Source organism: Saccoglossus kowalevskii, chromosome 11 (assembly GCF_978046115.1).
Source record: "Saccoglossus kowalevskii chromosome 11, keSacKowa6.1, whole genome shotgun sequence".
NCBI classification, from domain to species: Eukaryota; Metazoa; Hemichordata; class Enteropneusta; family Harrimaniidae; genus Saccoglossus; species Saccoglossus kowalevskii.
The window spans coordinates 25,868,990-25,990,719 of record NC_140651.1 but is presented as its reverse complement, the minus strand read 5'-3'; the positions used below and the strand labels follow the sequence as shown (position 1 = coordinate 25,990,719).

At 35.5% G+C, this 121,730-nt stretch overlaps 11 protein-coding genes and 1 pseudogene across 14 annotated transcripts in view; 9 read left to right on the top strand and 3 right to left on the bottom strand.

Moving 5' to 3' along the window:
* Nucleotides 1-16,903: 16,903 nt before the first annotated feature.
* Nucleotides 16,904-18,959, bottom strand: LOC102802410 (uncharacterized). The gene is made up of 3 exons (XM_006824067.3): nt 18,693-18,959; nt 18,319-18,453; nt 16,904-17,720 (listed from the first exon to the last, which is right to left on the bottom strand). Exons 1-3 carry the CDS (start codon nt 18,955-18,957, stop codon nt 17,461-17,463), a joined length of 660 nt encoding a protein of 219 aa, XP_006824130.2. The 5' UTR covers nt 18,958-18,959; the 3' UTR covers nt 16,904-17,460.
* A 4,596-nt stretch (nt 18,960-23,555) lies between these two features.
* Nucleotides 23,556-29,060, top strand: LOC100366328 (organic cation transporter protein-like). The gene is made up of 8 exons (XM_085505312.1): nt 23,556-24,023; nt 24,210-24,313; nt 26,235-26,403; nt 26,496-26,655; nt 26,928-27,025; nt 27,231-27,448; nt 28,348-28,462; nt 28,847-29,060. Exons 3-8 carry the CDS (start codon nt 26,276-26,278, stop codon nt 29,058-29,060), a joined length of 933 nt encoding a protein of 310 aa, XP_085361438.1. The 5' UTR covers nt 23,556-24,023; nt 24,210-24,313; nt 26,235-26,275.
* LOC146736573 (organic cation/carnitine transporter 2-like) lies at nt 23,583-25,768 on the top strand. Its single transcript, XM_085505313.1, has 4 exons — nt 23,583-24,023; nt 24,210-24,313; nt 24,626-24,780; nt 25,617-25,768. Exons 1-4 carry the CDS (start codon nt 23,583-23,585, stop codon nt 25,766-25,768), a joined length of 852 nt encoding a protein of 283 aa, XP_085361439.1.
* Nucleotides 29,061-33,962: 4,902 nt separating the features above from the next.
* Nucleotides 33,963-36,974, top strand: LOC144364542 (lectin BRA-3-like). Its single transcript, XM_085505311.1, has 4 exons — nt 33,963-33,984; nt 35,935-36,166; nt 36,648-36,718; nt 36,808-36,974. The coding sequence occupies exons 1-4, from the start codon at nt 33,963-33,965 to the stop codon at nt 36,861-36,863; spliced, it is 381 nt and encodes a 126-aa protein (XP_085361437.1). The 3' UTR covers nt 36,864-36,974.
* A 2,303-nt stretch (nt 36,975-39,277) lies between these two features.
* LOC144364541 (neuralized-like protein 4) lies at nt 39,278-46,623 on the top strand. The gene is made up of 6 exons (XM_078014453.2): nt 39,278-39,385; nt 40,542-40,631; nt 40,929-41,073; nt 41,604-41,722; nt 41,856-41,967; nt 45,507-46,623. Exons 2-6 carry the CDS (start codon nt 40,544-40,546, stop codon nt 45,721-45,723), a joined length of 681 nt encoding a protein of 226 aa, XP_077870579.1. The 5' UTR covers nt 39,278-39,385; nt 40,542-40,543; the 3' UTR covers nt 45,724-46,623.
* A 3,057-nt stretch (nt 46,624-49,680) lies between these two features.
* On the bottom strand, nt 49,681-51,621 carry LOC144364543 (uncharacterized). Of its 2 annotated transcripts, none has more exons than XM_085505504.1 (3): nt 50,860-51,621; nt 50,605-50,708; nt 49,681-49,874 (listed from the first exon to the last, which is right to left on the bottom strand). In XM_085505504.1, the coding sequence occupies exons 1-3, from the start codon at nt 50,975-50,977 to the stop codon at nt 49,689-49,691; spliced, it is 408 nt and encodes a 135-aa protein (XP_085361630.1). In that variant the 5' UTR covers nt 50,978-51,621; the 3' UTR covers nt 49,681-49,688. Both variants share the same exon structure in this region; 1 of them encodes a protein (XP_085361630.1).
* Nucleotides 51,622-53,387: 1,766 nt separating this feature from the next.
* LOC102802174 (uncharacterized) lies at nt 53,388-55,765 on the bottom strand. Its single transcript, XM_006824065.3, has 3 exons — nt 54,956-55,765; nt 54,628-54,737; nt 53,388-54,484 (listed from the first exon to the last, which is right to left on the bottom strand). The coding sequence occupies exons 1-3, from the start codon at nt 55,638-55,640 to the stop codon at nt 54,095-54,097; spliced, it is 1,185 nt and encodes a 394-aa protein (XP_006824128.1). The 5' UTR covers nt 55,641-55,765; the 3' UTR covers nt 53,388-54,094.
* Nucleotides 55,766-60,600: 4,835 nt separating this feature from the next.
* Nucleotides 60,601-68,196, top strand: LOC100378989 (organic cation transporter protein-like). Of its 2 annotated transcripts, none has more exons than XM_085505503.1 (11): nt 60,601-60,658; nt 61,278-61,721; nt 62,949-63,052; nt 63,222-63,376; nt 63,498-63,666; nt 63,832-63,964; nt 65,165-65,244; nt 65,369-65,586; nt 65,781-65,892; nt 66,885-66,983; nt 67,935-68,196. In XM_085505503.1, the coding sequence occupies exons 1-11, from the start codon at nt 60,647-60,649 to the stop codon at nt 68,014-68,016; spliced, it is 1,608 nt and encodes a 535-aa protein (XP_085361629.1). In that variant the 5' UTR covers nt 60,601-60,646; the 3' UTR covers nt 68,017-68,196. The 2 variants fall into 2 exon arrangements, with proteins under 2 accessions (XP_085361629.1, XP_006824127.2); XM_006824064.3 differs by having other exon boundaries at nt 66,774-66,983.
* A 7,740-nt stretch (nt 68,197-75,936) lies between these two features.
* On the top strand, nt 75,937-93,303 carry LOC100378693 (uncharacterized). 2 transcript variants are annotated; one of them, XM_085505070.1, is made up of 2 exons: nt 75,937-76,080; nt 80,742-81,745. In XM_085505070.1, exon 2 carries the CDS (start codon nt 80,834-80,836, stop codon nt 81,449-81,451), a length of 618 nt encoding a protein of 205 aa, XP_085361196.1. In that variant the 5' UTR covers nt 75,937-76,080; nt 80,742-80,833; the 3' UTR covers nt 81,452-81,745. The 2 variants fall into 2 exon arrangements, with proteins under 2 accessions (XP_085361196.1, XP_002740816.1); XM_002740770.4 differs by lacking the exon at nt 80,742-81,745 and adding an exon at nt 92,566-93,303 and having other exon boundaries at nt 75,952-76,080.
* Nucleotides 93,304-100,291: 6,988 nt separating this feature from the next.
* On the top strand, nt 100,292-106,260 carry LOC144364535 (neuralized-like protein 4). The gene is made up of 7 exons (XM_078014446.2): nt 100,292-100,349; nt 102,792-102,863; nt 103,356-103,433; nt 103,520-103,664; nt 104,121-104,239; nt 104,726-104,873; nt 105,978-106,260. The coding sequence occupies exons 1-7, from the start codon at nt 100,292-100,294 to the stop codon at nt 106,258-106,260; spliced, it is 903 nt and encodes a 300-aa protein (XP_077870572.2).
* A 6,186-nt stretch (nt 106,261-112,446) lies between these two features.
* On the top strand, nt 112,447-113,030 carry LOC144364534 (uncharacterized; annotated as a pseudogene).
* A 3,260-nt stretch (nt 113,031-116,290) lies between these two features.
* Nucleotides 116,291-121,730, top strand: part of LOC100366483 (uncharacterized) — a 9,052-nt gene continuing 3,612 nt past the window's right edge. Inside the window, exons 1-2 of the mRNA XM_002740774.2 lie at nt 116,291-116,343; nt 117,298-117,885. Of these exons, the coding sequence (XP_002740820.1) occupies nt 117,338-117,885 (548 nt within the window). The 5' untranslated portion in view covers nt 116,291-116,343; nt 117,298-117,337. The remainder of the gene's footprint in view (nt 116,344-117,297; nt 117,886-121,730) is intronic.

Below are 121,730 nucleotides of genomic sequence, written 5' to 3'. Positions count from 1 at the left end.
ATGTGGTAAACCACGTCATGGGTATTGACGTCACGCTCACAACACTTTATATTATTTACATTGAACGCAGAAGCGCTATGGCGTAGTGGACGTATTGAATTGCTTTTGTCTTTGTTGTTTTTTACCATATTCCCACTAGAAAATGTTACCTCGGCGTTAAAGGGGCGCTTTCAGTTAAGCCTAATCTCACAACAAATTCATTTTCTGGATTAAAATTACAATGGATAACAAAAGATAGATTAACTTTGTAAACAACATAAACAATATTGTCCCGTAATTCTTGGTGCAATCCCTGGGCTTGGAAGTTGTGTCCGGGTATTAAATGACAACGATCTCACAATATTTCGTTCACAATTCTTACAGTACGCTTATAAATATGGCGCCTACTGTACCGTATAATGCACGCAATGATCCTGACTTGTAGTTACTAACGGTCGAGTATATAGTTCAAAATTCTTGGCCATGTGAAATGTCACATTTTAATGCAGAAGTATAGACTTTGCATAATGGGTACGTCGGTGACGACCCTTCCCACCTCCAAGAGGGTTTAAAACTTCCCCATTCTTAACCCCATTCTTAAACACATCTGTTTTTCTCTGATTACGAAGTATCTTACACAAGGCAAACAAAAACATGTGAAAGCGAGATAAACTTCAGACAACCACTAAACGGGACGACGATCAAGTGTATACATATAATATGCATTGCCCTGTGTCGTATCCAATACACACAGATTACGAGCACTATACAATATATGATTTATCAAATCTTTGTAGTTATTATTAGTATTAATAATATAGCTAATGTTCTCACTATTGACGATCCTACTGATTTATTTTTTTAAAGAATCAATAATAATATTCCAAAATTATTTTTTTTTTTCAAAAATCATGGACAGTGATGTTGACATTGACGACGTGATGTATATATTCTGTCCCGGTAGTGCCTGTGGACATTTTCATAATAGTGGCGCATACAATTTTTTTCAAACACATTAGCGAATATATATCTAAATTTCAGAAGATTTTTTTGTGGGTGTGACATACAACATTGCATATTTGTGACACATTATCAATACTGTCACGTGCTCAGTGTAATTTTTACAGCCCCGTTTTTTTTATTTCACTTTCCTCCACCGTGGGAGTGAAATGCAGGAACCGAGACAGATGAGTCCAATTATACGGATGAAACGATAGTGACAGAAAGCGTGAAGTTGTAATGGCGTCACTAACGTCACGGAAGTTTATTGAAGTTTATTTAGCGCAACCATAGACCCTCAACAAAGAGTCTATGGCGCAACAGAGAGGATACCATGCACAGGTAATGGATTGTTACAAACAATAAAAATACTGACAATGCGTAATCGCCGCGTGAATACTTGACGAGGTTTAGCTCGCGGCGCATCCTGTGAACGATTGTATCCCGTAATATGTTGTTACTGAAATCATTGCTCACAATTGCCTCTGATGTGGAAGGCAAGATTTTGGACATCTAATGTCAGAAAATCACAGCATTTCAGAAAGTCGCTACCACACCTGAGTCACTGTTTGTTACGTCGAAAATGTTTGGTGCACTTAATCGTTGATCTTTTCCCCTAGTGCATAGTAGTAGTACGAATTAATAACATTGTATATGTATTGATTTTCTAATTAAAAAATATGAAATCAAGTGAAATTTTCGCTACACTTTAAAGTGTATCACATGCAGGAGAGTCAGGGTCAAGACTTGCCACCAGTAATCGATTGAAACAGGAAGTGTGTAACATTGTATTCAAATACAGTGTCTTTTGTAAATGAATGGCAATTATGGATGCGTGAAGTGAATCTGGAAAAAACGCGCCATTTAACCTCTCTAACATCAGCCACCAACTATAAATTACATTACAAGTTTTAATTTTAATTAATAAAATAAACGCAGAGCAAAACGTGACTAATCCGTTATGCGGGAGTGATCAACATTCAATATCACCACAACTTTCTAACAAAACAAACTTTCGACTAAATAAAGTGTAAAACAGGTATAACGACGTCTTTCTAAAAAGCCCACTTTTCCTGTCTCTAGAAATGGTTTTCGACAAAATGATGTGCACCGATCAAATTAAACTAATCAGTACCATGCATTTTGATATACCTAAATTGTTATTGTTTTTGAGTTGTGATATAATGTAAGAGTGAAATGTAACAATCTAACGATACCAAGTCTGTGTACATTCTGACATACTTTATTCTAGTTTACGTTCTCGTGCATAGCACGCTGAGGTATTGTCATCGACGATTCTCGACTCGGGCTCGCTGTACGACGTATACGGACTTCAATTCAGTTAGTTTGTAGATAAACTCATTTTAAAGTTTATCGAATATTCACTTGTTGGGAAACAAAACCTCCACCTCATGAAAAATCAGTTATTGAAATTTTAAACAAAAGGATAGGTTTTGTCAGCACGCCACTAGAGGGCGGTGTAAACATTAACTGAGTGCATTTCGTTTGAGCGGTAGTCCATAAAACTTGGAAGGGGTCAAATTGTTATTTATTCACCATGTGCAACAATTAATTATATAACAAAACGTAAACTAATTAGAGCACTTGCGATACAAAAGACAAAAGTGTCGCGAATATGGCATTTGATATTGTGTTGATTAGGTACATTACATTGTAACAGTATCTCATCACTAGATAGTCACAGTAATTCTGACACAATATTAACAAATAATTAAAAGCGTCACTTAGATTTTTATTGTATATAAAAAAAAAGTGAGAAAAAATCAGTAAATCGGCGGAAATGACGAATTTAACTCTGAACTTCTGCGCGTACGTACTAACTGGTTTGTTCAGTGTACGCCGCGAGTCTAACCTCTATACACACAGTTTGATTCTGTTCCATGCAAGAATTCCGTAATAAATTTAAGGTTTCATGGGAATTTATAAAACGTGTCTTTTTACAAATATGATTTTAAACAGGCCGATATAGATGAATTTTGTATCATCTTTGATTGTACGTTGATTAGCCGTACCAGCGTTTGCCATTATTTTGTTGAGTTATTATTATATTTGTGGGAGTCTTTCGCACAATCAAACCAAATAAAATCACGGAGGATCACCAACTTCAAGGATATATCATCAAATACGTAACCGTGTATTACACACATAAGATTAATGAGAAGATATACAAATAAAGATTTCCTAATACAGTAGTACTTGAATAATAAAAATAGTCATATAAAAGACGCATAAAGAAAACATAAATTTAGTAGAATGCTCAACGTACACACAGTAGCTGTAGTGGCATGATAAAGTACAATGACTTATCGAAAGAATTTCCCAGCACCTCCTACCTAACATCTACATAATAACAGTGACGTACTAGTATATGACTATGGCCTCCAATCATACTGGGGAAAATAATGAAACATTTGTCAATAAAACACAAATTACTATTTATAAACGCATAAAATTGCATAGCTATTAGTAAATTCTTCTGTAAATTCTGCATAAAGACATGCAAATAAATTCCCAGGAAAACGAGCAAACAAATTAGAACAAAATCTTCGAAAATACACAACACAGTAAGTACTCGCTCAAAAAATCGTAGTAAAATGTATTGAATAATTAACCACACTGTAACAGATCAGGCCAAACAAATGAAAAATCAAAAGCTACCAAAGCGGGCGCTATATCACAAGCTCACTATGAGAATTTTTTTCTCAACAATATCTGCATAGTTTTAAAGCGACTTATGCAATAATTTGCATGTATTTGTATATGAATAAATTTGAGTAATTATGAGCTAGTGAATATTCACGGGATGAGTAGCATATAATACCGTATGAATGATTTAATTATAATAATATCGATATTCACATAATTATGATATAATTTACGGAAAATTTCTAATATATATATATATATATATATATATATATATATATATATATATATATGATATAACTATGTAAATTATTATTATATCATTATCATATAGTTATATACGCTAATCATCTCATGAATATGCTAATTATTCTATTCATAAATAAATACATGAAAATGTACTATACTAGCAATTGTATTGCTCGTGTTGTCGCAAAAAACCTATTACTCAGGTCACATACAAATGATGTTACGAAAAATCAATAAAATATGAAGCAAGAATGTTTTTTTTTTCGTCCTGTTGGTGTAATTTCAATGACTTAATAATTATGTGATCTTATCAAACTGGTTCCTTGCACAGAAACTCATTTCAGAGATTGACAATTTTTAACGAATATACGGGAATACACATAGCTCAGTTCTTTTTTTTAAATGTAAGACAAACAACCAAACAACGTTTTACAATTTAACCTAACAGGGTAGCTAACTCTTGTTGCACTAAAACACACATCGTTGTTCACGATCTAAATAAATGAAGAATATTTTGTTTCTACGTAATGTTCTAATGTTAGGTATTCTCGGGAGGAAGAAGCCCAACCCCAACCAGCGCAATACTATCACTAACCAAAGCTACAGTTCGTCATAGTCTGAATCACATTTCCAACATTCATTTTCCATAATCTCGTTTATACGCTTCACTCAAATCTCAGTTTAATTATTCAAGTATTAAATCCGTTTTTTTTTTATTTATTAATTAATTATAATTCATGCTCAAAGCATATTAAACTTGAATCGTGCCATGAAAGTATTTGCTAATTATATATAATTCTGTCTAGCCTGCATTTAACATGGTCTTTTTATACCGATATCTCAAACGTCAGATCAACGTACGAAATTCTAGCACCAACACAATATATATACATGTAAACCACGTAAACAAAAGAATGAATTGTTCTTCTTGTTTTGTCTATCATAATCAACCTTCAGTCTAGTTGCTCAGTAGATATATTACTCATTTCTGTGTCTCGATTATTACTCCTCCACGCCAGGAGAAAGAGGACCGAAGCCGTGAAGGAAAACCCCCAGCACACGATGATACCAACAGCGATGCCCCACCCAGTGCGAAAAACCTCACCTCGATATCGGAGTTTCGTTAGAATGGGAAACACAATTAGAGAAACTGCAACAAAAATACCTGAAATGAGAAAAAGACTGAAAGTCAAATAGAAATATAAGTTGACGCATGGATGCCATACAATGTGTCCCGCAAATATAGAAATCAGAATATTGACCACATACCTGAACACACGAGAAGAAAGCCAGCAGTTCGCACGCATTTACCATACTGTTTACAGTGACCTATAGAGGCAGTTATAATAGCTATTCCTGACAAGACTGACGCGGCTATCATGAGCACTTGACATGCAATCACATACACTGAAAAAGATGTAGACACATAGAGAATATCTAATAAGTGAGTCTACAATATCTGATATATTGTTGGAGCTTTTTGCGAGGACCAAATGGAAATTACTACTGTAACATAGTTTTTATAAATCAAAGATTCTAATCATTCTAGGGTCACGAATTTGATGACCTGTTTAGCATATGAAACATTTTGCATAATCAATCAATGTGCATGAACGTTTATTACTACCAGCTTACCCCTATGCGATTAAGTTCACTATATTTACAGTTTCGGGATCGCAATAATAATTTTTAAGTTCATTAAAACCGCGATCGTTTCATAATCAGTGACAAATCGCCACTACACATGGGTGAAACAAATTTATGTCTCGCATACACTAGTATACGGTGTTATATCACAAATGCGTTTTAATATAATTGTTAATAATAATCCAATAAATGTTGTGCAAAACCGTAAATATCTTGAGTCTTGATTTGCTTATTTTTCGATAGTTCACCATAATGTCAAAAGGTCGATTTGTTTGCATACCGGGTTTGTTATTACATATTATAAAAAGTGATTTAATAGTTTTCGTCGTACAAGGTTCGAAACAGGAACTCATGTGTTGATGTATGTGCGTGCTTGCGTCTCCACCTGTATCCTAGACATGCATTAGCCGATCATACTTGAACTTCAAACATACATCGTACATCATGTTGTACATATGCACACACATTCATTTGACAATCAGATTCAAGATCATGTACATCCTGTTACCCTTACTGTATGTGTTTCAACGTGCATTTGTTTCACGTTCAGATTCAAAATAGGAGGACAATATCAGTGTTATGTACATGACATGCTACGTTGAACTGTCACAATATATGGGATAAACCGTTTTATTTGATTACATAATAATACCTAATATGCACAAACACGTTGCTAAAGAAGGTTGGTAAGTTGTGGTAATATGGACTGATTGGGACTGTACTAGGTTTAGACGACTGACAGTTTGACAGTGTTTCATATTATGTCATAGTGTTTGGGATTCTACATGGAAGTGAACTTTCGGAAATCTGACACTGGAAAACTGATCACTTACCTGGTAGTGAATATTCAACTAACATATAACACCTACTGTCGCCCGTGGTGATATTATATATGCATTGACGCCATAGCCCGATCGATGTGGTATTAAGTTCCAGCCAGCTATCCGATGCCGTAACAACAGGGAATCCTACCACCACGATAGCGGTGAGAACAAGCGCGATTCTCTGGGTCAACAGGACTGATTTAGATAACAATGGTGTTGCGGGGATAACCTCACAGGAAGAGGTTTCAGGCGCAAATCTAGTGTAAACGTAACCGTCAGACTCCATCATGTTCAGCGAGGACGATTTGCAGTATCTCAATAACGGCTTCCCTACCTTGGACACGTGAAGCGTAACTGAACTTCGGTTTCAATAAGGAAATGAAACAACGCACGTGCACGTCGTTCACATAGGGGTCATTTAAGACAAAAAACAGGGTCACTCCATACACAGTACTATGGACGTGCTGATTGAATGGGTTCGGTATTTAGGGCTACATTATGTATAATTATAACTTCCCGTTATTGGTCAACGCATGCATATTATGTTTGTTACTTGTTGCAGTATATATACAACTACCAATTATAATCGTGACCATCAATATATTCCATCGTAAATCATACCTTGGGCCATGCTACAAACGCACATGAATGAATGAACCGCAAGTAATTTTTGTGAAGTAGTAGGTTAATGAGCGTTGAGTTGGAAGAAACATTGATTAAACATCCCAGCTCTAAGTGATAAACAATTTTCAACTTGATTTTGGTATACACACGTGTTTTACCGCCTTTTGTATCAGTTACTAATATGTTTCAATTTCAAACTGACAACCTGTAAATTTAACTTAATTAACTTAAATTAAATTATTAAAATATTCGTATATATTGTCGTTGCTGTCAAGAAACAACACTATGTGTGAAGTGATATACTCTCGTATCGGCTTATCACGTTTACCATGACATATTGTGGAGGGCAAAAAGTTTCTGATAAGTGCTCCAGACTGTATTGCAGTGCCAGAGTGTTCAAACGAAAACTTACGTTTAAAGTATGATTTTATAGTTTTGAACAATCAATACCAACAACAAACAAGTTTTCACTTTTCAGTGGAATAAAACAACCACCGCATGGAAAAGTTACTTCTGTCATACAAGGCTTTAGTCACTGAAGCAGCACCTGATGAAGTCACCGTTGAAAGACCCCATGTAGATGTTTGTAAACTGCACATTGATTCACATATAATTGTAAATGGAATTCCTATAATAAACCTTCAAAAAATCCTATGGGATTATGTAAACTGCTCATTGATTCACATGTGATTTGGAATGGAATTCCTATAGAAAATCTTCACAAAGTCCTATGGGATTATGTAAACTGCTCATTGATTCACATATGATTTGGAATGGAATTCCTATAGAAAACTTCACAAATTCCTATGGGAATATGTAAACTGCTCATTGATTCACATATGATTTTGAATGAATTTCTTATAGGAAACCTTCACAAAGTCTTATGGGATTATGTAAACTGCTCATTGATTCACATATGATTGTGAATGGAATTCCTATAGGAAATCATCAAAAAGTCCTATGGGATTATGTAAACTGCTCATTGATTCACATATGATTGTGAATGGAATTCCTACAGGAAACCTTCAAAAAGTCCTATGGGATTATCTAAACTGCTCATTGATTCACATATGATTTGAAATGAAATTCCTATAGAAAACCTTCACAAAGTCCTATGGAATTATGTAAACTGCTCATTGATTCACATATGATTTGGAATGGAATTCCTATAGAAAACCTTCACAAAGTCCTATGGGATTATGTAAACTGCTCATTGATTCACATATGATTTGGAATGGAATTCCTATAGAAAACCTTCACAAAGTCCTATGGGATTATGTAAACTGCTCATTGATTCACATATGATTTGGAATGGAATTAATATAGAAAACCTTCACAAAATCTTATGGGATTATCTAAACTGCTCATTGATTCACATATGATTGTGAATGGAATTCCCATATGAAACCATCAAAAAGTCCTATGGGATTATGTAAACTGCTCATTGATTCACATATGATTGTGAATGGAATTCCTAAAGGAAACCTTCAAAAAGTCATATGGGATTATCTAAACTGCTCATTGATTCACATATGATTTGAAATGGAATTCATATAGAAAACCTTCACAAAGTCCTATGGGATTATGTAAACTGCTCATTGATTCACATATGATTTTGAATGAATTTCTTATAGGAAACCTTCACAAAGTCTTATAGGAATATGTAAACTACTCATTGACTCACATATGATTTTGAATAAATTTCCTATAGGAGAACTTCACAAAGTCTTATGGGATTATGTAAACTGCTCATTGATTCACATATGATTCGGAAAGGAATTCCTATAGAAAACCTTCACAAAGTCCTATATGGGATTATGTAAACTGCTCTTTGATTCACATATGATTTGTGAATGAAATTCTTATCGGAAACTTTCACAAAGTCTTATGGGATTATGTAAACTGCTCATTGATTCACATATGATTTGGAATGGAATTCCTATAGAAAACCTTCACAAAGTCCTATGGGATTATGTAAACTGCTCATTAATTCACATGTGATTTGGAATGGAATTCCTATAGAAAACCTTCACAAAGTCCTATGGGATTAGGTAAACTGCTCATTGATTCATCTATGATTTTGAATGAATTTCTTATAGGAAACCTTCACAAAGTCTTATGGGATTATGTAAACTACTCATTGATTCACATATGATTTGGAATGGAATTCATATAGAAAACCTTCACAAAGTCCTATAGGATTATGTAAACTGCTCATTGATTCACATATGATTGTGAATGAATTTCTTATTGGAAACCTTCACAAAGTCCTATGGGATTATCTAAACTGCTCATTGATTCACATATGATTTGAAATGGAATTCCTATAGAAAACCTTCACAAAGTCCTATCGGATTATGCAAACTGCTCATTGATTCACATATGATTTGGAATGGAATTCCTATAGAAAACCTTCACAAAGTCTTATGGGATTATGTAAACTGCTCATTGATTCACATGTGATTTGGAATGGAATTCCTATAGAAAACCTTCACAAAATCCTATGGGATTAGGTAAACTGCTCATTGATTCATATATGATTTTGAATGAATTTCTTATAGGAAACCTTCACAAAGTCTTATGGGATTATGTAAACTACTCATTGATTCACATATGATTTGGAATGGAATTCATATAGAAAACCTTCACAAAGTCCTATGGGATTATGTAAACTGCTCATTGATTCACATATGATTTTGAATGAATTTCTTATTGGAAACCTTCACAAAGTCTTATAGGAATATGTAAACTTCTCAATGATTCACATATTATTTTGAATAAATTTCTTATAGGAAACCTTCAAAAAGTCCTATGGGATTATGTAAACTGCTCTTTGATTCTCATATGATTTGGAATGAATTCCTATAGGAAACCTTCACAAAGTCCTATAGGATTATGTAAACTGCTCATTGATTCACATATGATTGTGAATGGAATTCCCCAAAGGAAACCTTCAAAAAGTCCTATGGGATTATCTAAACTGCTCATTGATACACAGATGATTTGAAATGAAATTCCTATTGAAAACCTTCACAAAGTCCTATCGGATTATGTAAACTGCTCATTGATTCACATATGATTTGGAATGGAATTCCTATAGAAAACCTTCACAAAGTCTTATGGGATTATGTAAACTGCTCATTGATTCACATGTGATTTGGAATAGAATTCCTATAGAAAATCTTCACAAAGTCCTATGGGATTATGTAAACTGCTCATTGATTCACATATGATTTGGAATGGAATTCCTATAGAAAATCTTCACAAAGTCCTATGGGATTATGTAAACTGCTCATTGATTCACATATGATTTGGAATGGAATTCCTATAGAAAACTTCACAAATTCCTATGGGAATATGTAAACTGCTCATTGATTCACATATGATTGTGAATGAATTTCTTATTGGAAACCTTCACAAAGTCCTATGGGATTATCTAAACTGCTCATTGATTCACATATGATTTGAAATGGAATTCCTATAGAAAACCTTCACAAAGTCCTATCGGATTATGCAAACTGCTCATGGATTCACATATGATTTGGAATGGAATTCCTATAGAAAACCTTCACAAAGTCTTATGGGATTATGTAAACTGCTCATTGATTCACATGTGATTTGGAATGGAATTCCTATAGAAAACCTTCACAAAATCCTATGGGATTAGGTAAACTGCTCATTGATTCATATGTGATTTTGAATGAATTTCTTATAGGAAACCTTCACAAATTCTTATGGGATTATGTAAACTACTCATTGATTCACATATGATTTGGAATGGAATTCATATAGAAAACCTTCACAAAGTCCTATGGGATTATGTAAACTGCTCATTGATTCACATATGATTTTGAATGAATTTCTTATTGGAAACCTTCACAAAGTCTTATAGGAATATGTAAACTGCTCAATGATTCACATATTATTTTGATTAAATTTCTTATAGGAAACCTTCAAAAAGTCCTATGGGATTATGTAAACTGCTCTTTGATTCTCATATGATTTGGAATGAATTCCTATAGGAAACCTTCACAAAGTCCTATAGGATTATGTAAACTGCTCATTGATTCACATATGATTGTGAATGGAATTCCCCAAAGGAAACCTTCAAAAAGTCCTATGGGATTATCTAAACTGCTCATTGATTCACATATGATTTGAAATGAAATTCCTATTGAAAACCTTCACAAAGTCCTATCGGATTATGTAAACTGCTCATTGATTCACATATGATTTGGAATGGAATTCCTATAGAAAACCTTCACAAAGTCTTATGGGATTATGTAAACTGCTCATTGATTCACATGTGATTTGGAATGGAATTCCTATAGAAAATCTTCACAAAGTCCTATGGGATTATGTAAACTGCTCATTGATTCAAATATGATTTGGAATGGAATTCCTATAGAAAACTTCACAAATTCCTATGGGAATATGTAAACTGCTCATTGATTCACATATGATTTTGAATGAATTTTTTATAGGAAACCTTCACAAAGTCTTATACGAATATGTAAACTACTCATTGATTCACATATGATTTTGAATGAATTTCTTATAGGAAACCTTCACAAAGTCTTATGGGATTATGTAAACTGCTCATTGATTCACATATGATTGTGAATGGAATTCCTATAGGAAACCATCAAAAAGTCCTATGGGATTATGTAAACTTCTCATTGATTCACATATGATTGTGAATGGAATTCCTAAAGGAAACCTTCAAAAAGTCCTATGGGATTATCTAAATTGCTCATTGATTCACATATGATTTGAAATGAAATTCCTATAGAAAACCTTCACAAAGTCCTATCGGATTATGTAAACTGCTCATTGATTCACATATGATTTGGAATGGAATTCCTATAGAAAACCTTCACAAAGTCTTATGGGATTATGTAAACTGCTCATTGATTCACATGTGATTTGGAATGAATTTCTTATAGGAAACCTTCACAAAGTCCTATAGGATTATGTAAACTGCTCATTGATTCACATATGATTGTGAATGGAATTCCCCAAAGGAAACCTTCAAAAAGTCCTATGGGATTATCTAAACTGCTCATTGATTCACATATGATTTGAAATGAAATTCCTATTGAAAACCTTCACAAAGTCCTATCGGATTATGTAAACTGCTCATTGATTCACATATGATTTGGAATGGAATTCCTATAGAAAACCTTCACAAAGTCTTATGGGATTATGTAAACTGCTCATTGATTCACATGTGATTTGGAATGGAATTCCTATAGAAAATCTTCACAAAGTCCTATGGGATTATGTAAACTGCTCATTGATTCACATATGATTTGGAATGGAATTCCTATAGAAAACTTCACAAATTCCTATGGGAATATGTAAACTGCTCATTGATTCACATATGATTTTGAATGAATTTTTTATAGGAAACCTTCACAAAGTCTTATACGAATATGTAAACTACTCATTGATTCACATATGATTTTGAATGAATTTCTTATAGGAAACCTTCACAAAGTCTTATGGGATTATGTAAACTGCTCATTGATTCACATGTGATTTGGAATAGAATTCCTATAGAAAATCTTCACAAAGTCCTATGGGATTATGTAAACTGCTCATTGATTCACATATGATTTGGAATGGAATTCCTATAGAAAATCTTCACAAAGTCCTATGGGATTATGTAAACTGCTCATTGATTCACATATGATTTGGAATGGAATTCCTATAGAAAACTTCACAAATTCCTATGGGAATATGTAAACTGCTCATTGATTCACATATGATTGTGAATGAATTTCTTATTGGAAACCTTCACAAAGTCCTATGGGATTATCTAAACTGCTCATTGATTCACATATGATTTGAAATGGAATTCCTATAGAAAACCTTCACAAAGTCCTATCGGATTATGCAAACTGCTCATGGATTCACATATGATTTGGAATGGAATTCCTATAGAAAACCTTCACAAAGTCTTATGGGATTATGTAAACTGCTCATTGATTCACATGTGATTTGGAATGGAATTCCTATAGAAAACCTTCACAAAATCCTATGGGATTAGGTAAACTGCTCATTGATTCATATGTGATTTTGAATGAATTTCTTATAGGAAACCTTCACAAATTCTTATGGGATTATGTAAACTACTCATTGATTCACATATGATTTGGAATGGAATTCATATAGAAAACCTTCACAAAGTCCTATGGGATTATGTAAACTGCTCATTGATTCACATATGATTTTGAATGAATTTCTTATTGGAAACCTTCACAAAGTCTTATAGGAATATGTAAACTGCTCAATGATTCACATATTATTTTGATTAAATTTCTTATAGGAAACCTTCAAAAAGTCCTATGGGATTATGTAAACTGCTCTTTGATTCTCATATGATTTGGAATGAATTCCTATAGGAAACCTTCACAAAGTCCTATAGGATTATGTAAACTGCTCATTGATTCACATATGATTGTGAATGGAATTCCCCAAAGGAAACCTTCAAAAAGTCCTATGGGATTATCTAAACTGCTCATTGATTCACATATGATTTGAAATGAAATTCCTATTGAAAACCTTCACAAAGTCCTATCGGATTATGTAAACTGCTCATTGATTCACATATGATTTGGAATGGAATTCCTATAGAAAACCTTCACAAAGTCTTATGGGATTATGTAAACTGCTCATTGATTCACATGTGATTTGGAATGGAATTCCTATAGAAAATCTTCACAAAGTCCTATGGGATTATGTAAACTGCTCATTGATTCAAATATGATTTGGAATGGAATTCCTATAGAAAACTTCACAAATTCCTATGGGAATATGTAAACTGCTCATTGATTCACATATGATTTTGAATGAATTTTTTATAGGAAACCTTCACAAAGTCTTATACGAATATGTAAACTACTCATTGATTCACATATGATTTTGAATGAATTTCTTATAGGAAACCTTCACAAAGTCTTATGGGATTATGTAAACTGCTCATTGATTCACATATGATTGTGAATGGAATTCCTATAGGAAACCATCAAAAAGTCCTATGGGATTATGTAAACTTCTCATTGATTCACATATGATTGTGAATGGAATTCCTAAAGGAAACCTTCAAAAAGTCCTATGGGATTATCTAAATTGCTCATTGATTCACATATGATTTGAAATGAAATTCCTATAGAAAACCTTCACAAAGTCCTATCGGATTATGTAAACTGCTCATTGATTCACATATGATTTGGAATGGAATTCCTATAGAAAACCTTCACAAAGTCTTATGGGATTATGTAAACTGCTCATTGATTCACATGTGATTTGGAATGAATTTCTTATAGGAAACCTTCACAAAGTCCTATAGGATTATGTAAACTGCTCATTGATTCACATATGATTGTGAATGGAATTCCCCAAAGGAAACCTTCAAAAAGTCCTATGGGATTATCTAAACTGCTCATTGATTCACATATGATTTGAAATGAAATTCCTATTGAAAACCTTCACAAAGTCCTATCGGATTATGTAAACTGCTCATTGATTCACATATGATTTGGAATGGAATTCCTATAGAAAACCTTCACAAAGTCTTATGGGATTATGTAAACTGCTCATTGATTCACATGTGATTTGGAATGGAATTCCTATAGAAAATCTTCACAAAGTCCTATGGGATTATGTAAACTGCTCATTGATTCACATATGATTTGGAATGGAATTCCTATAGAAAACTTCACAAATTCCTATGGGAATATGTAAACTGCTCATTGATTCACATATGATTTTGAATGAATTTTTTATAGGAAACCTTCACAAAGTCTTATACGAATATGTAAACTACTCATTGATTCACATATGATTTTGAATGAATTTCTTATAGGAAACCTTCACAAAGTCTTATGGGATTATGTAAACTGCTCATTGATTCACATATGATTGTGAATGGAATTCCTATAGGAAACCATCAAAAAGTCCTATGGGATTATGTAAACTGCTCATTGATTCACATATGATTGTGAATGGAATTCCTAAAGGAAACCTTCAAAAAGTCCTATGGGATTATCTAAATTGCTCATTGATTCACATATGATTTGAAATGAAATTCCTATAGAAAACCTTCACAAAGTCCTATGGGATTATGTAAACTGCTCATTGATTCACATATGATTTTGAATGAATTTCTTATAGGAAACCTTCACAAAGTCTTATAGGAATATGTAAACTGCTCATTGATTCACATATGATTTTGAATGGAATTCTTATCGGAAACCTTCACAAAGTCTTATGGGATTATGTAAACTGCTCATTGATTCACATATGATTTGGAATGGAATTCCTATAGAAAACCTTCACAAAGTCCTATGGGATTATGTAAACTGCTCATTGATTCACATATGATTTTGAATGGAATTCCTATAGGAAACCTTCACAAAGTCCTATGGGATTATGTAAACTGCTCATTGATTCACATATGATTTTGAATGGAATTCCTATAGGAAACCTTCACAAAGTCCTATGGGATTATGTAAACTGCTCATTGATTCACATATGATTTTGAATGGAATTCCTATAGGAAACCTTCACAAAGTCCTATGGGATTATGAATAGGATACATATAGGAATCATACTTATTTATAGGAATCCCATTTAAAGTCATATAGGAATCCTATTCATTTCCTATAAGACAGTATTCCACAATCCTATTGGACATGTCCCATAGGAGTCCTACTCAAAATCCTGTAAGATTATGAATCTGATTCCTATAACGTTTTAAGGGTAGGTCCATAGAATATGGGATTGTCATGGGATTGTTAAAGGAAACCATCTATGAATCATGTAGAACAATGTTCCTATAGAAAGCCAACACAAGACCTATAGAACAAAGCAATGACTTTCTATACTAGGCCCAAGGGATAATGCTCCAAAATGTTACTGGACATGTGCAATATGAATATTACATACGTCTTATATTTGGGGTTTATTGAATTGGATTTTTACTGGAGTTCCAAAGAACAGAACAAGAAATTTAAAATTCATGTTTTGTCCCACGTGATACGAACAAAAATCTCGTCTAAAACCAGTAGTCTAAACAATCATCTTTTATTGCGTCATAAACATCGAAAATAGTAGAAATATTGTGAGAGTATGATCACAAACAACAGGTGGAGCTGCAGTGGGGCTGCTGTAAGTGCGCCATCTGTGGTCAGTCTCATGATCTCATAGCCAAACTGACAAAGCTTACTATCTGTCTTACTATTTTTTCGGCCATGGTCAAAACAAATCTATTACAAATCCTATGCCAAAGAAAAAATTAAATAATATTTCAAGCAGCCTATATGAATCTATAGAAGTCTTTCTATAGAAATCATTTTAAATCACTTTTCAAAAGAAGTCGACAAATAATTCAATAGTCTATAGAACTACTGCACTCAAATTTGATAAAATGTATATTTTTTAAAGGTAATTTAAATATAATTATTGTTTTTACATTTTCCATTCATTCAAATGTATCTTAATTTAATATTTGAAAAACGAGTTGAAATTGATCTGGAAGTCAGGTTTTTTTTAATTATTTTTTCTAGTTATATAGGGGACATTCATACACATGTACTAAATATACGATACTGGACGCTGTAGCGGCGCGCTATTTTGCGCTAGCGCAGGTTATGACTATTTAGTGGTTATTTGAAACATATATATAATTTATCGAAAATGGGGTCAATGTCTAGTGACCTGTTGACATCATTGATGTATATTTTTGTGAAAAAAGCACTTGCTCGACAAATTTCATTCATTATGTATGACTTATACATCTATACTGTGAATTCTTATACTGTAAATTCGTTTTCTTATGTATTCAAAGGAAGACAAACTGAAGCATTTAAAGCCTCTAAAACTCAAGAATAGTTACTCATACAAATGAAAAAGGTGAACTAGTAAATATATTATAATACCAAAATAGAAAAAGAAATATGCAAAACGATCTAACGATTCGACAAGGTGAATTAATATCAATAGGGAAATCGAATGTACATACGTCATCGAGAAATAGACAATATCTCAAATAGATTTATACATCTATTGACACACGTATATAAAGACATACTGCATCTTAATTCTGACACCGAAAATAAGTGTGGTAAAGAACGAATTTCCGTTGACTGCGAGATCTCGCGTCATGCAGAAAGACGTGGTATGGACGTTCGTCTGCTGATTTATTTTTGAATTTGTTATTTTTGCCGAATTTCCTGTTTTGCAGAGAGAAATATGGCATTAGGATATCTTTACTTCATCAAAATTGACAATCATGAAAAGTGTATAGCACGCGGGATTTCGCAGTGAATAGAAAACGCTATAATCAAGGGTTGTAACAATGCAGTGGCGTAGTCTTGGAAATTCGGAATTATTATTAACGGAAACATCGTAGCTCCACTTGACTATAATGCGTATTAATTCATTAGTAAAACCATTCACTATTAAATCAGTAAAAGTTACTTTGAATGAGTAACGTCTGCGCTTCTTCAGGTAAATACTCCGGTTTGTTCCAAACAGCTCCCTTGTGACTACTGCGACGGACACTACCGACGAACATAAGTACTGCGGTAATACTTGATAACACACATCCTGTTATGGCGACGTACATTCCCCATCGTAATCTGATATCCTCAAGATGACCATGGTCATCCAGATGGTACTCAAACTTAACGGGAAACACGATGATAGCAATGAAGGATAAAATACCTGTGTGTGTAGACACATTAAGCTTAATGTAGATTCAATTAATTGCAAGAGGAAATACCTCATACTGTTCTGCATCTGTGTTCAAGTGCATTGTGTGAATAACGGGATGGGGGAAGTGAAACAATTGTGTAATATGATTCTCTAAAGAATATAAGAATAATTACATAAATCATATTTCATGCAAACGCTTCCCCTATCGCACGTTTTTTTTTTTGTCTACACGCTATTTTTTGTTCTGATTATGTTTCGCATAATGCTGTAAAAAATATTGCTCTTTTTTTGCAGTATATTTCAACAAGGGCGCTCAAATTGAATTATGGAAGCACATTTACTGACTGTACACACAAATATAGCTGGTCGGGGTCAATTATCGATGTATATAACACCGTAATATGAAGAATTCAGATTTCCAATGATATAACTTTAAAGTCAAGATAAATTAAAAATCAAGATGCGCGTATAACCTGAACACCCCGGAATAAACGTAATATTATTTCAGATTATGCAGCATTGGTTATTAACTTGATATAAATTTAAGGTCCGTGAAGTGTTACATGTCAAATTATTACATCTTGATAGATATGTGCGGGGTACTCACTCGCTATTATCAGGAATGATCCAGCCACACGAAGTAGAACGTCATCTTTAATCAGGCCAATAAACGCACTAACAAAACTAGCCACCGCACAAATACATGATAACACCATCAAAGCCCGGCATGCACTGATGTAGTCTAAATGGCAAATAATATATTGTGAATCAATCAACAAACATTTATAGTAAAGAGAACGGACGTTTCTCGTTGCAAATTGGGTGATATGTACACGTTACTACTGCGAGTATACGGGGATAGAGGTAGAATTTAACACAGCAACGTAAGACACTCGTCCTGCATTGTAATGCATCGCTATTGTAGAAAATCGTAGCTAGCTATTCTTACGATTGAAACTAATGTTGAGATACCTGCGTTACCTGGTACAGATGTAAAGTCAAAACAGGGAAGTGTCGGGGCATCGTCTCCAATGTTATCCTCGTAGACACACATCCCCCACAGACCAATCTTAGCTGTTTTTCCGTTTTGGGCGTGTACACAAGCCGTAAACCAGTTATCTGAGGCCACTGCTGCTGGCAACGCCACCATAGCCAAAACTAAGAGCACAATTCCAACCAACCGAACGACTGAATGCCTCAACGCCATATTACGATGCGAACGTATATGTGGTCGGCGCGACTCCATTTTACTGTACATTAATTGAGGAAGTCACTTGAAAAGGTGAGTTTTGGCTCACAGGGAAGTAAGCCTGAATGTATGGGATGAGATCAGTGCCGACATTATTTTTGTTTGGTTTATTTGAGTGTTTTCTTCTGTATATAATGAAGTTTGCATTAGGTTGGCATTGTCTTGATATTTTTATATTGTCTTGGCATTAGGTTGTCATTGGCTCGAAATTGTTGTATTGTCTTTGTATTAGGTTGGTATCCTCGGGGGCGGACATCCGGGTATTTTCACCGCTTGACAACCCACGCGGTGAAAACAGAGGCCAAAAACTCACAGAAAACGGTACTTTGGGATAGTTGTTGGGACTCCCATTAACAGTGTAACACGATTAGCCCTACGTGTGTAACATATATAAATTTGGTTGTTCAGGATTACTTCAAAGTTGAGTTGTGTTGCTTTCTCGAATTTTCACCGGCTCGACCAGCCTTCCACAGCAGCGCGCACAGAGCCCATAGAAATACATGTACAGTGGTGCGTGTCTTAGCAACGTGGAACGTCTTGTGACGTAGCTCCGCCTCCGGAATTGTCTTGACATGCACCTGAGAGAGGTTGGCGGGTTTCACCCCTCGCTATGCATGTAGTGGAATTGTACAACTACGACTATGATTACTGCAATAAACAAGTAATGCTGTTATTTTAACTACGAAAATACTCTGCTCAATAGCTTCTCGTAAATGAACACGAAAACAATGCTGCAGAATGCTACGTAGCAACGCGTAGATTGACGAAACTGTCCAATTACACACAAGCCAACGCGGTACGCGGGGAGCGCCCTCTAGGGACTGTGTAAACATCCATATCCTGCTATACTGCGTACCTAAGAAAATGTCATATCCTTGCTTCCTTTTTAATGAATTTATATATAAGTGTCTCTGTAATAAACAATTGATCGAAAATGTACATGAATCCGTTACTGCACGTGAAATGGCCAAATCAACATTGAAAATATTCAGTATTGAATTCTGTATTCAATAGTGAAAAATACTGACATCTCATAATACCATTGTTTTGAATTGTTCATTTAACGTTTATTTAAGCGTTTGAAACCAACACAGCATTAAAACTTTCTGTGAAATCGCACAATCAACAAATGTATGACATTGTGAACCATTTGCGCTCTAAATTTCTAGAATTTTCCTGCGTGATCAGGTAACAATTTTGTGCGATTTTAAAGAATATAAAATCAGTGGACGCGATGAGACATAACTACAATTGTATTATGAGATATCCGCATTTTTCGATTGAGAGGACAGCATCCAATATTGGCTTTTATTTGAGCATTTCCCAAAATATACAATTATTATTCTAATTTTATTTCAGACATAATCCATATATTATAAAGAATGAAGAACAAATACGTAAAATTACAGACCATGGGATTTGAAAACTATCATATCGTGAACTCAGTACACTACTTTTGTCCAATGCTGCACTAATGGAGACGTCCATTACGCTATTGAACTTGGTACAAACAAACGTGTTGCCTTATGTTCCATAAAATCATAAATTAGCTTTCTATGTGTACCGTCAACAGTTTACGAAAAGCTTTATTATAACTGATCTGTGTGCGTTAACTCGTGATTTTTGCTATACATACACCATAACTAGCAGCACCACGGACCAGAATAGAAAGTTTTAAATAACAAAAGTTTGACTTCAATACTACAGGTCCTGAATTTAGGTAGCATGATGTTTGTCCGCGCATAGAAACAACGTTTCTGACAATCAATATCCGTATTGTCTTACGTTTTATGTCACGAGTCGTTTATGTCCTAAATAATTATATTGGTAAACAAAGTCAACTTATTTGCATTATATAAATGCAATGGTGGGCAAATATGTAATCAATTGCGACCATAGAAGTGCATCGATTTAGATTTATTTGAGTTATAGATAGTGTCATGCTCATCAACTAAAAAATATTTAAAACTGCACAGACCTTTTAATAGAGGGTGCAATTACGTTGAGTTTTACATTGAAATCCTCTATATAAATGCTTGAGACATTACTCCTTCCCGTCAAAGGCCATTGGATATATTGTGAAATAGTAGTTACCCATCTAACACAGTACAGCTGTTCACAAGAAAACACTATGACTTTAAGTTCAATAAACTTATTTAAGCCCGATGGTTCACTCTGCTACAATTATACTGGCAAATGATTTCTTTTAGCGGTAGAATGTAAAAATCATAACATAATGTTGAAAAGAAAATAGGTAATTTCATCTATAGTTTATTATGAACAAAAATATTTGATTACATTTTTTCTTAATTATTAATACGAACAAACGTAGATACCCAATTGGTCAATTTCAATGAGCACAACATTGCACGCTCTTACAAATCCTGGAGATATTTACATATGATTTCCAGCCTGTGGTCAGTCATATTCCATAATTTCCGATAAGAAGATGTTAATTGCTTAACACGGTACACAACAAACTAATATTTATGTAGTCGTAATGTGGAAAAGTTATTTCAAAAGCAACTAGCATTTTAATCAAACAATTGAAATTGAAGACAATCAAGAAACGTGCGTCGCTGCGTTCACACAAAAAACGTAATATAATTATTGACAGTGATGTGATAGAGACCTAACAATTAATTAATGTATAGTACGTAGACAGTCGACTTCCAAAGTACGAACGGCAAAGGCCACGTCAACACAGTTTGACCTATCGCTGATGTCAATATTTACTTGCCCTAAGTGCTACCAGCATTACATTCAGTGATAAGAAAATTAGACTACTTTGCTCATGTATTTTTCAATTTCAACAACACCGTGATAGCGAACCCGGAGCTCAATAGAAACATTAATTTGTTTCAAGCTTACTACAATGCCTTGTTGTCTGTCATTTATTTTGAACACTGTCCTTAATAACCCTAGTTTTGGTTAAGTAGTGAAACAATCCTGTGGGTGGAACATCGTGTGATCATTGATTGTGACCACAAACGTATGAACATTGATTTGCTTTACACTCAACTATTAATTGATTTCACAACCTTTGATTATGCATAATTATAGTAGATTGTATTCTGGGCTTGTTTGATTCGTACAATATTTATGTGTGTTATTAGTTAAATTTATTACTATTTATTTTTGGAAATAGTTATGGTTTATTCTGTACAAGCGTCAGTCGAAAGAAATACACAGATTGGAACTCGTGTGAAAAGACTAATGCAATATAGACTAGATTGTTAAGAGATTTAGTACAATAGTAAGCTTCCTAATCCGATAACCTATACATGAAATTAGTGAAGTAAGAGTATATCGTATACACATCACCATTCCTGAATACATGTATATTATGTCACTGTTAAAAGAGGAGAAAAACAGTAGTCACTGCCTAAATTTACATTTCGCAGAATTTATTTTGTAATTTGTAAGCATGGTTGACATGCATATTTAGCAGTGTGTCATTCATTTTTCCCGCAATCAAAGGTTTTAATGACATTTTGAAATGAAAGTTATATATTTTGTGTGATGTATGTTACGTGTACAGTAGATAAACATATTAATAACGCATTGAATTACTGTTTCAGCATGGCCATGACTTTCAGTAAACGCGAAGTTAACCAGTCTAGATATTTCTACAAAATTAGCAGTATTCATTCAAAACAAAATGACAGCCAGTTGGTCATTTTGAATCCAATCTTCGAAACCAAGTGACGTGCAGGATTCCTTATTGCCAAATGTGCGTAACAAGTTTTAATGAAATTCATCAATACACTCCGAGATCAGCTTCGGGATTAGCAGAAAATTATGTTTAAAAGTTAAATTTGATGAATTCTCAGCAATAGTCACTCGGCAGCTATAAATGCAACACGACACAAATCAGTGTATATATGTACTCCAAAATGTCGACGTGAAATTTGAACGTCATTTGCGCTGACATGTATAAATACTGCCGACCGAACACAAGGACACACGGACGAACGAACGTTAAATTATAAGTATCCGTTTTCAGACTTCGTCCGAGTGGGACTACTCAAGTTATCTGTGTGACCCTGAGCCGCATATCGCGTGTGCTGATATGGGGTAAACATGCGTATACTACTGTCAACAAACTAACTTGATAAGAGTAACACGCCATAGTTTGAATAAATCACAATGGTTTGCATCGTCGATCGTCAGCTTCCAAATCCCGGTAACCTTGGTCTTAACTACTACATGTGACCTTGCAATAGTCGGTCACATAGACATAGAACGTAACGCCTCGGACTGCAGACTGTAGTGTGTGATCAGTGACAGTTATTGGACACCTACTTCCGGTAAGAAAGCTTCTAATGTTGCCAAGAGTATGCTGTCATTACTTTATGCATTGCATTGGGCACACCAGCGACCAACATCCACATTGACAACCCACTTTTTGTACAGCTGCCCTTCACTCGACAGCAAGTGAAATATACCACCCTAACCGTGTAATAATGTACGCCTATAACATATCCCGTTTTTGTTTGCCTAGGACAAATCAAATGGTGGATTCAGCCATGGATTATGCAAGCTATGAATAGACACCTATAATTTTGCTTTGCCAGTAGAAATACCGACCCTGTCAACGTATTGACATATATAATCGAAAAATGCTATCTTACGACGACTTGTTGAAGTATGTTATTGGCGAGCTTGGAGCATATCAAAAGCGGTGTCTCGTGCTAATGAGTATTTTAGTTGGCTTTCATTCATCACAAGTAATGTCTGTTGTCTTCACTCTTGCTACGACTCCACACTGGTGTAAAGTACAAGAGACAGCAGCTATAGTTGATGAATGTGAGTACATGAACATTAGTACCAGCTGTCACGATTTATTAAAAAACATAACAATTCCTAAGAAGAGAACTGACAACACATGTGGGTCTGATTGGACGTTCAGTAGCTGCTCACGATACGACATAAACACAACTACGATCTTAGAATTGCTCACATCTGAAGTGCCTGATACGAACCGGAGTATTGACATTATAAAGTGTAATCACGGATGGGAATATGATAGATCACAATATACATCAACAGTTATACAAGAGGTGAGATCAAATATTAGGATTATTATTTGAATTTGAATGAACATTCCTCTATATAACTAAAAGGCTAACGAATTAACGAATAACTATACAAATTCATAGGCCTCTCTTATTCCACACTGACGGATGGATGAATATTTTATTTGCAGTTATAATTACCAACAATATTATTTTGTTTGTTTCTTGAAGTTTAATCTTGTTTGCGATCGTGATTTCATGGGGCCATTAGAGATGTCAATTTCCCAACTAGGAATGCTATTAGGATATATGTTTACTGGCTTACTGTCAGACAGGTAAACTTTTAAATTATCACCATTTTATACGATTTAGTTTACTTAAAGCGCGGTGGTCGTCGCGCAGCGTGTGTTCGAATTTCATGTAAATAAACAATGTATTTTACACGCATTGTATACGTCGCTATGAGTCCCATATCGAACAGGACGCGGCACGACGACTGCCACCCTTTAAAGTCACATACCGGTAATTTGTTTGGAAGTTTCCGTCCCAGGTCGCAAAAACAATGGTTTCATGCACACGTTCTATGGTAATGGGATGTATTAACTAGTATGACAATCTAATTTAAAAATCCCCTTAATTTTTAACAGTAAAGGACGTTTGTTTGTTATCACAATTGCCAGCATTATGCTCGCAGTATTTGGTTCATTGCAAGTTGTTGCGACAAACTTCCCATTGCATGCAGTGTTACGCTTGCTTACTGGTGCTGTGTTACCGTGTATATATGGGCAAGGTTTGGTATACAGTAAGTCAAATATTCGTCTTTTGATATCAGATATAATCACACATATTAAGAACACGCAGTTAGCACGTATATAACCACAACTAATCGCCAACCGTATATGTATATTATATATATTTTATCATCTCGTCTATGTTTGAAATACAATGAACACTGCTAAATCAATGCATAATATCTATTTTGGGTCACCGTAGTATTTTATAGAAAATATATATCGACCCCCAAATCATTAACATCGGTGTTTTACTGACAGTTTCCAGGTTAAACTAGAAATGATGTGTGACAAATACGGGTTTCCCAGGGGTTAAAAATAAATCACAATTAATATTCGCCTAACAAACATATTTCCATGTAGATATTGTCTGTTTGTTGTGTGACATAAGTAGATCTTCATTAAGCCAGTCATTTCGTATTTAGCAAGTTAGCACCACGAGTCGATTTCTTTGGAGTTACACGTTGTAAAACATAATCCCCATAGAATTGTATTACCCAGAATACAGAGTTTGTAACAAAAGCATGGGGATTGCCTTGCAATTGGGAATGGGCATTAAAGATCATTAACCAGTGGGTTTGACCTCCCTGAGCGTATGGATATGTGGAACACTCACGCAAAATATAATTTTTCATGGACCACTATCACTGTGCCCCCGATTTGTTTAAGATGCTGCCTGTGTGACGAACCAATCGCTAATGTTAGTATAGTGATACTACTATGAACTTTCCCAAGTTTTCAACTAGATTATTATCCGAAAGTTGAGAAAGCGGTCTAACGCTTATCAACTTGGTCAGTGTTAGGTGTTTACTACCATTGTATGTACTATGCATTATAATAATTCTAGATTACGTCATTGTTGTCCAACAGCCCATCTTTGTTTTTAAATCTACACTGAACATTGTTCCAAGTGGGTTGATACCATCTCCTGCAATGATGTCTTGCCCTGCGTATGGAATTTATAGAGTGAGCCATATCGGCATGTTTTCACGCAGATAAATGCCACAATGTTGCATGGAAACTCCGGGAAATCGTTTGGCCTTGACTGCTTGACTGTCGCACATTAACTATATGACATGACACATGGAATTCACATCTTACATGATGCCTTTCAGTACTTATTATACATCTGTCATCGTAATGCCATTAGTTATAGCATGCCCCAGGGTACGTTATAGAATTTTGGCATTCCCATAATGTGTTTTTGGGAGGAAAAGACTCAGACTGTTCCTGGTCCGCATAATAACCTCATAATACTATCAAACCTTGGAACGAGAAATAGGAAATAAGAATTTATTTAGATTCGTAATAATATATATGCAATAATGTGCATATCTTCTGAAACGATAAGTAGAAGTTTACAAAACATATACTAGAGCGTCATTCACGTATACTTAATTATTGTACTGTTTACTACGTGCATTGAACTAGTATATTGTAAATGTCGTTGTTGTTTATTTTGAAGTTACAGAACTGGTAGGCCCATCGAAACGTGCTTTCGCGTCAATGACTTTCAACGTTTGCTATGCTGCAGGATATACTGTACTCGCATTGCTTGCCTATATCATACGTGATTGGAAGATCTTACAATTGACTATAAGTGCACCTGCTATTATTAGCATAATATACTGGTGGTATGTTTCCGTTAATTTTATTTTCATTCAAGGCAGTTCACAGTTTATTTCCAACTACACTGATAACCTAATTGAATTGCATTTACGAATAGGATTCTTCCAGAGTCTCCAAGATGGCTTTTGTCAGTTGGGAAGACGGAGAGGGCAAAGCGAATAATAAAGAAAATAGCAAAGATGAATGGCGTCGTTCTGAGTGAAGGTGAAATGGATTTTGATAGGGATACTCTGACGGATGCGAAAGGGTGCAATAGCGTAATCATATTATTTTTATTCATGTTATGTCGTTGTACAATTATTTTGTAAAAATGATTTAATTGAAGATTATATGAAAATAGTTCTCCAATCATTAAAGTGAGGGTTTGCAATGTCGCTGTCGAACTGTGTTTTATATGTAATCAAAATAATTGTAAATTGAAACCTCTACCTATATACTTGAACAAATGTAATACTAGCATATTTCATGAAAGTCATCGTTCAACAATTATTCAATAAATATGTATGGGATTATGTGTTTCTGTTTACAGATATCGCCAATTACAAAACCAAGTTTTCCTGGAAATGTTATCGATATAATGTGTCTACAGAATATGAGAAAAATCTCTTTGATATTATATCTAAATGGGTAAGTTTCAGTATATAACAACCAATTAGGTATTCCGACACAGACACATGGACAAATGACAGTCACACTGTATTTACAATTAGTTGTTTCTACCCCGGCTACATGCCATAAGTGACAGATATGTAAAAATAGTAATATGCTAATGAATGTTTCAATAATCTTAGTGCAACAATATAATGAATCATATAATTCAATTGTTTTACAGTATTGCGATATCCATGGCATATTATGGGTTGTCGTATAACACTACAAATCTTGGAGGAAATGATTATATCAATACAGCCATAGCTGGAGCTGTTGAAATCCCAGCATACTTTGCGTCTATGTTTTTAATTGAGACTCGTCTTGGTAGAAAGTTGACATATTGTATATTCTGCATGTTTGCTGGCATGGCTTCCATATGTTCAGCCTTTATTCCAAAATGTGAGTAGTGTAGTAAACTTTAAGCCAATAGGGAAACTCAAAAGAGCTTCGATGAATATTGTTTAACAGAGCATCAACATGCTGTAAGCAAGTGCAGTATATCTTCGAACAATGATATGTATTTTCTGTTGAAGTTGAACGGAGAAATCAGATATAATGTCCAAAACATTTTTAAGGGTTGTCAGATTGTGTATCACCACTACCCTCAACAGTTTAATATATAAGTCTGTTACAGTACTGAATTATATTTCAATTCAACCGCATGTATTGTTGGTAACACTGTTTATTACCACATGGAATATTATTTCGAGCAAAGCACGAAACAAACTTATACAAGTAGCGTATGAAAACATTTCAGCAAAACATGATAGTTGAATTGAATGGTGCAATACACAGAGATGGGGCTATATTACAATTTACACAAATAATATGTTTTTGTAATGAAGGGTACCATCAGTGATATACAATGAATGGGAATCTGAACTTAATTGAAAAAAATATATAATTATAATTGTTTATTTCTATTGCTTGTTCATCTTTGTTATCTTCCCTTTATGTTCCTTCACGGTAGCTTTACAGATCGGGTTTGACATCTATTGGGTGCTTTTAATAGTTCATGAAAAGCCCCATGGCTTGCCTTCCCGTGTTTAGTTTATCAGTCGTGTATACTGAAGATTGTGGGTTGACGTTCCCGCAAGTAGGCGGTTTGCATTGTTTCACTTACAATTATAAATGTTCACTTAAAATACAAACTTAGTGGTAAAGTTTTGTCATGAACGGTAGATACCTGCAAACTATAACTAATTCATTCAATTCTTTCGGTTTTGATTCTTTGTGCCATCGATTGCCGGTAGGTACTAGTGGAGGAAATATTGTATTTATCTCATAATTTATCTAAGGTGGAACTTTTCTATGGATAAGTACAGCGGTGACCATGACTGGGAAGTTTGCAATAACGATAGCTTATTCTTTGGTATACTTATACGCTGCCGAATTGTTTCCTACCACATCAAGGTGAGCATAAAGCATGGTGAGCCGTACTTATTATGATATTTCAATGCTACTTTTAAAATTATATAAGCTTATATGTACTTCTACTAATGTGTTTGAATTCGAGACTTGCACAAGTGAAAAATATCTGTAAGTTATTGCTTTTACACAAAGAGGAACATATACTAATATTATAGAGCACCCAAATATCTCGATTTCATAACTGAGCATGAGTTTTACTAACTATGTAACCATGGTGTTGGTCGTGATTACGGCTGAAGGAGAAAACAAATCTTGCGGCTTTTCATTAACACAATATTCACTCTTCCGAATAGTCAAATACAAAATCACATTCTAACTGCACGATTAACAGTGCAACGTATTATCGAATAATAATGTTTTTTGTAGGTCGCTTGGCGTTTCCTTGACCGGTGTATTTGGCATGACTGGCAGTATTCTATCGCCAGTCATTCTACAGATGCGGAAAACATGGAATCCTTTGCCACCGTTGGTGTTTGGTATATTCACAATTGTAGCCGGGGTATTGGTGCTTCTGTTGCCTGAAACCAGGGGCAGAAAACTCCCTGAAACGATGAAAGAAACAGAAGCAAATGGAAAATAAACTATGTCTTTTATATTTGACTATGAAAATAATTCAAAAAATCTGACGATTGTCGACAAGAGACGATATAGATAATCTTGATTATTGTTTTACTTTACTTGCATTATATTCCAATCTATTATCATTTTGTTGCCATTTTTTACTTTCTCCTTTATTATTCGTAGAATTATTTCAAATTGTAAGATTGTACTTAAAGTTGATATTAAATGCTAACTGTTGAAAGTATCTCGCATAACAACAAGCTATAAAACTCTTCCTGATTTTCAAAAGAATGTTTACTAATTTTTAGCATAAATATGGGTTGGTCTATAAGAAATTCGTAGGACATATATACATATTGCAAATCAGAAACGGGTGCCCAATTACCATGGGAGTGCCAATGATTGGTAAGATACACCCTTTACACCCTGAACATGAACTCCCAACTGTGTTCAGCCATGAACTATAATGTACTGTACTTTGTGACATTGCTCCTCCTTTATCAAATAAAATCAAGAAACCTATAAAGACTTGTGTCATTGCATCCACAAATTGTGATATAATTATAATTACAAAGTGTTCTGGTGCACAATTGCCGTGATGTATTGAAGCTGTACCTGCAAATTGTTGAGATCCAAAGTACGAAAGGCAATGTTCATGTCTACGCAGTCTGACCAATCGCTCATGTCAGTGTTTAATTAACCAAATTGCTTATATTAAATTTAGTGATAATCACGACCCTCATGTACGACGAATTATTTTTTAATTGGTGGTTTATTAACGATATACGTGGGCTTGCACGGTGTAGCTGGGAAACTGTGCAACCGACGCTGAATTCCAGTAATAAGCACAATAGTTTCTAAGGTACATAACTGGATTTTGCTCAGCATATGATAATTGAATGTTTGACACCCAACGTATGTATGTCAGAGGTCATGTCAACCGTTACGCGGCATGGACAATGTTAATGTTCACTTGACCCAATTGCAGCCTCAATCAAAGTAAGCAAATAGAATACACAGTGTGTTTTTGTACTGTTTACGAGGCTTGACACAATACACTGGGAAAATTTCACTGACACGACTGCAAGCTGAAGTAGACAATTTAACAGCATGTCGAAAATATTGTGTATTGTTTGGTTGATAACACGTAATTTTAGCTGATAGATTTTCATTCATCGGGCGTTTCAATTTGTTTGGTTGAAATTCACGATACCTGTCAACACGTAAACAAATACTCCATTCGTTTACTTATCAATGAAACTTCAACAATTCGTACTATATATCAAATAATAACGAGCTTTATTTCGCCGTTTTTCGGGCGATAATGTTATTCAGAACTGAAGGTAAGAGCGTAAATATGGGGGAAAGGTTGTTACCATATCAACAATTTAAACAAATAATTGTCGAATTAACTTCAAGGGATCATGTATTGCTGTAATGCGCTGTGTTCACCATGGGTGTATACATCGTAATAGAAATGGTAAGACGACTTACTGAAGTACGTTTCTGGCGAATTTAGTGCTTATGAGAAACATTCCCTCATGCTGATGAGTGCAATTGTCGCCATTTTTTAACACAGGCAATGTATTTTGTTTTCACTCTTGCTATAACTCTATAGCTGCGTAAAGTGAAAGAGACAGCGGCTATAGATGGTGTATGCAACAATCCTTACCTGACAACACGTGTGAATTTGTAGCGCGACTACAATCTCAGAATTACTCATATCTGATGTACTTGATATAAAAAACGAATCGCATCAACAGTTATACAATATGTGAGTTCCACTGTTGTGATTCCGAGTATGATGTGTGTAAAGTATAACCATAACAACGTGAGTTTGTATTCAAGACTTCTAGTGCGTTATATTACATTTCAGAATTACAGCAGTATAATCTACACTAGGCTGGGGTGTATGATTACCTCCTGCGATGAGGATTTTGTCTTGATGACAGGTGGTGTTAAATCGGGAATCATGCTCGGATTCGGCCACAAACAGACGCAGACAAACAGACCGATGCAGAAGAAATCAAGGAGTGTGTTTATGCTGAATACAAGTGAATCTGACGCCGTCTGACATAATTGTGAACCACAAGACGTGTGTATCTGCTCAAGCTAAGATATCTGCTTCATTTTTAGGCTTTGATATGATGTCATTTCATACACTGTATGTACGAGCCAACAGGCGATTCTTGCATCGACTTGAATATAAACATTGTTTCTGTGCATAGTCCATGTTTTCTGTGATTATGGAAATTTCAAATTACTCGTTGTATTTACAGTTGAGGTGTTCCGCTCATTATTAAAACGAGAACTGTGTTTTTGCTTGCAGAATTCATACACAGTCTTGAACTGGTGTCTTTTAATGTGACTTGTGCAACCTATTTTCAGTTATTTTATCAGTGTGTCAAATACATACACTGGTAACGAGTTGTTTAATTGCTCTGTATGTATTAAATATTATTATTTTTGATTGTCAAAGCTATTGTGGAATTTGTTTTGTTTCAGTAAGAATCTGACCAATGAAATGTATGCTAGTGTGCAGTCTATTCAGTTATAAATAAATAAAGTGAATTAGCTGGTAGGTTTCTAGTGAAAATTATGATAATACATCAAACGTAGATTAGTCTAAGGGTTCTAGTTGCTGGACAGAGATCTTGTTGTTATATGACATATACGTTGTAATGACAATATATCATACATACAGTAAATACATTTGGTTCAATGCAATTCAGCTGATGGGATGTTAGACATTGTACATTATATGCTAACCCAGCATCAATGGAATTCGATGACGGGTCGCAGTTATGGGGTCTGTCTTAACATCGGAGCAACCACTTCATTAATGCTACCACAGCTTTGCAGATAACGCCTGGTTCATTATCTTTAATATAATTTCAATACCCATAATGCCATTTTGACGGACACAATATTTTATCGCCGCAATACCTGTAATGCAGGCTGAGCGAAATGTGTGCGAGTATTTTTTTATGTTTAATCATAATGTTGTAGTTGCCATACACGTTGTGGGTGTATATTCTAGGGGTAAATTGTGGGTAATTTCAGGTAACTCTAATTGCATGGTGCATTCCATTCATATGAAAAGGATGGCATATTTAATGTATGTAGTATGTAGTGAATTTTATCAGTAAAATGTTGTCAGAAATTATCGAATCTGTGATCAATCAATAATCATTGTTACATATCGCGCACCCTATGGGATATGTCAAGTTTATTTGGTGAAAGGAATCATGAGAGAAGCCTGACTAGAAATGAAAATACGCATAATGTAATTCATTGTAATCCCAGTCAGTATAAGATTACTGCCATTAAAATAAAACACCTGAATAATAATGAGTACAAAATCTAACTTAATTACTCAGTAACACGATGTATCATTTGGCTTCTCTTGACAGTGGCATATTAACGTGTAGCAAGTGTGCGGATATAAGGCACTTTCTGTTAAAACTTCTGGAATACATTTTATCCATTTGCTAAATTGTTATTACAATTTGACACATTTGTCACATCACAACTGACATCTGTTATCTGCAACACATTCATTCCATGAGCAAGAAAAAATGTCACTCTACTAAAAATTCTTAACTTAGCAACATAGTTTAAACTTATAGGACCGGGAACAGTCACTGGTGGCGCTATATAGTTTCGAAATCTTTAAGTCTGCCTAGTATAAGGAGCAGCAGCATTTGTTAAATCTTGTGACAAGTTTACTATGGTAAAAAGCATTTCATCGTTTCATTCATAAGCAAGTAAACAATAACATTGTTTTGGACTCCTCAACTTATCGATAACTTGTGATGTTGCTTGAATTATTAATTTCATATATATTACCATGAAGCTCAGCGAATGGGTTGTATTGGTAGTGTTGACTACAAAGAATACAAAAATCACAATGATCATAAGAAAGTTATCTTGCTTAATTAAAAAAATAAACCTATGACAGCAAACCTCTAAAATGCACTGCCTTCAGTCACAGTCCATTCAGGGTCCAAGCATATGAAGTAAATTAACTCACTATACACAATATGGTAGGATTTAGAAATATGTTTGTATCTTCATTTTTTCAAATATATATAAATATACTTTAATAAATATTGAGTATATCACTCTACTAACATTTGTCACACATTACAGATATGTGACAATCAGGCAAAGTATAGTTTTCCTTTTCGTCTACCAAGACATGATTGTTGTGAATGTTAGGTAAGTTTTTTCTGAACGAATTGTGATGTGATATGAGGGTAGATACAATTCTTCTCCTAATGATGTAATTATACACATAACAAGACATAATAAATTAGCTGGACAAACTATTTGTCTGTGCAGGAAGAGATATACAGGCACACAGAAAAAATAATATTTGAAATAAATTGAGAGCACATTTTGCATTATCATAAATTGGTGTTAATTCTAATAGCATCAAATTACGTCATTGAAAGATAATGTTCTAGTCTAATTATTAGATTTAGCATACTAAATAATTATATTATATCTGCTACTATATTTGTAATATTATTAAAACCATTTTGTTATCAAATAGTCCAGTAAAACAGCGGTGTAACAGTTGTTAGTTGTAAGTGTGGGATAGCTTAAGGTATTTAAGCATATAATCCACGGCAGCATGCGGCCTATCGCGCTATCGAACATGATGAGAATGAAAATAATATAATTAAATATAATCCTATATTCATCCGTTACCGCACTTTGATAAATGACAGACGGCTTATCCCAATTACAGATAAATGATCTCATATATATTAACCCCCCCTCTGTCCGTACGGGAATGATCCTTGGAACAGTACAGTAAAGGGTTTATTGAATACAAATTGTTGATTTTTTTTAATTTGTTCGTATGTCACTGCAGTCATGAATTGTAACATGGTGCGCAAGACTCGGGTTAAGTATGGTTTTGGCCTATGGGGCTAGTAAGTGACATATGCGGATGTTATAGTTAGACTCACATGTCCCACCATTTCAGGCAATGTCTGACTGTTGACAATAAATATTATGTTTCTGCAATTCCACCCAGCTACCAAGACAAATGACACCATATCATAACGGGTAAATTATGCTTATTTAACGTTTTAAATTGAGTACAATCCAATGATATGTTTTCTATGTTCCAATATACCAACTGCAAAGCAATTCCATAGTGAACACAATGTTAAAGAAAAAATATTCTTCACTTTTTAAAACCTAAAATGTACCCTATCACTACGAATATATAATTTGTTCACCAGCCTACAATTTAAGTTATGGCATAATATCCCTGCTATAGAAACATATGGTCTATATTCACTAAAAAACAACTATCATTTTTATATATATATAGCATTTGGGTACAATGTATTTCAAAATAAACAATTTTTGGCATTTTAATTTTTGAGTAGGCTTCTACCTTAATAAAAACAATGGTTCATTTACCTCCAGCTCATGCTGCACTGGCGGCAGATTGCATCCTGAAAGAATCTTCCGGCTGCGGTGTTTCCTTCTGATTATAATTTGTAAAAGTCGTACATTGATCAATCACTGAATTTAATTCTGTGGCGACAGGCCTGTAGATCATAAATTATAGTAATGCGAATGTTAAAATAGGGACCATTCATGCTCATGCTGCCAGAAGATTCATCGTTAGTCAGTCATTTTTATTGTATTCATTGAGTTGCCAGTCTTGATCGGGGGACAAGTGAGTATATTTATATTGTATATGTACATTGAACAAGAGTTTTAATTTGCCGGAATTGATGTAAAACAATGCAACACACTTATTTCCGTTTAATTGACTTTTAGATCCTATTGAGTTCGTATGAGACCTGTAAGGTTAGATTGGTGACCATCACAAAATGATAGTAATACGTTATTTGGCCTATGTGGGCATTTAACCTTTAAATGTAATGTCGTTCAATTTCGCATTGAGAGTTAACTCTTCGACGTCAATAGTTTTGTCTTTGAAGAGCCGTTCATCAAAATTGCCTCGTTCATTCATAGGTGATGCAACTTTAATGTTATATTGGGTCTTTAATACTAAATCGTACAACTATCATTCTTTCTGTAATACAGAATGTGTCGATTAGGAATTGTTGGGCTGATGACTTCATCCTTCGTGTGTTTGGTATTATCTGATAGACTATTCAGTCCAGTGAAAAACGTATGTATAATTCAATGATTTTTGTTCTCCTTGAAATATACTTATACTGCTTACTGTGAATTCTTACACCTCGTCTCGGTGGAGTATGTTTTCACTTGAACCAATATCCGAATACATCAAATGAACGTTTTAATAAAGGCAATTAACATTAATATACATGTTCTGACCTTTCTTTTACGTCATTTAACTGTCTTTCAGCGCGACGATCGTAGTAACCATGGTAAGTAGGCATTATTCACTTTCTTATGTTGAGAATACGTTTTCCTAACTAAATATATTAATACAGATATATCTGTATCTATATTTGGTGATTTTTGTACCGCAAAAAAAAAACATATTCTGTGTTACAAATCTGGTAGTACATGGCACGGGTGTTTGGCTGTATTCATGTGCTAATGTACTTATGTCAATTCAATGCGATATGTCAACCAGGTTCAGTCGAACACAAATACCTGAGAATCTTAAGCAATAATTCCCTAAAGCTAGTAGCTTAAGGATCTTCATTAAGTCTGTTGTGTACAATTCAACAACTAGTGATTTATCCATAGTATGGTTACATTTGGGTTGAAAAAATACCTAAAACGATATTATTGCTGACGTTGAATATAGTGCAGTAATAAGGCTATACGATCTTACTTTTCTAGATTCATTGACAACTCTTTACGTAACGGAACACTGCAAACGTTATGACGTGCACTTTGACCGAGCGACGTGGATGGATGCTAAGCGGTTCTAAATACCAATGGTATCTATCAAGACATCCGAAAGTTTATAATAGAAGAGGGTGTTGACGATAAGGCCATAGGCAAAGGATTCTGGTTTGGACTTGATGACCGCGAGAAAGAAGGGACATACGTTTGGTCTGATGGAACTGTATTGAAGGATGGCGATTTTACGAGATGGGCCGAACGTCAACCAAATGCAGCACATCGAGAAAATAATGACTGCGTTCATTTGTGGTAGGAACTACATTCTTTTCACACACTAACTGTCTGACATAAAATGGTAGATAAAATACACAGTCAGCAATGTTTGCATTTAAATTGCTCTTATTCCATTATTTTTTATGGTTGAGTATGGATGATTTTGCATGCCCTTCAATTTTTGAAAAAGAGGTAATGACGTATGTCCAGTGGATACTGCTGCTCAATCATCTTGCTCTAATTATTTCCTGTTTTTTAGGTGTAACATCAACTATATGTCGGACTGTGTGTTTTATTTATAACGCAATGATGTCAGTCTAAATGCATCAACTGAGTGTTTAATAATAGAAATCCTATACATACTAAATTATTTAAAACATTTTGAAAATGTTATCACTTCTAGGTTAATATTTATTTCGATATTAATATGTATATATTAGCTCATCTGATATTATATTTACTGTAGGGAGGCTAGCTTTATTTTGTCTCGTATTTACATGCATTTTATAATTTATAGGAACAGAAACGCTCTATTATGGGATGATGCTTCTTGTTTCATTGGGAAGAGAGGATATGTCTGTCAATACGGTGAGTACCTTAAACACTGTCTCCATTCCGGGGTCTATTATCCGCCATGTAATTCCCACGCTTACTCACTTGTATGCTTGTTTTAACAGATATGATCGACTGCGACGCTAGTGATAGTAACACAAATAGGACCATCACATCATGATTGAAAGACAACATGCATAGCCAACCAAAATGTATTACTTGAAGTTGGTTTGGTTTAAAATAGTTAAGCATTCATCATATTAATCTTAAATTAAACCACTTTTAGATGAAATCAAGAGTGGCATGTTTTTCTTTGTTTCTGTCGTGATTGCTCACGTTCCCGATATAGTCACAAGTAAAATCTTGACTGTTCCACTAAAATGAAATTGAGTGTTCTTTGTTGGTGAAACTGGAGATACTCTTCATTTTTGAATGAATGACCATCGACGTGGAATTAAACATGCCTTAAACTGACTGGTAACTTTACAACCACTTCAAGTAGATCTTCCATCCCACCATTAGTTTTACTTTCAGTTCTCAGGGCTGCAATTACAACATATGTGAATCATATACTTTATTTAGTCCTGTGAGTAGTGAAGGTAATGTGAGGATACTACTTTACAACCTTACACATACATAGGCGAGATTATTGAACTATACCAATGGGTTATACTAGAGAAGTTAGAACTGGATACTTAGTGGGTGAAAGCTATAAGAATTGATGTGTAGTGTCGGGCACATGTACTTAAAACATGCGTCCAAGGACGACCCAAGTCAGTATTCAAAGATCTTGATACAGTCAATCTGATTACTAGCTGCCAACAATGTCGTGTTTGTTTGAAAGTCATATTGTTATGAGCGTCTTAATAAATACTTTGGCTTCCTAGAAATAATATTACTCTCTACACACATTACATTTAACAACAAAGTTGTTGCTAATCACACGTCATTCATGACATATATAAATATTCCTGTCAAGAGAAAAACTAGATTACTTGCCAATCATGTATCAGATACGAATACTCAATAAAACATAATACAAATCCAGATTTGCTGCTGAATCACGTGGATGTTCAACCATGTAGTCAACGAAGGGATACAAAAACACTGCGATGATCGTTTCAAGAAGTGGTATAACTTAAAATATGGATATTGACAAATTATAAAATAAATGATAAAATTATTATTATAAAATAAAATTTTATTTTAACTATCTTCCATTCTCTCCTTTCTATATTGGTATAAATTGTTCAACTCATTTGCTATTTCCAGACATGTAGTACATAATCATATTTATTATACATTGTATATCGGGCAGCAAAGAAGCACAATATACAAAAACATTGTATTATCGACAAACCCTAAATGATTTGTCTTAATTATAGCTGGTTCACGATAACTCTAGTTGGTAGGATCAGTTAATTATTACAGTTATGGTATGCTACTTACAAGTCGATTCTATATTAAATTTAAGTATGGTGGTGTACGTAACACGTACTGGAAACTTTGTGTTCTGTGAGATGAACCTCAATTTGCATACTGACCTAATGATTTGAATATACGCGTTACACAAAACAATCTGATATTACGTGTGGATTAACGGGGTGCACAGTATTGGTCTGAATTGGTCTCGGATCAAGGTTTTTTTCTTGATTTTCTAATAACGTTTCAATCACCTCTTAGAGTGAATTGTTAACGCAGGTGTTAATAAAAAACACCCTAACTCACCAGTAGAGTTAGTAGAGGTATTTCTCACGAGCATTTTATTTATTACATTATTACAGTTACTGCCACCGAAATAATCCATTAGAAGACGAAGTACTCTAGTTGAGTCGTACGAAAATTGTGGAATTATATATAAAATCTAATGCTAGAACATGACTGGCAAAGTCGGGACTTCTTTTTTGTTTTACAAAAAGAAATACTAGTAATTAATTGTTCTTTTAGTCCATTTAGTGTGATCGTGAAAACTAACCTGACCGCTAAAAAAATCCTGACTGGACGCATCTGAGGGCATTTGACTGCTATTCATTATTCATAATGTTATTGATTATTCATGAGTGGGTGAAAGTAAACATGACCTTTTAAAGGTTGATTCTATTCGATCGCAGAGATAGATACTTTAACTTTCTAAGTACAAAGGCAATACTTACATCCATGTTTACTGGAAACAAGTCGATTTAAATGTCCAATGTATATAAGTAGTCTTTCAAAATTGCCGAGATCTAAGAAGTGAAAGGTCACGTACATTAACATAGATAAGATTTGGCGTATACAGCTGCACTCTGATTCGTTGCAAATGCTCGTCAAAAGCTTTTGATTAGCATAATCACCGGAGTGGTTCCGCTCCGGTTTTCACTCCAACGCAGGGGTCGGCTGCAGATGCGTCCAGTCGGGATTTCTTTCGCAATCACGCTAGTTTTCGCTATCACGTTAAAAAGGCTAAATTGACAATTAATTATATTTGTTTTGTACAACAAAAAGAAAGAAGTTCCGATATTGCCAGTCTAAAACATGACCCTGTTTTATGTTGCCTGGCAACGTAGTGCGTCATTTATTGTACAACACAAATAAAGGTTCAAAGGTTATCCGGTTGGGTAAACCGTTTGGTGCAACTTCCGCGTTACGTGGTTTCGTCATTTTATTTGACATTGTGTTTGGTGCAGTGCAACCAATTGCATGATGATGTGACGTATGTTTCAGGTAAAATCGGTGGTTTATAATTCAATTTTGGGGCTATACCTTTATACAAAAATTACGCCAAATCCTATCGTCGACTTCGACCCTGTTCTACATTATAGATATTACTGTAGGAGACGGTTTACCTACGTAAAAATACGCCAAATTCTATCGTCGATTTCGACCCTGTTCTACATATAGACATTACTGTAGGAGTCGGTTTACCTACGTAAAAATACGCCAAATTCTATCGTCGACTTCGACCCTGTTCTACATTATAGATATTACTGTAGGAGTCGGTTTACCTACGTAAAAATACGCCAAATTCTATCGTCGACTTCGACCCTGTTCTACATTATAGATATTACTGTAGGAGTCGGTTTACCTACGTAAAAATACGCCAAATTCTATCGTCGACTTCAACCCTGTTCTACAAATAGATATTACTGTAGGAGTCGGTTTACCTACGATTAACAAAATACCATTTTTGTCTGTGTGCAAATGTATGGGATCATAATTTGAAAGCGTGATTGCATCAACAATCGAGGTTTATGAAAGTCTCACTGTGCTGTGTCGCACTGGTTGACCTTGGCGCAAAAGAATTGATTCAGTTTTAAAGAGGCACGCTTGTTAGCTCACTTGCTATCGGGTCTCTAGAAGATAAAGGTATATTTGCGTCAATATTAATATCGTTTAAATAATACGTCAAATACTGAAATTTGAGAGGGTGTTAAGTTCAAAATGAAAACCCTAAGGCGGAAGAAAATCATTCAAAACATAAAACAAAATAAAACAACTAAAAACGCACTGTATTGAAATGCCCAGCCCCCTAACGATCTAAAGAAAATCGATTATCAATTGTTGCTTAATTATTCACCCTAAGTCTACTCACAATGGCAATTTCAATTTATTATGGCGTCGAACCATTTTTACAATCTGGGTTGCAATGTGGAATAACTATAAACACGGTTATAGGCGAGGCCTGACTTGCTGTGGTCAAGATAGCTCGAACGGGGAATGTGCTCGCTATATGCCTCGTAATATAATGTTACAGAATATATTCACCTGTTTTCTACTTTACCCAAGGTATCAAACAACGATTCACTGGCATTGACTTACTGAGCAACGCAGAAAACTGACCTTCAATTTATTTTACATCTAATATGCATTGTGAATTTAGATATGGCAACATATAGAGCAGCAATAGCCAACGTCGACTGCCAATACTATAGGGCATGTCGTCGATTTCTACAATCATTGAAACTGCCAGGTAAATGTTAATTAATATAAGATAATTAAATTAAATCAAAAGTTGTTTAATTTCATCACGTCGTTGATAATAATCGTCATTGCATTTGTCATGGCGTATTGAATTGGTAAAATGAACTGTAAATGCTTTAGTTCGGTTTTCTGAATAAATTCCTTTTTTTTATTTTGTAAATTGCCTCGATCAAATCGGTTGATGTAAAATAACATTTTAAAGTAATCTTAAAGCGATTATTTTCAAAATATTCACTGTTGACCTACATATAATCGACCTTGGTATTGTGGAATTGTTTGCCTACAGAGGACGCATTCAGAAGTGATACTAAATTCGACATGTGTTTTTGCACCACGTGTCGTGACAGCAGAGGCGATCTTCCAGTTTATACAAGAGGGCGCCCTCCCAAATTGTATACTTTGCCATTTGGATGGGTACGGTTTGCTCTGAAGTAAGTAAAGTACAAATACCGGTAGTACAGAAATACAATTTCACAAATTTGACAACATATCTGAATTTAAGGATCAGTGGTCGACGCGCTGCATTGCGTTTGATGCGAGTCCCACACGACGTAACCACTGAGTGGATTCGTTGCAAGATGACCACCGGCTTTTAAAATACTTCGTGATGCATTTTAATAAATACCCATTACGGGTTTAAGAACTGTAATTTCATTGATTTTACATATGACCCGGATGAAGCACAAGGTATTTTCACTATCGATATGCAAATTATTATGGTTTGCAATGACTTATATGCAAATCATACGTGAAGCTAAACTCAAAAAGAATGTGTATTTGTTTTTTGCTAAAATGATAAAATACATAAAGTAGATATATGGAAATGATTTACTTTGCTTGTCGTCAAGTTTTCTATTATATTGGCTATGGGATTCGGTTGTTGTACATACAATCCGATATGTGCATTTGTGTTTAACTTTGTAACATATATTCTAACATAATTTTTTTTTTTAATATGTAGCGTATTAACAACTGATGCCAAGGGAGTTAAGATTGACTCTGATTATCATCGAGCATTCCGTGGAGTTCATCCTAACGGTGTGTTTGAAATCCTTCAGTCTAGACGGCTCTTTTCACCAGGTAGGTCATCAGTACAGGTAAAACCTACAGTTATCAGTTCTATAACCTTAATATAACTACTAAGTGTCATGTTGGTGATTGTTTTGTGAAAACGCTGACTTTTTGTTTTGTTTATTTCGTTATGATTCATCAGTGGTTACTACAAATTTGGAAGAAGAAAAACAAAATTCAGAAAAGGCCAAGAAGACATGCGTAACTCCCAGTATTAGATATGCAACTCAAGATATCTACTCTGTTCCAGAATGGTAAGTTACACTATAATACGCTACCATGGAATACAGATTACATCAGCCGAGCATACGTAGTTGAGTAAAAACAATGTCCTTCACGTAGAAAGTTTAGTTCAGCTATGCAGCCGTTTGTTGTAATACATGTACTAGAAAGCTATCATAAAACAATATTTTGAATAACGCCCATCTACGCTATGTTCATGTATGGTGGGGGGGGCTTCGCTAGACAACGCTATTCAGGTGTACTAATGTATGTGATTATACACCACATACCAGTATAGGTACATCATATTAACCATAATACTGGGTCAATTTCGTGAGATTAAATAATAAACATATAGTTACCGAAGTGAAGGTTAATCTTCAGTTTTAATGACCCGCAGAAGAAACCGAGACAAAAAGTATGTCATTAAGACTGAATGTTGGCCTTCACTTTGGTAACTATATGTTTTATCATACCGAATAAATTAAAATAACATAAACCGAACGTTCTATACGCACGAAATTGGGATCACTGCACTTTCATTGTGGACCTCGAGACGATAATTTTATATTATTGTTTTTACCGCCACGTGACCGCGTTCTGTCCAATCAACGAGGCGTTTTTGCACATGAGGTATACTAACAAATGATAATCTATTAGTATAAACAACTTTAAATCAGCAATTCATTTATTTCAATTTTACCACCAAGTACATATTTTTAATTTTAAGCAACTGATATTAACCCACTTGACTATTTTTTGTTTGAATGTAGTATCATTCTCTGCTCCAGTTCAAACGCTGGTAGCGGCTAACACTACACGGTACATTACATTCAATTTATGGTATTTAATAAGACGAATTCCAAAACAAAGTCAAATTGTTAATTGACAGTGTCAGTTTTATGTTCTACAATCACAACTAACCATATTCATTGATATGTGACTGTATTACACTATTGCCAACATACTATCGCATGCAAGCAAATAACACCGAATAAACGGCAAGGTAAAGACTATGTCTAATTATAGTAAATACGTACTGCGTGCGTGACTCGAACCGGCGCTCGCGTACGGCACCTAATCGCCTAGCTTCACGCCACTACACGTCTTCCCCTCGGCCACCGGGCATCCCCAAAAAAGGATGCTTAATAACCGAGCTTATTACGTGCAGAGAACGTGAAACCCGTCCACGCGATACGCGCCACACAGCATGGCCAGAATGCGGCAAAGGCCTTCAGATCTGGCTGTAGTAGGATGGTGAAAGTAACGGTACAGCATTTTAACAGTGAATAAGTACTGAGAAATAATTTTTAAACTCATAGTTGCTGTCGACATAGGAAGTAAAGTAAGCAAATAACACCGAATAAACGGCAAGGTAAAGACTATGTCTAATTATAGTAAATACGTACTGCGTGCGTGACTCGAACCGGCGCTCGCGTACGGCACCTAATCGCCTAGCTTCACGCCACTACACGTCTTCCCCTCGGCCACCGGGCATCCCCAAAAAAGGATGCTTAATAACCGAGCTTATTACGTGCAGAGAACGTGAAACCCGTCCACGCGATACGCGCCACACAGCATGGCCAGAATGCGGCAAAGGCCTTCAGATCTGGCTGTAGTAGGATGGTGAAAGTAACGGTACAGCATTTTAACAGTGAATAAGTACTGAGAAATAATTTTTAAACTCATAGTTGCTGTCGACATAGGAAGTAAAGTAAGCAAATAACACCGAATAAACGGCAAGGTAAAGACTATGTCTAATTATAGTAAATACGTACTGCGTGCGTGACTCGAACCGGCGCTCGCGTACGGCACCTAATCGCCTAGCTTCACGCCACTACACGTCTTCCCCTCGGCCACCGGGCATCCCCAAAAAAGGATGCTTAATAACCGAGCTTATTACGTGCAGAGAACGTGAAACCCGTCCACGCGATACGCGCCACACAGCATGGCCAGAATGCGGCAAAGGCCTTCAGATCTGGCTGTAGTAGGATGGTGAAAGTAACGGTACAGCATTTTAACAGTGAATGCTGTACCGTTACTTTCACCATCCTACTACAGCCAGATCTGAAGGCCTTTGCCGCATTCTGGCCATGCTGTGTGGCGCGTATCGCGTGGACGGGTTTCACGTTCTCTGCACGTAATAAGCTCGGTTATTAAGCATCCTTTTTTGGGGATGCCCGGTGGCCGAGGGGAAGACGTGTAGTGGCGTGAAGCTAGGCGATTAGGTGCCGTACGCGAGCGCCGGTTCGAGTCACGCACGCAGTACGTATTTACTATAATTAGACATAGTCTTTACCTTGCCGTTTATTCGGTGTTATTTGCTTACTTTACTTCCTATGTCGACAGCAACTATGAGTTTAAAAATTATTTCTCAGTACTTATTCACTGTTAAAATGCTGTACCGTTACTTTCACCATCCTACTACAGCCAGATCTGAAGGCCTTTGCCGCATTCTGGCCATGCTGTGTGGCGCGTATCGCGTGGACGGGTTTCACGTTCTCTGCACGTAATAAGCTCGGTTATTAAGCATCCTTTTTTGGGGATGCCCGGTGGCCGAGGGGAAGACGTGTAGTGGCGTGAAGCTAGGCGATTAGGTGCCGTACGCGAGCGCCGGTTCGAGTCACGCACGCAGTACGTATTTACTATAATTAGACATAGTCTTTACCTTGCCGTTTATTCGGTGTTATTTGCTTACTTTACTTCCTATGTCGACAGCAACTATGAGTTTAAAAATTATTTCTCAGTACTTATTCACTGTTAAAATGCTGTACCGTTACTTTCACCATCCTACTACAGCCAGATCTGAAGGCCTTTGCCGCATTCTGGCCATGCTGTGTGGCGCGTATCGCGTGGACGGGTTTCACGTTCTCTGCACGTAATAAGCTCGGTTATTAAGCATCCTTTTTTGGGGATGCCCGGTGGCCGAGGGGAAGACGTGTAGTGGCGTGAAGCTAGGCGATTAGGTGCCGTACGCGAGCGCCGGTTCGAGTCACGCACGCAGTACGTATTTACTATAATTAGACATAGTCTTTACCTTGCCGTTTATTCGGTGTTATTTGCTTACTTTACTTCCTATGTCGACAGCAACTATGAGTTTAAAAATACTATCGCATGCAGCCTGCTATGTTTTAATTCCATCCGTCCACTCTTTCAAATGCGGTTGCTCCATATTCTTCAGGCAATGATCTTGTTTGTCGTTGATGGCGTGCTAGCGAAGCAGCACACACGAGCGTCGAATCAATGTTTTTACTTAGTCTCTGACAGGGTGAATTAAATACTCTTTACTTATGAAGACTCGCAGGCGAAAGCGCTTGATCATCTTCACCAAAACATTTCTTCTGTTTTTGAATAAAATATTCTGTACAGTCATTATAATAATAATAACGCATTTGAAAATAAACGCATAATACCTCGAACTTTGTTGAAAAATTGAAACTCTCCAAACTTTTAATTTGAATCAGAGGCATTATTTTTTTCTCTTGATACTCCTTAATATATGCGGTATGCTGAGCTTGAACTCCCACAGAGCAAGATAGCATTGTAACTATACATATTATTAATACTACAGGTGGAATGACAATGAGACGGGAGTAAGTTACGAAGCTAGAATGGTATTTCAAGTGTGGATTCGCCCAGGCTCCTATACCATTGGTCCGCAGACAATTGGTGCTAACTATAAGGTTGATCGGCATTTCACCAATGATGAATTGGTCTGGACAACTACTAATCAAGATGACGTAATACCTTACGGATTATTGATACAATTAACTGCATTGCCATCGTGACTAATATATGATGAGCCTATTTAAAGTGTACATGGAATGGTTAGTTTTAGAACTTGTTGTAGTAGTATGATCACAACGTTATTTCTGTATGTTTTTATTACCGATACAATAATTACAGCCAGTAAATCTATAGAATTAACTTAGCATTCTTAGCACTCGCTGTATTCAGACAACTCATTACTCAGCCCAGCGATTATGATATATGTTGCAGTTAGTTTAAAATGACAGGGTGTTACGTTTCACCTTTGAGCTGACATAGCGCCAGGAAATGGAAATTAAATGTTTAAAGGGAGGCAGTCGTCGCGCCACGCATGCGCGAGATATATGGTATCATATAAACAATGATGTCGACTTTGACTGTTGCGCAGATCAACAAGTACAAAGTGAGACGTTACAGAGCTTTAATTAGGTATTTTTAGGTGATTGCAAGGTATCGAATGAGTCACCGGCGGTAATTAGTGCAAGTCACGCCCAGGTCTAACCTCATACTTGGATTGTGGGAAAATCAATGTTTATCAATACAAATGTTGCACATGAGCAGCGCGACGACTGCCGCCCTTTAACTATGAAAGCTAGTCATGTATAATAATATATTTATGTATCAGACTTGTAACAGTTATGTAGTTTGTTATGTCGTTGATTTGAAATGTTATATTACTACATTACATACTTGTCATGTTAAATGTAATGTACTTTAAAGATCGTATATAGTACGAGTGTCTGAGTCAATGTGTTCACTGCTATAGGACACTACGATCAATGAATTTTTTTGGGGTTTATGGAGGAAAATACAGTAAAATCATGAGTTGTTAAACACACTTCATATTACGTTCAAGCTTTTTCACAGACTCGTAATTCAAGACAAATAATAAAATGCAACTATATTGAGAATGAAGCAAATTATGTTCTTCAATATTGACGTGCAAGACGGTCATTTAATGAGTTAAATGTTCGGGTGACGCTGGTTCCAGCAGTTTGAAACAATGCTTAAATCATACATCTAGTACTGTGCTCCAGTCAATAACCATGACTATATCGTGAAATATATTATAATAGTTGCAAATTTCTAATTATTTACCTATTATTTTTATATAATGGCATATATCAACCCTCGGTCGATTGATACAACGATTGCACATTTGTTTAATAGTAATAACACAGGATTCAGGACCAACTGACCGTTTGTAGGAAGCCAATTATTGACATGCATTGAAATTTTGCTGTGTAGTTTCTTGGATGATACATGCAAATTTTATCATTGTCGCGTTGTTGTTGTTTTTTATAACATAAGAAGCTAAACATTTCTAGTTAATAATTATTATATTATACAAGTATATTTATGGTGTTAATCCGTCGATTTGATTGGTCCAAACACAAAATTTGCATATGCAATTAATGGTATATTGGTTGATAATGCACAGTTATGCCGAACAAAGTGGCCCTGGAACATGAATTGACTACAGGTTTAATGCGGAAATACATAAAACCGGTAGTATTTGATTTTTAGGGAAACATAGTGGTTGAATTTTAGAGAAATATTGGAAAAATTACCGAATTAAGAACATCTGAAAATTATATAATCATAATCTTGATTTTTGTTAATGGCGGGATCCAAGTTGTGAGCGTCGGTCACTGGTGGGTGATCGCCAAAACAAACGCCAGAACGCTGTGTTCGCTGGTAAAGCATGTCTTGTCCTTCACGTTGTGACTTTTAAATGGATTTCGAACCTCCAACAAAGAAAACGAGTCTAGGTACTGACCAACAAGTCTAGGTTGAAGGATTGAAGGACAAAAAAATGTAAAAACTACGAGGAACAGGAAAATTGTATGCCACCAATAACAACTGGTGTTCATAGGCGGTCGCCGTAGCGGCGTTCGACTTCTACGTACCTGGCAACATTGTACCCGGGTAATTGCCACGTGTTTAAAAGGAATAACGTAGAATTCGACGACGATATATGGTATTGTAATTCTCCACTGGGGTACATAAATTAAAGGAGATGATACAGGTAATTTCGAAAGCTGCAGATTTGTGCCGACTGTACACCAGCCACTGTATTAGTAGAGCGCCGGCGTGCACAGTCCTTCATTCGACCAGAGTTGAGACAATGCTTATCATGTACGTGTCACAAAAACGATGCGAGCATCCGATCTCACCAACAATCTCACCTCAACGACAAAACTTGTCAGGCATACTGTCACAAAACCTTGGTTATATGAAAGATGTATCAAGGTCAGATGTTGGGTCTGAGGTCGCCATGCCGGTCACCGTGTCTCAAACTTGGGTCGAACGAAGTACCGATGAACGCCAAATATCCACCGTTACAAGTAGTATGATGACTCAGAAAACAGGTTTATTTCATAACTGTACTTCCAATAGGCCAATTACAGTCCAAATTGTACAAAAACCGAAATGAAAACGGGGGAAATCCGTTGTTTTAATGATCCAAATTGTACAGGACCCTGCATTCCAAGTGGCGTTGACGTACTTGCTATTATTACATATGTACTGCAGTTTATTTTGATTCGTCCCTGAAATCAAAATCGGTATTTCCACACCCCATATGCAATTGAGGTATGAAATCAAACAAAGTAGGCCCTTCAGGAGTACCGTTTTTCGAAACATAGCAGAAATAAAACAACATTTAGAAGTACGATATTTTCCCCTTAGGGTACATGAATTTATTGCTTAATTAGACCAGATTGTGGGTTCAATATCGAGATGGATGCTGTCTGTACATATTTTCAAGTTCATGTTAACCTGTACTATGTGCAACGTGTGTCGTGTTTATAGGCTTATCTGGGGTGGGTCGGTGGATCAGTAGGGGGGGGGGGGGTAATCCTGTTTTTTATATCATGAATAGAAGGGTCACCATGTTTTCCTGAATTCGCACACGTGCTTAGGCATATATTTTTTTTAAATTTATTTCAGAACAAAAGATAAAAAAAGTTAATCGTACAATTGTGTTCTCAATAATAACCTATAACCTATATTGTCTATAATTTTTTGATGAAATAAAAGTTATAGACTAAATATTTTGGTGTTGAAGTTGCTAAATAACTAACAGATTATGCAATGTGTCTAGAACGCCAATTATACTGTTAAGTGTGAAATAAATCCCTAGTCCATGTGCTGAGATAACAGGTTATTTTATTTAAAGTCTGAAGTCACCATTGCATAAGATATTTACTGGATTTATCCAATTATAACAGGAGACGGAAAGACAACACAGCAATTAGTACAAAGAGCTGTGACAGCTTTTGTTCAGCAAATCAAAAAAGTTAAAATTTGTGAAAATGCTAATATATAAATAGCTTTTTTTGAACTTTTAAGTATGCATATTTTGCTCTGTAAAATACCGAAATCCAACACAAATTTAAGCAAAAATCAAAGTTTCCTTTGTTTTCATAAGCACAGATCGTGCTTCGGGTGCAAAGCATTCCTGGTCTTTAAGATATGAAATATAGTTTAAATCCAAATTAGTTTTCAAAGAGTTCAATTTCAAATCTTCTTTTCCTATCTTATAAGGGCGTTTATCAAGTGAGTACTCCACAGCTTTGCTTTTATTTACTATCTTTAGCAGCATAGATTTCCCTCCTTCCTGCAGCCTTTTCTGTAGTCGTTTTTGGGCTTTATGCTCCCCTCCCCTCCTAAGGTCTATTAAATATATAATATATATAATATAATACATTTTGTAATCATGTCAGAGCCAAAACTGTTAATGTTTCTTTGTTTTTTTCAGGGGGCAGCATATTTTAAAATATAATGATGGGGTGGGTCACCCACTTTTTTTATTTGATAGGGGTAGGTCAACTGAGATTTACAGCTGGCAAAATGGAATCTGCCGATCCCCCCCCCCAGCCGAAGTAACTGACCAATCCCTAAAGTTCAATCTATATTCACTTATCCATTTAAAGTATGTTTTTTCCTCTGATTACAACATAAACTGGACAAAATTGGAAGGTTAATTCCTTCGTTTAATGCATACATAAAAAGTGACAAAGATAATGAGCCCTGGTAATATTATAGCCCAAATTATGTTCACTATCATGGATACAACCATCATAAACAACAACATTTTCCGTGCGTGATGCAGATCTGAATACAAGACGTCAGCTTTAAATTGCAAAGCCTTCAAGTCACGGATGTACTGAAACAAATGACAGGTATCATTATATTCATAACATATGGTAATGAAGACACGTCTTTATATTAGAGAAAAGTCGCTGTGTCGAGCACGCCGCTAGGTAAGCAGCAAATAAATGCGTTGCCAGCACTCCAACACCTCCATTAAAGCAAATGTTCCTGTGACATCGACTAATGTTTACTCGTGAATGCAATGTCGTTCACAGACAAGTTGGAATAGAGCAAAACTTTGAACAACACTACAGTTTGTGGACAGTGGCCAACTACTACAGGTCGCATTATTAAACACGGAATTCCATTTATATAACTAGGTCATAGGGTAACATTCATTGTTTTTATCAATCACATCCCATTTAAAAGAGCTGTGTTTTCATATTTGTAAGTACTGAAACAAAATTACATTTCAGAAAACAATTGAGCAAACACGTGATATAGTAACAAGCAAATTGTCTGAAAATTAGATTTTGAACAAAAAGGTGGTTTGCAAACAGGACAAAATAATTATCTGTTCAATAATTTTTTCCGACTTGTTTCAAATTATTACCTTAAATATTTTTATTCCCAGTATTGCATGGTTGAAAACTTAAAAAAATAAATAAAATAAAAACATATCTGACACAGAAAAGAACATAAACCAACATTACTGATATTCAAGCAAAATCAGTTTATTATTTTTTTCACAATAAAAATGAACTAAAATATTTGCCATTACCAACAAGTTTTGATATTCATACCTCTTTCGTGTATCCGGCCATCTTGTATTCATGAGCACTGAGAAAATAACTCGCTGCCTGAAATATAAATGGCAGAGGATTGCCAAGGAATATCCCAACAGCACCTATAATGAAGCAAAACAATTACGTCAACAGTGAAAGATACATTCAAATATGAATATTTATTATCGTTGAGTTAAGTTGAATCCTTATTTCCACTTCCTCGGTTTTGAAGGAAGGGCAGAAGTGAGGTCAACTGAATGGGTCTGTACTTACCAGCAGTTGTGCCGACAAATAACGAATTTGACGCTTGTTCGTTGTGATCTTTGTAAACATTTTCAGCTTTTGGTATCTCATGCTCAATGTGTTGAAGTATTAGAATGACAGCGCTCATGAAAGACTCCACTTTTTGGAGAAGTAGTTAATCAGAAAATAAAAAGCGGAAATCTCCTTCGACAAGTCGTCTTTCCAAATCTCTAAACATCTCTTTCTGTTGGTTCCACCCATTTTGAATTTCGTTCAGCTGATAGAACAGCTCGTCCCGTCTCATGCGCATGAATCCTATTTCTATTTGATGTTTGAAACAGATACTTTCGACGATGGCGGCAACTCCAACAGAAGATATTCTATTAGGAGCCTCTCTGGCAATAGTTTCCAGATGCGTCTGTACTAACTGCCAAGAGCCTGGTGACGGACGGTCAACCAAAGCACCGAGGTTTTTACCAATGTCGACTAAGGCGTTTTTGCTACCCTCCTCACTCTTCCAAAACTTTACTTGATCCAATAAACCAGACAACGGGCTGGCATTTCCGGTTATAGTTTTTGCGACATTGCATGCGCTAGTCATCGCATCAGCCATGTTAAAACCATCGACTATTCTACAGCCAGAAAATATCAGTATCACAAAATACAAACACCGAGACGTGGTGTCTGTCGTCATGGTATATATGGAGTCTTCGGAGTTATTGTGTATTATATTTACGCTTGAAACGCCCTGGGAAACAGAGATAACATCTCCACTCCACTCTAATTGCTGTGCGGTGATCTTTCGTAATTCCACGTATGTTTATACTATTCTCAGAATGAATGACTCATGGGAAATCAATTGGTAAAGGTCACGTGACTACGTCGGTATTTCCATGGAGGTATAAACTGATACCTCCATGGTATTTCGTAGAATGTGTGCGTCATGAACACAATGGCCCAATATAATGTGTAAGGGCTAGTCGTCACGTGACCGTGTTACTGAATTAAATGTGGGTCACCGATTTAGCTGGATGAATCATTAAAGCAATCGTTGAATGCATGTTATTGACATGCCCCTGTAATTATTTACACATGTGAACTGAATGCACTGTTCTCATGCGTTATTATTCCCAGCAAGTCCACTCAAATGGTGTGTGTGTGTTGGGGGCAAGTTGTTCATAGTCTATAGCATGTGTACACCCTATTGTTTACCCTTATTGTATGTGACCCTGTTTTATGCCAGACAGGTATCGTCCACGCCAACGCCAGCGACGATTTGTTACTGCAATAAGAAAACATAGGCCTCGACCGCGGAGAGCACATGCATGTCGTATATCAGGAATCCTTTAACAAATTGCTTGTTATTAAATTATGACTGTTTTTATTAATGTTATAAAACGCCATCTTTCTAGGTGTCACAAAAATGTGCTATTCTTTTATAACATACATAACGACCGTTTCATGACCATTCTCTGTGTTTCCTGTTTAGCTATTCGTTTTGGGAATGTAGCAAGTTCAATGTTAATACTTACGTAACAAATTCCGGTCCAAAAGTCATGGCGAAAATTATTAGAACATGTAAAAACCCTATGGATTATGATTATATTCAGGTGTGATTAGTCGAGTGCTATTTAAAGCGGAGGAGTTGTCACCTGCGCATGCGTCAGATGGACATGGACACGTGTAATTTGTTTTACAAACAAGCGTCTACCCATGAGCCTTTGCGTTTTAGCGTGTGTGGTTATCGTCGCTTGGGACTCAATTCCCGCCCGTGCGCAGGTGACGACCCTCCCGCTTTAATTATCAGTTTGGAGGTATAAGTAGTTTATACTTGTGTTAATATATTTCCTTCTTGTTGTTAGTAGATATTTTTAACTGCATGTTTATCAGAAGTTGTAATCTCTTTGAAGGCTAATATTTTAATGCAATTAAATATATTTATTTTTATTTTTTCACTTGTGCGTCTTAGAATGTGAACCCTAGCGCTCCAAAATAAAGTGAGTGATTTTTTTCACGAGTTCTGTGCGTTTTTCGTGAAATCACAAAATGTTTTTCCACGGTACAAGTGAAGGCCGTTTTCGCTTCCATTATTGACCACTTCCCCAAGTCTCGGAACTTGGAAATATCCTGGTTATTGAACTGAATTAAATCAACTAAAGTTTGTGAATGTGATTGTTTCGAATTCAAAATAAATGCATTTGTTAACAACTTATTTATTATAATTGATAATTTAATATAGATATTTTATTACATTTATTACGTCATAGAACAATGGTGCACTATAACATAATATTTCTATTTAGTTTAAAAGATTTCTTTCTGTGATTGCGCACAGAAGAAAGTAGTAAATTAGTTCACGAGTTGTGGCAATCGCACCATGCTCATGTTTAATGTTAAACTATGTACGGTTTATAATACAACAGAATGTTTAATTACAACATAAATATCTAATAGAAAATTGATATTGCATAAATCATGTAAACTATGATTAATATCCTGTTTCATTCTATATTTTACATCAATCACATGATGAAAAACATGTTAAATACAGTGTAATATAACTTGTAACAATGTATATTTATTTTGCATTATCACATACCTTGTAATTCATGGCTTAATAACTATATGCGTAAGAATCTCAATGAGCGAGCTATGTCCGTATAATTCAGGGAACTACTTTTTGTTTACAAAGAGCGCATACAAAAACATAGCCTCGCTATTATTAGCTGCACCTCAATAATGTTGGTCGGTATATTCAGCGACGGAAAATGTACATAGAAACCAGTTGAACTCATTATTACTCGGTGAAGGCAAAGTCAAAGTTGTCCCGGAAGGTGTCAGAAAAATGATTACAACAGAAAAGCAATATATCCCGACGAACAAGACTGAATGTAGAAAGAAGGTAATCGATAGCATCATTCATGCTCTAGCCTAGTCTTCCATGTCGTTTAGCGGGTGAACAACAAACAAATCAGTTAAGAGGACGATTGCGGAGGAAAGCCGGTACAAGTATAATGGGACAGTTGTAAAATCCAAAATAATTACGCCTTCAATGTAAATTTGACAAGTTAAAATGCTTACAAAGTGGTTGATAGTTATTAGTAAGATAAGATACCTTTATTTTAAAACATAGATATTTGAAGAAAATGTATTCTATGTAATGTAGACTGATCAGAAATGGACAGTGAATTATATAACAGTATACAAGTAGGCTACGAACGTAGGTAATATAAAGACATCTGACCTTGAACTACTAATATTTATATTACAATATGGAGTGTGCATAGGAGCCATGATATCCCTGCACATAAACGTAGATTAGCATGAGTAATCGTTGACCCATATCCACTGCAGGCTTGTAAGCGTATTTAAGGCAAATCAAAAGAAACGTGATCAAAATTCCGAGTCTGACGTGGCTCCAGAATTGTTGAACTTCTGCGCGAAATTCTCGTACCTCTTTATGAAATTGGCTGACATCACTTTGAAACGCTTTCAGATCATTCTGGAATTGCTCTACTTCTTTGTGCAATTTCTTCACATCATAAGTCCATTTCTTCATTACTTCCATTACAGATTTTAACTCGTCGTGATCAGACTGGATGTCTTCATAGAGTCTTGTGACATCCCTCTCCATGCGTTCAAGATCACGGATATACTATGCGAGAGTAAACACAATTAATCTTAGTATTTAGTAGGAATACACATTTAAATACCCTTGATTTGTATTGGAGAACTTGAATATATTTTTACGAAACATGTCTTATAACGTTATATATATATATATATATATGAATTTACCCTGTTCTCATCGCCTATATTTCCTACATTATATATTGCTCCAACGGCTGCCGCTATCACTCCTCCAATTACTGGAAGTGAACCACCGAAAATAGCCCATCCTACAGCTCCTAAAGAAAATCAAAACAAATACTTCCACAAAGTGCTTACATACCATGACCTTTTTCAAAAATAAATTAATATTTGGAGGCAATGCTAAGGAGAATGCACCATGTTCCATCTGTACAGAGTATGTATTGAAAAAAGCGTGACATCGATCTAGTCTTAAGCAACTAATTCACTGAATTCACTCATACTTGAATAGAAAAACTGTGAAAATAAGACTCACCTACGCCACTACCCACTCCAAGTGATGCCAATGCATAAGTACTGGATGCTGCATACTTGCTTTTCACTCTTGGTATTTCTTTCCTAATTTCATACAACAGCGCCCTCGCTTTGTTCATGAGAGCCTCGATCTTTCCAAGAAGGAGTGCGTCAGATGGCTTGAACTCGAAATTCCCTTCACCAATTCTTCTTTTAAATTCTGTGATGAGCACTTTTTCACGATCCCAGTGTTGTTGAATGCGTTCCAGCCGTTCTCGAAACTCGCGATGAGCGGTATCCTGCAGCAGTGCTTCTATTTCGTTTCTCCAGCAGATAGTATCGACAAGATAAACCACACTAATACCAAGAACGGAATATGCGAGTACCTGTTTGCCAACAACTGACTGCAACGAGCGTTGTATCTGTTGCCATGCTTTCGGCGACGTTGGATTGTTGACTAAATCGCCAAGTGAGCGACTAATACTTTTCAACTCTAATAATGAGTCTGGAGCGGGATTAGCCATATAATGTATTGTAGCGACCGACATACTTTCGTCAAAATATTGAACAAACTCCTTGATGTTGTTTACATTACTTGTAAATGACCTTGCCATTGCGCACGCACCTGTCATCGCTTCCCTCATGTACTGCGCGTTGACACTCAGCACCAGCGTCGCCAGTGTTATTACAACAACGTTGGTAGGCATAGTTGTTTGTGGAGTCGTATGACAAGGTGCTGCTCTATGGTATATACTAGGTTATATGCAAAGCGTTGTTCTAAACGTGGCCTCGCGCCATTGGTCACATTATACTTAAAACATATGAATACGGGGAATCATCCAGCGCTGTAACAGAAATATTGACTCAATGAAAGTCACGTGTCAATCTGGCGTTTCGTATCGCTTGACGCATTGTGTCAACATAGATGGCGCTATTCGGTTGGTTAGCGGCGATCTGCGTGTCAATGCATTTGACGTGACTTAATGGTGGAATCATTTCCGGTTCCTGAAGCAGCAGTCATTGTCAATAGCATAGTCCCCGACAAGCATAGTCAGAGTAAATTTCCGAAGAGTATTTAGCATATTAACTACAAATGTGCATGAAACAGGTATAAAGACTAGGTTTGAATGAAATTGATCAAGGCATGCCCAAGAAACTGTTAATGACATGTCCAAATGTTGATATTTGGGACAATTGGATGACAGTTGAAGGTCAACAAAATAAAACAAAGCTATATTCACGTGTATCACTTGTGATGTACCAACTTTGAAAAAATCACGTTTAACCCATTATATCTTGCCTTTGTACCAAATTTAAACCCAATCTGTAATATCATCATCAAATAGGCAGAACACTCATAAAACAATTTTGAATGAATTGAATCAAGAAAAAGATGAAGTGCTTCAGTAACCCACTATGACCGATGTCAATGCCAAGCTTGAATGAAATCAGTCAAGGCATGTTCAATAAACGGTTGATGACATGTTTGAATGTTGTGATTTTGTGTAAATTTCGATGAAAATGAAGGAAAAATAACTGAAAACAACATTTAACCCATTATATAATAATTTATTTACTTGTATTGGAATATTTACAGTGATAACTGATCAACAGCGCATGACATTACACTACAAACTCTACCAAAGAAAGATAAATTACAAACTATATGCTTTCTTAAACAAATAAGTTTTCAAATGTACCTTAAAATCAATAATATTGTTCCATTTTTATTACATGTTTTGGTAGAGCATTCAACGAACGTGGTCCGCATACAGCAAATTCCCTATCACCACATGTTACTAAACGTGAAAATGGTACAGTAAGTAAGTTTGAAGATGACCTGAGTGTGTACAAAAGTGTCATATGTGGATGAAACATTTCGGTAATATATTCGGGAAACTGGCCGTTGAGGGCTTTGTATACTTGCAACATTAATTTATATACAATACGACCCTTTACTGGAAGCCAGTGTACAGAAATTAAAGCAGGTGTAATATGGTAATATTTTCTTTTCTTCAAAACAATCCTAGCTGCTGCATTCTGTACTCTCTGCAGTTTAGATAATTGCACATTCGTTATACCATATAATAAACTATTGCAGTAATCAAGCCATGATCCCACAAGAGCATGAACAATAAATAATCTCGGTAGTTTTTGTTGAAAAATATTTTCTGATCTGGGAAATTCTATACAAATGATAAAATGATGATTTTGTTACCTGACTAACATGACTTGCCATATTCAAATGCTTATCAAACATCACACCCAGATTACGTACATCATTCCTGACAGAAGTATTATCTACATCGAGGGAAATCAAATTTACTTTCCCAATTTGCTGAGGCATGCCAAAAACTAAAAAATCTGTTTTCTCAGGATTTAGTGTTAGCTTATTTTAGTACATCCAATCTTTCAGTTCACTGACACAATCCTTAAGATTAGTCATAGCTATGTCACGATCATATACTGAGTTCGGTTGAAATGATATGTATAACTGGGTATCATCGGCATACGGTGATATGATAGTCCATGATGTTCTATCATCCTACCAAGTGAGAAAGTATACATGCTAAACAAAAGCGGCCCGCGCACCGACCCATGAGGAACATTATATTTTAACATTTGCACTGGGGATGTTAGACCTTCGATCGAAACACACTGGTACCTACTCATTAAATATGATCTAAACCAAGCCAAGACTTTCCCCGAAATGCCAAAACATTGTTCAAGTCGTTCTAATAAAATCTGACTATCACAGTGTCAAATGCTGCACTCAAATCTAAAAGTACTAAAACACAAACATTTTGGCTGTCCATGGACATTATTATAACATTTTGTACTTTGAGTAAGACAGTCTCTGTACTGTGAAACTTTGTATATGCTGACTGGAATGTTTCCTCCAGTGAGTTCTTCTTAATATGCGACACTACTTGAATAGAAACAGCTTTTTCAAGTATTTTTAAGACAAATGAAACATTTGATACCGGTCGATAGTTACTGTATGCCCTGTTTTTTTAACAATGGTAATATTATAGCTTCTTTTAACTTTGATAGGAAAACACCATTAGATAGTGAGGAATAAATTTTATATAGCCACTAATCTCATCAAAACACTGTTTAAAACTCGCGTTGGAAGGGGGGTCGAGGTCACATGACTTGCTGGGTGATGCCTTAATTAGATTTAAAACATCATCTTCCGATAGTAATTCAAATTTCTAGAAAACATGGTTAACATGACAATTCGAATTGACAGGAACAGTATTGTCACTAAAACTGGACCTTATTACATTAATCTTGTTAATGGAATAGTCATTGAAATGACATGCCAATTCGAAAGGTGAAAAAGAGTCAGGATATGGTATTTCTTTCTTTGTGTGAAATAATCTGTTAATTATGTGAAACAAATGTTTTTGAACACCTTCATGTTCGTTAATGAGACCCACATAATACTCGCGCTCGCATTTCCACATAAAACAATTCATGTTCAACCTCATAGCTTTGAAATTATCGTAATCCAACTGCGCTCCTGTGCGTTGCCATTTTCTCTCTAACTTACGTTTTTCAATGTTCATATCCTTCATATTTGAATTGAGCCATGGCTACCGCAGCCGCGATTGGAAGCTTCTAGTAATTAGAGGAGCAAAATCATCAATTATTTTACCCATTGTTTCATTATATGTAGACACTCTACTATTGATATCCATATCTGTGGGAAAAATAAGCAACTTGGACACCTCCCTCCTAAACATTTCCGTATTGATTCATTTGTGTTTTCTATATTCTATTTCTTGCCGTATTGAAAATGTTTTTTTTTTCAATACGTATGTATGTAAGAAATCACTGCCGCATGGTCCGAAATGAACGACCCAATAGTTAGCTTGCCAGTCATAATATTTTCAGAAACCCTAGTGATAAATGTGTGGCCCAACCTATATATGTGTTGCACCCTGCAATCTTGCTTTTGTACAAAATTTAACTCAAATCTGTACAATCATCTCAGAAGCAGAAGACTCGTAAAAAACAAAATGGCTAACAGTCCGCCATTTTGAATCGAACCACGAGAAACACGACGTTCATCATTAACTCACCATGACAGATGTCAATGCTAAGTTTGAATGATATCGGTCAAGGCATGTCCGAGAAACGGTTGATGACATGTTGATTTTTGGTGTTTTTTGGGGACAAAAATTACCGCCATTCAGTCAAAGTTCAACCAACTCAAAAATAAATCGATGTGCAATGGTCTCCTATAATGACTTGTCTTTGTACTTGTTTTGAAGAAGGTCTGCCCAGGCGTCTCTGAGAAATGACGACGGACGCACGAACCGACGGAACCTAAAACATTAATCCCCGTTTCGGACTACGTCCGACGGAGTCTAAAGACAGGGACTAATAACTTTATTATTATTATTATTATACATATTTTTCTCCCAGGGATACATCATGGTAATGCCGAAATCCCAAACGTTTAGACCATGGGGACAGTCATGTTTTCTTTTATTATTAGAGAACGCTTACGCGCGTAATCATTCCATATTTGGAATTCGGGTTTCCTAATATGGTAGGATGAAAATACCTAGTGAAAAACCGAAAAATTACGCACTCTGTAATCTATGGCGTTACGCTGATAGATGTATAATAATATTGTATATTTGGTTTATTGTTCCCAATATTTTAGACTGCTTACCGTAGTTTATAAGTGATATCAGAATGTTGATAACAATGTAATTCTTCCGCCGCGCAATCCCAGTATTTCAGATAATAAGCAGGTAAACTTTTGATCAGAATCCACGTATACAAAATTGTATTAATTTATTTTTCCATTTAAAAGACACGTTTCAATTAACGCTCACGCAACAGTCCCCCCCCCCAATTCAGCTACACCTAGACATCGAATATATAAATATAACCATCTCGATTTTGTAGAAAAATAATTGGCGTAATTTTGTTGAAATACGACACAGTGTCCTATTATTGAAATGAATCATTTGCGACATCAGTTAACATATTTTTTTTGAATTTCTATGATTGTAGTGAAAGCAGATGGAATATTTTTATACTAAGAAATGATGACCTCATTTGTTATTTTTAGCTATTTGTGTAAAGAAAGGGCGCATTGTGATGACATGGTAACTGACGGGTTTATTCACATTTATGTATGTGTAAATATGTTGATTATGTGCACATGTATGACATTGCATTTTATACATTATCGTATGCAAACAAGAATACCTCAAAGGGACTGAGCGAACTGTGCTAACACAGTCATATAATGTTTGCTTTTTAAGTTTCAAACAACTTCCGCAACAATTGTTTTTATCGTTTTTTTCACATAGTGTCATTTCGTTTTTACAATATGGGGTTTGTCACCTTCCAAAAATATCGGCATCAAAAACGGTAAGTTTGAATTGTTTTTACTGTTAAATGTAAAAAGTGGGGCACCTTAGCTGGCAACATAATGGTTTCCAATACATTCAAAATGCCCCAGTATTCTCATGTACATTAAAGCTGTTATTATAGCAAGTACGGTTTTTATATTAAATAATGTTAATTCATATATAGCTAGAACACTATTGGTGTATTTGATTAGTGTACATATACTGTCTATATTTACCATTAAACTGAAAGCGCACCCTCGTAAAAAATAGTTTGATCCAGGCAGATTACGAACGCCCACATCGCCTCAGCAATGGTGATATGAAACAGACACAGTATGGTGCTAACGGTAAGTAATATGATGATAATTTAAAACTCCCCTACCACATCATTTTGTTAAATTCTCGCTAGTTTTTAATGTCACGTGTCACATTAGCAAATAAATTAGACATGTCAAGGCAAAGCCAACTACACGGGGCTTATGTAAACTATTATATATTACACATTATATCCCGTGTCAGGAAATACATACAAAATCATTCATGCAGAAATAAATTTGAAAGAGTGAAATATTATAAATATGAAACATTACCGTCATTATTTTACCTGAGTGATAATACATGTTTTTTATGATTTTCTATGGCTGTATTGAGAGCAGATGGAACATTGGTATAATCCAAAAAACGATAACCAGATTTACTATATATATAGCTATCTGTGTAAGGGAAGGGTGCATTGTAATGACAGGGTATCTGATGTGTGTGCGTGTGTGTGCTGTAAATGTTTATTCTAATACATAGACTGCTCGGGGTAGCTGAGTGAATTAGGAATTGTATTTATATATGCACATTCGATGGTTTCTATGTTGATTATGTGAACATTTTGCTTAATAGAATACAGCAAACGGACTGAGTCAATTATATAATAGAACGAATGAATTTTCAGTAATATAATGTGCTATATTTTAGTTTCAAACAACTTCCGAGAAGACATTATTAACTACAGAGTGGAAGACGTCTAGAAGGAATTATGACGACATACTTGAATATATTGGTGAATTTGGGCCATATCAGAAACGATGTTATTATCTACTGTGCCTTGTTGTGATTTTACCAGCTTCCCATGCGTTCGCCCATGTGTTTTTAGCTGCAGAGACTGACTATTGGTGCTATGTGCCAGAGTTGGATAAGTATAAAGATGAATGCTGTCTAAACAACTCAATGATGTTCTGCCAAGATTTGGTAAAGAACCTCAGTATCCCATTGGAAGAGAATTCCAATACATGTGGTAGGCATTTTGTATACAGTCATTGTGAACGTTATGTAAACAAAACTAACACGAATACAACTATGAAATGCAATCATGGTTGGGAATATGACCGATCACAGTACAAGTCAACGATATTTCAGGAGGTACGTATGCGACGTTTGTAATTGAGAAATGACAGCAATTACACACATTAACTTCTCAACTGCTATATCATAATAGAGAGATTCAACCACCCAAGAAAATATGAATTTCACAGAATCAAATATCAAACTAATAATATAAACACAATGAAAACAGTTAATTGGCAATTATAGGGTTTCTAAGCAATAGGAAACAATCCGCAGGAATCTCGTTTACCATTCAATCACAAACCGATAATGCAAGTACAGTCTAGCATTTGTTTACAATATACAAAGCAGGTGCAAATTCTATCAACTACTCTATATATGGAATAATATTAATAAATAATATAATGACTCGAAATAACCATGAAATGCCAACTTGGAATGAACTTTAATGTCCTGAGTGTGTAGCAGGATGAGTTAACTCTTTCCAAAACACATGACGTCACTTCATGTATACATTTGATTCATATATCATTCATCATTTGACTATGTTGTGTAATTTACATATCGGTTAATTGTTTGTATCGTTGTCAGGCATTTGATTTTTATACTTTAACTTGTAAATTTGCTTATTTTCAACGATTTATGGTTGGGTATTTTAGTTGTACTCAAGTGATAGATTTACACTACTATAGATCCAATTAGTATTATTAAGCATTTTCACATTGTAAATTGTGTAGCAAAGTAACACCCATTATAACATAATTAACCGAAATGTTCAACAAATGCGTGCACTAATTACAAAATACAAGACCCACCAAACAGAAAATTCTGGATTTCCTCTAACAAGGAACGACTTTATTTTTGGTATATATTATACCATATTTACTTTGCTGGATATGCAATTTTTATCTCGTTGATGCAAAATAGTCTTGACCATGACACGTCAAATATTTGTCAAGCCCAATGTCCCTTGTCCCTCCTAATCATCAAAATATCGCTGTCACGGTATTGGATTATTTTTTTCAACTTAACCAACACTTAGATATTCTGTGACTTGCGGTAATTGTCTTTGTGTTTCATACTTCATCTTCAAGCAGCATTTTTATTGATAACATGTTACTGTTCATTCTCCATGTCGAAACAGACCATGCATTACAAAATAAAATGTTGTTTGAGGGTTTGTTACGACTAAATCTAATGGTATATTTTTTCTGTATATACATTACTCAAGAACTAGTATTTTATATATAAGAATCGTGAGTAAAATTCGTCATATTAGGTCAAATGTATTATTTGTTGCAGTTTAACTTAGTATGTGGTCGCTATTACATGGGTGCACTATCCTCATCTGCATATTCCTGTGGCATGTTAATTGGCTCGATTGGATTCGGGAGTCTTTCTGATAAGTACGTGGTTTCAGATATTAGTTACTAATTGCATAATCTAATTCTCATGTTAAAATGTTAATACAAGTACATTTCAATCATTGCAACTTATCACTGTATGACCTGCATGTTGAATATTCACTCATTTATTAGTTGTATCACTACCAAAGCTTAAATATCCCTTTTTCAGAATTGGTCGCTTACCAACATTGATGATATCTGCAACATTCATGGCAGTCAGTGGTACAGCCTGCGCCTTCTCACCAAATATACACACCTACTCGTTTTTAAGGATGTTCATAGGCGCTTCCCAAATGGGAATTTTCATTACGACCTTCGTATTAGGTACGACCGCTTCAATACTTCTAGGATAAGACAAGTTTTATTCACTGTTATTGCCTTGTTATACCAAGACAAATTAACAATTGTATAACTTTTGTTAATTACTGATCTCTACACATTCTAGCAACCGAACTTGTTGGACCTTCAACGCGAGTGTTTGTCAGCACTGGAATACAATTTTACTTCGCTTTTGGGTATATGCTTTTAACTATTCTGGCATATTTTATCAAATACTGGTGGATACTGCAATTGTGTATATCGTTACCGGCAGCGATTTTCTTGTTGTACTGGTGGTAAGTGATTGTCACTGTAGAAAGCTAATTATGCAAATGCTGTTATTTTAATACCATTTTCGACTCATCAGCAGTTCGTTTTTTGGAGTAATTATTTAGATATTAATGCATTCGACGATTTAAAAAATATATATAAATTTGGAATTTCATTTCTCACATTATAAGGATCATTCCAGAATCACCTAGATGGCTGATTTCAGTCGGGAAATATGAAAAGGCAGTGGAAATTATTGGAAAATTTGTCAAGGTGGATGAAGTTACTATTCCTGAGATGGCTGAACATACGAGATATTTAAAGGTATGTAACATGTGAATTACTATATAAAACGGCATGTTTTTAAAAGATTGTTGAATGTGCTCATTATTGAAAAGTATTCAATGTAGATTTATAATTTCTAATAGTGTGTACATGGAGATGGCTGAATATAAACAACAAATTGTGCAAACTTTACATGCAAACATTTTCATGAAATATATTTTATACTTATTTTTTTACATCCAGAACTTTATCGTTTAAGGTGGAGATGCAGTATACCTGACAGGTATTTTAATTAGTTAATTAGGAAACCAAGATGACCTCCCTTGTTCACAAAACTATATATTTTCGGAAAGCTTATTGTATGAATTTTAAAATGTCGTCAGTATTTTTTTATGGACACTGTAAATATGCACAAAAATGTGCTTTTTTGGTCAAAAGTGATTTTAAAAAAATTAGCCTCTAAACCATGTTTCTGTTTCCTGTCAAAATTGGTTTATGGATACATCTGTTTACTATGAAGAAAGTGCTGTCTTGAAAACTGTCTACCAGTTGTCAATTTTGCAGGGCAGCAGCTCAAATTTCACTACTTCAAGTTCATGCATAAATTAACACCCAGGCTAGTTGTCTGTACGATTGTTGTAACACTGTTCAACCAAAAACAATGCCCCGACGGCGTTTCGAAGATAAACACATTGTTAATTATTTGTGAAAATGTCAAAACAAAAGGTCGAAGCATCTAGGAGCTATTTTTGTTTTAAGTTCTGGGATGTGCACTAAAAAGAAGCTGAGATAATTGCTAATATGCATAACCATTCACTCAGTGAGAAGTTTGCTAATGCTCATAATTAATATGGCTGTAACAGTTCCAAATTTAAATTTTCTCCATGTTTCTTTTTTATTATTTATGTACATCCTTGCTAAATCTTGCTAAGCATTCAAAAGAGAGAATGTTTGCACCTCTTATCGACATTTTAAGTTTTTGAGTATGTTCCACTATTCACAATTCTACAAAATTGTAACAGTCTATAGCCAAGACTGTTTGGATAATATAAAGCAAAAACAAAATTCACTCCCAAGTACAAATGAACCTGCATCTTCACCTTAATGATAATCATATTATAGTATACTTGTAATTATTATACGACATCTGGTTGTGTAATGTTTGGCCGTGTGTATATTCAGTTCCTGTCTTATATAAAAATATGATTTACATATGAGTTTTATTTCTACACCACATAGCATAAAGATGTTGGACGATTCCTTGACCTTTTTCGACTACCGAACATGAGAAAGAAATGTCTCACGCTTTGCTACCTATGGTAAGGAGAAATAAACAATATGATGCATACTCATTACACCACGTTACTCGTATTACGTCAATTACTTCCAAAGTAAAGAACTGTTCTGATTTCTTGAAAGTACAGCGTGTTTCTTTTTAAATAGGTTCACGTCATTCTTATTGTATTATGGCCTTTCGCTTAACACGTCCAGCCTGGGAGGGAATGACTACGTGAATGCGTTCATGTCGGCAGCAGTGGAGATACCATCTACTGTATTATCACTATTTCTTCCTGAAACACGCTTAGGACGTAGATGGTCCCTATCTTCAACATTATTATTGGCGGGAGTAGCTCTCATACTTACGTTGTTTACACCTGCTTGTAAGTAGTATCTCTAACGGTGACATTAAACACATCACCGAATTAAAAATTTCGACTATTCCCTAACTCAAAATCTTGACAAATTATGTGAGAGCTGAACTGCTCTCTGTATTGTTATTTTCTGGATGCTAAGCAAGTCACAAAGTAAGTTAGTGAAAATGTTACAAACAATATATATGCAATGTTATACATAGGCAAATTTCAATGGATTGGCACCAGCCTGACAATAGTCGGAAAATTTGCTGCTTCAACCGCCTGCAACATTGTTTACATATTCTCTGCTGAAATCTTCCCTACTCCAGTAAGGTAAGACTTAATCTAAAGTTTCTATAATTGTTGTTAGAAGATATCACTGACAACATATACGTTGATAAAACAAAACCATCAAGAACCATCCATATTATTCAATCAAAACATTTCGTAAACATTTTGTGTGGGTTTGAGTGAATAATTACTTTAGCTAAATTTATCAAATGAATGAAAAGTTTAGTTTGCATTCATATTGCTTAGTGATAAGGCGGAAATTCAGATGCTACTAAAGGGCAACCCAAATTCAAGTCACATGTACCGTATGATACAAGAACGATGATTCGGCATAGAATTACTTTGAATGATGTCATTTTCGAATATTTGATACAGGATAAACATTTGAGTACTTTACATACTTTCAGGTACATACATACAAGACGTTCGACTCTCCCAAATTAATTGCAAAGCAACTCTCAAACCACCACGAATTGTCAAGCACTCGCTCGATTGTAGACATGCTAAGGCTTTAACATCATTTCATGGATATTTTAGACGTCACCAACAAACAATTGAAATAGTAAAAACATTATATTAATTATAACGTTGTACTCTATCAAATCATGAAATATTTTAGATGATATGCTTGAGATATAATTTAAATTTATTTTAGTAGAACAATAATAGTTTCACATCACATTTGTGTTATCAAGTTTTATTGTTAAAGTTAATAGTACGTGGTAACAGAGGGTTGCATTTATGCTCGTGGTCATGTTCAACATTACTGACTAATTTACGTTTAACTTCAATATGTTCACATTTGTTTATTTATTATTTCCGATGTCATATGTAATATTGGCTGTTGGTCGAAGAATCTTGCATAAATTTTAATCGCAGTGAATGGCACGATTTAATATAATATAATATAAATGTCTATTTAGAACAATAGGAATTGGCATTTCTTCCATGTCTGCCCGGATTGCCTGTATTCTAGTGCCACAAATGATATTGATCAAAATAGTATGGGAACCTTTACCAATCATCTTATTTAGTGCATCATCTATTTCGGCTGGATTCCTTTCGTTATTGTTACCAGAAACGCGTCACCACAAACTACCACAAACATTGGAGGAAGGCGAAATATTTGGGAAGTGAGTATTTAGCCTGATTTTTTTATTCTCCCGCCATTTTATCGTTCGCTTGAGAGATAGAGCCGCTGAAGGGAAGGCTGTCAATTTATTATTACAATAAAGAATAATACCAACTGGTGCATCTGCCTTTAAAAAATGCGATTAATCATGTGATTCGGCAGCCATGCTTACAATGATCACGGCGATGTGATATTGTTATAGCATCACCTGACTATGTTCTATCAATATCGCAAATAAAAAAGTATAGCACGTCAAACGATTTAATATATTTTCTTCAGACGCATAAATTAGTTGGATTTGTATGTAGCATGTATGTAATGCACTTGACCCATATGCACTTGGTTTTGGTGGAAGACAAACACATGTCGATGTTTGATTCCATTTGCTTTTGAATATGTCTTTTATGACGTACAACTGTTAAATCAATTATTCCAAATGTTAAATATTGTCTGATATCCTACAAAGTACAATTTATCAAATTGATTTTTTTTCAAAAAATGTTTAATGTAGCGACACTGCCATAGTTGAAGTAAAAGAATTAGGAGTGGTGCTCTGTGTACTGTTGTTATTTTTTGACACCAAGGTAAAAAATGCCAGGTTCAAAAAATGACACGCGTCAAAAGACATCGCACCGCAGGTATTGTCGCTGTTAAGAAAAATAAGATGCCGCAAATATCACAGTATAATATTATTTGTACCATGGTTTTCTTATTGATCACTTGATTATGCACTCACAATCACTATGATAGTGTGCACAGGTGCTCGATCTTGAATCAGTTAGATATATAAGCCAGTTTGGTCAGTTTTCGAGCCAGATCTAATAAATTGCTTTGCCTAATCAGATGGCTAAATTTCCCACTTTATAATTAATATAATATTTAACTGTCACTATGTATAACTTGATATTCTATGTTCAACGATGATTTTTTTTTTAATTAATAATTTGTCAAGGACGTATAGAAAACAAACTGGTAATGGGATGCAGAATGATGGAATCATGCTGGAGACAACAGTGAAAGGCTTGCAAAAGTGAAGCTATTTAGGAGTATTTTATAACATTATTTGTATTCGACTATAGCGTGCCGACATTACAGAAAAATATCAGTTGACAGAGCATTACTGTATTATATAGCCATGGAGGCCGGTATTCAATAACCATGCGCAATTTTAGATGTATGTAAGAAAGTTTTGTAATAAAGTAAGTGTCTTTAAATATGTAGTAGCATTCATTGTGTCACAGTTTTAACGCTATCATTGCAATGTGCATCCATTTCTTTATTTTTAGTCATTGTAATTTCATATACCTTTTCCCCAATAAAATTCTAACAATCTACAATCTACCGTTTTAATCATCGCGGAACATGTCAGTTAATAATATTAGGTAATTTTGAAAATAATATCTTAATCAAAGTTTGTTTAGTGCTAACAAAACTGATCGGGAAGAATATGCTAATATATCAGAAACCTGCATAGCAGGCACGAAAACATTTCTTAAATTGGTAGTGACACAAGCCATTAGCATGTAAATTTATTTCAAATTGGGGGTCATATGTAGCAGCATTTTAAATTACTTTTCAATTGAATTTTAATTGTTCGGTATTTGACCTGTACAAGATTCGTGAAGCTGTTCGCTATTAAAATGAGCGCTAACAAATCTTGTTGTCACTTTCCCCAGTATTCAATGTGATTGGTTAGGAAAACAACATTAGTCGAATTGTAAATGCACGACACAATATGATGAATGCACTTGTTGGCATGATAGGTGCACAAAATAAAACGGTGAATTCACAACATAATATAGTAAATACATCACATAATATAACTGCAGTACATGACATGATGAATGCACAACATAACGCGGTAAATGCTCCACATAATATGATAAATGCATCACATTACACAATGCGTGTACCACATAACATGGTATATGAATGACAACTTTGAATACATTATGAATGTACTACATGGCATGACGAATGCACAGTGTATCATCATGGATAATATGCTTATTAATATGGTAAATGTACCACAATACATGAAGAATTCACCGGATAACATGGTCAATTCGCCACAAAATATGATGAATGCACCACGCACCACATGACCTGACGATTGCACTACATGACAAGATAATTGCAGCACATATTTTGATTAATGCACCTCATAACATGGTGAATGCACATCATATGATGAGTGAACCACGTAACATAAAATTATATGACTTGTATATAGTTATGGCGTTCCATACACTTCCATGATGAATCAGGCAGGTTAATTACAGTTTTTTCAGGTTTGTCGCATATTTTTATAATCTTTTTATTTATCAGCCATTCTTATGTGCTAAAAAAGGCAATAGCATAAATTGTGGCTAATCGTGGTGAGTAATCTCCTAGAAATTCATTTTCCTTCTTTAAGAAATGAATCAAAATATATGTTCAATAATGCCCAATTCGTTTGCATCGAGATAGGGCCATATATATATATAGTTCTGCAGCATCCTGTTATGTTTGTAATTATATTGAACACTGAAAATGTCACATTTTGACAACGGAATAAACGGTGTTAAATCATTAAATCGTGTAATCGGGGGTCTCTCTGGAGATGTTAGGTGTAGTTGTGGATATTAACGGACCATCAAGGAAGATCAATCCCAGTGCCGTGCCCAGTGCACTCAGCAATGGTCTGGTGAATCACTACGTAAATACGTAGACGACGCAGAATTCTGTGTCATGACTGACTGGCTGTCTCCGGGAATTCAGTACACTACTGTACATACATATCCTTAGACTGGCCCAGCTGTGGTGATTTAAAAAAAAAATGGAAAAAATAGTTTTGCGAAAGGTGGGGTGAATTTCGCGTTAACACCTCTATTTCGCTTTTTTTTATTTAATTTTAAATTTAAAAAGAAATAAATCGCCCAGACTGTGCCAGTCTAACAGATCCTGTATGCACATCACTCGGACCCAGTCTGAATGACACGCGCCCTCTAGGGTCAATTAATTAAAAATCAGAAAAAAATGTTTTGTGTTATGATTTATACCGGGAATATTGTAAGTGTTCTTCGATGCAAGATCTCCATCGCGCGATGACATCAGTTATGACGTCTTACTATTACTAAGAGCGGGAGAGAAGTGATAATGTTTAGGATAGCACCCTCAATCAGAGACGGCGGTACGACATTTTGCATGGGGGTGGTCTTCTCACCAACCTCACTAAGGGTCCATTTGAAATTTGAAATCTAGACCTTCTGAAACGATATGTCCTGTTTTTTCAAGGGCACATTTTGCTAACACAAAGGGTTTCAGCTTGATTATGGGGCGACATTTTTTTTTAGGAGGGGGCGATCATTTTTTCGAGAAGCGAGCACCCCTTTGATCCCCCCCCCCCTCGTGCCGCCGCCACTGGTAATTATGAGGATTCGCTTGTCACCATAACTAGATCATTTACGTGTATTCGTAAGGGCGGCTTGTTTGCACAAGTATGACGACAATTGGAGTATTCAAACAAATTACTATAACTCGACTTTATCGTCAAAAGGTCAGTTTAGAATATTCGACGAAGAAACACGCTGGGTGAGCAGAATGCAACGCATCATTTACTCGCTGCATTTGATTCCACATCCCGAAGGAGGCTACTTCAGGGAAAATTACTGACCAGGAGCTGAACCGATGCCATGGCATCGAAGGGACTAACATACCCTACTGGAAAATTGATAGAGACGCCAGATCGCCAGGACGTAGTTCGTAATGTTTGCTCCTCTGCATACTATATGCAAACAAAAGAGTGCCCGATTCAATATCTGCACCAATAGGCCATATGCATGACCTCCAAAAGGTCACACATCCTGGTACTTTCTGGGGGTGTAAAATTCACTATCAATTCGAATTTAATTATTATTTTCTCACAAAAATGCAAGCAGTTATCTTTGAAATTCAAAAACAGTTAAAAATCGTAAAGAATGATATATATTATTGGAAATTCTTGCTGTGATGGAACAAAATCCCCCCTGAAAGTACAAGGATGTGTGACCTTTAGAGGTCATGCATAAGGCTAATTGAAGGATGTTATAAAGTGCATTATTATCACGCTGGTGGGTCTGTTCAGTTTCACGTCGTCTCATCTGATGGCAAGCTGGAGTTGTATCGCTTGGGAATAGACTTCGAGAAAGGAGATGTCCCGCAAGTGGTCATTCCAGCCGGATCCTTCGTGGCCTACGAGTTGAAGGACGGCGACTGGGCGCTTCAGGGGGTAGCAACAACTCCCGGATTTGATGTTCGTGATATCGTGCCAGCCACCGATGATCTGTTGCAGCGTTTTCCTGATATCGCGGACATTCTGCAAGGTTTGATGAAACCCAAACAAAAATAACTTAACTAACTCGTTTGCTGTATTTCTTGTTTTATGTCGTTAAAACTAATTTGAATCAATTTAAATAATTCCAGTGTCGGAAGATTCTATATTCTGAGTCGAAAGAACTAGAATCAAACTAATTACTTGAACAGTTATATAATTTGAAAATTTTCTCTTTACTAAACATCAAATTTAAAATTGATTAATCCTACATAAAATACTTTGCGATAAGATACCGTCTCTATGGTAACGATAACAGCTTAATGTAAACGTTAATATTTGTATGTCTTGCATACGTGCTGCAATGGCGCTCATTCGACTTATCAGCACGAAATCATCTCCTACACTCGTTAATAAAGTACATACTGAAAATGTGATTATTTTTGAAAAATTCTTGTTTTATTATAGCAGGATGAATGTTTGTGTTGTTTGTAGTTGTGAAAAGCATAATAAAATATGTAAATGCAAACAATGTGTGGGAGAACCAACATCTGCATAATGCTGCCTCTATGACAAAAAACAAAAACAAAAAAACAAACAAAATAATTGCGCAAATACAGAATGTTAAAAAATTACTGCTCATATGAGGAGTATCTTTCAGTAATAAGACTCTAAACATAGATCAGCACTAACAAAACTAAGATTGAATTAGTGCCCATGTTCTACAAATAGAACAGATTTGCTTAACTGTAAATTATATGAAAATGAAAGTAACCAACGCTGAGTCAAAAATGTCACTCTCAAATGCGACAGATGAAGAAAAAATGATAGCCATGATGAACAACAATGAAAATAAAACAATTATAAAACTAGCTAAATACATATATGAATGTTTCAAAATTAGAGAAAATAACATAAAAAGCCTTCATTCTCATCCAAATAGGCCACAATATTAATATCAAAGCATATCTGCAAGGTTTTTTTCTATGATTATTATTATTATTATTATTATTATTATTATTATTATTATTATTATTATTATTATTATTATTATTATTATTACAATCCCACTATTGTTTAGAATTAACAATTTGCATGTTTAGGTTGGATATTATAAACATATATTACAGGAGTTTGATACAAAGATTGTTTACTTATTGTATTTAGTAGTGGCAACTTTGCAAGGCTTTAACCGTGAGACACATCCCTGGTAATCACGTGATTATGCCAACGACTGCAGCGATTGGATGATCACATATTTACTCTGCCACGCTTTAGGGTTTTGACTTTTAATCATATAGAGAGTTTGTAACCTTTGTAAGGGAGGCGGGAGAACGGTGCAGCGAGGGGTTACCTCGGCTGATCTGACTGATTGTGTGAATAAAGCTGGACTATCTGTAATGAACTATTGGGTATTCATTTGGATCGAATCTGGTATCTCTACGTGTAAGTGACATCAGCCAGGCGAGACGTTTCCTGATCCCTGAATACAACGCCTGCTTTCACAACACGATCACAAACAGACTGAGCGCACTCATTAAAATTATTCAGAAAATATGTAATATCTTGTCAAATGTATCAATACATCACGAATAGTTGTCCGACATCTTAAAATGCCATAAGCCTCCCTAAGCTTGCCACAGTTGTTACAATTGTCTAAACAAATAACACAGATTTCATGGCACAGTAATTAATTTCCAAAAATCATTGACATGTACATTTTTGAGATAGTACTTATATGTTGGAGATTAAATATAATTATAACCTATATCATCAGAAATACCTAATAAATCATCCATACTACACTTATAAGTTACAGTCAGCGATCGCGACGTTATACGTTACAAATAATGTTGTGTTGGTTAATTTATTGAAACTTTTAGTACAAAGTAGTGAAAGGGGCATATATAATGAATTCTACCTTATACAGTATCGCCAGAAACCAATATGCTTATAATAAAAAAAATCACGACAAAATTGGATTTTTTTCGAAATGTGGTTCGACCGAAAGTTTATGACATTGAATGACAATGTCACTTACGGATATAATTTTAGTATACTAGCGTTAACTGTGCATTTTCACACAAAAAGTTAATTCGGCCGCGTTGAACGTGACTAACCATTTCTGTGTCAGGGTGAAGGTTTTTGTGACCTTACCCGCTTGGCTATTTTACTGCGCATGTGCAGGACCGATGATTACTACATTATGCTGGCGATGTGACCTTGGAGAAATGGGTCATCGTTAACTTTTGTACGTATTTGTTTACAGTATACATAAGGTGAGTGCTTTTGCTCCTGTCCTATATATGGGGTGAGAATACCGCCAAAATTAGCTTGGTGTCATTATTTGAACATTGTTTAGTTTTTGGTCTTTATTTGGAAACTTGTTTGGTTATTATTTGGTCATTATTCGGTTATTTGGTCTTTATTTAAACATTATTTTGTGCTTATTCCATTATTGTGTTATTACTGCAGCATCGTATTGCTATTGTTTCATAATTTCAACTTTATTTCTTAATTATTTCTTTAGTGTGTAATTGCTACAATATTATTTTGTCATTGTTTCATTATGTTGCAATTGTGTCGTTATTTAAACATTATCTTGACATTCAATTACCTGACCTACATTAGCTGACCCTGGCATACATGTAGTATTCAATCCATAGTCCCGGGCCGCCTCTCATAAAGCATTGATCGAGATGGCAATGCAGCCTTTGTGAAAGTTATCGGGAATTTCTGAATAATGGTCGTTTCACCAATATCAAGAGAAATGACTGAGGTCGTCAGAGCCTGTCGTGACGCAATATCAAATGCCGCAAACTTGGTTGGAGAATATTACTTCTCCAAATGCGATGACTGATGTGAGGAGGAATTATTACACAGTTCATGACACGGCTGACACGGTTAATATCCGACATGTTAGTGCCATCAAAGTTCTTTTTTTTTAGTTGAACCATGTATTATTCTGATTCTCATTCCCCGGCCTCTCTTATATCAGGTACATATTGACAGACATATTCATGTTATGGGCGTGATTGTTTACGTTCACTCCATTATTGTCAAGATGCCGATATATTTGTACGGCTGATTTGTAGCGCGCCATTCAGTTCATGGCGTTACGAAATCGGATGTCTTCGTTGTTAGCAATGAATTTGTGGGTTTCATTGCCAATAACAATCACATCAGTGTCACGAGAGTTTTTCACCAGCCATGCCTCGCATCTGTAGTAATCACAATTATGCTGTCTTCGAGGTTTTCGTAAATGTCGACTTCCTCTCGCAAAGCAGTTTCACAGTTTCATTTTTTTTTTTTTATTCGATTGCTGTGAATGACTCCTCCGTCAAATTCCCCATATATTACTGGCCAAAGTAGCCTATTCCGACGGTTGACAAAACCCAATTCTGTAGCTGACTAGAAATTTGCTATTTGGTAAGATGGGGAGCTGAGTTCCATCGAAATGCATGCACCCGGTTGCAACGGGTTTACAAAAGTTGCGCCATGAACTAAATAAACAGGGTTGTCCGGTAGCAGAGAAGTGTTGCAGTTGTAACTGTGAAATTTCGCTTGCTGTACAAGCAACTGTGGTTATAAACATCTTGCCAGAAATATCAGTATATGTGGGCGGAATTCATTCGTTTTATCGATCTTTATATATAACCTTTGACTGTTTATAGACTAATGTATGTTTGTGTTTATTCAACATTTATTGACAGTATACTTCTTAGAATCATAATTTCATTTTATGAATGTGATACTATGGGAAACTACTAGTAAGCACACCGAGCACTAATTTGGCCAATATTTGTTCGAATATCGGACTAAATACCGTATTTCTATTGGTTCAATGAGAACACCTCCGCCCTAAAAATGTTACTCGGTCTATAGTTAAGTTTTACGTTTTTGGCACTCGTATTGGATCAGTTGCGTTTTAGTTCACATCTGTAATTCAGATGGGGCGGCACGAAAATTTGCATGGGGAGGATATCTGCTCACAACCTCTAGGGGTCCTGGGCATGCTCTCCTTTCAAAAATGTTAAATCTAGGCCATCTAAACGCTATTTCCTGCATTTTGAGGGGAAATTTTGCTGACACAAAGGGTTTCAGCTTGATTTTGGAGGGGCGACACCCCCAACATTTTCTTCGTGGGGTGAAGCTGCCGCTGTGTATGTATGCTATTGAAGAATAAATCGAGGTTGAGTTTTAGTTTTCACGACGTGTTCGTTTCAGTTTCACTGTTAAGAAGATCGACCCCCCCCCCCCCGCGATCCATACGCGGGTCATAGATTGGACTAAATTCATATCGTTTTCTAACAAAACTAAACCAGACGGTCCTTTTATAAATTGAAATTTTATTAATATCTGCATAGCATTTAACTATTCATGTGTTGAAACCAAATCTGCCCTTGGCCTTAAAACGAGACCCAGTCTAAGATGATATACTGACATGAAGCCCACACCACGGTGTAAACAGCCATAAGACTGTTGAGACTGTTACACATACCATTGGAGTTATAAGATTGGGAAAAGAAAGAAGTACTATTATATCGGTGTCTTACTAGTATACCGGTTCTAGTCGACTCACGAACATCACCCCCTGGTACTTTGATATACATGTATTCAACTCAACGCGGGTCACGTGACTCACCATTTCTCACTATCATGTCAGCGTCAAGGTTGTTGTGATCTTACCCGCTTCGGTATTTTACTGCGCATGTGCAAGACCGATGATTACATTATGCTGGCGATGTGACCTGGGAGAAGCGTGGCATCGTTAACGTTCGTACGTATTTTTTATAGTATACATAAGGTGAGTACTTTTGCTCATGTCCATGCTAAATAGTCTCGTTTACACGTGTATGTCTTATGTAACCACACACGTCCAACTCGTACATGCGATACGTAGGTTGACACCAAAACCGGAAGTACTATCAAAAAACGTTGGTTCGTGATGTGATGTACAAAGTGTATATGGAACGAAGTGACTGTGCGACTATATGGTCGATTTACATGCGTCCAATATGAAAGTTAGTATAACTGCAGTCACCGGGTTAATATTCCATGTACACGTCAACAGGCATCCGTGTGATGAACTCGGCTGAAGCTAGCAGACACTCCCAGCAGACAGGGGAAGCTAGCGGAAACACTAGCATCCACAGTTTATCAGGCATAACAATGCTTTGAATCAAAGTTTATCACATCTTTTTGCATCACGTAATCATAGTTTGACATCAATATATTAATTTAAATGGCTAATATTCATTTAAACAGAGAAATTCTAACAAATGTACTCACTCCCCCTGAAAGTGTTTCTCTATGTGCGTGTATATAAACACTATTCCCAATATCTTATTGAAAATATTGAGTGTGCACCTTATCCACTTATATGCTATGAAACATACATGTATTGATTACAATTTATGATAGGTGACATTTAATAATTAGCAGACAATTTCAAAATGTGGAAATCATAATTATGGTTTAACTGCCCTGTGGTTAATGTGCGCACTCAATATTTTTATTGGGCACCGATCACAAATTGTAGTAAATACATGTATGTTTCATATCACATAAGTGGTTAAGGTGCACACTCAATAGTTTTACTGTAATTATTGACTTAATTAGTGTCTGCTAACAAATAGGACAGTTTTACCATAATTATGATTTCCATATTTTAAAATTGTCTGCTAATTATTAAATGTTTTCTATCACAAATTGTAGTCAATGCATGTATGTTTTATACCACACAAGTGAATAAGGTGCACACACAATATTTTTACCGTAATTAGTGACTTAATTAGTTAGTGTCTGCTAGCAAATAGGGCTGTTCAACCATATTTATGATTTCCATATTTTAAAATTGTCTGCTAATTATTAAATGTCACCTATCACAAATTATAGTCAGTACATGTATGTTTCGTACCACATAAGTGGTTAAGGTGCACACTCAATATTTTTACTGTAATTTGTTACTTAATTAGTGTCTGGTAGCAAATAGGGCAGTTTTACCATAATTATGATTTCCATATTTCAAAATTGTTTGCTAATTATTAAATGTCACCTATAACAAATTGTAGTCAATACAAGTATGTTTCGTACCACATAAGTGGTTAAGGTGCACACTCAATATTTTTACTGTAATTTGTTACTTAATTAGTGTCTGGTAGCAAATAGGGCAGTTTTACCATAATTATGATTTCCATATTTCAAAATTGTTTGCTAATTATTAAATGTCACCTATCACAAAGTGTAGTCAATACATGTATGTTTCGTACCACATAAGTGGTTAAGGTGCACACTCAATATTTTTAATACAATATTGGGAATAGTGTTTATATACACGCACATAGAAATACACTTTCAGGGGAGTGAGTTCTTTGTTAGAATTTCTTTGTTTAAATGAATATTAGTCATTTACATTAATATATTAAACTCAAACTATGATTACTTGATGCAAAAGATGTGATAAACTTTGATTCAAAGCATTATTTTGCCTGGTAGACTGTAGCTGCTAGTGTGTCTGCTAATTTCCACTGTCTGCTGGGAGTGTCTGCTAGCTTCAGCCGAGTGTACGATGATGTTGACTACACATAAGTGCTCATACCACTAATTGAAACTCCATTAACGACAATGTTATCACAAGACAAGATTGCTAAATGAAAATAATAAACAAAGTTAAAAACATGGCTCAAAAATGGGTAATTAACATGCCAGTAATCAACCACATGAAAAAAACTAACATGTTGGCCAGCTCAAACTCTTGCAAATCTCAGGTAAACAAAACACACCTACTGTATTTGGATTGCATCTAGAGAAATCACTGGAAAAACGCCAAGATTAGAACATCCAAATACATACAGAATAAACCCAAAGGTACACAGCCGCTAAGTAGTACACAAAAGACCACATGTTGGTCTCACCTTTGACCCAGGTGATCACGCCTCACACAGGGAGCACCTGAGAAAAAAATTTATTTTATTTATTTATTTATTTATTTATTTATTTATTTATTTATTTATTTATTTATTTATTTATTTATTTATTTTTTTATTTATTTATTTCACCAGAATGACCATTATTACAGAACTTATAAACAAAATACAATAGTAGTAATTCTGGTGTGGACCATGGAAATAGTCCTTATGGACTAGTACAGTCCATGGCCCAGACTGTCAAGTAGAAATTGACAATGGTTAAAAAATTTCATTGGTTCTTGCAAGGCATTGGTTGTTTAGTGGCATAAGACCTATAGTCATGATGTTCGGAGTGTGGGTGGATGGATAGATGTGGGCGACTTATTCCCCAAAACGCTGAACCGTTTTACTTGATTTTAAATGCTTTGATGAATGTAGATTGAAATTTGAAAAGTCGATCCGCCAAAAAATATGCAAATTAGCTACAAAAAACTTAAAATTCCTGAATGACTTCTACTATATGCGACAAGAAGCAATCATTAAACTTCAATGATGCTTCATTATAATGCGCTGACCGGATAAAATTTCAGTTCAAACACAGGGAGTTGGACAAACTTATGTATTTTAATGAATTATTAAATAATAAAATGTTATATAACTTTTCTTTTCTTTCTTACCTCCTGGTATAAATTTCAAGTAATCACTGATCTGTGTTTATACCACTCTTCCCTTTATCACAATCTTTGTTACGCGCTAATGTTATATGCAAATTTTAACGCGCGATGTAGACACACCCTATAGTAAAACATCCCAAGGGTTGAAACTCGCCAGAACTGTGGCATAAAATCATGCATTCGAACCTTTCAAAGTACGTTTTCTTTACATATATGGCATCTGTAATGACATGGATGGTATTAGAAAGTGACACAATTGCATTTGCACTTGAATATTTGTCGAATTAAATCTCATTGCGATCGAGCGACATAGCAGGAGCACAACCGTAAAGCCGGAAACCGGATGTTGCGATCTTTGACCTCTATCGCAAAGAATGACTCGTATATTGTTGTGTCACATAATCAGAAGTAAACAATTTTCCCATGAATTGTGCTGCTGCTATTTTGATTATTTTCATTATAAAGATCTCGAAGAGCAACGCGAACGACATTTGAAGTAGAAACCATTTTACAGAAGAGTCACTGATTCATTGAAGTTGCGTCGCGTCGGAGATTACACTCGCCGGATTTAAATTTCGCGTGCAGCATTTCTTGTTTATTAATGCATCTCATGAATAAATTAAATTCCCACCCGCTTTACGGTTGTGCTCATGCCGCAGTCCTGACACGTTTCAAACCTTGGGATATTTTACTATAATAGGGTGTGTCTACATCGCGCGTTAAAATTTGCATATAACATTAGCGCGTGACAAAGAGTGTGTTAAAGGAAAGAGTGGTATAAACAAAGATCAGTGATTACTTGAAATCGATACCAGGAGGGGGGGGGGGGGTAAAAGAAAAGATATATAACATTTTATTATTTAATAATTTATTAAAATACATAAGTTTGTCCAACTCCCTGTGGTTTAAATCTGTTTGTGTAACTAATATATAACAGTGTTATGCACTACCCTACTCCCAAATGAAATGCCATTTTTGGGGGGCCAAAAATAGTTGAACGAAAGGCCATTTTATTTGGAAGTGCCACTGTTATCGCACCATGTCATGTACGTTATTGTTTCTTAGGATGTCACAAATTTTTCAAAACGTGCTACCATATTGTGCATAATGCTACAAAAAAAGCACCTATATTGCAAGTCTAATGTATGTATACCCTGGGTTTATATTAAATACAGTATGTTTTCCTATATATATACCCGGTATATATATATATGCATGAAATAGTAAATACAATATGTACTTCAATAGCGTAAATTCACATATATAATAGCCCAATACAATACATAACAACTAATATATATAACATTGTATAAATGAAACTAATATTTAGGATCCTGGATCAATAACATGTATAGCACATAATGTAAAGTAGTCATGCTAAAACGAAGTACTATTCCAAATTATTCCTCATGTTTATATAAATGTGTAACAATACACTGAGCCACAATGATATGTGGGTATTATACATGTTTTATAAATATAATAATGTTTGAAATCCAAATGGTTGTTAGAAATCCAACCGGCCAATCTAGCAATAATGATAATAATATAGCTTCATATAAATCGTCGTCCAGATAGATGCATATTCTTTATTTTTCCCCATATCTCCATAAACCCTTGGTAGTCTGGAAACACATACTTACATATGCACAAACAACAAAATTACATTGATACTTTGTCTAATATGGATTCAGCTGGTTAACGTAATGTGTGATGTGCCTAGACAGAACAATTCTACTTGAATTAATTGTAGAATCTGGATCATCTGACCATGTATGATAGAAACTGTTCAGTCATCATCATGTGGGGAGAACATGTTATATATTGTCTAACAATTGTAATAAACTGATCATCATTGCAGGCTATTCATTTATTTCTTGCAGGGCTTGTTTTCCAACCAAACTGAAATATTGCATCCAAACGTCAGGTTGGTCAGTGTTGATACTGAGATAACTAAGATACTAAAATACATAAGATGTCGATTGAAACGGAAACTACGTCATCGATTGGTGCGGACGAATCTGATGAGGTAAAAGAAATCATCCAGCATCTAAAGCTTGTACAACATACTGAAGCCGGGTATTTCAGGGAGACGTTTCGATCGGGAGCTGAACCGATGGCCTCCAAGGGAATAACAGATGCTGGCGGTAGATCAGTATGTACCAAGACCAATGCGACAGGCCAGCTTGTAGCATGCGGAGCAACTGAAGACCAACGTAATTTGTGTACTTCTATTTACTATCTGCTAACGCAATGTCATCCTGCAGAATTCTGGCATAAGCTGGAAGGGCACGATATCGTGCGATATCACCACGCCGGCGGGTCATCTGCGGTGTATAACATCACGCCAGATGGAACACTCACTGTACGTCGCCTTGGCATAAATTTCAAGAAGGGAGATACACCACAAGTGGTCACTCCGGGTAACTGTTGGGAGGCATTGGTGTTAATCGAAGGGGCCTGGGCATTACAAGGTGAAGCCATGTCACCAGGGTTCGACTATCGCGATTTCGTCATGGCAACCTCTAATTTGGCAGAACAATTTCCGGAACATAGAGAGATTGTGCTTAAATATTTGAAACCAGAAAGATGAAGTATTATCATTGATGGCAAATTGTTCTGGGAATTGTTTGATTATTATTGGTTTGTGGTTAATACGAGTACACACTATGCGTTTAAGTCTTTTAGTGTCTGTTAGTTCATATATATAGATATAATATCATCATTCCATCTGAGAGTTAAGATTTCACTAAAATCGAGGACAATTCATTATATTTTTTGTTATTAAGCACTTTTGATACAGGTTTTAGTCTCTGTACCACACATTATAATGTTTGCACTACGGCAATGATGAATAATAAAAAATGAAAAATTTGGTATGGTTAAACTCGCATCAATACAAAATGCAGATTTTATGTGGATGATTGCATTTATTGTAGCACAGTTTGGGTAATGTTTGCAATGCGTCATACAGGCAGTGTATGGCACAACTGGCCGACAAAAATAGTCTCATTTGCGTAATTTATTATTCATGAGTAATGAAAAAATTGTTCGTTTCAGTAAAACTTTGCAAAAATGCTTTCCAATAGCCAACATGGTAGTTCTAAATTGATTGATGATATCGTTACGAGCTGAAACACTTGTTACCAAACGCTTCAGCGTGGTATTAAGATTTTGTTTTCAGGCTTGGGTGGTACCAAGGTGGAAAATGGTTGCACATATGGGGGGTAATTCCTGGAATTGCAATAGAGAGGGTTCAGGCCGAAATACATATATATAGTGTTTCCATGTTTTGTCTGATATTTCTGTGGTATTCTGCTGCTGTAAATAATGCAAGATTTGTTCCGAAATTCAGTATGTTGTGTGCACTCCAGGGTTATTCGTTTTATGCTCAAAACACCCCTATTTTTTAATGGCAGAGTCGAATAGTTTCACTCCCACTGGGAAATCTGCATTGTTACTTGAATGAGAGCTAACTAAACACATTTTCCAGACCGGCGAAAGTGTATGCAACAGCCAATTTTAACAGCCTGTCACGTGATTTTAGTCTGAATGTCAACATCAAAAGAGGCTAATCCATTTACGCAGGTATAACTGGGAATAGAATATGTGAGGGATTGTATCAACAGAGATGTGTATAATGAAAAGTAACATCTATCCTTCTTTTGCATCGCTGAGCATTTCTGTTTTAGTATACAGGTTTGAAAATGTTGAATTTGCATGATTTGCAATGTGTTTTCTTTACTGAAACTCCCCTATTGATCGAATCTCGGGTTTGAAAGAGAACGGCACACCACGTGATTCGTTTGAATACAATGGTGAAGGCACGCAAGCATGACTTACGTTGTCAGCAGTAGTCGCTGAGCTTCACGCTACAACTTGACTTGTGATGTTGCTTGTTAGCCGTGGATTGAATTAATCTTGATTACCGGTTAAAATGTTGCTTATTTGGCATTGGTGATCTTTATTTGGAACTGGGTAACGTCGCCAGCAGAAACCTCCTGGGATTTTGATGTTGATGGTTGCGCCTCCATGGCAATCGCTAATTTTACTGCGGGTGGATCTTCCAAGAGCCCTTCGGGGTTTATAAAACTCATTCATTCATACATCAAGTTCTCTCAATCGTAGTAGTCCATGTGATGTACACCTAATATGCCAAACATGTTGCTGAACGATTTTGCCAATGAAAACAAGCCGGTTGGCGATCCACTCCACTAAAAAAAAACTAGCAATATGTTTTCGGCTGTTGCCATGGTAGGACATGAACGTGAAGCTAACGTCGGTTTATAACTAAAACCGGGCACCGTATACAAAGTTCGCAAAAAAACATTCAGTCCTCAGAAGTCATTTTATTTTATTGCTAGGACGTATGCTGTTGTTAGGGATTGGTCAGTTACTTCGGTCTGGGGGTGGATCAGTAGGGGGGTTACCCTGTTCTTGATTTTGCGAATGGGGGGGTCACCCTGTTTTCCACAATTCACACACGCGCTTATGCATATATTTTTTTAAATTTTATTTCAGAACAATAGATTAAAAAGTTAATCGTACAAATGTGTTCTTAATAATAACTATTACCCATATTGCCTATAAATTTGTTGATGCAAAAAATGTTATAGGCTAAATATTTTGGGGTTGAAGTTGACAAATAACTAACAGATTATGCAATGCGGCAGAGCCCCATGCAATTATACAGTTAAGTTTTGAACACATCCCAAGTCCATGTGATATCAGATTATTTTATTTAAAGTCTGAAGTCACCATTGTATAAGATATTTACTGGATTTATCCAATTGTAGCTGGAGACGGAAAAACACAGCAATTAGTACAAAGAGCAGTGACAGTTTTTGTTCAGCAAATCAAAAAAGTTAAATGGATTCATGTATATAAATAAATAGTTTTTTTTGTTTTTTTAACTTTTAAATATGCATATTTTGCTCTGTAAAATACCAAAATCCAACACAAATTTATACAAAAATCAAAGTGTCCTTTGTTTTCATAAGCACAGACTGTGCTTCAGGTGTAAAGCTTTCCTGGTCTACAAGATATGAAAGATATATTAAATCCAAATTAGTTTTCAAACCGCCTAGATTCAAATCCTCTTTTCCTATCTTATAAGGGCGTTTATCAAGTGAGTACTCCACAGCTTTGTTTTTATTTACTATCTTTAGCAGCATAGATTTCCCTACTTCCTGCAGCCTTTTCTGTAGTCGTTTTTTGGCTTTATGCTTCCCCTCCCCTCCTAAGGTGACTGGTCTATTAAATGCAAACACTAAAAATTACGGCAAACCACGATATTTTCAATGCACATCATACATTTTGTAATCATGTCAGAGCCAAAACTGTTAATGTTTCTTTGTTTTTCGGGGGGGGGGGTCAGCATGTTTTAAAATATAATGTCAGGGGGTCGCCCACTTTTTGTTGTTGATAGGGGTGGGTCAACTGAGATTTACAGCTGACAAAATGGAATCTGCCGACCCCCCCCCCCCAGGCCAGAGTAACTGAACAATCCTTTAAATTTATTAATTCCAACCGATAGTATTTTCTAGATTGCAGGCAGCATTTACAGTTCATTCAAAGTTCAAAGTTGCGTCGGGATTACGTTGATACAGTGTAACAATGTCGACGTCGGTGATCTCTTACCGGTGTGCAACGTAGCCAAAATAAAAGACATGAATACAAGACTAGTGGGAGGTAATAAATTTGGGGTCGAAAGTATTCAAAAAACAGTTTTTGGCTGTTGCCATGGTAGCTGTGGACCAGGATTGTTTTGCCAATTAGTGACGGTACGACCTGCCTGTCAATTATAAACAAAATTAGCCAAGCCAAAAAAAATCTCAGTAAATTGTTGCCCACACTCAAGCGGATTTGAATGAGCTACGTCCATGCTTTTTAATCATAGAAATGTAGGTTGTGATACATTTGGCGTGAAGGTATTAAAAAATTCAGTTGTTGGCTGTTTCCATGGAAACGGTGGTCAGAATTTGTTTTCAGATTTTACCAATAGTAACTTTGTGCCCACACTCAAGCTGAGCAAAATGAGCTATGTCTGAGGTGTTGTATCCACAATTTGTAGGAGATACATTTCCTGATAACTAGGGTGAAGGTGTGACCTACCTGCTAAGTTTGAGCGAAATCGGCCAAGCCAAACAAATCACAGAAGAATTAATACGTGAAAACACTAGAAATCCCACACACACACAGATACACAAAATTAAAGTGATTTTAAGGGCAATCCAAGTGGAGCGAATCGCCAATACCATGTTCATTTGCATATTGACCGTGAAAATACCAAAAACATCATTGCATGGGTGATATGCAAATTAGTTTTAGTCAAAATACGTTACTGCTTAGAAGTATCATTACTGTTGTTCAAATTTCATTTCACTCGGCAAATATATTCATGTATCCAAACGTAAAGTATCGTACTTCTAAATATTGTTTATTTCTGCTATGTTTCAAAAAACGCTACTCTTGAACGGACTACTTTATTCGCTCTCAGACCTCATTTGCATATGGGGTGTGGAAGTACCGATTTTGATTTCAGGGACGAATCAAAATAAACTGCAGTATATATGTAATAATGTGGAATACTTCCTTTCACTGTGAACATTTTTCCGCTAAAATAAATTCCAGTGAAAATGCCATTTCCCTCATACTCTATTGAGACTTGACACAGCACAGTGAAAATTTGATTCACACCGTATGCTTGAAAACTTTTCATCGAAAATAAATTAAGTGAAATTCTGTGTGATTTCATGAGAGTTGAAAATGAAAAAATTATATGACGCCCAACCCTACCACTCCATACACAATGTAACCACACCTCAAAAACATCCTTTCACCAGTGTATTCTATTTGAATTCAGGAGAAATTTAAATAAACAAATTATATGACAACGAACTTAATTATAATTTCAACCTCTAGTTCAGCACTGATTAAATAAACTACCTCGTCTTTATGCCAACTTGAATTGAAGTTATTCAATGCCTACACCAGTGACTTCAAACTCTATGTTTCAATTTCACTTGCTATTAATTGTATGGAAGTGCCAGTCTTTTATTTTCTATTGTAATGTCAATTTCTTGTGATTACTCGGAAAATGAAGCTGTAACCACAGACCACAGTGCTGCAACTAAATCCTGGTATAAGCACCGGTTAGGCAGTCTTGAACTATGCATGTGAAGCCAGCTGAGAGGTATATCCAATCCTATAGATTTCTCATTGTTTGGTAACTATTTGCTGCAAATGCAACAAAAATCAATATAAAAATATTACCCACACAGCATTCTACAGGTTACTTGTATAAAAGAGATTTTGAGACGTGTTCCTGATCAGTATGGCAAACTGTTGAAAGTAAGTTTTATTTTAATGTGATCGTAGCATATTACGAAATTAATGGAGGATGCAGATGCACGTTGATATTTCACTCTAAAATTATTGTTCAAAATTTCGTATGTTTCAACAACAGTAACTTAATTAGTATGCATTTTGAGAAATCACTATCAGCAATAAAAGCATGCTTTGGAACTAGTAGCGCCAAACTGATTGTCGAGTGAATTGTTTGACAATAGACGCAATTTTATGGTATGTACATTTCTATGTAATGTTTCTAAGTTTCGTTATTATTCCGTAAAGAAATCTCTGAAGTGATTTTATCTATTTGTAAAAGGAACACTGTTCATCCAGATCGGATGGCGTCCTCTCAGGCCAAATCCCCCCCCCCTTCGGCATGCAAGCTATTTTCTCGCTAACGTACACGCCATTTGATAAATTAGTATCGCGTACGCTTTGCACATTTGACTAACTATTATTGCCAATTGTGCAATTTAACAGTGTAAACCTGCCAAACGTGCAGCACTCCCTACAGTCCGAGGCACCAGTGCAGGACATGCAAGGCTGTAGTCTGGAGCTTGAATACGAAACGTTCAAATTAAAAAAAAATGGCAATCATTTCAAAGATGGGAAGCGTGCATGTTTTCCATTGATAATTAACGTGCAAATTAACATTGTATCGGTCATAAATAGTGATCATAACTCATGGCCCAACCGTACTTAAAAGCACAGACCTTAAAAAATGCGGGTTTCATTGCTTCCATATATTCAAGTTATATTCTCCTATCAAATTTCCCCAGTTTTGCTAATAGTTAGAATGATGCCTTAAATATTACATTCGAAGTAATACAAACAAATCCTGGCACTTGGATTGAAATTAAAATATCATAGAATGTTGTCGTTTGTACATTACTCTCTCTTACGAAATGGCGAAGATTCCAATCGTATGGATCTTAGTCTAGTAGAAGAAATATACGTATAATAAACTAATATATTTAATAACCATGTAAATTGGCATGTATAAAGCTTACGAATAAACTGGACATCCCGGCGAATAGGGCGCTCGATCGGGGGATTTGGGATGCTCGGTCATCAGCCGATTGAATCAAGATCGTGCACGACTTGCATAGTAAAGTTCGGCTGATGAATGTAAGACGTTTCGGACCGGATTTTTTTTTCACGTTTATTTATATTTGTTCACTAGATTTGTTGCAAGCACAACATATAGCAATTATAGCATTATCAATACAAGTAAATCTTATGACGTCATTACATTCTTGGTAACCAGTATGCAAATGTCTGATATCGCTCACCGCGTACTAGCAGTTTGCATTGTTACTGATACAAGTCATCTAAAGATTTATTTTAGACCTGATGAAAAAACTATTCTCAACCCCCATGAGCGTGTTAACATAGAGGCGTCCATAGTGCAATAATGAGATTAATGTACCACTACTACTGAAGAAATTGTATGTGAAATATTTCACCTAGTTCGTTTGAAATAACTTGAATTTCTATTCGCATATACTTTACCAACACATGTAAAATTTTACTTTTTATAAATCGCGCCCTCTAGCTATGGGAGTTTCTGTGATGAGGTCAACATGACCTATATATATATATATATATATATATATATATATATATATATATATATATATATATATATACAATGTAGATGAAGGCAAGCGGTCAAATAGACAACTGTTATTGCGTCATCTAGTCTTCAGTGACATCTCTCAAAAACCCGGACAACAGACTATAATGATGAGTTGAAAAAGTTTCGTGCCGCCCATTCACGTCACATAAACACTTCGTCACTAGCAGGCGGTGAGTTGCACGACGCGACTAGTTGCGTTATGTTCTCATTTAAAACATCAATAATTCATTACTACAGAAATTTGTCTTTTTTACGGCAGATAAAAAAATATTATGGCTTAATTACTATACATATGTATATATATATAACTTGTGCATGGTGTCAAGTGTTTTTATTTGTTGTTAAAATGGTTGTAAGTAGTATTCTTGAACTACGGTTTTTGATCGGTGTTTTCTACGTACACGGAAATCAATATATGGTTTTCATGTTATGCAAAACACCGAACGCTCTGAAAATCACACAGAAAGTAGATAGCTACTACTTATTTACTAGTACACTACAGTGTGATTGCGCCAAATTGCGTCTCCCGTTTTAAGTTATTTCTAAGCGCGCAAACTTTTCTAATCATTATTCATATACCACGAATTTTCACGATTAGGTGTAGCGTGCCCTACGAGTCAGGTCACTTTAAAGATGGCGATGCAAACATGGTTGTTGGATATGCTCGTGCTATCTCATTGGAAATTCAGTTTCTTTCTTGAATATTTGCGATAATATTTTTCTGTCAAGAATTTTAGTTTAGTTGTGCAGTTTTTTTTAAATAGTTTTTTTTTGTTCCATTGAATGTAACTGTTGTCTCTCCTGACTTTTTGTATGTGCAAATTGCACGTGCTAGTGCTGTCACATAGTGCGTTTAGTTGTGCAGTTTAGCTTCGAGGCGTACGACATGGACGAAAGATCTTGTCTAATACTATCTGCAGTTCTCTCGACAACGATAGGGTGACGATGTCGTACTCGTTAACAACAATGCCTGAAACGCCGACCGAAATTGGATACAATAGAAAATTTTGCCATAGCCCGCAAATAATAAATAATAATATGACGGTGTCATAACGCGCGTCTCAGCGTGACTTCTAATCGGCCACCGGACATTTAAAAATTCAAAAAACACATGCACTGCCGTTTTGGGGTAATGTTTGTCTTTTGGATGGCTTAGATGATATGCCAATTTAGATAATAATAGTTTTATTTGTAAACACCCAGTATATTGTAGAACAATAATATTCTTAATGTGTTGATTGTTGTGTTGTTTAAATGTAAGTTCCTCCATTATGTTCTGTCTTTGTTCAGAAATATCCAAAATTATAAATTTATTCTCTTAAGAATCTTGGGCCATTGGTATGCACATTTTTATATTAATTAGTGAAAGCATTCATAAAAATCAAATATTCATTTTTGGTCGTAAATCTTAGATCGTGGCCGAATCAATAACAACAAGCCACCTTGTGTTGATTTAGTAAACAGAAGTACGTGTTGCTGTAACTTTGGGAAAAATTGGCCATTTACATTTCACCCATCAATCAAAGAAAGCTTAGAAAGAACTCCCATGTGCTGAGAGTATTGGAGACACATTAAATATAATTCGAAATTACTTAGCTGAAAACTAATTATGCAAATCAGAAAATTAATATGACCAGATTTGAGTGTAAAACTAATGAGGTCTGCGCAATGTAACAGAACCAAAAAATTATGAATTATTATGCTTATTAGGGAATTAATATGAACAGATTTTTACCCCAAACTAATTAGGTTTGTACATTGTCCTAGAGCATCTTTGTACTAAGTTTCATTGAAATGGAATAATTAACACCGCGAAAACTCCAAAATTTCGACCCCTCTAAAAATTTGACCGCCTATTTATTTGCCGGGTTTCGGTGTTTTATTTACCTCCAAATTTTCGACTCCACTAAAAATTGCCGACTCATTCTTATTCGAAAATTGCGACCAGTTTTAGTTTTCCCCCAAACGAAAAAAAAACCGATGTGAGCGTTCAAACGGGACCTTCCTCAAAGGCATGAATCCGGGTTTCTGATTGACTGAGAGATTTTTATTTTATTGGTAACGAAAATATATTCTAAATAAACGAAGTTTCAAATAAAAACGAACACAAAAATCTCGGCATGCTGCGTTTCTGAATTGTTGATTATTACTGTACTCAGTAGTGATTATAATAATGTACACAAAATAAATTTGTTGAATGGTTATGAAATACAAATAAAAGTCAACTTAGTTTCATCGTAAGCGAATGATTCCGGTCTCGTATAAACGTTTGATGCTGTAGGATATCCGCCATGTTCTCTTAGGTCAAATAGGTCAAATCGCTAATTAACCAATCAAAAAGCTGGATGATGCGAAAACGGCATGATTTTTTTTAAATAAAAAAATTAGTTGTTTTTAAAAAATAAACTGGTCATCTGAAGAATAATTTAACATTGTTCACAGTGATAACAGCTCATTCTCGAAAGGAAGCTTACCCGCTCACGCTAGTCACGATAAAAATCATACACGTGTACTCTTGAATAGACAGACGTCAATGACTACGGTAAAACTTAGACTCTATTTTAGCCGGCAGGATTGATTGAAATGTCCGAAAAATGACGCCAAAATACACCTTAAAAGTCCCATTTTATTTTCTTAAATCCCATTATATTTTTTAATCCAAGGGCGAATTTACGGCAGAATTTGGTCCCTCAAATCACCGGTACGGTGCTCAAATAAGGGACACGTGAGCTGTGATTCTAACCGGATACATTGCACTGGGTCGGGGAGATCGTTTGCTAAACTTCCATGTATCTTTTGTCCAATGGGTACCTGTACTTCGAACATTCACAAGTTTTCCTAGGTAGTGCGAGACAGCTTTGTCTTTTGACCTATTAGTTTTGTGCTGACCTCTTCTCCGCGTCTTGATGTTTTGTTTTGCTTGTCATAATACTCACTGATTGATGACTTTGTTTAGATTTTGAGTTACAACTCGGCCACGACCTTTGCTTTTACCGTGAAACATGAGGAAGTTTACGTCAATTGACGGACATTGCATTTTTTAAAAACTAATGAAGCACACTGTCTATCATCCCCATTTTTTTTTGCTGATTTCTATTCTGAAAAATTCGACCGTCCGAAAATGCACCTTAATTTTGACTCTAAAAACACGTCACATTTCTAACACAAATTATTTAAAACCAGTCGAAATTTTGGAGTTTTTACGGTACTTTAGATATCAGTGTGAAAGATTAAAATTGGTTAATTATGCAAATTAGGTAATTAATATGTACAGATTTTAACCCACAATTATTCAGGTCTGTCTATTGTCCTACAGCATCCATGTACATTCATTGATATGTGATGTATAGTACCTGAGATATCAGTGTGAAAGTTGGTTAATTATGCAAATTAGGTGATTAATATGCACAAATATTTACCGGAAACTAATTGGGTCTGCATAATTCTAGATTCATTGAAATATGATGATTAGTACTTTAGATATCAGTAGAAAAGCTGAAAATTAATTATGCAAATTAGGTAATTAATATGCACAATTATTTACCCTAAAACTAATCAGGTCTCTGCATAGTCCTAAAGGATCTATGTACCAAGTTTCATTGAAATGCGATGATTAGTACTTGAGATACCCGTGGAAAAGCTGAAAATTAACTAATTATGCAAATTAGGTGATTAATATGCACAAATATTTATCGAAAACAATCAATCTCTGCATAGTCCTTGAGTATGTAAGTACCAAGTTTCATTGAAATGTAATGCTAACTACTTATATCAAATGCTGAAAATTAATTAATTATGCAAATTAGGTAATTAATATGTACTGATATTACCATAAAAACTATCAGGTCTGTGCAGTGTCGTATGACATCTATGTACCAAGTTTCATTGAAATGTGATGATTAGTACTTGAGATATCAGTGGAAAAACCGAAAATTGACTAATCATTATGCAAATTAGGTAATTAGTATCCACGGATTATTACCAAAAACTAATCAAAACCTAGCATTAGTTCAGAGCATCTATGTACCAAGTTTCATCAAAATCCAATGAGTGGTTGTTTAGATATCAGTGGAACAGTCATGGAACCACTAAAAAATAGCTAATTATCATGCAAATTAGGTAATTAATATGCACGGATTTTTACCAAAAATTAATCAAATCTGCGCATATGTTCAGAGCATCTATGTACCAAGTTTCATCAAAATCCAATGAGTGGTTCTTTAGATATCAGTGGAACAGTCATAGAACAGCTAAAAATTAGCTAATTATCATGCAAATTAGGTAATTAACGAGCATGGATTTTTACCAAAACCTAATCAAATCTGCGCATTGGCCCAGAGCATCTATGCACCAAGTTTCATCAAAAACCAATGTATGGTTCTTGAGATAGCAGTGGAACAGTCGGACACACATACACACATACACACATACACACATACACACATACACACATACACACATACAGACACACTAACTGCAAAGACTCCCATTTTGTGCTTCGCACATGGGAGTCAAAAATTTAGATGAATTTAAACGAACTTTATAAGGGACGGTGTATTGCGTAATTTTCTGCAGTCGGGAATACCCAATACCCAATACAATGCCAGCACACACCGTAATCAGATATGCAAATAAGACAGATTGGCACCAATCTTACGCATTGGGTGGGTTCGACTTAATATATGCATGTCTCATAATTGTTTATTATATTATAGAGATCTGCAACATTGGAATCACTGGTTTGGTGTTACTCACGTAGTTCAACATGGACGTACAAGTTCCCCCAAATGAACCATTGAAGATTCAAAAAATTATCCAAACATTCCAGTTGATACCACACCAAGAAGGAGGATATTTCAGAGAAACATATCGATCGGGTGCTAAACCCATGGCGTCACATGGACTAACTGACGAGAGTGGCGATGTGATGATACCCGGTGGAGACAGAAACTCAGTGCGTAATGTCTGCACATCCATAATCTATTTAATGACGAAGAATTCTCCTATAGCTTTCCTACATCAAAATAAATCCGATATTGTGAGGTATCACCAGGGTGGTGGGACGGTTCTGGTTTATACAGTTTCACCTGACGGCAGACTTCATCAGCATAGACTGGGCATGGATTTCAATGCGGGAGATGTTCTACAATTGGTGACTCCCGGTGGCTTCTGGGAAGCCTTGGAGCTTGTTGGTGGTGACTGGGCTTTACAAGGGGAAGCTGTGGCCCCTGGGTTCGACTACCGTGACATGACTCTAGGAACAAAGACAACACTTTTACAGTTTTCTGAGGAAATTAGAGATATTTTACAATTTTACATTCACTGTTAAACAGTTGAGTACAATGACAGCGCCTTGATTTCGCAAACTCAGGACAGTATGAGATTGTGTTTTATTGCTAGAGATATGGTACAAATGTGAATACACGAAAGAAAATACATTCTGTCTATACAAATACTTGTTCAGAGGATAATTTAACATTATTTTACCCCATTACCATTTCGCTTAACTTATTTACACTTGGTATTCAAATGACACATGGTTAGTAACTGATTTACGGCATTTTGTTTGTCTTTCACAAGTGTTCTGCTTGTTTCTTAGATATATTTTTTTTCAAATTTGGCATCAATACTAGATGTACTGAATTGAATGTTTTTGTTTTTTAGAATAAAAATTTAGCCGATAAATAAAAGAAAAACATCATCAAATTTGAACATGTCATCAACTGTCACTCAGGCATTCCTGTGCCAATTTCGTTCAACTTGGTATGAGCATCACTCATTGTGAATCACTGGTGCAAGTTTGTTTCGTTCCAACAGGTGACTTTTTGACAAAAGAGGAACAAAAATCAACATTCGAACATGAAAAGTTGCTTAGGCATGGCTAGACCGATTTCAATGCAACCATATAACCACAGTGTTTTGCATTGTTTGTAATAATCTAATTCCATCATTTTCTTTCAATAACACAGATGTCATGATTTATTTCTATGTGTCTAGAGATGGATCACTGATGTTAATAGCTGGTTTATATCATTCAACACCTTACCATAACCTGTCATCATTTAGGTTTATACAAGGTCCTTAACAGAACTTGAATTAGTGATTGGAACTAAATCTGACAGTTTGGTATGTGTAGTTTCTTAATATAGCGGACAATTAATCAATATATATGACATGTTAAGTACTTCGAGTGACTTCTATGAGTAGAATGTTTGGAGGCTACGCCTTAAACTTTTAAACTCCCCTGTAAGGTTTGAGAAGTGAATAAAGCGAGTCTTAGTCTGTATTGGCGAGCTCACCACGAGACACACAGTCTTGAGAGAGTCCTAGCGGAGTTCTGGACAAGTCGGCGAGTCTTGGCGAGCTCTCCACCGGGCGACTGAGACGAGAAGTTGACACAGATCCGCTTAATGCATGGGTGGCGGCACAACATTTTGCATGAGGGAGGAGATCTGCTCACCATCCTTCGCGCCAAAGACGTGACCTTACTAGGTGGTCCGGTCCCCCTTAAAAACATGAAATTTAGACCCTCTGAAACGCTATTTCCTGCATTTTGAGAGACAATTTTTTCTGACACAACGGGTTTCAGCTTTATATGAGGGGGCGACGCAGTTTGCTATATACATTTGACAAGAAATTAAGCAAATAAATTTAATTTGTGTTAGGATAGTCTATAAAATAATATACAGCAAAAATACGTCGATTTATAAAATATTTAGTTCCGGACAAAAATGAAATTGGAAATGTTGTGTAATCAATTCGAAACAATATACATTTTTCACGATCATCAAATCGAAGTTTTGAAAGAATGATGTTTTGAGTATTTGACAGGTATGAACTACGATTAGTTCTGTGAAAACAGCATTTCTTGTTGTTTTCCTGATTCTACAGTCACTTAATCTTAGAAAAAGATTAATCATTTAGGGTGTATGCTATGATAAGAATTTGCCATCTTGATATAAAGTTAAACTGTGCCATTTTGAATCTTTTCTGAGGGACAAAACATTCTGATTTTGTTCAATGCCGTATTATCGGCTCACGTAACTTTTCCCGCCATATTGAATATTCCGCAACAGAGCAAACACAGCAAAACACCATACATACCATACATAAATAAAGAACTACTGAAGACATTGTCAATTAGCGTTTATGTTTAATGGGCATTACTATTTTCAAAGTTTATTATTATTTCGATGTCATCTTAGATTTCTTTCAAACATCAATGATTTTTTCATTGATGCCACATTTATCCGATTGTTTTGAAATTTATCATGTCACATCTCTATACTGAACTTCGATTCTTCAGACAGCAAATATATCGAATACATCACGCGATTCGGCCACGATCTAAGATTTACGACCAAAAATGAATATTTGATTTTTATGAATGCTTTCACTAATTAATATAAAAATGTGCATACCAATGGCCCAAGATTCTTAAGAGAATAAATTTATAATTTTGCATATTTCTGATAAGTAGCAAGTTCGGCCGCCATATTGGATTTCCAGAAATAATGTCAAGCTGTTGTTATCGTTAGTTTACTGAGAGGAAGATAACCTGCAGTAGAAGAAAGTATATGTAATCATAATATGAAACTGTGACATGCTCGCATGGACAGTCCCCTGAGAAGTAATCAATCATACTACTGCTGATGAGACAACGCTGAAGTGTTATTTAAAGCGGAGGGGTTGTCACCTGCGCATGCGCCTGTGCATGCGTTTTAATATTTGTTATCACTGATAGATTCTACTTTCATCACCTGCTGATGTAGGCCCTCATCCAGAGTAAACCCCAGACCTTGCAAAATACTTTCAATTAAATTGAAGCAGCCAATATACGCCAGTTGTTTCAATAATGCCATGTACAACTTGTTAAATTGTTGTATTTTATTTTATTTTGTTTTTTATTTTAATTTTATAACCTTTTTAGTAACAACAAATCACAAGAATTGATCCGATTTCCAATAACCAACCATCACGTCATTGGTCAATTTATCGATCCACTTGTATAGTAATTGTACTGACATGAATAAGTGTATATCTCATTGTATGTCATATTGTTGTAATACGAAATGGTTCAAATGCAGTTATCGAATCCAATGTTATATGTTCACTGGTCTTGTGACATTTACTGCCTTTTGTTATCAGCAACACGCCCTAACTATTTACGAGTTAATTGAGTAAACATTGGCGTTTCGTACAGTATGCAGTCATAATTTGTGAAGCTACTTCCTGCTACCGTTTCCCCTGCAGAGTTTAGACACGAAATAGGTAAAAATGCATATATTCTTAATGTAGTCTTTGCATAATTCCACTTTTGTGTAAGACAGTTTCTCATTTCTTCTATTAGCATCTTGTAAATGCATGCGTGACAGCGAAGAACCATTTCTGATTTACACTGTTCAGTGTCATTATGTTGTGTTTAGCAATTCTTTATTTCACACCAAATTCATACGTTTGATGAGAATATTCTATGTTAGCGTAAGCTATGTTTGGCATCAAATCAACCACTGATTATTGTGTGGCTGGGACAACCAAAAATACATTAAAGCACATAAACTAAAAAACATGGTTTTGGGGGGCGTTTGCTTTGTTCATTTCTTTTAAATCTTGTTTGTTTATGAACATTGCAAATAACTAACAAATATATCGATGACATTTAGGACATTATATATCACAAAACACATCGATGCGTTCCGTTTTAAATCGTGCTGTCAATTTACATTCCAAGTTAAAGTTAAGCTATTGCTGTGTTCCATTGTACATGTGTATATAACATTGACCGGGTGTAAATTTACAGTCATGGCCATCGATGTAACAATAAATATTCTCACTTATATTTCTCTTCTTTAGGTCATTGATGCACTTAGTGACCAACCAGGATAGCAAAATAACAGTCATTTATATCAACATATATTAATATTCAGAAAATAATTTGTCTCTATTTTATTATAAGTGAATGAATGAATAAATTAGTAATTTTATTCCTGTTTTATTTAGCAAGGAAAGTATTATATATGTGTGTGTGTGTGTGATACAATGTTGATATATTGGGTGCTTGAGGTCAGTCAATTTTGATCCTAGCAGAAGATCACGTGACTTTGTTACATTGGTATTTTGAATGTTTTATGCTGCCGGTATGTGCATGAGACCCTCTCCACCATGGAGCATGTACCAACAGGGAATACTTATTGTAAGGGTATCATATGATGGTTAATGGATATGAATATTATTAACTATCCAAAACGCAATGGAAAGTATAGAAATTGCAAAACACATTTTGCTGTAAGCAGTTATAGTTTATAGTATATGAATTTCGGAATATATAGAAAATCTCTAATAAACACAGACGACTCAATACAGCTGAAGTAAGCCGTATCTAAGCATAATCAATTGTATAGCCCGGAATTTACTGGTTTATTGCATTAAACGTTCATTTGAATGAATGATTAAGGCCAATTTATAAGTTAGGTGACAAACCGACTTCCTCAATCGTTGATTCTCCATTTATATAGTAGAACTGCCATGCCGTCAAATTGTAAACTTTGGTCCTTGGCGACTGTGTAACAAAGACAATTTATAAGGCATATGTCACATTTACGAGAGTCATAGTAATACAAACATGTTGACAATAACAGAATAAAAACCTCTACATTGTAAATACCTATGATGCTGAAATGTTCGTGTTGCGGACATGGAGTTACGAACATCGAGTTACGAAAACATTGAGTTACAAAAATGACCATGCCAATAGTTTAGAAACCACGTCCACTTCTCAAAAGCCACGCCCAAATTGTAACTCGATTTTCGATTAACAGTTAACATAACTTGTTTTTGTTAAATTTCCACATTAAGGATGTAGTAGAGGTTTTTTCTTGAAAATATCAAATTTACTTTTCTTTCCATATTCTCTTATACGAATATATGAAGCATGCATTTAACTAGAAAAAACAATTGTAGAGATGGTTTAGGAGAGTAATACATTTTGAATAAATCTGAGATACAGTGTGTTTTATATTTTTTGTGATTTTTCAGGCTTAAGTAAACATCGGTATTTGGGGTTAGTCAGGAGAGTTGATCTCGACTCCCAGCTGCTCCACGGTGATTTTTGGCATAGGTATTCTCTGATAGCTGCTAATGAAATCTGGCAATGATAGTTTGTCTACCACTTTGACTTTAGAAAATACAACACAACTCTCCCCTATGTGAACTCCGGAACAGGGAACCATATTTTAAAACAACGTTGACGATGTTTTTTAAAAAGCGGTATGAGGTAAAAATCTAGGTCACTCAACAGTAGACGAACTGTGAAATTAAATTTAAACTTTCTATAGTATCTCTGAATTCCGCGAACATCGTTTCTGTGGCCTTATTTTGGTTACTTCGAAAATAACATTTCTCTATTTGCACAGTGATCACACGGTACCATTTTTTGTTAGAACATTTATTTCATATTATTTGAAAAATAAGCTTTCTAAAAATATATAACTTGATGAGATTCAAAGCATATGTTACTTCAGAAATGTGCTATGCAATTGCTATAGCAATAACCACTACTACATCCTTAATTAATTTTAATTAAAAGTTAATGCGGCACAGATATTTCGTTTTGTTTAACGTTCAAATTTGATAACTCATTTTTTAATTAACCTATAACTGAACGTCGAGTTACGGGAAACATAAAACGTTAAACAAAATAAAAATCTATGTCGCCCGTAACTTGAAGTTCTATTAACTGTTAATTGATCACCGAGCTACAATTTGGGTGTAGTTTCCCGAAAATGAGCATTGTTTTTAAAATATGAGCGTCATTTTTGTAAATCAATGTTTTCGTAACTCTATATCCGTAACTCTAATGATTCAGCATGCCATGCAAAGCACTGCTTAACGTCAGTGTGAACTTGGTTGTGAGAAAGTGATAAGATATTTTTCTATATTATTTTTTGTATTTTTCAAGTATCATTTTATATTTGAACGTCATGTTCGAAAGTTTGTTCGTTATTCAATAGTTATGTGCTTAAAGCGCGGTAGTCGTCGCGCTGCGCATTTGCGACATTTGTGTTGATAAACATTGATTTTCCCACAATACAATGCGCTCTTCAAATGGAAATCACAAGTATGAGGTTTGACCTGGGCGCGACTTGCACTGATTACCGCCGGTGACTCCGTCGATACCTTCCAATAACATGAAAATTATTTAATTAAAGCTTGGAAACGTCTCAGTTCGTACTCGTTGATCTGCGCAACAGTCAAAGTCGCCATCTTTGTTTATATGAGACCCATATATCTTGCACATGCACAGCGCGACATCTACCGCGCTTTAATTTTTTAATGTTTTTATGTTTGTTTTTGTAAATAAATTTCGTTTCTGGAGGAATCATGCCGCTCATCCCAGACTCACGTTTGGAGAAAGTACGCCATTTGTTGCTTCGTATAATAGGTACATACAATCAACCCGACACATTGAATTGAATTATGTACAAGATTAAATTTGGGGCTAAATTTGAAATATATATCACATTTGATTGACTTTGCAATGTGTGTTAGGATATCTTATGTTACGACCAATTCTTTTCTTGAGTGAGTGTACTGCGAGTTACGCCGATATTGTGAGAGTTCATTGACTTCAAAATAAATATTTTATGTTACCGAAAACTATGTTACACAGTTATTCACTCATTCCTATCAGCGTGCAATACTGTCATGGTCAGGTACAGGCAATTGTACCGATAACTAATTTTATAATAACGAGCGTTATGATTGACCAATCATTGTTTTTGTTTTGGCAATGCATCTTCACCAGTTAGGGTATGTTTGTTCGGGTCGAACCTTCCTCCACACGTAACAGAAAGCAGTGCATATCAGCGTATTTAGACAGCGCCCTCAGAGGGAAACTGCATAATTTTGCTGATATATGATATCCAATCAGATGTAACGTTACAAACCAAACAGCTGATAGGGACATTATGCAGTAATTATGATCTCAGCGCGAAAAATCGACAGTGTCTTAGGGGTTAATGCAATACACCATATACATACACTTGAGATAACATTCTGCGTGTTTTGTCACAACAAAAACATAAATAAATTCATAAATCCCTAAGCTACCGGTCAAGTGCCGAATAGTAGATCTCTCCACATAATTACATATTTACTCAGGTACCGCAACGGTCTAATGTCGGATTGCGATAGATGCCATTTTATGGTGTAATTCGGACAATGTGTCTATAAGGTGATCATAAAAGAATCGATGAGATAGTACAAATATATTTTGTATATAAATATGCTCGATAGTGATAATGTGCGTTGACAGCATACTGTATTTACCCCATTATTACATGTGTATACAATTTACAGCTTATTTGCCTTATAGGTACAGGAAATAAATATATTTATATTTATGCAATTACGCAAATTGTACTGGAAATGTATAACGCAATAATGCTAAAGCTAAAGAAGCTAAAGCTAAAGAGAATGGATGAACCCGATAAAGTTTTTGGTATGTATCAACTTTAAGTCAGTTTCAGCAAAGACCAAACTAAATTAACTCTTCAAAAGTGTTCTGATATCAAAGTTATATGTGAGCTTAGAGTAGTTATAAATATATTTGAAATTGGACTTAACCTGGAAATGTTAAAGATATAGTCAATTGCAAAATACTAAATAATTAAATTGTCAATGCTAGTTTGACTCGAATATGTCAATTGGGATTAAATTTGACAATAGACATTTTGCAAATTACTAAATATTTAACCTTGGAAATTCGACTTCTGTTCATTAGCAATTAGTTCAGAAATTCACCTACACACGGTATTCCTCAATCATTTTATTTTATTTTATTTTATTTTATTTTATTTTATTTTATTTTATTTTATTTTATTTTATTTTATTTTATTTTATTTTATTTTATTTTATTTTATTTTATTTTATTTTATTTTGATTTATTATTTATTTGTTGATAGTTTTTTAAACTTTTGATAATTGCGAATGCCATAACAAGGATCTGACCTAATGCCTATATAAATCCAGTTCAAATCTTGTACAAACTACAGCCAATCACAGCTAGCCTTTTATATTGGCAGACGGCGCACTGATTGGAGAAAATAATTAATAAACAATTACAATGTAAAAAAGATCGTGTTGCGTCGCATGGTTTCATTTTTGAAGACAATTATCTCAATCAAAGGTTGGCCAGGGAAAATGCCCGGAAATAGTTGGTTGGATACTCGGGTCAATATTTTGGAGGCTAAAAATCATGTTTATTTAATTTTTCCGTTTACTGACGTGTTTTTGACCATATTTTCTTGTGAGTTGCACAAAACACGGCAAGACATGAACCTTCTAGATCGTACTTGCTCTTGCGATCTAAATGTGCGGTTGACTGTCGAAGCCATGTCCAACAGGAATTATTTTTAGGGGTGGTGGAAGGTGGCTGCTTCGATGGACACAAAAATTCAGTAACATTTAGAATTCATTATTATTACTGCCACTCGCACCTCAAATTGAGAAGCGCATACTTTTCGCAGTTTGGCAAGACTTCATGTTCTCATCGGTGTTGGTGATAATTTTAATCTCCCATGCATTTAATTTCTCGAAAATGTTTGTTGATCTTTGATAATTCTCACAAATTATCAGTGATAATCTGGATTCTCGTCATTAAAACTGTTTTATTTCAAAATTTCACACCACCACCATGTTGAAACAATATCTGGGCGAGGCTAATATCAAGTGTAGATGACGTGCGAGAGTGTCAATTTCTCGCTCTAGTATATATATATTTTTTGTTTTTGCAATACCTACTTTTCAGTGTAGCAATTAATACTCTACAAGCAATCTTCCTGTACATTATTTTTTGCCCACTATATCATGTACAGCTCAATAAATTTACTTGCATAAACCATTAATAGAAAATTGCTAGTATATCTTTTATATAAAAAAGAGATTCCACGGCATTTTACAATTGTTGTCATTACATTGAATATTTTTTTCATTTCCAACAAATGTGTACACTTCCTTTATTCAGTCATCGCTTCAATCAAACACCGAGCATAATTATTTAGAATGGAAACAAAAATAAGTAAATCGTAACGATTAGAACACTGTAAACAGATACAGTAAACAATGCAACCTGATTTTAAATTGTATAACGGTCGCCGGCCCATGGTATCTACGCAGAATATTAGATCAAAAAATACCAATTGCGATTTGTTCCAAAGAAAAAATATTTTATTCCAGTCCAAAATCAGCGCAATTACTTCAATAAAGAGTTTTTGTATAAAATGTTGATACCTTTTGATGAATATTTACAGCTACGGCTTCAATAACGTAAACGATTTTGGCCCGATCGTCAACAAAATATCACCCGTCTCTAGGGCAAGCGACTAGAAAAAGGTACCGGTGTTCGGTTGAACCGGTGAAAATAAAATCGTCACTCCCGGAATAACTACGCAAAATAACGACTAACACTGGAACCATTAAAACCACAATTTAAACATAAAAATCATAGATGACTTTAATTGCATTTGACAATGATAAACTTACCAAAAAGTCGTGTTTTTTGCCGATCGTTTTCATCGCTAACAGCGGTATAATCCGTCATTTTATGTAGTGTGTTTGCGACATGATTCTGACCGGTGACATCATCAGGTGCGCTAAAGAAGGAGGTCTGTGATTCGTAGACTAAACCAGTCAGATGGGGCCTCGTTGAAATCTCGTTACATAGGCATTGATTCAGATGTATGTTGCAATAGTTAAACATATACTGATTAGAATCACAAGTACGTAACAAAAAAAAACATAAAAAATACAAATAATTTAAAGAATAGTAAAAGTAAAATAAATATATAAATTAAAATACACGCCGTACAATACACCAGATTTTAATCAGATTGGGTATTCCTTCCTGTGGGTAATTGTCTGATTGTTTTATTTCCTAATACAGATCCTGGAGATCCTAAGGAAGATGAAACTGAGGTTGATCGTACGTACCCAACTTTGAGAAGACGCAGAGTCTGTAAGTAAAATAGAATGGGGAATCGAAACCATATTCAGTGTTACTTCATGACTTACATATTTTACCGCCCCTCATAGTAAATGTCGGTGTCGTTGGCGGAGCGATTCTATTCCTTCTGTAGGAGTTAATTTTCAGGTTCAAAAATTAGTTTTATGTTAAGTTGATACTACAGCACGCTTAATTGAATTCCTATTTGTGGCAACTGTAACACAATTACAAAGAGTGTACTAATGTTTATTTTAAAATTATAATACCATTTAATTTCCATAACTTTGAATAGCAGTACAGGAAAGACTTTGTGATACTTGGGAATTATCGCATATAAAGTATGGTGTTTTTTACTAGCAAGTATAAACAGTGGGTATTTGATAGCGGATGTTGTACCTAAGATGAATTAGCATATTTGAAGAAAACTTTAAATAATTCTGCTCGATCTTAACTCAACTAAATATTTGTAATAACTATAATAAATTGCTATTTACTTTGAAACAGACACTCTGCCTGATACTCCCAAACCATGTGTGTATCGTACACTGTGCGCCCATTTCATCAAGACATTGGAACTTCCCGGTAAGTATGCGTGTCCGTTTTTGTCATTGTTGACGTTGGTGTCATTATTTACGTTTTTACCTCTCATGAACAAACTTGTATTTCAGATTCTGCCTTCAGATCCGACGGCAAGTACATTATGTGTTATTGCAATAACTGTCATAAACGGCGCGGGGATAATGACACTTACGAACGTGGAATACCTGCGAAAACATATGCTTTGCCTCTGGGATGGGTACGAAACTCGTTAGAGTAAGTTAATTAACATTAGTAAATGTAATATGATTCGACACAACTGGTAACAACCAGTTCTGTGAGTGATAATATGATCAAGTCTGATACCCGAAAAGGCATAGCATGTAATTCCGTCTTCCTGTTTAAGAATATGTTGTTGTTTTTTAGTGATGGTTTTAGATATAATGCGGAAACAACTTTTCAGATGAATTGTATAATAATAGTTTGTTCCAATGCAACCTTGGAATTATTGTTGTTATGCAAGCTAAACGTATTTTGATATCTAAATGATAAACAATTAACATGCTGTCGCACGTTTGCTTTTTTCATATGTATGCTCGTAAAACACGATGACGTCAAACTTTGTTTCGTTGTAAATGATATTGAACCCATGCTAGCGACCACTAAATGAATTTTTGTTGAAGTTCTTGAAATGATAGTATTATTATAATGACATCGTCCTTTTATTTTCAGAGTTCCCAGACATAAAATAGATGGATTGAACATTGACAGGATATATCACGTAGCGTTTCATGGAACTTTACTTAGTAAAGTAGAAGACATTCTTAACAACGGATGCATTCTTGCAGCCGGTTAGTACATTGGTCGTATGTATGTATGTATAGTCAAAATATAACAGAATCACATGATATTAAAACAAACTCCGATATTTATCTTGATAAGAGTTGCCACGTTCTCTCTTTGGATAATTATTGGCAATTCTTTTAATGCGATCAACATGGAATTTAGGGTCTATATTTGTAGCTCTAAACCGCGAATACTTGGTCATGTGGACATGCATTTATCTTGTTATTACACTAATTAATTGATCATCGCATGTACAATCAGTATTGCTCTTATTAAGTTAGAATAATTGTATTTGTAGATAAATTCGATCGTGTAATTTCGTTTACATAGCAGGATTCTAGAGTAGACTGTAAATTAGACAATGAGTAAAACACGTTTTAACAGATTGACATCGTATTTATACAACTATGTTGCAATCAACAAAATTAACATTATATTTGTTAACATGTGATGGTACCTAATAAATTTCCTTTTTCGTAATTTATGATAAGGTGACGTTGCTCTTGGAGGTACAACACTAGGGGAACGAGAAGGTCACTATGACGACTCTAGAAAACCAGACGGTTTTAATACTAAGCAGATATTTGTATCCCCAAGTATCAAATACGCGGGCCATGATGCATACGCCTCCTCAGTCATGTAAGTACAAAGGTCAACGCACCACCTTAATAATAAAATATTAGTGCAATCATATAAAGAAGGTCAACGGCTCAACAGGACTACAAATACAGTATGTGTGTCACAGTGTAAGACCTGCTTATTGCAATTGAGAGCGCCACCCAGAACTCGCACTGAACAGTTTTTTTTCAGTGCTAGAATGGGGTAGACAAGACATTAGTACTGGAAATGAAATACACATACACCAAAATATCGAGTTATAGCTCCTGTCTTTAATACCTCTCACAATAATAACAAGAAATAAAGCACAGGAAAATACAATGAATAAAGTCACTAAAATAGACGATTGCCTAGGGAAGTGTGCATTGGTGAACTCAAAGTTATGGGATGTAGAAATCGACGACAGTCAATTGCTTCTGCAATATCACAACGAAGAAATACAGGAGTCTTGCTTGCAGAGGAACGCTGGTATTCTGGAGGGCACCGCTGAAAGCTGGAGATCGCAGAGCCTGTATCACCTGTCTCACAATATCGCCTTAGCTACAAACAGGGTACACAGTAGAAATGATGGACCCCAACTGTCCCCAGTCTATCCAATTTATAGGCATAAATGACCCAAATTCAGGGACACCAATTGTGTTTCCACATGATCCAATCACAATGTGATCTTCCTAGCAGCTGTGTCACGTAGGCAACTCAGTGATTCATGAACATCCTTTCCTATGTAAATCACAAGCACACCTGGTAGATTCCAACTGTGCTTCCAGGGTTGAAAACAAGTATGACCTATCAATCACCTTTGTGACAGTTATCACACAGCAATGCACACAGATGCTTGCCATGATTACATGCACACTTCTATTTGCAGGGTTTGAGGTAATATGACAAAACATGGAATAAAGGCAATGCTGACAATGTGTTTCTTTTGAAAATACTAAGTTGGTGAATAGCGTGCCTTCAAAACAGATTCAAGAGAGCATATCATAATTGAATGAGAATTGTTCTACACCTCGTTACGTCTGCAGCCAGTACATATACGATCATTGTAAACCTATACATATTAAATGTTGGTATAAATAATTAGATAATAATTGTTTTATTTCTGCTTGTGATTTCCTCTTCTAGGTGGAAAGACAAGCGAACAGGAATTATTTACAAAGCTAAAGTCTGCTTTCAAGTATGGATCAGACCTGATTCATATAAAGTAGGTCCGGAGACAGTGGGTGCAGAGTCAACTATTGATGATTATTTTAGCAACGATGAATTAGAATGGTCCACGGCTGAAAGAACGGCAGTCGTACCGTACGGTTTATTAGTTAAACTAGAATCAACTTCTGAGGGTGAATTAACTGAGTATATTGAGTTACTGAAAATTCTTGCTGATATTCAGTCAATAATTCACATTTAGTTTAAACTACAAAAAACATGTTATGTGCTACTCAATGTGCTTGTGTGACAAATATGTTTCAAAGTTCATTAAACTGCATTTTTCATATTTCGAATAACCAGTAATGAATCACATTTCTACAAGGTGCAAACCATATTGTATCAATATGAATAATTATAAGACGCCATGTTATACAATTAACACTGATACATCTATTCTAATAAATTAAATAACTACTACGTAATATTTGACATCGATTCATGTATATATCAAATTTTATTGTATGTAACTGTATGTATATTTTAATAATTTTGATCAAATGTATTTACAGTATACAAGCGTTTGTTTGAACAATTGTAACAATTCCAATCTTTATAAATTCTCTCGGTGTTATGTACAGAAAAATGTCATCAATTCTCAAAAAACGTTGAATTATTACAACCTAGCCTTATGTTGCGTAACACTGTGATAAAAAAAGCGAATCTTTATAAGACTTGACTTGTGATTTAAATGCCAAGTCCATGTATATGTTTTTCAAAATAGAAAGGCAAAATTGGTCTATTTTGCTGGGAAATAAATTCGCACTATTACAAATATGGTGTTATCTACCTTGTTAATGACGATTGAGTCATTCAAACTTTACCAAAGGTTTTCAGAATGGTAACATATATTTTAATGTTTTTTTGTATCTGTTATGCTTGAGCCAGTGACAGGAGCTCCTCATGTCTTGGCTGAATTCTTTAAAAATGTATTCGTTGCTAGATTAATAATCACTTAATTCATTATTGCGTTGGAAACGAATTATATAATATTACTTTATAGATTGTCGGTAAAAATTTGATAAACAACTCGAAACAAGTAGAATTACATAGGAATGTTAAGTCATCAAACTTAAAGGTTGAAATTAAAAGTTAGAAATTAACTATTTGTTTGTATCGAAAATCCTTTTCTGCCAGTAGTTATAACATTGTTGAAGTGGTCGTATGGTCATCGGACCAAGATTTTATTCATACAAATGTACATTTAAAATGATGGAAATCATGCTCATAAGTTGTCATGTCCAAAACAGATGGTGGAATGAATACAATAACTTTTTTGGAAATAAAATATTGAAAAAAAAACCTCACCTCAGATGTGAATTAAATCTTTCTGATTGTATGGACATACATTGTAATTTACATTCTGAATCATCTCATTAGGTTACTATGCTTGTTTTGATACTTTATTTATTCTGACCTTTAATACGAAACAAAATAATGTGTGTTAAATTTAAATCAGTGTAATGTAAATGCTAGATAATCCTAAATTGCCAAATATATTTCCTTGGTGTGATGGTTTTCCTGACTTTAATTCACATATATGAATTTGAACTTATGGTTTTAATTATACTATTAGAAGCATTAAACATTTTTGAAGAGACGTGGAGAACCGCTCAGATGTTACCTGTAGTAGCTACTTCTTTATGCGTTACAGTTTGAAACTAATGTTGTAATTTGTCTTTTGTCGTGTGATGATAATATTTTAATATTGCGTTAAAGTTGAAATTATTGATATTGGTTTTGTCAGACGACAGCTGAATTGCACTATTGTCTACCGTGACTCATTTAACTTACGTGTAATGGCAGTTTGAGTGCTGACATGTAGACCTTTTTGCCACAGAAATCGTCAAAGAGCTATGTGACTGACTTCCATCACATTAAGGAAATTTGGCGTGATGTCATGGCGTTCCCTGAAAATGCATTCGTCTTTGGCACACTAACTAAGGATAAGGATTTGAACTCAGGATTATCATTCTGAATCTGAATCTGAACAACCACTACGTACGCCACCAGTGACCTTAAGGTAACGAGACTATTATTTGTGATTTTCACATTTATTTATTAATTGATGAAATGCACTATAAACTTTCATGTGATAAAGTCAACATAACATAGAATGTCATGTAAGTTGGTTAAAATGTACATTTTCTGAGGGGAAGCAAGGCAGCCTCAGTAGTGTTTTCCAAAATCAACAACACAGGTTTAATCTGTGTGCCTATAAGTTTCAAAGATAAACTCAAGACAAGACAAAGCAATGTTAGGATGTGTTATCAGTAGCTATCTGACACACAATTAGTGTTTCCAAACATTTGAGTGGTTTGTCTCCGCCCCAATTTGTTTCACAGATTAATCATTTGCATATGAATGTGTCAGACACAAGGTCACGCAGCCACTGAAAAAAATCATTGATTTTGGTGTTTTCATATGCCGAATTTATCCAATTATAGCTATCCCATTCCTTTATTTTTTTTTTTTGGTTTCCAATAGCCTTACACATTTGGATGTCCCTGCACATGTTAAAACAGACCTTGATGGGAAAATAAATTGATTGTGTCGATAAACAAGCTTGAAAATCTTTGCTGTTACTTCATGGACGTTTTCTAGGAGTTTATGTTTTTCAAAATACAAGGTCTTCAACAAAAAATAACGTATACTTATTATCGTCGGATTAACACAAAATTTTCACAGCTTTAAGGTGACAATGAGAGGAACTTGAATGTGTCCAGACAAACTATTATTTACCAACGAGTTGTGGTTTGAGTTGGAGGCAATGCGACTAAAACAGTAATTGAAATTCAGCACACTATTTTTTAAAACGCGTTGCTTGAATAAAACTGACCAGACACATTCAATTTACCAGACTATTGAACAACTAGGAAATGTGAAAAAAATACTTCTTATCGCCAGCATAAATGCGTAATTATTTTTTTTACAGAAAAAATAATTTTTCACCTTTGGTTGAGTAACGCGTCGTAGAATGTAGATACGGGCATGCAAAATACACTTGTGAAAAGCTTGAAGTCTGGCGATTCTAAAGATATATACTTTCCTGTGTCTATTTGTAGTCATTTAGTCACAATTAGAAGATGAAAACAAGTATGCAAATAATAGTCCCGCTACCTTAAACCAACAACACAGCATTGAATGATTTCATCTTTTACTCAGAAGCGATGAATGGTGGCAGGTATTAAAAAATCACAAAGGCTTAACGTCCGCCATCTTTGGTAAAATTGTGGCACGTTCTTCATTACTATGAATCTGCTCATGGTATAGATCACTGTAAATGACACACATATAGAAAGGAATATCGCAGCCCTGTCCGGAAATGCCTCGCTTCTACGTGCGCCACCAATTTGCAAGGTAATTCCACGTTATACTTGACATTGAGTTGTATTAACGCACGAGTATTTCAGTACGATTTTAGTTAAGCAGTCATTTGGTCTGTATGGTAAAATTATTTACCAGGATTGTTAGTCGTGTACGATTTTAAACTGCCGTTGCTTGTAAGCAAGGACCATTGCCGAGTGAATTATATTATTGTTAGTATGTGAACAGGTGGCATATTCGTTAGCAAGAAGCAACAACAACTTGGACCGAATGATGCATTTTTAGATTTGTCCACGAAAGAAGGGAAATGCGTTATCCTAAATGAACCTGAAGGTATGATGATATAATTAATATTACAACGCGTATGGAAAGTGTAATTGATAGAGCCAGCGTCGGCAGTTGTGTACTGCATTAATATTGTAAATAGCAGCAGCTTATATTCATGTGAGTTGTTATGATAACTGACTAAACTCAAGTTCATGTATTTACAGGACAATAGAATTCCATACTGCATAACTTTCTTGCCAACATCCATCACAGAATGATCGGAGTAACCAAATGAGTTTATAGAAATTTAAGGCAGTATTTTAACAGGGAAATCGTGCATACATGTGCATTAAAACAACAATTAATATTTTACGTCACATATTTCTGATTATATCGCATTGTTTGAAACAATAATGACCATAATTAAACCTTACTCACTGGATGTTGATAATATTATGCTTTTCAGATTTTAAGAGAAACGGTCAGTGCGGACGAGATAATTTGTTCTTATTTTAATATTGAGAATTAATTTTGTCGTGTTCATGTGAATCAGATTTTAAGAGAAACGGTCAGTGCGGACGAGATAATTTGTTCTTATTTTAATATTGAGAATTAATTTTGTCGTGTTCATGTGAATCACTTTTGGTTCATTGTCCTCGTTCTCAATGCCAGAAGAAATCTGATTAGATAAATATAGTTTTAAAATACCACACATATACACTGGTTAAACAGTGATGAAAATAAGCATCAAACCACTTGACCGATAAGCGTCTGCAAGTGAAAAACTAATGAAATCGACGTAAGTGCATATATGCAGATTAAAGATTGAGTGAGAACGGCATTGCAATTTTCAAGTTTGCAAGTAAATTTCTACTACTTCTAATGTTTCTCTGACATTTTTTTTTTTCATTTGCCTAACTATTTTGTTTATCTCAGCAATCTGATGGGCTCGGAGAGACTACATTCGAAACAATAATACCACAGGGAAAGAGGTTGGACACGCTCATTTAAGTCAATGAAGAACGAGTTTAAAGACCTTAGTGTTTGATTCAGTTCATTACTCCTTGTTTATTATTACTCGCCTGATTTGAAGTGTCAATGTTCACAATCATTGGGTATTGCTATTACAGTTGCACGAAAGGCTTGAATTTCAATACACTTCTTCATGCGATTGTTATTATTTTTGCAACAAAATACTTTTCAGATGTTTGGACGGTACATGTCTCATTTATCAATAAATTGATCCAATAATAAGTTCCGAAAACTATTTAGCGGACATAGCTTGAGGGCTTGGACGTTTTATTACAAGCTTGGGGTATAAATTGCGTTTAGTAATTGCTCTAATAGGAAGAACATTGTTGAAATAGATAATGTTCGGGAAATGATTCGCCTTTCCATTGTTAAGTATTAAGGCACATTGTAAATAACTGGCGAAAGGATGCTGAAAGCACTACCGTGCATTCAAGCATCCTCTCAATGAAATAAAACACGGGTTATGCACTTTTACATTATAATGAGGTAAATTAGTGTTGTAAACAGAGTGTTATGATTAAATCTGGTATGATGCGCATGAAACGCCTCATGGTGCAAAAGCGCATAAGTGTTGACGGAAGACCCAAATGATAGGCATCAACACCGACAACCAATTTAGTAGTAGTCATATTGCCGAAAATATCTTGTTGTTTTCAATAAGCATATGTGAAGCAACAATAAACTGTACAAAACCAGTAGTTAACTGTTTACAACATTGTACAAGACAGTATTATAGACTCATATCATGCAAAGTAACAGAGTGTCATACAAATATACCCCCTTACTTTTGGGCTACTGTATGTTCAACCAACTGTTCATTCAGAATATGAAATATAATTGTACTTTACAGGAATATAGTACACTGTCTGTACGGCGTCCTCATCGAAAGGTGCGTGTACGTGTACTGTAGACAATTCCCATGACGCTGCATTACATGCGTGGAATCGTCGTCACGATTTTTTGCATGGCAATTTATTTCCGCTTTTTTCAACAAATACTTCACTTTTTTCTCTCGGGAAAACGCCGTCAATCTTATTTTATTACCCGAACTTTGTCTTGACAGCGCAAATTACACCCAGAATTGATTCTTGAATCAGTCCTGCCTATGGCGGGTCCGGGATCATTGCGTCCAGTGGGATTCGGTCTTATATGATATTTTGAAACTGTCTGACACATCCATGGAATTGTGTATAGAAGTGCATATTATGAGGTCAACTACCTTTAACGATTGCTTACATTCTCAAAGCTGGTACACTGATATGTAAAGTACAGTATATCGTTTGTACGTGTTGTCGCCTACTATGATCGCTTCGAACGAATGGCGTCGTATCCTACAATAACTGTCTTAGCATACATTGGATAATTACGGGTGTCCGTATTGAATCGCGATAGATAATTGTGATAACTGCCCACTGCGTTGCGTACAAAACATTGGATAACAAAGAACCTGTACATGAGGGAGTGGTTATATAGTGATGATCTATCTGACATTTCGTTAAGCTTTATCGAGGCCCAGTTTTAACAAGGTCGGTCATTATACAGTCCGAGTCAGGTTATGGAAATAAACGTTGGGTTTAATTTTAACCAGAACTGCACTTTTTGTAAAAAAAATAATATAATCGTTTCATGGTTGATATTTGTAATGTTAAGTTATGTTTCCAGTTATCTAATTTCACTTTTTACACTCTATCACGTAGACTTGCAATATTGAAACTGCTGGCGCGCTGATTCAGTGACGAGGTCTGGGAAGGTTGGACTCATAATGGACGTACAAGACCCACTAAATGAACCATTGGAAGTTCAGAACATTATCAAAGAACTGCAGCTTGTCCCGTGCCCAGAAGGGGGATATTTTTCAGAAACCTACCGGTCTGGTACACAACCGATGGCGTCACACGGCAAAACCGACGACCATGGTGCCGTAATGAAACCTGGTGGACGCAGAACCTCTGTGCGTAATGTCAGCACACCCATAGTCTATATACTGATATATTTCCTGCATCGAAATGAATCCGATTTGGTGAGGTATTACCATGGCGGTGGGACAATTCAAGTTTACACAGTTTCACCTGACGGTAAACTTTATCAACATAGACTTGGAATGAATTTTCCTGCGGGAGATGTTCTGCAAGTGGCGACGCCCGGTTCTTCTGGGAAGCTTTAGAGCTGATTGATGGTGATTGGGCTTTACAGGAGAAGGCAATGGCCCCAGGGTTCGACGACCACGACATGGTTCTTGGGACACAGGAATTAATTTCCCATTTCTCAGAAGAAATTAGGAATATGTTGAAACGATACATTTATTCATGTGCTCATGATTTAAATTGTTATTGTAAATATCATTAATATGTTCAAACATGCCCATTATTCAATGTAATTATTAAACATATTCACGTAAGCCATTTGTTGTTACTGGTGGACCACAGAGTAACACACTTTGGTCGGTTATGTGTTAATAATATCGTAATGTTATACTGCTAGGTATGAGGCTTGTTCATCTGTATGCTTTAGCAAAAATATACATCACGAGTTTGGAAAAAGCATAAATTCTCATTTAAAAAATGTTGGTGACATCAATGCAATCAACCACTGGGATGTAAATTGCTGGGAACAAGATGCACCTGTTTTACAATTTTTGATTAAAACTTTGTATGTTGTTTGTAGACGGTGTAGGTTTATTTTCAGATTCTGTGATTGTTTTTATCTTGGAGTGTTGTTTTCCTGAATTGGTCCTGTGCTACTAAATTGCTTGCCCCACAAAGTAAAAAGTCGTTAATAGGTCTAATCAAACACACGAGAAAATGGGCCCACTATCATATGACCGTTTATTCACAATATTGGATGATTCTGCCGATATTAACATATGGGTTTGGATTTGGGGTCACCATTGTTATGAATCAATAGAACAATAGAGTACAATATCTTGCTTGCAGAATATTATTACGTATCTCTCAAAATGTTCCAAACTGTGCAGTATTGGGAGATTGTTGACGTTACAAAATTAATTGTTATAATAACAGCTAAGAGATACGTCAATTATTTGGCCAAATTATTACGCATACCAAGGACAAGGTACCCCAGTAAATGTTACTTTATGCTGTACCACTTAGAGATTCAGAACTAGACCAAACTAGGTCACTTATGCTAAATAACTATTATTATCGTGCAATATGCAAAAGGTTTAGATGCACAGGACGTCTCAAATATTGATTTATTTATTTATTAAGATATTCACTCCTAGATAGAAATTTCATTTGTATTGTGGCATGGTGATATTTTAACTATGGAAAAACTAGAAAACTATCGATATTTATTTTCCGTGTCTGTCCCTGCCTGTCCTCTGTGTGTTATCGCGTTGTCGTAGCTCTGCTCATTGTCTCAGAATAGAAACCGACAGCAAAAATGATATTGAAAGAAGTGATTGGGTCTGCTCGTCATGCAATAATTCGGAAATTGAAGACGGATACCATTTACTATTAATTTGTGCATTTGGTCATTTGTCCACGAGGTCATTAGGGAAAAATACATTCCAAGATACTATTTTACATTGCCTTCATAAAATAAGTTTGTGGAATTGATGAAGACGTTTGACAGTAACATACTACAATCAATATAAAACGCACTCATGTTGCATATAACAGGTTTTCAAAATGGTAACATATAATTTTACTTTTAGCATAACAATGTTATGAAACTCTAATACAGTTTTTACACAACAAAATGACAAATGTTACTCTGAGTTATTAAATCAGTGTAATGTAAATGCTGGATAATCTTAAATCGAATTACAATATTGTGATGGATTTCCGGGGGTAATGCACATGCATGTATTTAAACATATTTTTTTCAATTATATTACTAGGATCAATAAACGTACACCGTGGAAATTAACTACTTCGGTTATATACAGCGCCACCACCATAGTTTGATTATATGTCTTCATATTGTTCCGTATAAATATGTAAGCAACGCAACTATTAGTTTAGGTAGCGATTAAAAACTCGAGGATGTGAAAAAAATGTCTCTGATACATTTTACCAGAAAATACGGAATCGCAATTCGCCAACAATCGCATACATTACAGCCATTGGTGAAAAAAATGTGGGCAAGTTTAACTCCGTTCCATCAGATCATCAGATGTTACTGGAAAGAGTTACTTCTTTATAAGCTATAGTTTGAAGCTAATGTTTCAAATTGTCGTTATAACGAGGTTAAAATTTGTATTACTTGTTTAGGGGACTTAGCTTGGGGCATAAAGTCGTTATTAAGAGTTTAGAATTCATTGTTACAAGCTTGAGGTATAATTTGTTTTTATTAATGGCACCATTAAACCACTGTAGTGCGAACTTGATAAAAACAAATTTCTGTTGCATTAGTTTGACGTTTTGCTTTGTAAATTAAAATTTTGTTTTATAAACTGAATTTGTGTTGCGGGAAGTAATTGTGTGATATCAGTGGGCTAATGTACTTATATTTTCAATAAATACATTATACAAATACTTCTGGAACTAATGACCATCGTTGAAAATTACAACACAGTAAATATTAAGGTAATTTATATATACAAAGTTAGTAAAGTCATTAAGCTCAACACACAAGAAACCAGTTATACTTACTGTATATTCTAATAAATTCCACTTTGTCACACCCTAGAACAAACGCCGTTATCCATTCTTAAAATAAATACAAGTCTACATACACACATGTAGCACATAACAAGAATAATGTAACATCCCGCATATTTAAGCCTATTACACAATTTTAATCGACACATATATAGTTCCTGTCGTGTTGCTAACTGATTTACAATACTATGACAGGCACAATGCAGAGCGGCGTAACACGTCATCGGTCAATGACCACAAGTCACTCACATGATTACGTGACCATCGTTTATCAGAACTCGTGGGAAAGGCCTTGGAGCGTCGAGACACATAACGCAGATGACTATATGAGTATAATAAACGGCATAATATACGCGGCAAATATTTGGGCCAATAATAATAAGTGGCCCCCTATAACAACTGGAGTAAGCAGTGTGCTTACATTCTCCCTATTGTTTCATCGTAGCAATAAACTAAAAATAAATCCATTACCCAAATTCATATTTAAATTATTTACATTGCAAGGCCATAGGAAGCAAAAATTAGTTGGTCCGGCCACCCATCCAGTGCCGTAGGCCCGAGGCATTTGATGACGTGGGCCGAAGGACCATGTCTGCTAGGGGGGTGCAGAAGTGGTCCGGCCATAGCCGGTATGGCCGGTACGGTTCCTACGACTTTACATTGCCATGTATTTACCGGACCAGTCCTTGTGATGGTGCTATGACTGTCAAACTAACAAACTCCAGGCCACTATTTCAGAGTAGTGGACCAACAAAATAGCACAGTAAAACTCAAAGTCTAGACACAATAATTATTTAATAGGTTTTCGTCTTATACAGTATGTCCGACACATCCATTGTTTATAGAAATGCATATCACGAGGTCAACTCTCTTTAACGATCGCTTACAATTCTGAGCACTGGTACACTGACATTTAAATTACAGTTTTATGTTTTCTAAAGAATTTGGGTAGTGACCTTTACGCGTGACGTAGGCCTCATACTGGGCAGTATTTATACACAAGGGCCGGGCAAACTCATCGATCGTGAGTTGAGGTAAGTTCTCAGTCAGCACTTCGCGCAATATACATTACTGTACTGTCTTGACATACTTTGCATTGGTGGGAAAGCCAATTGGACATTTATAATACACTCGAAATGTGACGTATTTGTCACGTGAGTGTGTCAATAAGTGAAGCGTCATTGGTATTTCAAGCAAGCAGTGCATCAAGACACACGTTTCAAACTTCGCCTTACTGTCATTTTACAGTTAGGGGGTGGATTTTGTAGTTCTAATAGTTGTCACTGACTGAGTTTGTCGAAACCCTCCTGTTATAGTTTGAATACAGTATGGATTTTATTTTGCTTTGTTTTTATCGACTGGACTGAGCCTGAAAGTAAATCTTTGGCTTTTTGACCTTTGACCGGAATGCAAGTTAACGTCGATGTTAAAAGAACAATCATACAACCAGTCTAACATTATTGACTATTAAAGGGAACTTTTTAAATAATTACTATGATAATTAACCAAACCTGCACAGTTTGCAAACAGACTATATTTCACAATTACGCCATACAATACACTGATTGTAAACAATATTTTTTTAGATATTGATTGCTCATAAAAATAGTTTGCATCTGCTGTAACGTTTACACGTCTGCCTGGAATACAATTAGCGAAACAATATAGAACAGAAATGTACACAATAGATGCTATTTCACGAAATCGCCACTAAGAGAATGAATTGTTTTACGTTGACTAAAGTAGGCGAGTTCTTACTGTAAGTACTTTATTTTGCTGGAATTAATTTTCGCTGAAAAGGCTTTTGGGGTGTTTTGTGTGGAATTTATTTTCACTGATTTTTGGTGAGTTGAATGTTAAATATAGGAAAAAAGGTATAGTCGATGGACCTTATTTTAACTGAATCACTCCTTCAACGAAAATATCGAAAATTAATTCCAAAAAAGTCTTTTACAGTATTCATGTAATATAGTATTTATATTATGCAGATCAACGATATTAGAGTCATTGGGTTAAACGATTATTATAATGGATCCAAAAGTTCCACTAAATGAGACGTTGGAGGTTCGGAACATTATCAACAAATTGCAGCTGATCCCGCATACAGAAGGGGGATATTTCAAAGAAACTTACAGATCTGGTTCAGAGCCGATGGCATCACATGGTCTAACTGACGTTAGTGGCGCTTTGATGAAGCCTGGTGGACGCAGATACTCCGTTCGTAATGTCAGCACATCTATAATGTACCTACTGACCAAGAATTCCCCGATAGATTTCTTGCATCGAGATGAATCCGACATCGTGAGGTATTATCATGGCGGTGGAACGATTCTGGTTCACACAGTGTCACCCGATGGAAAACTTCATCAACATAGGCTGGGGATCAACCTTGAAGCGGGAGAAGTTCCACAGTTGGTGACGCCCAGTGGGTACTGGGAAGCTTTGGAGCTAGTTAATGGCGACTGGGCTCTACAGGGGGAATCAGTGGCCCCAGGCTTCGACTATCGTGATATGGTTTTAGGGACCAAGGAAACAATTTCACATTTTTCAGAAGATATTAGAGACGTTTTACAAAGGTACATTCACTAAATGCCGAGTATTCATATTAAAGCGGGGGAGTCGCCACCTGCGCATGCATCAGATGGCCATAGCGTGTCATTGTTTACAAACAAGCGTCTACCCATAAGCATTTGCGTTTTTAGCGTGTGTTGTTATCGTCAATTGGGACTCAAGTTTTAACGTTGAGTCCAATGACAGAGACACATTTCAACAACAGTTTCAAGTACATTACATTCATGTTATTAATTAAAACATATATTGTATACATCAATAGTACTTAATACTAATTTCAAGAAATCAAAACAAATTATACTGCTTATATATAAGTTCAGTCAATAATTTTATATTGTATTATAATAATTATTATTATAATTATTGTAATTACTCAATATGTCTGAGCATTGAGATAACAAAGTCGAAAACATAAAATACTATAATTGTGTTTACTATAAAGGAAGCTGAATACTGGTTATTTTATTCTGATCTCATTATAAACCTATTACAGGAATTTTAACATATACTGTACGGAACATATGGTTTACAGGCCCTGATAACAATGTAATAAAATGATAATAAAGTATATTCAGTGTTACATTTGACCATTTGTAACTGGTTGGTGTACGAGAGTGGGGTAGCAGGTCAGGGTGTCACGTGACCAGTGGTAGAATCTTAAAGGGCGAGGGCCGTGCAGCAGCGCGTGTTCGGATTTCATGTAAATAAATAATATATATTACACGCGTTGTATACGTCGCTATGAGTCCCATTTCGGTCAATTTCATTAAAATTGGCAAAGCGTTTCTTTCTCTCCGTTTGCACGAATTCTTCGGTTTCTGCAAGAAAATCTTGCTCTGAAAGCTCCCGAACATGATACTCGGCCAAAAAATTGAAGGTTGTACAATTTTTTTTATTTAACCACTGCCAAAATAAAATATGTATATAATATCTTCATGCTATCAATATTACACCAAAATCCCTAAAATTTAAATGCCCTTCCCTTTATTTGTTTACGAATTGAACTTGTATTCATATTCAGGGGCCTTATTTGGAACACCATAACTGTGCATTATGCTCTATTTAACTATGGCTTGCATAAATTTAAACAACCAACCCAACCAATCACAATGATGCATTGATGGCAGTGATACACTGGTATAATATAATCAGTATTACTGTGTGGATTCAGTGTCACAGTGTGGATTCACTATTACTGTGTGGATTCAGTGTCACAGTGTGGATTCACTATTACTGTGTGGATTCACTATTACAGTATGGATTCACTATCACAGTCTGGATTCACTATTACAGTGTGGATTCACTATTACAGTCTGGATTCACTATTACAGTCTGGATTCACTATTACAGTGTGGATTCACTATTACAGTATGGATTCACTATTACAGTATGGATTCACTATTACAGTGTAGATTCACTATTACAGTATGGATTCACTATTACAGTATGGATTCAATGTCACAGTATGGATTCACTATTACAGTGTGGATTCACTATTACAGTATGGATTCACTATTACAGTGTGGATTCACTATTACAGTAGGATTTCACTATTACAGTAGGATTTCACTATTACAGTATGGATTCACTATTACAGTATGGATTCACTATTACAGTATGGATTCACTATTGCAGTGTGGATTCAATGTCACAGTATGGATTCACTATTACAGTATGGATTAACTATTACGGTATGGATCCACTATTACAGTGTGGATTAACTATTACAGTGTGGATCCACTATTACAGTTTGGATTTAATATAACAGTATGGATTCACGTTTCCGTAGAGATAAACAACTTGTTGAAATAGAAATAACAGACTTACTGGCAAGGCATAGAACTCCAAAAAATAAACCTAAACCTCAACACGCACTCTCAGTATCGGTTCAGTCATGTCAGTAGCATTGTCAAGGTTAAGCACCGCCCACGCACAAGCAATTGCCGATGCAGCGACAGCAGCAGAAGAGGCTGAGTACGAGATAACCATAGCCAAACAGCAGCGATGAAAGCCAGTTTCAAAGCCAATTTGAAAATACTAGAGGCAAAGAAAATGCAGCAGTCACACAGGCAAGAAGCATTTCAGAAAGTAGAGGAAGAAGGTGCAACACAACAGATGTTCACATTACCTCAGGAGACATCCAATGATCATGCTTTACGTTTTCGTACACATAACGAACATAACCTCAAACAACAAGCTTCACCAAATTTCCTAGAACAACCAAGACTTCCACCACCAACTACACTTACTCGGTATGATACAATTTTTCCACTCCAAACCACAAAGCAGCCATGAGATGCAAGTATGGTACAGAATAACACATCACAACAGCAATTCAGACCAGCAGGAGAAAATGCCGCACACCTTCCCAGTGAGTACATCAAAACATAAATAGTGTATGGTGGTGATCCTATCATATTTCTGCCATGGCGAAGAACCTTCTATGGTCCAGACGGCATGTGTGCCAACAACTGAGAAATTGTCCTTTCTCAGTAAATACACCAATAAACCTAAGATCTTAGTGGACAGATTTAGACTGCGGTATGTAAAGAATATCGAAACTGCCTACCAGGAGGCATGGAAAGAATTAGAAAACAGGTTTGGAAACCCTGCAATGATCACAGCTGTGATCATAAAGAAGCTGATTTCATTCCTCTGATTTCGTCCAGATGACAACCAGAGGCTCGTAGAGTTGGCTGACCCACTGGCACACATGGAAGAACTTGCTGATCTCAGCACATTGAACACACCACATGTTCTGAACCCCATAGTTGAAAAACTACTAGCGTTCATCCTGTCCTGTTACAAGCAAAACAATGGGACATTCCCACCACTTTGTTTCTTTGCAGAATTTCTTACAGCTAGGACACAGAACGACCCTGATATACCTTAGTTTGCTAACTCAATCGCTACATCTGATAAGGCTAGATCGAACCAACAAGCGGAAAAAAGTGCTTGGGTCCATGCTATGAAAACGATAGACACCAAGGAGCAGTGTGATTACCATGAGACATCTAAGCATGGCCTGACAGAATTCAAAGCATTTACAAAGCTACCAATAGCAGACAGAATAGATCTGTGTAAGAATAAAGGGCTGTGCTTCAAATGCACACGCAAACTCCTGGCCAGAGACTTTGACATAGATGTGAAGTGCTCAGTCTGCAACAGTACCAAACAATTCTCATGTCTACACACCACACCTGGTGTGACAACCAGGCCAAAGGAACAGAAAACAGAGAAACACCAAAGAATGAAACAAGTCAGGAGGCCACATCAAAGTGTACTAAGCTCAACAAGTGTCCAGGTGCACGCCCATGTGGTAAGATAGTTCCTGCTAAAGTGTACATGCAACACGATCCAGTGAACATCATAGAAATGTATGTCGTCTTGGACGACCAGTCCAATGCCTGCATGGAAGACACTGTATGGACAGTAACTGGCGACCTGTGCTTTGAAGCAGTTAGAGGTACAGTTAGAGCATTTGTATGTCACACAAAAATAAGTCTGAAACATAACCCAGTAGGCTGGACAGCTATAAAGAACCCACTTAAATGTGACAATCACATTCGCATCAGAGAACACATAACACATGACGCAGCCAGTGGAGAAGATGTATTTCAAGAAACACCAGATGATGAGAAGAAAGCTCACTCTATAGAAGACAAGCGCTTCTTGGACATCATGAAAAATTGCACCTACATCAACAGAAAGGGCAACTTCGAACTCCCCCTACCATTTAGATACGACCCAAGGAGACAACTACCAGACAACAATGAGTCGCTTCAAAAATCTTCTGAAGCAGCTAGAACGAAAACCAGAGATGATGGAACAATACCTACAATTCATGGAG

Bases quoted from the DNA above. Each gene is read 5' to 3' on its own strand.
- LOC102802410 (XM_006824067.3), bottom strand. From the start codon at position 18,957: ATGGAGTCGCGCCGACCACATATACGTTCGCATCGTAATATGGCGTTG. The intron at 18,454-18,692 runs GTAACGCAGGTA...TTTGCCATTTAG, and splicing joins TGACTTTACATCTGTACCAG to ACTACATCAGTGCATGCCGG. The intron at 17,721-18,318 runs GTGAGTACCCCG...CTACACACACAG, and splicing joins ATCATTCCTGATAATAGCGA to GTATTTTATCCTTCATTGCT.
- LOC146736573 (XM_085505313.1), top strand. From the start codon at position 23,583: ATGCTATCTTACGACGACTTGTTGAAGTATGTTATTGGCGAGCTTGGA. The intron at 24,024-24,209 runs GTGAGATCAAAT...TGTTTCTTGAAG, and splicing joins CATCAACAGTTATACAAGAG to TTTAATCTTGTTTGCGATCG. The intron at 24,314-24,625 runs GTAAACTTTTAA...AATTTTTAACAG, and splicing joins ACTGGCTTACTGTCAGACAG to TAAAGGACGTTTGTTTGTTA.
- LOC100366328 (XM_085505312.1), top strand. From the start codon at position 26,276: ATGACTTTCAACGTTTGCTATGCTGCAGGATATACTGTACTCGCATTG. The intron at 26,404-26,495 runs GTATGTTTCCGT...ATTTACGAATAG, and splicing joins ATTAGCATAATATACTGGTG to GATTCTTCCAGAGTCTCCAA. The intron at 26,656-26,927 runs GTAATCATATTA...TTCTGTTTACAG, and splicing joins ATGCGAAAGGGTGCAATAGC to ATATCGCCAATTACAAAACC.
- LOC144364542 (XM_085505311.1), top strand. From the start codon at position 33,963: ATGGTTTTGGCCTATGGGGCTA. The intron at 36,167-36,647 runs GTAGGAACTACA...TATAATTTATAG, and splicing joins AATGACTGCGTTCATTTGTG to GAACAGAAACGCTCTATTAT. The intron at 36,719-36,807 runs GTGAGTACCTTA...TTGTTTTAACAG, and splicing joins AGGATATGTCTGTCAATACG to ATATGATCGACTGCGACGCT.
- LOC144364541 (XM_078014453.2), top strand. From the start codon at position 40,544: ATGGCAACATATAGAGCAGCAATAGCCAACGTCGACTGCCAATACTAT. The intron at 41,074-41,603 runs GTAAGTAAAGTA...TTTAATATGTAG, and splicing joins TGGGTACGGTTTGCTCTGAA to CGTATTAACAACTGATGCCA. The intron at 41,723-41,855 runs GTAGGTCATCAG...ATGATTCATCAG, and splicing joins TAGACGGCTCTTTTCACCAG to TGGTTACTACAAATTTGGAA.
- LOC144364543 (XM_085505504.1), bottom strand. From the start codon at position 50,977: ATGAGCGCTGTCATTCTAATACTTCAACACATTGAGCATGAGATACCA. The intron at 50,709-50,859 runs GTAAGTACAGAC...GCTTCATTATAG, and splicing joins ATTTGTCGGCACAACTGCTG to GTGCTGTTGGGATATTCCTT. The intron at 49,875-50,604 runs GTATGAATATCA...CATTTGTTTCAG, and splicing joins TGGCCGGATACACGAAAGAG to TACATCCGTGACTTGAAGGC.
- LOC102802174 (XM_006824065.3), bottom strand. From the start codon at position 55,640: ATGCCTACCAACGTTGTTGTAATAACACTGGCGACGCTGGTGCTGAGT. The intron at 54,738-54,955 runs GTGAGTCTTATT...GATTTTCTTTAG, and splicing joins TGGAGTGGGTAGTGGCGTAG to GAGCTGTAGGATGGGCTATT. The intron at 54,485-54,627 runs GTAAATTCATAT...ACTCTCGCATAG, and splicing joins ATATAGGCGATGAGAACAGG to TATATCCGTGATCTTGAACG.
- LOC100378989 (XM_006824064.3), top strand. The intron at 65,245-65,368 runs GTAAGGAGAAAT...CTTTTTAAATAG, and splicing joins CTCACGCTTTGCTACCTATG to GTTCACGTCATTCTTATTGT. The intron at 65,893-66,773 runs GTAAGACTTAAT...ATGTCTATTTAG, and splicing joins ATCTTCCCTACTCCAGTAAG to AACAATAGGAATTGGCATTT.
- LOC100378693 (XM_085505070.1), top strand. From the start codon at position 80,834: ATGTCGATTGAAACGGAAACTACGTCATCGATTGGTGCGGACGAATCT.
- LOC144364535 (XM_078014446.2), top strand. From the start codon at position 100,292: ATGCTAAAGCTAAAGAAGCTAAAGCTAAAGAGAATGGATGAACCCGAT. The intron at 103,665-104,120 runs GTAAGTTAATTA...TTTTATTTTCAG, and splicing joins TGGGTACGAAACTCGTTAGA to AGTTCCCAGACATAAAATAG. The intron at 104,240-104,725 runs GTTAGTACATTG...ATTTATGATAAG, and splicing joins CGGATGCATTCTTGCAGCCG to GTGACGTTGCTCTTGGAGGT.